This window comes from Trachypithecus francoisi, unplaced genomic scaffold, assembly GCF_009764315.1.
Source record: "Trachypithecus francoisi isolate TF-2019V2 unplaced genomic scaffold, Tfra_2.0 Lachesis_group7, whole genome shotgun sequence".
In the NCBI taxonomy this organism is placed as follows: domain Eukaryota; kingdom Metazoa; phylum Chordata; class Mammalia; order Primates; family Cercopithecidae; genus Trachypithecus; species Trachypithecus francoisi.
In genome coordinates, this window is record NW_022681472.1 from 100,031,014 (window position 1) to 100,172,105 (window position 141,092).

At 48.2% G+C, this 141,092-nt stretch overlaps 4 protein-coding genes, 1 long non-coding RNA gene and 1 pseudogene across 39 annotated transcripts; 2 read left to right on the plus strand and 4 right to left on the minus strand.

The window, feature by feature from the left end:
• The first annotated feature begins 771 nt into the window (after positions 1-771).
• LOC117079505 (zinc finger protein 7) lies at positions 772-17,526 on the plus strand. 20 transcript variants are annotated; one of them, XM_033203449.1, is made up of 7 exons: positions 791-926; positions 2,053-2,259; positions 2,352-2,399; positions 2,781-2,907; positions 10,900-10,989; positions 11,589-11,705; positions 15,296-17,526. In XM_033203449.1, exons 3-7 carry the CDS (start codon positions 2,397-2,399, stop codon positions 17,107-17,109), a joined length of 2,151 nt encoding a protein of 716 aa, XP_033059340.1. In that variant the 5' UTR covers positions 791-926; positions 2,053-2,259; positions 2,352-2,396; the 3' UTR covers positions 17,110-17,526. The 20 variants fall into 20 exon arrangements, with proteins under 20 accessions (XP_033059335.1, XP_033059339.1, XP_033059346.1 ...); XM_033203448.1 differs by lacking the exon at positions 2,053-2,259 and having other exon boundaries at positions 773-926; XM_033203445.1 differs by lacking the exon at positions 2,053-2,259 and having other exon boundaries at positions 774-926; positions 2,748-2,907.
• Positions 17,527-25,984: 8,458 nt separating this feature from the next.
• Positions 25,985-29,093, minus strand: COMMD5 (COMM domain containing 5). 4 transcript variants are annotated; one of them, XM_033203475.1, is made up of 3 exons: positions 28,390-28,503; positions 27,867-27,998; positions 25,985-26,866 (listed from the first exon to the last, which is right to left on the minus strand). In XM_033203475.1, the coding sequence occupies exon 3, from the start codon at positions 26,807-26,809 to the stop codon at positions 26,135-26,137; it is 675 nt and encodes a 224-aa protein (XP_033059366.1). In that variant the 5' UTR covers positions 26,810-26,866; positions 27,867-27,998; positions 28,390-28,503; the 3' UTR covers positions 25,985-26,134. The 4 variants fall into 4 exon arrangements, with proteins under 4 accessions (XP_033059366.1, XP_033059367.1, XP_033059368.1 ...); XM_033203476.1 differs by having other exon boundaries at positions 27,867-27,947; positions 28,390-28,466; XM_033203477.1 differs by lacking the exons at positions 27,867-27,998; positions 28,390-28,503 and adding an exon at positions 28,738-29,093.
• LOC117079512 lies at positions 28,444-73,645 on the plus strand. 3 transcript variants are annotated; one of them, XR_004435481.1, is made up of 4 exons: positions 28,444-28,562; positions 29,117-29,184; positions 65,618-65,745; positions 72,532-73,645. It is a non-coding gene; the product is annotated as an uncharacterized LOC117079512 (long non-coding RNA). The 3 variants fall into 3 exon arrangements; XR_004435482.1 differs by lacking the exon at positions 28,444-28,562 and adding an exon at positions 28,583-28,638; XR_004435483.1 differs by lacking the exons at positions 28,444-28,562; positions 29,117-29,184 and adding an exon at positions 41,939-41,978.
• Positions 56,091-77,653, minus strand: ZNF250 (zinc finger protein 250). 6 transcript variants are annotated; one of them, XM_033203472.1, is made up of 6 exons: positions 77,521-77,653; positions 65,966-66,061; positions 65,595-65,721; positions 65,243-65,356; positions 62,043-62,102; positions 56,091-58,034 (listed from the first exon to the last, which is right to left on the minus strand). In XM_033203472.1, exons 2-6 carry the CDS (start codon positions 66,005-66,007, stop codon positions 56,713-56,715), a joined length of 1,665 nt encoding a protein of 554 aa, XP_033059363.1. In that variant the 5' UTR covers positions 66,008-66,061; positions 77,521-77,653; the 3' UTR covers positions 56,091-56,712. The 6 variants fall into 6 exon arrangements, with proteins under 6 accessions (XP_033059363.1, XP_033059359.1, XP_033059358.1 ...); XM_033203468.1 differs by having other exon boundaries at positions 65,595-65,736; XM_033203467.1 differs by lacking the exon at positions 77,521-77,653 and adding an exon at positions 77,170-77,392 and having other exon boundaries at positions 65,595-65,736.
• Positions 77,654-88,519: 10,866 nt separating this feature from the next.
• LOC117079097 lies at positions 88,520-90,200 on the minus strand (annotated as a pseudogene).
• Positions 90,201-105,574: 15,374 nt separating this feature from the next.
• Positions 105,575-121,405, minus strand: ZNF16 (zinc finger protein 16). 6 transcript variants are annotated; one of them, XM_033202423.1, is made up of 3 exons: positions 121,299-121,405; positions 117,680-117,884; positions 105,575-107,808 (listed from the first exon to the last, which is right to left on the minus strand). In XM_033202423.1, exons 2-3 carry the CDS (start codon positions 117,873-117,875, stop codon positions 105,956-105,958), a joined length of 2,049 nt encoding a protein of 682 aa, XP_033058314.1. In that variant the 5' UTR covers positions 117,876-117,884; positions 121,299-121,405; the 3' UTR covers positions 105,575-105,955. The 6 variants fall into 6 exon arrangements, with proteins under 6 accessions (XP_033058314.1, XP_033058313.1, XP_033058312.1 ...); XM_033202422.1 differs by lacking the exon at positions 121,299-121,405 and adding an exon at positions 120,902-121,086; XM_033202421.1 differs by lacking the exon at positions 121,299-121,405 and adding an exon at positions 120,798-121,086.
• Between the last annotated feature and the right edge of the window lie 19,687 nt (positions 121,406-141,092).

Here is a 141,092-nt window from a genome sequence, read left to right on the forward strand (position 1 = left end):
CCACGCGGGAAGGTCCAGGCAGCCGAGACGCAGGCAGCGTCCTCGCTGAGGCTGAGGGTCCGTGGCCATCCAGGGGAGGCGCGCAGACTCTGCCGGAGGCAGAAAGAACCCGAGGGAGGCGGGGTGGAGGGCGGCGCGCGGGGCCGGGGAAGGGCAGGGCGTGGGGCCGGGGAGGGCCGGGGCGCGGGGCGCGGGGACGCCGGGCCCGGCCTCGGGCAACTCCGAGGCGCGCCCTTCCCCAGGGTCCCGGAGGCTCTGAGACGCCGCGCCCGCTCCAGCCGCCCACTGGGGACAAGGCCCGGGCCAGGCGTCTCCGCGAGTCGGGGCCTGGAGCGCCCCCAGCGGCCGCCTCCTGTCGCAGGGACGTGGGCGGGCGGCGCCTGAACAGCCTCGGTGGGAACCAGCGCCCGAAGCTGGTGATCCGGGGTGCGCAGGGCCCAGCCGGGAGATCCCCCGGATCTCCGCCAGCCTCGCCCCTACCCCGCTCCTCCCACCAGCCAGCGAGGCCCGAGCCTCTGAGTCTGCAACTCTCGGCCTGCGTCCCTAGCTCCCGGCCCCGGGCCCGTCCCCGGCTCAGGCACCGCCCACTTCGGGCTCTGGGCCCTCCTCTCCGTCGCGGCTACGCCCCCTGCCCGCCTCCGACTGTAGCCCCGCCCCCCAGGCACCGGCCCCGCCTGTCTGGGCTTCTGGTCCTGCCCAGGCTCTTGGTCCCTCGGGCCCCAGCCTCGTCCCTCCTCGGCTCTGACTCCACCCCTTCCCCGGAGCCTGGGAGGCGGGGCTGAGAACCACAGAGACGGCCGGGCCTCCGAGCCGCCCAGGGCGGCCGGAAGTTTGCGGGGCGGGGCGGGGCGGGGCAGACGCAGGCGGCCAAGGCCCGTTTCCGGCGGCGCCGCGCGTTTGCTAACCTCGGGTGGTCCTTAGGGAGGGTGAGTGGGCGCGGCGGGCGCGGACTCGGGTTGTCCTGGGTGTGAGTGATCGCTGGTCGCTTCCTGCGCCCTCCGGCCTTCGGCACTGGGGTCCCCGCGTCTCCCGGCCTCCAGTCGGGAAAGCGCGGGGTCTTTGCGGGGCCCTGAGCGCCTGGCGTGGGAGGTGGTCGAGCACAGCCGGCTTCTCCCGCGGTGGCGCGAGGCGGGCTTCGTTTGGCGGAGTCTGGCACGCAGCTCCCCGCAGACCCCGCTAGTGGCAGCTGCACCACCCGCGGGCCCCGGTGTCAGGGGCTTGAATAAGGCGTGCTCCAGCTGCGGCCTTTTCTCCAGGCCTGGGCCTACTCCCGGGGCCCTGACTCGCCCTCCTGCGAAACCGCCTTCTTCTAGAGCGCTCGCTCTGTTTACTGGCCTGGAAGGCCTAGGATAAGTGACAGTGGGGGAAAGAACGGTGCCGTGGGTGGGGTAGGCTGTTTGTCTTCTCTAAATTCTGGTTGTTATTCCGGGCTTTCCTACTGTCAGGAGCCAGGCGGAGGATCCTCCTCCGGTGGTCACTGCTGCTTGGATCAGCCACCCTATGCCGGTGACCTGGGGTTTCCACCCACAAACCACTTTCTGGGTTAGAAGCTGCCGTACGAAGACTCTTTTTCCCTTCCGACCTCCTGGGGGAATGCTTGGGCAGGTAGAGGGTCTGGGATCATTGGCTTAATTGAGGTGATGACATCCCTGTGCCTGGTTCCATCCTGGCGACAGGTGAGCTGGAGACTGGAATTTATGTACTTGAGGGCAGGGATTTCCACGTCCACTCCTGTCTTCCCTACAGTTCGTCATTTTTGCTCCTGCCTGCTCTAACCTCCAGTCGCTCACTGCCTTCCCTTGCTGTCAGGGATTTACCCACACTGGTTCATCCAACCCCATTTCTTCTTGCTTCAGGCCCTTTCGCATGCTATTCCTGCTGCCTGGAGTGCTCTGCCCACCTCCATTACCTTGGCCGAGGTCCCTTTGGAAGTGACCCATTACACTGAGTCAGCGTTCTAGGCTAAGTGGCTTTCATAGTTCCCTGTGCTTCAGCGCTGTTGTGGTTGCAGTGTGCTTATTTGTGTGGTTATTTAACTCTTTCCTCCACCAGACTGCTTCGTGAAGGCAGGATCCTCGTGTCCACTACTGTATCCCCGTTACTCAATGCCTGGCACGTGGCGTCCACTCCTTACAGCTTTGCAGAGTGATTCACACACACACTAACGGGGAACAAGAGTTCAGTGGGCCTCCTTCCCTCGAGTGCCGTGCCTGCTTCAGCCCAGCCCCATGTCCCTGCTAGAGAAATCTGGGGCTGGAGGTAAAGGAGCAGAGAGTACAGTACCCCCTTGATTAGCCTGGAAGTTGGGCTTCTGGCACCCTGACCTCTAATCCTTTCATAATTCCCAACAGGTCTCTCGGCCAGAACACGTGGATGCCCACCCACCACTGAGCCTCATGGTAGGAAGCTTGACTGCCTCCTCCTCCTCGCTTGTCCTGTGAAGGCCCACCTCCTGCTCTGCCCACTGGGCCTGGGCTCAGACCCTACCTTGGCCCTTGCTGGGCTTAGGAAGGCCCCCTTCCCCCATCCCCAAGGTAGTGAGCAAAGCCCTGCCGAAACCAGGGCCTAACTGAGGCTCTTGAGGGGGGAGGGTGGTATGACCACCGTGGACTGGGTTCCTGCTCCCCGAGACTACCCCTCCCCAGAATATTAGAGGCAGGGGAGTCCTGGTGAGGTCTCACCTAACCCCATGGTGTGCCTGCCTGAGGCACGTCATGAGGCAGTGCCAGAAGGGGGCTGGCACCCAGGGATTCCTGGGGTGCTGGTGTATGTCCTTTCAGGAGGTGGTAACATTTGGCGATGTGGCTGTGCACTTCTCTCGGGAGGAGTGGCAGTGTCTGGACCCTGGCCAGAGGGCCCTCTACAGGGAGGTGATGCTGGAGAACCACAGCAGTGTGGCTGGACTAGGTGAGGCTGCACCTCGGGGCCCTTCCCCTGCGTCGTCAGTCAGCACCACCCAGCCAGGCTCCATTGGAGGCCAAACACTCAGACCCTTGTGGGCTCCATAGTGGGCTTGGACTCATGAGTGGTGTGCCAGGCTGGTTCCTAGCTTTGCCCATGTCATGGGGTTCAGTCCCCAGGGAGTGGGTGGGATTCTGGAAGTTAGTAAAGCCTCTTTTCCTAAGCTGTTAAATTGTGAGAAATAGAATCCAAACTTGAAATAGCTTAGACAAGAAAAGAGAAATTATTGGGTGGAAGAATCCAAGGCAAAGGTTGTACAACCAGAGCAAGAGGTGGCAGTGCCCACGCAGCTGCTGTGCAGATGCTGTCATCCCCGTGCCCCTCCTGTCCTGCCGTTAGTCTTCCTCTCTGAACTCCTCCACTGCCACAGGCAGCCACTACGGTGCTCTTTATGTCTGTGTCTGTATTCTCACAAGGTGTGTGCTGTCATTAGATTGCAACTTGGTGAAGGGGGGTGTGTCTGACTTGGGCCTCACTGGGCCTCTTGCCTGTGACTAAGCTCTCTGCTGCATGGGACCCCGAGAGAGTGCCTGGGCTGGGGGATCAGGAGTGGAATTGATGGGGCATAGTTGGTTGGCCAGGAGCTTCTTGGGGTGTTGGACCAGGCCTGCACCCCTCTGTCTTGGCTAGGCTGGCAAAGTCCAGCTTTCTGTTTTGCCGGTCAGATAAGTGTACAGTGGGAGGCTATTGTGGTTTGAATTTGCATTTCTCTGATTTCTGCTGAGCTTGAGCCTGTTTTCACACCCTCATTAGTTTGCCAGGTTCTTTGTAAAATATCTGCTCAGGGCATTTGTCCGTGTTCTAGGTCTGCTGTGTTTTACTGCGTTGAAGGTGGTGTTTCTTCATTCTGTCTAAGACGCCTTACGTTGTAAAAACATGTAATTATGTCCCCATTATTATTTTAAGGAAGGTGGAATGCTACTGATGACGTGCATTTGTTTATCACTTGATTTTACTGTATACTTTTTAAAGAGCTCTCTTGGACTCATGTAGACCTGGCTTACCCTGTCTCGCTAAAATAGAAAGGAAAAGACACATGTCCTGAGGGACCTTTTTTTTTTTTTTTCCCCGAGACTGAGTCGTGCCCTGTTGCCTACCCTGGAGTGCAGTGGTGCGATCTCGGCTCACTGCAGCCTCCGCCTCCTGGGTTCAAGTGATTCTCCTGCCTCAGCCTCCTGAGTAGCTGGGACTGCAGGTGCCTGCCACCACACCCGGCTAATTTTTGTATTTTTAGTAGAGACCGTTTCACCATGTTGGTCAGGCTGGTCTTGAACTCCTGACCTTGTGATCCGTCCGCCTCGGGCTCCCAAGGTGCTGGGATTACAGGCGTGAGCCCCTGCACCCGGCCAGAGTAAGGGTACTTCTAATGTTTCTTCACAGCTTTTAGTACCCACTCTCTGGGTTGGTTATCTGTGTCCATACTTTCCACATGATTGGCAACCTGTGGGCCCGGCCATCGAGGGGTGCTGCAGCCTTTCGTAAGTGGTGATGGGATTTTCTTCATCCTGTGAGGTTGGTGCTTGAGCGCTCTTGCTTGGCATATAGCAGTCATCCCTTTTAACAGTCCCATCTGCTGTGCCTGTTCCTCTCTTAGGCCCTGTGTGTACACAGTTGCTGAGTTGCAAGTAACTGGAATTGCACTCATTCCTCCAGCAACAGTTTGCTTCTCCAGGTTCAAAGGTACAGCTGCTGTTCTTTTTCCATGGCTTCTGTCTATTTTTAACGTTCTGCTGCTGTGCCAAGTCACAGGGTAAACCTTTTGAAGACAGTGTAAAGAGCAGCTGAATTCAGCGTGTGTTGTATGATGGTGCTGGTGACACCTGCAGCAGTGACTGGGCTGCTGAGGCAAGCTCACGTGTGCACAGGCAGTGATGGCGTGTCACAGCTGCCGCCTGGCGGATGACATCGGTTCCTAGATACGTCCAAGAGATGGGAAAGGGTTTTATAAAAAGACTATCTTAGGGCCGGGCGTAGTGGCTCACGTCTGTAATCCCAGCACTTTGGGAGGCTGCGGCGGGTGGATCACGAGGTCAGGAGATCGAGACCATCCTAGCCAACACAGTGAAACCCCGTCTACTAAAAATACAAAAATTAGCTGGACGTGGTGGCGCGTGCCTGTAATCCCAGCTACTCAGGAGGCTGAGGCATGAGACTCGCTTGAACCCTGGAGGTGGAGCTTGAAGTGAGCTGAGATCGCACTACTGCACTCCAGCTTGGCGACAAAGTGAGACTCCGTCTAAAAAAAAAAAAGAAAAGAAAAAAAAAAGGACTGTCTTAGAATTTATCAAATAGGATAAATTCCAGGTTAGTTTTATGTATTATAAATCACTTTCTCAGCCGGACATGGTGTTGCACGCCTGTAGTCCCAGCTACTGGGGAGGGTGAGGAGGGAGAATTGCCTGAGCCTAGGAGGTCAAGGTTGGAGTGAGCTATGATTGTGTCACTGCAGTCCAGCCTAGGCAACAGAGTGAGACCCTGTCTAAAAAAAAAAAAAATCTCTGCTTCTTTCATGTTTGTTAACTTTGCTAGGTCAGAATTTTTTTTTTTTTTGAGATGGAGTCTTGCTCTGTCACCCAGGCTGGAGTGCAGTGGCGTGATCTTGGCTCACTGCAAGCTCCGCTGCCTCTTGGGTTCACGCCATTCTTCTGCCTCAGCCTCCCGAGTAGCTGGGACTGCAGGCGCCTGCCACCACGCCCAGCTAATGTTTTTTTTTTTTTTTTTTTTTGAGTCGGAGTCTCGCTCTGTCGCCCGGGCTGGAGTGCAGTGGACAGATCTCAGCTCACTGCAAGCTCTGCCTCCCAGGTTTACGCCATTCTCCTGCCTCAGCCTCCTGAGTAGCTGGGACTACAGGCGCCCGCCACCTCGCCCGGCTAGTTTTTTGTATTTTTTAGTAGAGACGGGGTTTCACCATGTTAGCCAGGATGGTCTCGATCTCCTGACCTTGTGATCCGCCTGTCTTGGCCTCCCAAAGTGCTGGGATTACAGGCTTGAGCCACCGCGCCCGGCCTTTTGTATTTTTAGTAGAGACAGTGTTTCACTGTGTTAGCCGACGGTCTCGATTTCCTGACCTCGTGATCCGCCTGCCTTGGCCTCCCAAAGTGCTGAGATTACAGGCATGAGCCACCACGCCCGGCCTGCTAGGTCAGATTTTAATGTAATTACTCAGGTTTTGCCTTATGGATTGTCTCTTTGAAGTTTTATTTAAAAGTTCTGTCTGGGCACAGTGACTCATGCCTGTAATCCAAGCACTTTGGGAGGCCAAGGCGGGTGGATTGCCTGAACTCAAGAGTTCAAGACCAGCCTGGGTAACACAGTGAAACCCTGTCCCTACTAAAATGCACACAAAAAATTAGCTGGGCATGGCAGTGTGCGCTTGTAATCCCAGCTGCTTGGGAGGCTGAGGCAGCAGACTTGCTTGAACCCGGGAGGCAGAGGTTGCAGTGAGCCGAGATTGTGCCACTCCACTCCAGCCTGGGTGACAGAGCGAGACTCTGTCTCCAAGAAGAAAACAAAAGTTCTTCCCTGGCTGGGCGTGGTGTCTCACGCCTGTAATCCCAGCACTTTGGGAGGCCTAGGTGGGCCGATGACCTGAGGTTAGAGTTTGAGACCAGCCTGGCCAACATGGTGACACCCCGTCTCTACTAAAAATACAGAAATTAGCCACGCATGGTGGCAGGCAGTTGTAATCTTGGCTACTCGGGAGGCTGAGGCAGGAGAATTCCTTGAATCTGGGAGGCAGAGGTTGCACTGAGCCAAGATATACCAGTGCACTCTAGCCTGGGTGACAGAGTGAGACTTGGTCTCAAAAAAAAGTTCTTTCCTCCTCCAAGGTCACTGAGATGGGGTTCATTTCCTCCTGTGAATTTTACGGTTTCTATATCTCATCCGTATCCCAGCTCCACATTTGTGTTGGGGTTACGTAAAAATTCCTGTTTTATTTTATCCAAACAGTTGTTTTCCCCAACATCATCTATTAAACAGTCTCCTTGGCCAGGCACAGTGGCTCATGCCTGTAATCCCAGCACTTTGAAGTAGGCTGAGTCGGGCAGATCACTTGAGGTCAGGAGTTCGAGACCAGCCGGGCCAACATGGTGAAACTTCATCTCAACTAAAAATACAAAACTTAGCCGGGTGTGGTGGCACATGCCTGTAATCCCAGCTACTCAGGAGGCTGAGAGAGAATTGCTTGAATCTGGGAGGCTGAGGTTGCAGTGAGCCGAGATCACGCCACTGCACTTCAGTCTGGGCAATGGAGCGAGGCTCTGTCTCAAAAAAAAAAAAAGAAAAAAACATGTGCTTTTCCTGTTGACATGTAGAGCCACCACTTTCATCTATGAAATGGGGTGTTTCTGAACCCTGTTCTCTTCCCTGAATCTCTCTTGTGGGCCAGCTTCCTGCTTTTATTTTTTTGTTGTTCATTTGTTTTTGGCTTTTTTTCAGATGAAGTCTCACCCTGTTGCCCAGGCTGGAGAGCAGTGGTGTGATCTCGGCTCACTGCAACCTCTGCCTCCCAGGTTCAAGCAATTCTCGTGCCTCGGCCTCCCGAGTAGCTGGGATTACAAGCATGTGCCACCATGCCCAGCCAAGTTTTTGTATTTGTACTAGAGACGGGATTTTGCCATGTTGGCCAGGCTGGTCTGGAACTCCTGACCTCAGGTGATCCGCCCACCTCGGCCTCCCACGGTGCTGGGATTACAGGCGTGAGCCACCGCGCCCAGCTGCATACAAATTTTAGAATAAGTTGAATTCCTAAAAAATGCCACTGGAATTTTTATTGGGAGTTTTTTGAAACTGTTTTCCGTCAATGTAAAAGTTTTGATTTTTTTACTTTGTGAATGTATTTTTAGCTGATTATTGCTGTAGTACAAAAATGCTGTTGGTTCTGAAGGATGGTCTTACATCTGGCAGCTTTGTGGAACTCCCTGGGTAAATCACTGTTGCTTGGTGATTCTGCTGTTTTCCAGCAGGAGGATTCCTGCAAATAAAAGTTTGGTATTTTCCCTCCCAGCCCTCACTCCTCTCATCTCTGCCTTTGCAGTGGCCAGCGCAGTGTTAAACAGGACCCTGTGGGCATGTTGTGTTCCTGATTTTAAAGGGAATGCATCCACATAACCACAGAAATTGACCAAGGAGTTTTGTTTTTTCTTTTTAATCATAAATATTGAATTTCAAGTTCTTTTTCTGCATCATTTGAGATGCATAATTTATTTTCTTTATTAATGCAGGAAATTACATTGCTATATTTTCTTGTATTCCTGGAATAAACCTTACTTAAATCATGATATTTATATATAAATTCTGATACACCCTTGGATTCAGCTAGCTAATATTTTATTTTGGATTTTTATATTTCTATTGATAAGTGAAACAGATATATACATACATATATATGAAATTATATATATATATATATATATATTTTTTTTTTTGAGACGGAGTCTTACTCTGTCAGCCAGGCTGGAGTGCAGTGGCGCGATCTCGGCTCACTGCAAGCTCCACCTCGTGGGTTCACGCCATTCTCCTGCCTCGGCCTCCCGAGTAGCTGGGACTACAGGCGCCCGCCACCACGTCTGGCTGATTTTTTTGTATTTTTCGTAGAGACAGGGTTTTACTATGTTAGCCAGGATGGTCTCGATCTCCTGACCTCATGATCCGCCAGGCGTGAGCCACTGTGACCAGCCTATATCTTTCTTTTTGTATTTTGTCTTTATATGGTTTTGACATATTTGATAAATGGCATTTGGCATACAAGTAGAACTTGGTGGAACTAATCTATAAAACCATCTGGTCCCTGGGCTTTTGGGGAAGGAAAGTCCTGGATAAGCATTTATGCATTTATATTTCCTTTTTCTTTCTTTTTTTTTTTTTTTGAGACGGAGTCTCGCTCTGTCACCCAGGCTGGAGTGCAGTGGCTGGATCTCAGCTCACTGCAAGCTCCGCCTCCCGGGTTTACGCCATTCTCCTGCCTCAGCCTCCCGAGTAGCTGGGACTACAGGTGCCGCCACCTCGCCCGGCTAGTTTTTTGTATTTTTTAGTAGAGACGGGGTTTCACCGTGTTCGCCAGGATGGTCTCGATCTCCTGACCTCGTGATCCGCCCGTCTTGGCCTCCCTTTTTCTTTTTTTTTTAAGAGTTGGGGTCTTGCTCTGTTGCCCAGCCTAGAGTACAGTGGTGTGATCATAGCTCACTGCAGCCTTGAACTCCTGGGCTCAAGAGATCCTTCCACTTGAATTTCTCTAGTAGCTGGGACTATAGGTGTGCCTCACCATGCCCAGATGTTTTTCCTTTCTTTGTAGAGTTGGGGTCTGTCATGTTGCCAAGGCTAGTCTTAAACTTCTGGCCTCAAGCAATCCTGCCTCAGCCTTCCAAAATGCTGGGATTATAGGCAAGAGCCACCTTGCCTGGCATTTCCTTATTTCCTTTTTTTTTTTTTTTTTAACTCTGTTATATTTGTAATTGTTTCTGTTATTCTCTCTGTTTTGGTAGCATCTTCTCACTATGTTGACCCTGACTGGTTTTGTCATGAGACTGTCATATTCGTGTTTTCAAAGAACTGGCTTTTGGGTTTGCGTTTTTCCGGGGGTTGGGTTGGAGGATGTTTTTATATGTCTTTGTTCTCTATCTCTCTGAATCCTGCCCCAGATTTATTCTTTTCTTCCTCTTTATGTGAGTTTGATGTGTGTGGTATTTGTTTGTTTTACTTTTTTAGTTTTTTGAGACAGAGTTTCGCTCTGTTGCCCAGGCTGGAGCACAGTGGCTTACTGCAGCCTGGACTCCCTGGGTTCCAGTGATCCTCCCACCATGTTGGCCAGGCTGGTCTCGAACTCCTGACCTTCAGGTGATCCATCTGTCTTGGCCTCCCAAAGTGCTGGAGTTACAGGTGTGAGCCCCCACACCTGGCCATTCTCAACTTCTTGAACTTATTATTTACCTCATTTGTGTTTTAAAATACTCATTTCAGGCTGGGCGCGGTGGCTCAAGCCTGTAATCCCAGCACTTTGGGAGGCCGAGAGAGGCGGATCACGAGGTCAGGAGATCGAGACCATCCTGGCTAACCCGGTGAAACCCCGTCTCTACTAAAAATACAAAAAACTAGCCGGGCGAGGTGGCGGGCGCCTGTAGTCCCAGCTACTCGGGAGGCTGAGGCAGGAGAATGGCGTGAACCCGGGAGGCGGAGCTTGCAGTGAGCTGAGATCCGGCCACTGCACTCCAGCCCGGGTGACAGAGCGAGACTCCCTCTCAAAAAATAAATAAATAAATAAATAAATAAAATACTCATTTCTAGTAAATGTATCTAAAAGTATAAAATTTTTCTGGGCATAGTGGCATATGCCTATTATCTCAGCTACTTAGGAGGCTGAGGCAGAAGGATTGTTTTGAGACGAGGAGTTTGAGGCTAGCCTGGGCAACATAGCGAGACCACATGTCTACAAAGAATTTAAAAATTAGCTGGGTGTGGTGTCACGCACCTGTAGTCCTAGCTACTCAGTAGGTTGAGGCGGGAGGACTGGTCTAGGCTATAGTGAGCTGTGATGGTGCTACTGCACTCCAGCCTGTGTGACAGAGCAAGACCATGTCTCTAAATCACATTTTATCTTTACATGCTGCTTGGGCTGCTTCCTATAAATTCTGACTCATAATAAATATGGTTGCCACTTAGTAATTTATTATGTAGTTTCCAAGTAGCTAATTGCATCTAAGCAACATTTTGTAGTCAATTTCATACTGAACTGCATTTGCCTGGGTGCATGTTCTGTGGTGCTGTACTTTGCTGTGTCTGTGACTCAGTGTGTGGCTTGACCCAAGGGCGTTTCTTTGTTCCACATGTACTTGGAGAGAATACGCATTTTCTGTTGAGTGCGGAGTCCTGCCTGCATCTGGGGGCTTGAGCTTATTGGCTATAGGCCTTTGGAATCTCTGCCTGCCTCTTTCCTTCCAGTTGGGGGAACCCTGAAGGAAGCTTCCAACCAGAGGCCTTGGCTGGCCCATGGATCACCTGCTCATCTCTGTACTGACCGGCACAAAGAGGGTACGGGGGCAGGTGGCCCCAAGAAGGCAGGGTGCCAGGTGGGCCCCCACAGGTCTCTGCCACCCAGTCTACGGAGAGGGAGGCAGGCCCTGAGGCATCCTTTGTGCAGGGACTTGAGGCTGGAAGGCCACTGGCTGAAGATTGGACCTTGGAGCTTTCTGATGCAAAATTTGCTCGTTTGTGTCCATTTGTCATTGTTTGTCATCTTACTTTGTAACCACCCTGGCCTCTTGGAGCATCTCTGCTCTGTGAACTGAGGGACAGGCCCGGCTCTGCTGAGTGAAGCTTGGGCTTCTCTCTCCTAAGTTCCAGGGGTAGAGGCGGACTGTCCTTTGCAGACTGGTGACGACAGGGTCACCTGGAGATTGTGGGAGTCAGGTATCCCTTGCTGTCTAGCCACAGGAGCTGGACAGATCTGGACAGAAAGGGCTTCTGTGTCCCCAGATTTTCACCACCCTTCACACCTCTCTCTCCCTGCAGGGGCTCTGCCTGTGCCTTGTAGCCCCCCTGCCCCTTTACATTTGGAAACTGGGGAAGGCTTAACCCTGTGCTGCACACTCCCTGTCATGCTGACACTGTCTTCTCTGCTGCACACACAGCAGGATTCCTAGTTTTCAAGCCTGAGCTGATCTCCCGGCTGGAGCAGGGAGAGGAGCCATGGGTCCTTGACCTGCAGGGAGCAGAGGGGACAGAGGCACCAAGGACCTCCAAGACAGGTAAGACTTAGACCCCGTCACAGAGAAGCCCTGGGGTGAGGAGAAACTGCAGGAGGGGCCTCACAACTGGGCAGCTGTGGGTGAGTCACGGGGCTACGCTGGGATCCCTGGGAATGCCACTGGGGAAGCAGCATCCAGCACGTAGAAGGGAGCATAGACCCGTTGTGGGGCTGCCTTGGGAGACGCCAAACTGAAGAAGAGTCAAGACACAAAAACCCATGCATTTCCGCAAAAACAGAGCTTGTTTTTGAAATCATGTCACATTTTGTTCTAATTTTACTCATACTTTTGTTAAGCAAAGATACAAACCTATGGATCCAAGTGAAGGGTTAAGTTTGGCGTTCAGTAACCTCTCCTTAGGTAAGCATATTCTCTGAGGCAGCTCCCTTCAGGCCTTCTCAGGCTCCAGGAGTGCCTTACTTTCCTGTGGCTGCCGTAACAATGAACCACAAACTAGGAAGCTTAAAACAACAGAAATTTATTGTCTCACAGCCGTGGAGGCTGGAAATCTGAAGTCGAGGGGTCAGCAGGGCTGTGCTCCCTGTGAAGGCTTTAGAAAGGATCCTGTCCTGCCTCTCTGGGCAGCTGGTGGTTTTCTGGCAGTCCTTGGGTTCCTTGGCTTGTGGACGCATCCCTCACTCTGATCTCTGACTCCTTCACACGGCTGCCTCTCCCTGCGTGTCTGCGATCATGTGGCCGTCTCCTTAGAAGGACACCAGTCATGTTGGGTTAGGGGCCACCCCAGTGACCTCATGGTGACTAATTACATCTGCAACGACCATGTTTCCAAACAAGGTCACATTCTGAGGTGCTTCAAGTTAGGACTTCAGCCTTTCTTGGGGTCCTCAGCCCTAACCAGGGCACCCGCTGCCTCCAGCATGAGCTCCTGCTGGGCAGGCGCCTGGCCTGGTGCTCTGCTTCCCTGCTTTGCTGGTGTGCCACCCACATGACAAGGGAGATGGGTCCGCGTGCATCTCAACTGCAGAAAGGGAGCCCCTCCCCTCCCCTTCAGTTGCTGCTGGGTTGCCACAGTCACTCCTGCACATGGCAGGACCAGGCCCCACAGAGGCCACCGGCTTGGAGGGGCCTCGGGAAGCAAGTTGGACAGTCCAAAGTTGTGAAAAGCAGGGCGTGTGGGGCCGGGCGCGGTGGCTCACGCCTGTCATCCCAGCACTGTGGGAGGCCGAGGCGGGCAGATCATGAGGTCAGGAGATGGAGACCATCCTGGCTAACACGGGGAAACCCCGTCTCTACTAAAAATACAAAAAATAAGCCAGGCGGTGGAGGCGCCTATAGTCCCAGCTACTTGGGAGGCTGAGGCAGGAGAATGGCGTGACCCTGGGAGGCGGAGCTTGTAGTGAGCCAAGATCGCGCCACTCACTCCAGCCTGGGCCACAGAGCCAGACTCCGTCTAAAAAAGAGAGAAAAGTACAGGCTGTGATCTTCCTTCCATTCAGATGACCCTAGGCAGCTTCAAAGGACAAGGAGGGTGTCTGAGCCTCTTCACACCCTGGGGCCTTTCAGCCACCCAGGAAGGCTGCATGTGGGAACAGTGGTCAGGAACCCTGGCCTCACTGGCTCTGCCGGCTACTCCCATGTTATCCTTTCTGCTCAGCCTCCCTGAGAAGGAGGTTCAGCTATAAGGTGGCCCAGTTAAAATCGAGCTGCCCATTAAAATATTTCCAACACGGACAGGAGAGTTTAAGAGGGTGCTGTGGCAGAAAAGCCAGCTCCAGTTGGCAGAATTAGTTTAGTGGTTACATGTAGCAGGTGGTCCTTACTGTGATAAAGCATCAACCAAAAATATAATCCCACAGTAGGTGAGAGCTGCTGTTGATTTACCCAGCACTTGCTTGCAGATCCGAGAGTCCAGGGCAGGGATGTGGCCTCTTAGATAAAACAAGCAGCAGCGCAAAACCAGAATAAGGTGGAAATGCCCGGATATGTTACTTGTCTCCAGCTGGTACAGTCAGCATCAGATACTGAAGGATATTGGCCCAGAGCAGTGGGTGAGGGGCCAGGTCCCAGCTGTGCACCCCCACGCTCTTGACCACCACCATGCCCCCTGGTGGGTGGTTCCTGGCACCCACCAGCAAAGCCTTGCTGTCAACCTGGCCCTGCTCTCTCTGCCACTGCTTTATCTTTTTTGAGATGGAGTCTCTGTTGCCCAGGCTGGAGTGCCGTGGCATGATCTTGGCTCACTGCAACGTCTGCCTCCCAAATTCAAGTGATTCTTGTGCCTCAGCCTCTCAAGTAGCTGGAATTACAGGCATGAGCCACCGTGCCTGGCCACCCTGCTCTCTTATCTTCACAGCAGGGGAAGGCTTGGGAGGAGTGCCAAGTGAGCCCTGTTGAAGGACAGGCATTCTGAGGTGGTGTGGTTGTGCAGGGAAAGCAGTACATGAGGACCAGGCCTAGGGATGCCTCCTGTCCTCACAGCCCTTGAGCGTCCCTGCTGCACAGTGAAGCTGAAACGGCTGCCTGCTGTGACTCTCCAGGACTGACAGGAAGACCTTTAGAGGTCCCTGGAAGCCGGAGACTCACCACTGATGGTTAGGAGTGGGCAGGAACTGAAGCTTGAAGCCCTGTAACTGGGCGGTGCATTCATGTGGGGTAGACTTGGGCTGGTGATAGCTGTGGCCACGTGGTCGTGGGTGTGAACATGATTGTGTGGTGGTGGGGACCGTGGTTGTGATGACCATAGCCATGTGTTGTGGTTGCGTCCTGTCAGGGTTGTGATCACGGACATCAGGGAGATGTCTGACCTCAGCAGAGGTGCTCTCTAGGGTTACAGAGTAGGACAGAAGCCTGTGCTTACTTGGAGAGTCCAGAAAGAGCGCAGATGTCTGGAAGGCCTCCTGGGGGCCTCCAGAAAGTTGCAGTCCCAGGGAAGAAGTCAGTGTGGTCTTGGGAGGTGGCCACGCACAGCCCAGGGAGAAGCAGGGGAGGCGTCCAGGTGTGAGTTGGCAGCAGCAGCCAGGAGGCAGCTGAGGGGGCTGGGTCCTGCTCAGAGAAGCCCACTGCAGGGAGTAGCCATGAACGGCCTAGGTGCCCAGTGCTTTTCTGAGCTCACCAAGTTAAGTCCCTTGGCAGCTCTTCCAGCCCCATTTTCCTCGTCACAATCCATGCCCTCCATTCAGAACTCCATTCAGAACTCAGACCCTGTACTGTTTCCTCACCAGCTGGGATGCTGGAGCCCCTGACCCCGCAGCCCATGGTAGCTACCCACCCTTCCGGTCTCGCTTTGTCTTCTTTGCCTCTGTATGGACTTTGCCCCACACCAGTGCCCTGTAGGATGGATCTCTCTGCTCACAGACCCCAGCCCCGCTGTAGGCCGTGTTGCTCTCAGCACTCTGTCCAGTGCATAATGAACACTTCATTGCTATTGAATGAGTGAACAAAGTAAAAAGCATGAAACGAGATCTGAGAACTGCCAAAGGCTCTACCTTCTCTTGCACGCTCCCACCTGGGGCCTCGCAGGGCTCAGTGCAGCTGTCCTGGGAGCCTTGATTCCTGGCCCCCGCATTTGTAGTCTTGTCATTTCTCTGAGCACAAGGCCTAAGGAACGTCTTTGTTCCTGTTTATTTCAGAGTCTATGATTAGGACTGAAAATGAGCAGTCCTGTGAGGACATGGACATCCTAAAATCGGAATCCTATGGGACAGTCATCAGAATCTCCCCACAGGACTTTCCTCAGAATCCTGGCTTTGGAGACATTTCTGATTCTGAGGTCTGGTTAGACAGTCATTTGGGCAGTCCTGGGCTGAGAGGGACAGGCTCTACCTTCCAGAATAACTGTTTGAATGAGGAGACTGTGGTTCCCAAGACCTTCATCAAGGACGCTGCCCAGGGATGTAAGGAGCTGGGAAGCAGCATCCTGGATTGTCAGCCTCTTGAAAGTCAGAGAGAGAGTGCAGAAGGGACGTCCCAGAGATGCGAGGGGTGTGGCAAAGGCTTCAGAGCCACTTCAGACATTGCTCTGCATTGGGAAATTAATACACAGAAAATTAGCAGATGTCAAGAATGCCAAAAAAAGTTATCTGACTGCTTGCAGGGGAAACATCCAAATAACTGTCATGGAGAGAAGCCGTACGAATGTGCAGAGTGTGGGAAAGTCTTCAGGCTCTGCTCGCAGCTTAATCAGCATCAGAGAATCCACACGGGAGAGAAACCCTTTAAATGCACTGAGTGTGGAAAAGCCTTCCGCCTGAGCTCAAAACTTATTCAGCATCAAAGAATTCACACTGGGGAGAAGCCCTACAGATGTGAGGAATGTGGAAAAGCCTTTGGTCAGAGCTCAAGCCTCATCCATCATCAGAGAATCCACACAGGAGAGAGGCCCTATGGTTGTCGTGAATGTGGGAAAGCCTTCAGTCAGCAGTCACAGCTGGTCAGACACCAGAGAACTCACACTGGGGAGAGGCCCTACCCTTGCAAGGAGTGTGGGAAGGCCTTCAGCCAGAGCTCCACCCTAGCCCAGCATCAAAGGATGCACACTGGGGAGAAGGCTCAAATTCTAAGAGCCTCAGACAGTCCAAGCCTTGCTGCACATCAGAGAATTCACGCTGTAGAGAAACCATTTAAGTGTGATGAGTGTGGGAAAGCTTTTAGGTGGATCTCTCGCCTGAGTCAGCATCAGCTGATTCACACTGGAGAGAAGCCTTATAAATGCAACAAGTGTACGAAAGCCTTTGGTTGTAGCTCACGACTTATTCGCCATCAGAGAACTCACACTGGAGAAAAACCATTTAAATGTGATGAGTGTGGCAAAGGCTTTGTTCAGGGCTCACACCTTATTCAGCATCAGCGAATCCACACTGGAGAGAAACCCTATGTGTGTAATGACTGTGGAAAAGCCTTCAGTCAGAGTTCCAGCCTTATTTACCATCAGAGAATCCATAAAGGAGAGAAGCCCTATGAATGCCTCCAGTGCGGAAAAGCCTTCAGCATGAGCACACAGCTTACAATACATCAAAGGGTTCACACTGGAGAGAGGCCCTATAAATGTAACGAGTGTGGGAAAGCCTTCAGTCAAAACTCAACCCTTTTCCAGCACCAGATAATTCATGCAGGAGTGAAGCCCTATGAGTGCAGTGAATGTGGAAAAGCCTTCAGCCGGAGCTCGTATCTTATTGAACACCAGAGAATACATACTAGGGCCCAGTGGTTTTACGAGTATGGGAATGCCCTGGAAGGGTCCACCTTTGTGAGCCGTAAAAAGGTAAATACTATAAAGAAACTGCATCAGTGTGAAGACTGTGAGAAAATATTTAGGTGGCGTTCACACCTAATTATACACCAGAGAATTCACACCGGGGAGAAGCCTTATAAATGCAATGACTGTGGCAAAGCTTTTAATCGGAGCTCACGGCTTACCCAGCATCAAAAAATTCACACGGGATAAACCACTTACGTATAAATGTGTATATATGTGAATAAACCTACAGCCTTAACTTATTTTATATGGGATCATTTATACTGACAAACATGTAGAATGTTGGTAAAGATTCAGAATTACTCTCAAAAAAATCCAACATAAGGCCGGGCGTGGTGGTTCACGCCTGTCATCCCAGCACTTTGGGAGGCCGAGGTGGGTGGATCACGAAGTCAGGAGATCAAGACCATCCTGGCTAACACAGTGAAACCCCATCTCTACTAAAATTTAGCTGGGTGTGGTGGCGGGCACCTGTGTTCCCAGCTACTCGGGAGGCTGAGGCAGGAGAATGGCATCAACCCAGGAGGCAGAGCTTGCAGTGAGCTGAGATCGTGCCACTGCGCTTCAGCCTAGGCAACAGAGCGAGACTCCGTCTCAAAAAAAAAATCCAACTTCATATAAAATGCATGTTAATTTGCTGAGATGTTTGACCTTAACCTGTTCAATAAAGCCTGTATCCCTCACACCCAGGGTGCAGTCTGCAGTTTGAGTTCACAGGTCCCTGTGAATGAGGAAGTGGCACAAGGAAGGCTCTACGAACACTGCTAGACTTAATAGGTTAAAATAATTTACCTCAACTGTTTCCCCTTAAGGATGAATGGCTCGGCTGGGCGCGGTGGCTCAAGCCTGTAATCCCAGCACTTTGGGAGGCCGAGACGGGTGGATCACGAGGTCAGGAGATCGAGACCATCCTGGTTAACATGGTGAAACCCCGTCGCTACTAAAAAATACAAAAAACTAGCCGGGCGAGGTGGCAGGCGCCTGTAGTCCCAGCTATTCGGGAGGCTGAGGCAGGAGAATGGTGTAAACCCGGGAGGCGGAGCTTGCGGTGAGCTGAGATCCAGCCACTGCACTCCAGCCTGGGCAACAAAGCAAGACTCTGTCTCAAAAAAACAAAAAACAAAAACAATGGCTCACACTGGCTTCAACAATAAGGAAATGCATTAGCTCATGTTGGAGGAGGTCGAGGAGTGCCTAGAATTCCAACTTCACATTAGATCCTTATCTTAGAACTTAACCTAGCCACCCAGGACCAAAGGGCCCAGCCCTATCCCCTTCTTCAGAGAGGCAGGCTGGCTAGCAGGTACACACCATCACTGCTGGTGTGGTTGGCATTCATGGAGCACATACCAGTGCCAGGCACAGAAGCAAGGTGTCACAGCACAGGTTCTGAGGTCACACTTGTGTCCCAGGGGCTTGCTGTGTGACCCAGGACATCACTGCCCTCCCTGAAACTCGGAGCCTTATTTGCGTATCTGAAAACATGCACTGTGAGAGGGCACTGAGAGGAAACAATGTAGAAGAACACGTCTCGGCCGGGCGCGGTGGCTCAAGCCTGTAATCCCAGCACTTTGGGAGGCCGAGACGGGCGGATAACGAGGTCAGGAGATCGAGACCATCCTGGCTAACACTGTGAAACCCCGTCTCTACTAAAAAATACAAAAAACTAGCCGGGCGACGTGGCGGGCGCCTATAGTCCCAGCTACTCGGGAGGCTGAGGCAGGAGAATGTCGTGAACCTGGAAGGCGGAGCTTGCAGTGAGCTGAGATCCGGCCACTGCACTCCAGCCCGGGCGACAGAGCGAGACTCCGTCTCAAAAAAAAAAAAAAGAAAAAAAAAAAAAAAGAACACGTCTCACCGTGCCTGTCAGAGAACGAGCACTCAAGTGAATGCTAGTACACCCACCCCTGTCCATGCTAGTGTCTCCAGCACACCCGTGTGTGCACAGGCCCTCAGGCTGATGACTGTCTTGTACCGGCGCAGTTGCCCCACTTTTTTTTGCGGGGGGGGGAGGGCAGAACGTGGTAAGGAGGAAATAAAGACAGTGGAGAAAAAGAAAAAATGGGCCAGGCATGGTGACTCACACCTGTAATCCCAGCACTTTGGGAGGCCAAGGTGGGTGGATCACGAGGTCAGGAGATCGAGACCATCCTGGCTAACACGGTCAAACCCCATCTCTACTAAAAATACAAAAAAATTAGCTGGGTGCGGTGGCGGGCGCCTGTAGTCCCAGCTACTCAGGAGGCTGAGGCAGGAGAATGGCGTGAACCTGGGAGGCGGAGCTTGCTGTGAGCCGAGATTGCGCCACCGCACTCCAGCCTGGGTGACAGAGTGAGACTCCGTCTCAAAAAATAAAAAGACGAAAAGGGGATGGAAAGAAGTGGTTGGGAAACATATGGGGAGAAGAACCTGAGAAGAAGGGGTGAGGAGAGGGAGTGGGGAAAAAAAGATGGTGGGAAGAAAAGATGTTCGAGTGAAGAACTTGGGGTGAGGGAGTGGGGAAGGAAGAAGGTGGCAGAGTGGGGAAGGAGGACTCGGGAGAACTTGGGGAGAGGAAGTGGGGGAAAACGATGGTAGGGAAAAGAACTTGAGCTGCAGTAGGGGCAGACCAGCAGACCGTAGGGCAAAAGGACAGATGGGAGGAGAAGCAGGGTCAGGGAGGAGAACCCCAGTTGCTCCACTTTACAGGTCTGGATGTAATTTATGCTGTGGGACAGCTTTCCTTAAAACTCAGCCTGAAACAAAAACTGCCAAGAACTGAGGGTCTGAGATTTTATTCTTTGTAGAAGCTCACGAGAAATCCTGTAGCTGCTCCATCTAGGAGGGGACGGCAGGCAGATTACTCACCGCGGTTGTCAGGGCCCTATCAATTACCTTTGTCCACCATTCCCATGATGCAGAGGCCCAGCAGGTGCAGGCACAGCTGAGAAATCTGGAGGTGAGGAGTGAGCCTGCTCTGTTGGGAGCTGGGGGGCCATTACCTCACCCTTCAGGTTTTCTGCTGCCAACACAACCTTGAGAAGTGGCCCAGGTGGACCATGGTGGGGGTTCTTGGCACATGCAGGAACATGGAGGTGTGACTGATGGCAGGTGGCTTGCAGTAATCTGCTCAAGGCATGATGCTTTTTTGCTGAAATTGAATTTTCATGTGAATCTGCTGCTCAACCCTAATCTAACAGACTGGTACCTTGTCCATTTGATTTTCTCACACAGCATCTAATTAAGGCTGATATTCACAGGCATGAGGCCAACAGCAAGACCTCAAGCCTGCCTCCACAGTCCTGGTCATTCAGGTATGAAGGAGTTCCGGGGGAACCTGCTGATTTTTGGTGCCACTGCCAATAATTACACAGAAATATTTGGGCCCCAAAGGCCCCCATCCCCAGTGGAGGGACACTTTGTGATCCCTTCCTCCCAAACATGTGGCCTAGAGGGACACAGGTCACGCCAGGGCTTGTGACTGCTGGCTTGGGTCATGCCGCACTGGTTAGGCATCATGGCAGTGTCACTGAGACGTTGCAGCCTCAGCTGCCTAACCCAAGAGCAACTTGGGAATTTGTATCAGGTTGAAACAGGTTGTGCTGGTCCATGTGTTTGCAAGTTCCAGAGCTTTCCCTGGTGGCAAAGGACACAGCAGAGTCCAGGGTGCTTGTGTCCCCATGAGTTTCATCTTTACAGCCTGTGGACGGGGATCTGACCCCTTGGTCGGGCTGAGTGACCACCAGCCGCTGCTACTTAGCTCAACACGCTGCGTGTGTTCCCAGACTACAGTGCTGCTCCTGGGGGGCAAAGCCCTGACTGGTGACCTCCCACCTGCCCCTACAGGGGCTCCTCCCGGTGTGCAAGGGCGATGGTGCTCTTCACAGCCACGAAATCAGTGTCCACTGTAACTCTGCCTCTTCTCCAGCCACGCCCTACCCACACTGGAACTTCTGTACATGCGGAGTATGTGTGCAACGTCCCTGCCTCAGGCTGCGTGGCTGCTGATGAGGGTCTTGGCAGGTAATGTGCTTAGCCAGGTAGTCGCCTTCAGGTCTAGCACAGGCATTGCTTTTTCTCTACTTCAGGCTTTCTGGGCTGCCCAACCATGGGACAAGAGCCAAGGCATCCACACGCACTACCTGCAGCTCCTGTTCCTGGCCTTTCAAACCCTGCTCTCAAAGACTCTGACCCTGCCTCCTCCTGGGCTCTCGTCATCTCCTCTTGGCCACTTCCTGGTTCATGATCAGGACAAAAGGAGGGGAACATCAGCCATATGGATGGTCTGAAAATTCCAGATTCTGCGCTAACCACACTGCTGTGTTCTTTCCACTAACAGCAACCAGCCAAAAGGGCTTCATGCTGCTTCAGCACCTGGATTCTCTCTGGACTGACATGGTCCTAGATCAGGGGTGGCAAACCAGGCAAACCATTCGCAGCTTTTTACGTTTCTGAATGGTTGGGGAGAAAATAAGAGACTTGTGACATTTGAAGACTATGTTAAAATCAAAGTTGTGCACAGTGTCCCTGGGCTTGGTGATGCCCAGGTGTCTTCATGGAGCCTCTGGCAGCTTCCCGGTTGCAGCATGTTTACCACACCAGCCAGAGCACCTTAACTTGGAAAATAACTTCATGCCTTCCAGCCACTGAAGGATTATTTTTTCCTCTCACCTTAGTGGTTTCTTCACCTAAATGTCACGGTACAACTGAGAATAAGGCAACTGGGTCAGTTCAACAGAAGTAAACCTAAAGTCCAACAATCCAGATTAGACATTAGCCACGGAGGGATGGGAGTCCTTTTTTTTTTTCTGAGATGGAGTCTCCCTCTGTCCCCCAGGCTGGAGTGCAGTGGCGCGATCTCGGCTCACTGCAAGCTTCGCCTCCCGGGTTCATACCATTCTCCTGCCTCAGCCTCCTTAGAAGCTGGGACTACACGTGCCTGCTACCACGCCCGGCTAATTTTTTTTTTTTTTGTATTTTTCGTAGAGATGGGGTTTCGCCGTGTTAGCCAGGATGGTCTCGATCTCCTGACCTCAGGTGATCCACCCGCCTCAGCCTCCCAGAGTGCTGGGATGACAGGTGTGAGTCACCGCGCCCGGCTGAGGAGGAGTCCTCTTCTGGCTGCAGGATGTGGAAACGACACATGTCCATGGGGCAGCTTGTTGAGAGCCAAGGCTGTGAGCACACGAGTTAAAATTCAAGCTGCTGCACAGCTTTGAGATCTGAGTATCACATGGAAGCATCCAGGCGGCCTGGCACACAGGCTGTGGTTCTTCTGTGGAGAGGGAGAGGAGGCCAGGTGGCCCCGGCACACAGGCTGTGGTGGTTCTATGCAGAGGGAGAGGAGGGGCTGCTCGGGGTAGTGCAGGTGCTGGACTATCCTGTGACCTGCTCACACAATTGTGCAATTTGGGCTTCAGGAAACTCAGCTGAAGAGTTTCCAGGCCAGGCGCGGTGGCTCACGCCTGTAATCCCAGCCCTTTGGGAGGCCAAGGAAGGCTCACGTGAGCCCAGGAGTTGGGAGGCTGCAGTGAGCTGTGATCGCACCACTGCACTCCAGCCTACGGGACAGAGTGAGGCCATCTCCACAATATATAAATAAATAAAAACATTTTGGGTTTCTGTTTTGGAGACAATAAATTATAACCTAGGCCTAGAATTGCTTTTTATCTCAACTATCAAAATAGTCTTCAATTTATGACACTGAATTGAAACTATTTGGAGCTTTCTGGAAGCTTCACAAAGTGGAGCAGAGCAAGGGCCGGGCCCAGGCCATTTTATAAATCCCCAAGTCCCCGGTGCATGCAGCTGGACTCAAGAGTCCCAGAAATGTTTGCTGAAAGAATGAGTGATGCAGCCGGGGAGGTATCCAGGCTTTGAGCTCAGGACAGTGCCGCAGGAGCGGGAACTCACTAGCAAGTTTCCACAGAGAGCTAAGGCCCAGAAAACCAAGGGAGTAATTTCCCAGATGCAGACATCTGTTCTCTATGCAAGGCCTTGCGCAAACCATGGGGACAAAGATGGGCAGAGCCAACCCCTGCCCTGGAGTCCAGGTCTAATGGAGACTGACCACTGACAAGGATGGACAGGTGCTCTGCATTGGAGGGGTCCAGTGGGCTCATGGGGTTGGCCCCAACCATGCCTGGCCTAAGAATGGTTTTTAAATGGAAAAAAGTACTTTGTGACACATGAAATTAAAATTTCATGACTGGGTGCGGTGGCTCATTGCTGTAATACCAGCACTTTGGGAGGCCGAGGTGGGCAGAACAACAGAGCCCAGGAATTCAAGACCAGCCTGGGCAACATGATGAAACCCCATCTCTCCAAAAAATACGAAAATTAGCTGGGCGTGGTGTGGTGTGCCTGTGAGCCCAGGAGGTTGAGGCTACAGTGAGCATGATCATGCCACTGCATTCCAGACTGGATGACGGGGAGACCTTGTCTCAAAAAAAAGGAAAATTTCAATATCCATTAAAAAAATGTTATTGGAGGCCAGGCTTAGTGGCTCATGCCTGTAATCCCAGCACTTTGGGAGGCCGAGGGGGGTGGATCACCTGAGGTCAGGAGTTCAAGACCAGCCTGGCCAACATGGTGAAACCCTGTCTCTACTAAAAATACAAAAATTAGCTGGGCGTGGTAGTAGGCGCCTATAATCCCAGCTGTTTGGGAGGCTGAGGCAGGAGAATTGCTTGAACCTGGGAGGCAGAGGTTGATCGTGCCACTGCACACCAGCCTAGGCAACAAGAGTGGAACTCCCATCTCAAAAAAAAGAAGTATTGGAACACAGCCATATCTATTTGTTTACGTATTGTGTGACTGCTTTCAAGCCATGATGGCAGGGTGGACAGAAACTTCATGGCCCACAAAATCTAAAATGTTTACTCTCTTGCCCTTTGTGGGAAGAGTTTGCTCACTGCTGAGCCAGAGGAAGTGGCCTCTAAGTCTGCTCCATGCTGCAGGGATCTCAAGTCCAACTGGATCATGTCTGCCCTGATTAAAACCCCACTGCTCCCCTTGCCCCAGTGGAATGACCAAAATCCTGTGTCTGGCCTTGAGGGCAGCTGCTGTCCCTGCACTTGCCCTCTCTGTCCCTCACTCCCCTGCACTCAGGCAGTGCCAGCCCCAGTCCCGGGAATGGCTCACTCCCCTGCCTGTGCCTCACAAGCTGTCTTTTCATGGCTGTGTCTTGGTTTGCCTGGGTCCCCGCTTGAGACAAGCCCAAGCGTTCACAGATGAATTGAGGCAAACACAGATTCCCAATGAGAGATGGTGAGAGGTCAGCCTGAGGACTGAGGGCAGGTCTCTGGGCTCCACACAGGCTTTGCAAAGCAGCTGGGAGAAGCAGAAGGATGGGGCTGTCCCTAAAGCTGCTGTCCCTGCAGGGCCAGGGCTGGTGAGTGAGAAAGGCAACATGGTCTCAGCTGCCACAGCCCCAGCCACATCCACATCTGGAGACAGAGAATGCAGGAAGTGGCTGGTCATATTCCTGACCCGAAGACAGTGGTAGGGACAGTGCCTTCGGGGAGACAGGAGGGCTGTACCTGAAACTCAGTGAGGGTGGGACGAAGTCGAGTGAACGACTAGATGGCAGTAGCCACAAGTATGCGCCTTGGAGGGCACCTGGGCCCCTCCAAGAGTCTGCTGACCCCGCCCCCAGATACTCTTCTGCACCCCGACATGTCAGAACTGCCCATGGAGGATGAGGAAGAAATCCAGGCTAGTGGCGGAGACAAACCAAAAACTGCGACAAGACAAACAGCCAAGCAACCCCAGGCACTCAAAGACAAGGGGAGGTTTCTCCGCAGAGAACAGACCAAACATGGTCCAGAAGTGCTGCATGGAGGCAGGGGCAGTCAGCTGGAACCCAGTTGACCGAAAATGGCTCTGCAAAGACAGCCCCAAGGCCCCTCCTGGAACACAGTTATGCTGGAAGCTGCAAAGCTGGCTACAACCCCTGCACACACCTGCCCTAGAGGCACCCGGGAGAGGTCCCTGCCACCAAGTCCACCCTGGTGACAACCTCTCTGCTAGGCTCTAGCCTCCTCCCTTGCACCCCTCCACATAGCAGCCAATCACCAGATCATGTCTCTCCTTTGCTGAAAACCCTCAAAAGGGCTCCTCTGTCACTCAGAATTGAGCCAAAGTCTTTAAAAGGCCCTAGGGCCCTGACTTCTGTACCCTCCCCAACATCACCTCCCCTCAATGATCACCACCTACTTGGCTGCAGCCAGGTAGGCCTTAAGCACATTAGGCCTCCCCACGCTGGCCGCCTGTGCACCGTCCTCCTTACCTTGTGCTGCCCCTCTCAGAGCGCTGTGCCCCTTGCTCCTTCAAGTCCTCGCTCAGATGTCACACCCTCAAGGAAGGTCACCCCATCAGCACACAGACCCCACCCTATTTGCTGCATCCCATCCCATCCTCTGATGAGCTATTCCAGTAAATTTTTATTATTTATTTTACAATGTTTCCCCTCCCCTCAGCCCCACTAGAATGTCAGCTCTGTGGGGTCAGGGATTTAAGGCAGAAGAATGAAAATGCCCAACCTAAAATACAAGATCTACAAAAGCACCTGGCTACATGGGGCCAGGCTGAGCAACTGTATGGTGTCTACAAAGGGCCTCAACCTGGCCACATAGCCACGCCCAGCAGCAAAGACAAATGTACAGGGAAAGGGAGGGTGTGAGCTTAACACCCACCTAGAGAAACATGTTTACAGCTGCTTTACTTCCAAAAAAGAAAAAAAGGCATAGCTCTCTTTTTCAATTAAACAGAAGACTACAAGCCGGGCGTGGTGGCTCAAGCCTGTAATCCCAGCACTTTGGGAGGCCGAGACGGGCGGATCACGAGGTCAGGAGATCGAGACCATCCTGGCTAACACGGTGAAACCCCGTCTCTACTAAAAAATACAGAAAACTAGCTGGGCGAGGTGGCGGGCGCCTGTAGTCCCAGCTACTCGGGAGGCTGAGGCAGGAGAATGGCGTAAACCCGGGAGGCGGAGCTTGCAGTGAGCTGAGATCCGGCCACTGCACTCCAGCCTGGGCGACAGAGCGAAACTCCGTCTCAAAAAAAAAAAAAAAAAAAAAAGCAGAAGACTACATAATTATGTTCAAACACTCTCACTTAAGAGCCTGCCTCATGGCAAGGACAGAGCTGTCCGGGGAGAGTCAGCTGCACTTTGCCACCATCTCAGGTGCCTGTCCAAGCCTGACCTGACTGGGACTGGCCAAGTGAGGGGTCAGTCCTGCAGTCTGCGCTCACACCGCTTCTCCAGATCTGCCATCTCCTTTAGGACCAGAGCCACGCTGTACCGCAGCTCCTGGAATTTGGCTGTGGGGACCTCGAAGCGGTATGCTGACCCATCTGAAAGCTTCAGCTGCATCAGGACGCTGGGCTGCAGGGAGCGAGCCAGGGCACTGGTGGAGATTGCTACATCCACCCGCCACCGAAAGTCAGCAACATGGGGCAGCCAGGCCCCCTGCTGCTGGGCCACGGAATCAAGGAGGGGCCGCTGGCTCCCAAATACCACGCTGGCCAAGTCCCCGACCAGGTCTTGGGGGATGCAGAGCTCCTGGAGCTGGTCCCTGAAGGTGTCAGGCTTCAGGCTGGCAGGGGGCAGACGGAGGGCTTGCTGGAGCAGCGTGTGCATGCCTGCCAACAGGACACCCAGCCGCTCCTCCGGCAGGTCGGCGCTGACCCGAAGACGCTGCACAGCCTCTCGGCAGTCCTCCCCCTGCAGGCTGCTGACCACAAGCTTCAGCAACTTTCTGAACGTGCTCCTGTCTAGGTCCCCTAGTAGCCGGGCCATTGCTGCCACCTCTGGAGGAAGCTGGGCCCCCAAGAAACTCACTCGGCCACTGTGACTATCACCAGGATGATGCAAGTACGGAGCTGCAGCCCCCACGGCAGACATTGTTGCTGCTTCCTCCTTGATCAGCCAGCCCAGGAGGTCGGTCCCAGATGCAGATGCCTAGAGTGGGGCAGGGGGAGAAGACCAGTGACTCTCACATCCTTTGGGCCAGCGAGTGAGGGTTGATATGGTCCCCATCATCAGGATGCTGACAGTGTGAACTACCAATGACAGTCAGTGCTGGCGAGGTGGCCCTGGGAGCAGGTGGCAGAGGGGTCCATGACAGTCCCAGGAGGAGTGGAGGCCTCCCAGAAGAAGTGACATCTAAGGCATGAAGGGCAAGCAGGAATTGGCAGAGAAGTCGCGGAGCAGGGAGGAGGACCAGGAAACAGCACAAGTTCTCCAAATAAGTTAACAGATGAAAGAATGAACTAGGGGAAAGGTCCAGGGAACATAGGGACATGGGCAGCTGGCGCCACGGACCACACTGAGACCATTTAACTATTCAACCTTGAATCCTTCACAACAGCAGGCAAGAAGAAATACCATTCCTACCTGACAGGGAGATAAGACTCAAGGCCAGGTGCAGTGGCTCCAGCCTGAAATCTCAGCACTTTGTGAGGGTGAGGCCAGCGGACTGCTTGAGCCCAGGAGTTGGAGACAAACCTGGGCATCATAGCAAGGCCCCGTTTCTACAAAAAATTTAAAAAACCAGCCAGGCGTGGTGGTGCACGTCTGTAGTCCCAGCTACTCAGAAAGCTGAGGACAGAGGATCCCTTGGGTCATGGCTGCAGTGAGGCGAAATCGAGCCACTGCACACCAGCCTGGACAACACAGCGAGATGCTGTGAGGAAGGAAGCACGGAAGAAAGGGAAGGAGAGGAGAGAGGGAGGGAGAAAGAAAAGAAAAGTAAAAAGAAATCAAAGCTGTAAACACAGCTGCCAAAATCAAGGACTGGAGCCTAGACCTGTCTATTCAGAAGTCCCAGCGGTTTCCACCACAGCCCTCAACCCCCGGGCTGGAGGCGCTGAGCAACGGGTGGCAACAGAGGCAAGTGCCGCATCTAAAGAGGGTGCCAGGCACCTGATGGGGGAGCGCAGCAGCACAAGCACCTGCTCACCTCAGCACAACAGGGGCTGGGGCAGAGCTCGGCGGGGCACAGCTGCTGTCCTCAAGGCACTTGTCAGGCCACTGCACAGCGCTGGGGGAATCCAGGGAGCTCCTCAGGGGCTTCACGGCGCCCCCATTCTCCCTGAAAGTCAAGGACCACCCACTGCCAACTCCTTCACCGCCCCGCCAGCACCAGCAGCGCCTTCCTACTCCAAAGGGCCATCCGGGAAGGCCTCCGAGCTGCCCGCTTCCGGTCACGCGGCTTGGCAGGCCAGGTTCGCACCCCAACTCCGTACCCGCGGTTCTGATGGGGGCACGGGGGCCTTGGTGCACAGAGTTGAGCGCCCGTCGCCGCCCCCACGGTTCGGGGCCAACCTACTGGCAGGCGCCCCTCCGCGGAAAAACCCCGCAGTATGGAGAGCTCCCCGGACACAGCGGCGAAGCAGCCTTTCCTAGGCCCGCACCCCCAGCCGGGGAGGGAGACTCCACCCGACTCCACCCAACGCTCCCGCGGTCCGCGTGGCCCCCAGCACCTGGCTCCAGCAATCCCCAGCTGATGCAGCCAAAAGCGGGCCTCGTCCCCGGAAGCGCCCGGAGGGCCACTTCCGGGTCGCTCTAGGAAAGCAGCAAGGACCGCCCCACTGTGGTCCGCTGGCCCGAGGGGCGGAGCCGAGACCTCGCCAGGCCCCGCCCCCTCCCCGCCCGGGTGAGTCAGGAGTCGCCGCCTCGGGGTCCCAGGCCTAGTTCTAGACAGAAGGCGGTGTTTTGTTTCCGTTTCTGAGGTAGAAACTGCAGCCTGGGCCCGCGTCTCCCTCCCCGCTCGCGCAGAGGAGGGTAAAGCGGCAGACGCCTCCCGTGGTCGGGGTCAGAATTCCACTCACCTGAGGCTGAGGCGCTCGCTGGCTTTCGTCGGCTCCGGGTGGGCGGCGGGGAACGGCGGGACCTTGCGGATCAGCGCGGAGCGGAGCCGCGCGGGCGTCCCTGGCCCGCGTGCGAGGTCTGCGCCTCCAGGGTTTTGAGAGCTGCCCCGTTTCCCCTCAGGTCGGGTGGCGGCCGGCTCGGGTGACTCCGTTCCGCCTTGGGCTGCTCTGTTGGGCCCTAGTGCAGGAGCTTGGTCCGAAACAATGGCCTCCCATACGTTTGTTTAACATTTATTTTACTATAGTGAAAAATAATGTGCCAAAATCATTGAATTGTATAAAATGGGTGAATTTATATAGTATGTGAATTATAGCCCAATAAATTTTTTTTTTTTTTAAGACTGAAAAGAAGGGAAGCAACCTAATTAAATGGGCAGAAGATTTGAGTGGACATCAAGAAGATACAAAGTGAGTAATGGGTACGTGAAGCCTTCAGCATCATTGGCTATTAGAGAAATGTGAATTGAAGCCACAGGGAGGTGCCATTTCATACCATTAGAAGGGTTATAACAAAAATGACAGGCTGGGCGTGGTGGCTCACGCCTGTAATCCCAGCACTTTGGGAGGCCGAGGCGGGCAGCCAGATCTCAGGAGAACTCTATCATGAGCACATAACTTAAGAGTATGGCAGTGAACCATTCCTGAAAAGCCACCCCCACGATCCGATCACCTCCCACCAGGCCCCACCTCCAGCACTGGGGATTACCTTTCAGCATGAGATTCGGGCAGGGACACAGATGCAAACCACATCTGCCATACAATGGAATAGTGTTCAATAACAAATAGGAGTGGAGACTGGGTGTGGTGGCTCATGCCTATAATCCCAGTACTTTATGAGGACTAGGTGGGAGAACCACTTTACCAGCCTGGGCGACATATCACGGCTTCATTTTTATAAAAAATTTAAAAAGCCAGGTGTGGTGGTGTGCACCTGTAGCAGGGGTCCCCAACCCTCAGGCTATGGACCACTACAGTTCAGTGGCCTGTTAGGAACTGGCCTCACAGCAGGAGGTGAGGGCAGCCTATAGTCCCAGCTACTTGAGAGGCAGAGTGAAGACCCCTTGAGTCCAGGAATTTGAGACCAGCCTGGGGAACATGGCAAGACTCCATTTCTAAAACAAAACAAAACAAATCAAGTCTAAAAACCATGCTGAGGGAGGATTGTTTAAAGGGAATGGATCTGGGAAGTTTAGAAAGAGACTACGTCTGTAAAGTGTTATTTCCCTTTAAAATATGTGAAGCAAAAAGGTGAAGTGCTATCATTTGTGAGGTCAGGGCAGTGGTTACATGGCAGACCCACCCCCTCCGAAGTGAGGAGAGCCAGGAACCTGGGGGTGAGTTTTGGAGACAGTTCCCACCCAAAGGCCAGAGTGCCTGGATAACTCTCATCCTATTGTAGCAGGACGAGCTGCAGACAGAAGTTCTCAGACACCAGGTTAAAGAAGGACGAGGTTTTATTGGGCCGGGAGCTTTGGCAGACTTGTGTCTGAAGAGCCAAGCTCCTTGAAAAAGAAATTATTGGCCCTTTTAAGAGCTTACAACTCTAAAGGGTCCACATGAAAGGGTTATTATGATAGATCGGGCAAGCGTGGAGAACGTGACTGGGGGCTACATGCATCAACAGAACAGAAAGTTTTACAGTGCTTTCTTATGCAATGTCTGGAATTTACAGATAACACAAGCAGTTCAGGTTAGAGGTTGATATTATTATTATATTATTTTTAACCACCAGGGCTGGGTGATGGTGCCAAGGTCATCTCGCTATTTATCTTCTGTTTCCTTCTTTTGTTTTCTCCCTCTTCTCCTTTTAAACTAAGACACGGGGAGAGGAGGGCAGCATGAGAAGTGGTGGTCTCCTTCCTTACTATGATCAACATTTGTAAGTTAATTTAGCTTGAAACAATTTCAAGCTTAGCTAAAAGGTTGCATGAATAGTGCACCTTCCCAGAGACCCCCATTCAAGGGTCACCAGGTGTCCCTGCAATGTCTCTGAAGGAAAATACCCTGTTACCTGGCAAGAGTGGTGTCATCTTGAAGCAAAATCACTGTGGTGGCCGATGTTAGACTCCTGCATACCAAGGTCCTCACACAAGGCCTGTAGCATTGATAACCCCTCAGAAAGATGCTTATCTAACTTCCCCAGCAGTCAGGAATTTTGCAAGAAAGTCTGAGGCATCACCAGCTGCACGTTTTTACCAAAAATCTTGCTATATAAAGGATGCTTTCTGGAGGGCAGGTGCAGGGATCCACTGTCTTGTGGCTGCCCGAGATACTACTTCTGTTCATAAGTCTCTATTAAATGTTTCTTTCTGAGAAACTGCATTTGTCAGCCTCTTTTTTCAGCCTCTCAGCTCCCTCAGCCTTTGGGGGTAGGTTTGTGTGACCTGCTCACTGTGGAGCAATCCCTCAGAGCATGAGGACTCGGCTGAGGGTCACGAGTTGCACCCACTTGTCCTATTTCTTGTCTCCTTCAATCTAGAACAGCCTTTCCATCCCCTGGACTTTCAGGACCCTGAAGTTTAATGTTTATATGCAGTCATTATGGAAAATGTTTCTCAAATTATCATCATTCTCTTGGTCAAAGCAGTGATAGAGCCTGCCCAGATTCAAGAAGACATTGCTCCTGCTCTCAACGGGAGGGACGCCAAAGAACCTGTGGCATCCTCAGTCAGCCACAGCAGACACCTTGGTGGTAACTCGGGCAAGAAGCACCAACACCTGCGAAAGCCAGGTGTCTCCAGGGCCTGAGGCTCAGGATATTTACACAGTGTCAAAACATCACCATGCAATGTAATTATTATTAATTACAAAAGGGAATAAGGTAACTTCACAAGAGACAAACCAGGCAAACAGCACCCTGGCCAAATGATCTAAGATAAAACCACTAATGCATAAACTAATGCCATTCTCCAACTGTCAGCTGTGGTGGGAAGACATCACTGCACAGCTGCCCGAGACACTTCCACCCAAACTTCTCTCCACTGGGTGTCAAGCTTGAAGCCATCTGATGGCCCATCCGTCTTCCTGGTTACCTCACTATTTTCTATCCCAGGCATTTCTCTGAACAAGACGTTTGCATCCTTAATCCTATCTTGAGGTCTTCTTTTTGGAGGACCCGGACCAACACAAATGAGCCTGAAGCAGCTTGAGAAAACCAGTGATCAGATGGACATTTGGAACTGGCCCACCCACCATCTGCAGGTGAAGAAGGTGCTGTTCTGGTTAGGAGGTGAGGCACTGACAGTCCCTGGCACAAGGTGAGGCTCCACTGCTAAGCTTTCCCTTGTGACCTGGGAAAATGTCTCAGCAGAAGGGAGTCTGTGCAAGGGACAATGATGCAGGCATTTGAAAGGTGCAAGGATGGCCGGATCCCGGAGCAAGGCTGCACCACCTGCAGCAGAGAATAGAACACTTGTCTATTGGACCCCAAATGGCCCTGCATCCACACACGCTTCCAGTATGAGCTGAGCTCTGTCAGGCCTCCCCAGGCACGAAGTCAGGCAGCCCAGCAGCATCCATCAGAATGTGGCAATGGCATGGCCAGGATGACATCCACGCAGGGCCAGAGCACCAGAGTGAGCTGAGGGAGCAGGCAGCCCAGCCCACATGCCTCCCTCAGCTCAAGCCTATGGCTGCACATGGCACACGTGACATGCAGCTCAAGTCTATAGCTGCAGCGGGTTCCTGCGTGGCTGATGGAGGGTGATTTGTAGATGGATGGGCTCATCTCAGATTTGTAGATGGATGGGCACACGTGAAATGGACAGCAGCACCTGTATTACTGCCACTCTCAAGGGTGGGAAGGAAAACCTTCCCAGTGGGCAGAACTGCAGGCAGCATGCCCAGCCACCCCATGTCTGCAAACAGAAGTGGCCTGAGATGAGAATGCCCAGACTTCTGGGCAGTGGCCTTGTGTCCCCACCTTCTGTGGGGGCCAGAAGGAAAAGGAGCCTGCAGACCAGGTCTGGGTTGAGGCAGTGGTGAACACACAGGAGGGCACAGAGTGGGAAGGTGTTTGCACATATCAGTGCCCAGCAAGGCATCCAGCACATGAGGCACTGAGCAGCCAAGCAGACAAAATCACTTGCCAGTGGACACCAGTCCTCACCGCCAGCCACTCTGGAGCGTGAAAGGGGTGACCCTGGTGACAAAAATGAAGATTCCATATGGAAGACCTCCTTCACCCTGGGTCTCATGTTGCTGGGCGCAGTGGTTCATGCCTGTAATTCCAGCACATTGGGAGGCCGAGGCAGGAGGAGGAGCATGAACTCCCTTACCAGGGCCTGTCTGGCAGCTGCCACCTCTGGATGTCCAAATTGTCCATAACAGAGTGGACGCCATCATGCCCTTTCTATCCTGGAAAGGCTGGCCGTTTGTTCTCACACGGATGGATGCCTATTTCAGGTACTAGCTGACCTTTCCTACAGAGCCTCAGCCCACACCACTGCCTGGGGCTTAGGTTGTTTCATTCAGAGGCATGAATCCTCACACAGCAGCATCCTAGTGGGACCCACTGGTACCTGTATTGTAGCAGCCAGCCTCACGCAACTCTGCACTGGCCTTCTAGAGGCTCAGCTGAAGCAGCAGCATGGAGAAGATGCTCTGAAAGGATGGCACCGTCCTTTGGGATGCCATACATTAATTTGGATACTTTTTATGGTACTGTGTTCCCAACAGAAAGAACACATGAGTCTGGGAAACAGATTTGAAGCAGGAGTGGCCCAACTCACCCAAATTCTCCCATAACCTACTGGGAGATTTTGTGTTTCCTCTCTACATGGTTCTGGACTTTGTAGGGTTGGAGGTCCAGTGCCCCAGGAGCACACAACAAGGATCCCACTGAATAAGCTACAGCTGCTGCAAGGATGTTTGAGCTTCTCAAACCCAGGGACCCACCAGGTCTGCTGTGTTGATAGTTGTAATTTTAGATGAGTAATGAACAGAAAAGAAGAGAACATTTCAGCCCTGAGACCAATTCCAGTGATGAGGACTATAGCTAATCCAACTAACCACTTCCTTCTGAGTTTCTTTTCAGGAAGAAAGACCATGGGAACCAGGGTTTTCTGAATTGATAAGAATTAGAACTGGCTGGGTGTAGTGGCTTACACCTGAAATCCCAGCACTTTGGGAGGCTGAGGCAGGAGGATGGCTTGAGTCCTGGAGTTTGAGACCAGCCCAAGCAACATGGCAAAACCCTGTGTCTACAAAAAATATAAAAAATTAGCCAGGCATGGTGGCACATGCCTGTATTCCCAGCTACTCGGGAGACTGCGGCAGAGGATTGCTTGAGCCTAGGAGGTGGAGTTTGCGATGACCTGAGATTGCACCACTGCACTCCAGCCTGGGTGATGTTAGGTTTTGAAGGGAAGGTGAGGGTTAAAGAATGACACACACACACACACAGAGAGGGCGGCTTAACAGCAACACAGGTATGTTGCAAAAACCTGTGGAGATGGGAGACGAGCTTTGTGCCAGAGCCCGTTGCTACTTACAGGCTGCGGCAATTTATAGGCCTGCGTGGGAGGGGTCGGGGCTGGGGGGCATGGCCTGCTTCCTGGGAAAATGTTGATAACATGTTCTCAGGATGAGGCGGTTCTGGCCCTTGTTCCGGCAGAATGTGGTGTTCCTTGCACTTCCTCCCATGCACTTTCTCCCAGCAGAATATAAGAGGCAGGCTGTTTCTCACCACCCAAACCCCCGTGGAATGTTTCATTTTGAACAAGGTCTGCAAAATGGTGGGGACATACAAAATGGTGCAAGTTGGACTAACATTCTTGCTTTATGCTTTATTTTTTATTTTTATTTTTTTTGACAGTCTCACTCTGTCACCCAGGCTGGAGTGCAGTGGTGCGATCTCAGCTTACTGCAGCCTCTGCCTCCTGGGTTCAAGTGATTCTCCTGCCTCAGGCTCCTGAGTAGCTGGGACTACAGGTGTGCGCCACCACACCCAGCTAATTTTTGTATTTTTAGTAGAGATGGGGTTTCACCATGTTGGCCAGGCTAGTCTCAAACTCCTGACCTCAAGTGATCTGCCTGCCTCAGCCTCCCAAAGTGCTGGGATTACAGGTGTGAGCCACGGCACCTGGCCACCTACTTTTATATAAAGGGAAGAGGGTGGTTGTTGATTATCTGGCTGCTTCCTGCTGAATAGGGGTGCTGTAATCAGGGTTTGGGTCTTGAAGCAGTGGGTGTCTGACTTTAGAGTGGCTTTCCTGGAGGCGCTGATACTGGACTTGGCGGAGTAGGATCATATCAGTGTCTTTCTGGGTGGCTGCCTCGACAAGGGAGTTCAGCCTTCGGGAGGTAAAGTGGGATATGAAGATGAGTACACACAGGCCAACTGTTAGGAGGAAGAAAATTAGGGGCCTAAGAAGAGGTTACCCAGGGTATCCACATTAGGAGGGACAACCCCTGCCTCCAAGAGTTAGTGGCTTGATGTTGGATTTCTGCAGCCCTGTCTTGGAGCCTGTGGGCTGTCTCGAACAGTGCCGTATTCATGAACATTTAAACAGCCTTCTTGGAGAGCCACACATGTGCACCCCTTCTCAGTGGCTGACAGGTCTGCAGTCCTTTGGTTCTGGAGAACAACTCCCACAGGGGAACCTACTTGCCTTTGGAGGCTTGTGATGGAAGTAGGCATGTCCTCTAGGTATTATAGAGGACTGCAGAGATTTTTATATATGTAAAAGGCAGCTGAGGCTGACACACCCGACCTGCCATTCTGGTGCCACGTGCGACAGAGAGGCTTAATCTTGTTACCAGAGGAAGGAGATGTAGAGCCAGCTTAGCGTGCTTGTGCTCAGAGGAGGAGGAAATAGGGAGAGCCTGCATGGTTTGGTTGTTAGGCAAAATGTTAATGTTTGGAGATTGAAACACCAGGGTGTATGTTTGTAACCCAGCTGCCACCAGGCAAAGATAAGTTTGTTTCATAAAGAAAGAAAAGGTGGGGAGGGGTTTGGCAGGCTAAAGTTGTAAAGGAAGATAGCGAGCTGTGAGAAGATGGGGGGTGAACCCTGAACAAATGTTTTGTTCCAACTTTTTGTTTTTCCAGGTTGAATAGCTGTTAACAAGGGTAAGCCCTGTGAAGGCCAGATAAGGGATGTTGCTGGGGGAGGAGGTGAAGGCTGTTGAGTTTCAGAGAGAGAGAGAAATAGGTTATCATTAACAAATGGCTATTGCAGTACAGGTAGGGCAGAAGGATATATAGGTTGCAGCTGAGGGAATTGTGTGTGCATTTTTTCCAGGGAGCGCCCTTAAGTTGGATACATGGAGAGCGAGCGGTGCTGGCAGAGAGGGGAGGGGTTGGTAAGAGGTGTTTTATGGAATCCAGCTTGTAACATGTTTAGAGGTTACGAGGCAAAGGAGGGTAACAGCCCTGTGTATGACGGTGTGGGTGGATTTGATGGACTACGGGGAAAGGTGTTCAGCCAAACAAGATTATAAACAGGTTTTGGGAATGAATTGGCAGAGTAGGTGAGATGCAGGTTTATTTTGGACCAAGTTTCTGTACTTAGGTTAACAGGAAGGGCTGTGAACTGCTGGATTTGTGTGGACAAACAAATTTAACAGTTGGAAGAAAGAGGGGAGTGTGACTGATTTAAGAGCAATGTGTGAGGCTGACGAAGGGGGCCTGGTTGCCAGAGGTTGGGGGTGAGGATTTAGCATATCCACAAAGGACAAAATGAAAAAAGGTGATTTGAGTAGGAGTGAAATTCTGAAAGGTGCCCTGTAGCCATAGCTCCTGGATTGATGTGAGGAATTCGAGTGGAGTATCCAGGGACGTGGGGAGGGAGAGATCTGAAACAAGGTATGAGATAAAAGATTGGAAATTGGAGGCGGAGAGTGTTATGGACCAGGGCCTTCTGGATAGGCAACTTCTGCAACTCTTGTTAAGCGCAGTGAGGTTGGTCCTGTGAGGGGGGAAGAATATTTTTTGCAGGGGGAGAAAACTTCTGGATGTGGATCTGGAGCTTTTCTTAGTTTGGAATGGTGTATCCAGTGTGGAAAGCGGGTTAGCTTTGCTGCTGTGGGAGTAGCTAGAATAACCTGGTGAGGACTTGTCCACTTAGGTAGGAGAGGGGAGGAGGAGTCTGTGATCCAGACCCAGTCCCCACTGGTTGTAGGGACAGGAAGGAGTGTTTTGAGGATGGACTTTCAGGCAGGGGCAAGTAAGCATTTGTGTACTGTGTGTTAGATGGTGAGAGAGGTGTAATGCTGGCCAAGTATCCCATGCAGGAGGGTGGGGAGATACAGGGAGATTTTGGAGGATAAAGGGGCGTCCATACATATGATCAAATGGGCTTAGGCTGAGGGGCTTGTGAGGAATGGCTTATAAAGGCATGAGGAGAAGTGAAGTTTAGGCCATTTTAACCTCCAGGGAGAGTTTGGATAACTGTTGTTTTAGAAGGGCATTGGCTCATTCAATCGTACCTGAAGATTGGGGGCAATAAGGAATACGGAAGGCCCATTTAATGTTTAGAGTCTTTACCAGCTGTTGGTTAACCTGTGAGACAAATGTTGGCCTGCTGTCTGCCTGGATGAAAGAGGGGAGTCCAAACCGGGGGACAAAATGGGTGAGGAGAATAGAAGTGACAGTTTGCTTTTTCAGTAGTAGTAGTGGTGGTAGGAAAAGCCTCTATCCATCCATACAATCTACTATTGTCAGAAGCTTTTGGACTTATTTTACAGGGAGCATACGGGTGAAGGCGATTTGCCAGTCCTGTCCTGGCAGGTGTCCTCGGGCCTGGCGGGTGGGGAAAGGGGGTGATCTGATGGCATCTTGAGGGGAAGTTTGAGTGCAAAGGGAACATGCCTTAGTGATATCTTTGAGATTGGTGCCCATGGTGGGAGAATGTATACGTTTTTAAGAGCTGAAGTAGAGGGAGGCAACCAGCATGGAAATGGTTGTGCACATATAAAAGTACAGAAGGTTTTTTTTTTTTTTTCTTTTGGAGACAGAGTCTTGCTCTGTCACCCAGACTGGAGTGCAGTGGCGCCATCTTGGCTCAATGCAAACTCCGCCTCCCAGGTTCAAGCAGTTCTCTGCCTCACTCTCCTAAGTACAGGGATTACAGGCGCATGCCACCACGCCTGGCTAATTTTTGCATTCTTAGTAGAGATGGGGTTTCACCATGTTGGCCAGGCTGGTTTTGAACTCCTGACCTTGTTTACACCTGCCTCAGCCTCCCAAAGTGCTGGGATTACAGGCGTGAGCCACCATGCCCGGCCCAGGAGGTTTTTAAAACTTGGCCAAGACAATTTTAGCACTGAGGTAGAACCATTTTTTCCTGAATGGCAGGACAAGTGAGGTTTGTTCCTCCTGGGTATATACAGGGTATATGCTGGAAAAACTGGGCAATAATGATGGGGTTTAAGGGCTGCCTGCCGGGCTACCTAATTTGCTAAAAAATTTCCCTTGGTTACGGCATTTGTAGCCTTTTGGTGTCCCTTACAGTGGATGATAGTGGCCTGCAGTGGTAGTTTAGCTGCCTCCACCAGCTTGTGTGTGTTTGCCATTTACTATGGGGGTTCCTTTTAGCTAGAAAACTCCTTTCCTGCCAGATTAAGGTGTGAGAATGTAGGATGCGGTATGCATATTTGGAATTGGTGTAATTTTTTTTTTTTTTTTCCTGTAACGGAGTCTCGCTCTGCTGCCTAGGCTGGAGTACAGTGGCACAATCTTGGCTCACTGCAACCTCTGCCTCCCAGGTTCAAGCAATTCTGCCTCAGCCTCCCAAGTAGCTGGGACTACAGGTGCCCACCACCATGCTAGGCTAATTTTTGTATTTTCAGTGGAGATGGGGTTTCACCATGTTGGCCAGGCTGGTCTCAAACTCCTGACATCGTGATCTGCCCACCTTGGCCTCCCAAAGTGCTGGGATTACAAGTGTGACCCACCATGCTGGGCCAGGAATCAGTGTAAATGTTAACCCTCTTTCCCTTTGTTAGGGTAAGGGCCCTGGTTAGGTCATCTATCCCTATCTGTTGAGAGGTAGTTCTGCCTGTTGCGAGGTAGTATAGTGGGAGAGAGCATTGGATTCTAGGAGTTTATTTTGGCAATGATGTTGTAACCAGATGCTGGACATGGCTTCTTTAAAGAGCTTCCGTTAATGAACCATGTAGTTGTTCCCTGCAAAGGGGCTTCTGAAATGTCTTGGAAGGGGGAGGGGAGGGAGCCTAAGAGGTCCAGGGAGGAGTGAGACAGCTCAGAGTCAGAGGTGTTTACAGGGAGGAGGGTGGGAGGGTTGAGAGCTTTGCCTTTCTGGAACGTGATTAGATGGTTTCCTATGAATAAGGTGTATACCTGCTGTAAGCAGGATGGTGGGAGGGATAGAAGAGATTGATGGCTCCTGAGGTCCCGTAGGTTATGATGTGTTGGTAGAGTGAGTTTCTGAGCTGCCTCCAAGGCCAGCAGTGTGGCCCACCCAAGATTTTTAGGCAGGGTGGCCAGCCCTGGACGAGAGTCTGGTTGTTTTGAGAGGCACGTCATGGCTTGTGTTTGGCAAAAAGTTTAAGAGCAAGCCCTTATCAGAATGAACACACAGAGTAATGGGCTTGGGGGGTTGGGCAGTCCCTGTTCTGGGGCCATCGAAAGGGTATTTTTTAGTTTTTTTAAAGTGTGAATTGACGGGACAAGCTGGGTTTGGAGGCTCAAGGCTGGGCCCACATGAGGCCATGTAGAGCAGCTTGGCCAGCAAACAGAAGTTGGGAATCCACAGCCGGAAGTATCCCATGAGGCCCAAGAAGGAGAGGAGGTCCTTCTTTGTGTGGGAAGGGGCAATGTCTTGAATTAGCTCCTTTTGTTGGGTTGGGATGGCCTAAGAATTTGAGGTTAGAACTCAGGTGAGTGACCTGGGTTTGGGTGAGTGACCTGGGTTTGGTCTACCTGAGACTTTGCTGGTGAGACCCAATATCTTTACCTATGGAGGAAGTCTAAACGCTGAGTGGTGTGTTGGACAGACAGGTTAAGGGAGGGGCTACAGGGAAGTAGGTCATTGACTTATTGGGGGAGGGTGCTAGGAGCAACGGGAAGTTCAGCTAGGTACTTGGTGAGGGCCTGTCTGAATCGGTGGGGGCTGTCCCAGAACCCTGGTGGGAGTATGGTCCACGTTAGTTGGGTGGACGTGTGGGTATTAGGATCTGACCAAGTGAAAGCAAAAATACTTTGGGAAGCCGAATTTAAGGGAATAGTGAAAAAGGTGTCCTTTAAATCCAATACAGAGAAGTGTGTGGTAGAAGAGTGACTATGGGAGAGTGGCATATGTGGAATGAGAGTGGAGTGTTGGATGCATTGGTATTACCACCTGGTTAACAACTCAGAGATCCTGGACCAAGTGGTAGGATCTTGAGAATTTGAGCTTGTAAAAGTTTACAGATAGGCCGGGCGCGGTGGCTCAAGCCTGTAATCCCAGCACTTTGGGAGGCCGAGACGGGTGGATCACGAGGTCAGGATATCGAGACCATCCTGGCTAACACGGTGAAACCCCGTCTCTACTAAAAAATACAAAAAACTAGCCGGGCGACGTGGCGGGCGCCTGTAGTCCCAGCTACTTGGGAGGCTGAGGCAGGAGAATGGCGTAAATCCGGGAGGCGGAGCTTGCAGTGAGCTGAGATCGGGTCACTGCACTCCAGCCCGGGCAGCAGAGCGAGACTCCGTCTCAAAAAAAAAAAAAAAAAAAAAAAAAAGTTTACAGATAATAGGTTTGAGGCCCCTGAGGCTGCCTGGGTTAGGGGATATTGAGACTGATGATGGAAAACAGAGTGGTTTTGGAGGGTTATTTACCCGGGATGTGATGTGTGGCTATTGTGGGTTTAAAAATGTTCCAAATTTCAGGATTAACAGAAGGCAAGAGGCTGGATAATGAGAATGAGGGGGAGAGGGAAGTGTCTGAACGGCAGAGTAAAATAAAAGGAGCGGAATTGCAGGAGGCAGATTGTATGGAGGCCTGGGATTTACTTAGTATGTCCCGCCCCAAGACAGGAGCAGGGCACTGAGGGATAACCAGGAAGGAGTGGGTGAAGGGGGTGTTGAATAGGTTGCGTAATACAGGACCAGTCTGTTTGTGCCTAGAGGGGATTCCATCAACTCCCACAATAGAGATAGAAGAACTGAAAAGGGGTCTGGAATATTCTAATAAAACAGAGGGCCGGTCGCGGTGGCTCAAGCCTGTAATCCCAGCACTTTGGGAGGCCGAGACAGGCGGATCACGAGGTCAGGAGATTGAGACCATCCTGGCTAATACGGTGAAACCCCGTCTCTACTAAAAAATACAAAAAACTAGCCTGGTGTCGAGGCGGGCGCCTGTAGTCCCAGCTACTCGGGAGGCTGAGGCAGGAGAATGGCGTAAAACCCGGGAGGCGGATCTTGCAGTGAGCTGAGATCCGGCCACTGCACTCCAGCCTGGGCGGCAGAGCAAGACTCTGTCTCAGAAAAAAAAAAAAAAAAAACAGAGTAACTAGTCCCTGTATCCAATTGGAAAGACATGGGCTTACCAGAGACTGACCCTGGGTTCCGAGGTGGTGATGGCAACTGGGGTGGCGGACCCCTGGCCCCATCAGACTTCAGTTACAGGTGGTGAAGCAGATGAGGAGCTTTGCTGAACACAGTCCCACTTCCAGTGTTCCTTGATGCCACAGATGGGGCAAGGTTTTGAGAGTAGGTCTTTGCCCAGTGACTCTGTTGGCTGCACTTAAAATAGGCTTCTGGTGGAGTTTGTTGTAGGGTTGAGGATTTCTGTACATGTTGGGAACTCTGTTGAATGGCAGCTGCCAGCATCTGGCATTTAGCCTGGTCTCTTTTTAACTTTTCCTCTCTATTGTTAAAGACCTTAAAGGCCACTTTGATTAAGTCTCTTTGGGAGGTTTGAGGGCTATTCTCCAGTTTTTAAAGTTTCATTAGAATGTCTGGGGCTGACTGGAAAATGAAGTATAAATGGAGGTAGATTCTTCCCTTATTGGCATTAGGGTTCAAGGTGACATATTTAGGTGTGGCATATTTAGGTATGGCCTCTGAAAGGCAGAAGAAAAGAGCAGGAATGGCTTTATTTATTTTTGGACAGAGTTTCGCTCTTGTTGCCCAGGCTGGAGTGCAATGGCATGATCTTGGCTCACCACAACCTCTGCCTCCCAACTAGCTGAGACTCGGACTGGCTCTCCTTGCTCATCAAGCTTGCAGACCGCCTATTGTGGGACCTTATGATTGTGTAAGTTAATACTTAATCCCCTTTATACAGGCATGCGCCACCATGCCTGGCTATTTTTTTTTTTTTTTTTTTTTTTTTAAAGTACAGATGGAGTTTCTCTATGTTGGTCAGGCTGGTCTTGAACTCCTGACCTCAGGTGATCTGCCTGCCTTGGCCTCCCAAAGTGCTGGGATTATAGGCATGAGCCACCATGCCTGGCCAGGAATGGCTTTATTTATGCCAGCTAGGAGGCATATCATATAGCCTTATTTCTATCTGTCTGCAGAAGTTGCCTGATAATCCCAACTGGGGTCAGTTCCAGGGATAGTTAGGATCCATACTGGGTTATGAGCAGCATCTTGTTGGTGGAGGGTGTCTATGTGGGTCTGGGCAGCTATCCAGATGCATTCCCTGTCCTCAGGGGTGAGGGTACAGGAGAGGATGACATATATGACATGCCAGATAAGGTCATGAAATTGAGTGACATACAGAAATTCTTTGAGGAAGGAGGTGGGATCTGTGCAAAAGGAGCTGAGTCTCTTTTTAAGCTGAGAGAAGTTGAACTCAGATTATGCCTTTGGTCCCTGTGACCTCCTGCAAAGGGAGAACTTTGGAGGGCCTTTGGCTATGTGCCTGGTTTTTGGTGGAAGGGGGCTGGGCATGTGCCTAGTTTGTTAGCCAGGTTGAAATTAGATGAATAAGGCTCCTCTGGAGGAGGAGGCATTTTTGCGGGTTTTCTGTTGAGGAGGAAGATTTGAAAAGGTGAATGGGATTAGCAGAGAGTGAGCCAGGAACACAGATAAGCAAAGCACCTCAGATCATTTATGATTTTGCTGGAGGAAGTCTTTTAGATTATGTTAGATTTGGAAATTGAATGTTTTGGTTTTTGGTATTGACTATTATTGTCCAGTTTACTTGGGGACTAGGCAACATTACAGGGGAAAGTACAGAGGAAATTACAGAGGAAAGTAAGGTGTTCAGTTTTTTGTTTTTGTTTTGAGACTGAGTCTCGCTCTGTTGCCCAGGCTGGAGTGCAGTGGTACAATCTCGGCTCACTGCAAGCTCCACCTCCTGGGTTCAAGCGATTCTCCTGCCTTAGCCTCCCAAGTAGCTGGGATTACAGGCGCCTGCCACCATACCTGGCTAATTTTTGTATTTTTAGTAGAGACAGGGTTTCACCATATTGGCCAGGCTGGTCTCGAATTCCTGACCTTGTGATCGGCCCACCTTGGCCTCCCAAAGTGCTGAGATTACAGGCATGAGTCACTGCGCTCGACCAGCAAGGCATTCAGTTTTAATGGAGTTTGCCAAGCCCTGGGCTTGGAGGTTCTGGATGAAACATCCAAGAGTGGTGTCTTGAGGAGGTTTTCAGGAGTCTTGCCCCATACTGCTGGCCAGAGGGTGAGAAATTTAGAGGATGGAAGTACCCCAGAGGGAAGTGAATACCCTGGAGGGGAGTGAGTTCCCCGATTCCTCCTGGGAGAAGGGACATAGGAGAGCCAGGGCGTCCCTACAGCTCTTTGCAGTCCCCCAGAGGCTGCAGTGGCCAGAGTGGTGAGCGTTCTGATGGCGTCCCCTCAGAGGGCAGGCCACAGTCACCTGGTGACCAGGGAGACCTCTTACCCAGTGCTGGAATTTTCTGGTGAACCCCCTGAAATATGAGAGGAATCCAGAAAGGAAAAAAAGGGAGACTCACCCACTAATTGGAGATGGGTATTGGATGTGATATCCAGCAATGGGATTGATACTTGCTGGAGCTGCCTGGAAAGGAGAAGAAAGGAAAAAGAGGATGAAGAGTTTGATCAGGATCTGGAAGTCAGCCCAGGACCAGAGAAGAAGAGAGAATAAAGGAACAGGGCTGGGAATAGGGAGTCCACTCAGGATCTGGAAGCAGGCCTGGGTCTGGTTTTTGCTGCTTGCTGCTTTCCAGTTGCAAGAAAAGATTTACTCATTTAGAACCCAATCCCCATTCTGGGTTTTGGCATCAAAATGTTAGGTTTTGAAGGGAAGGCGAGGGTTAAAGAATCACACACACACACACACACACACACACACACACACACACACAGAGAGAGAGAGAGAGAGAGAGAGAGACAGAGAGAGAGACAGAGAGAGATTGCAGCTCAAGAACAACACAGGTATATTGCAAAAACCTGTAGAGATGGGGGATAAGCTTAATTCCAGAGCCCACAGCTGCTTACAGGCTGGGGAAATTTATAGGTGTGATGGTTAATACTGGAGAAATGTGAAAAGCCAAGACTGGCCTAGCCTCCCAGCCTACATCTTTCTGCCATGCTGGATGCTTCCTGCCCTCCAACATCTGACTCCAGGTTCTTCAGTTTTGAGACTCGGACAGGCTCTCCTTACTCCTCAAGCTTGCAGACAGCCTATTGTGGGAACTTGTGATTGTGTAAGTTAATACTCCCCTTTATATATCTATTCCATTAGTTCTGTCCCTCTAGAGAACTCTGACTAATACAGATTTTGGTACCAGGAGTGGTTCTGGAAGAACAAAATATTAAGGATGGAGTTCTTTTGTTGGTTTTGGGGTTTCTGGATTTGGCTGGTTAATATGATTGAACCCCAAAATGTTAAGGACTCTACTTCTAATAGCGTGGAGAACACTGATAGTCCTTGGCATAAACTGTTTAGAGAGTTATGCAAAATAAATGCATTTCATGCTCCTGATTCACGGCTCATGAGAGGCAAAGAGTTTGGTAACTCTATACATAATACCTTTGACTATATGTGGAGAACCAAGGAACATGATGAAGCTGGTTGGTTGCTCCTAAGTTCAGTGGACAAGGTGATGAAAGAAAATGATGGCCGGACCGGGTGCGGGGGCTCACGCCTGTAATCCTAGCACTTTGGGAGGCCGAGGCAGGCAGATCATGAGGTCAAGAGATCAAGACCATCCTGGATAACACGGTGAAAACCCGTCTCTACTAAAAATACAAAAAATTATCCGGGAGTGGTGGGTGGAGGGCGCCTGTAGTCCCAGCTACTCGGAAGGCTGAGGCAGGAGAATGGCGTGAACCCAGGAGGCGGAGCTTGCAGTGAGTTGAGATTGCGCCACTGCACTCCAGCCTGGGCAACAGAGCGAGACTCCGCCTCAAAAAAAAAAAAAAAAAAGAAAGAAAAAAGAAAGAAAAAGAGAAAGAAAACAATGGCCAGACAGGGTGGTTCATGCCTGTAATTCCAGCACTTTGGTAGGCCAAGATGGGTGGATCACCTGAGGTCAGGAGGCAGAGGTCAGGTAATTAATGGAGTTTTAGCTAAGGTCCAACTTACAGTGGGTCCAGTGGGTCCCCAGACTCATCCTGTGGTCATTTTCCCAGTGCCAGGATGCATCATTGGCATAGACATACTTAGCAGCTGGCCAAACCCCCACATTGGCTCCCTGACTGGTAAAGACTATTACAGTTGGAAATGCCAAATGGAAGCCATTAGAGCTGCCTGTACCAAGAAAAGTAGTAAATCAAAAACTATTGAATCTCTGGAGGGAATGTGGAGATTAGTGCCACTATCAAGGACTTGAAGGATGCAGGGGTGGTGACTCCCACTGCCTCCCCGTCAACTCGCCCGTTTGGCCTGTGCAGAAGACAGCTGGATCTTGGAGAATGACACTCGTGGATTATCATGGACTTAACCAAGTGGTGACTCCACTTGCAGCTGCCGTACCAGGTGCAGTTTCATTGCTGGTGCAAATCAACAACCTCCTGGTGTTGGGAACAGGCCCCCCAAAATCTGGCCACAAACTGGCCCCAAAACTGCCATAAACAAAATCTCTGCAGCACTGTGACATTTTCATGATGGCCATCACGCCACACTGGAAGGTTGTGGGTTTACTGGAATGAAGGCAAGGAACACCTGACCCACCCAGGGCGGGAAAACCGCTTAAAGGCATTCTTAAACCCAAACAATAGCACCAGCAATCTGTGCTTTGAGGACATGCTCCTGCTGCAGATAACTAGCCAGACCCATCCTTTGTTTCCCATAAGGGGTACTTTTAGGTAATCTAATATCTATAGAAACAATGCTAATGACTGGTTTGCTGTTAATAAATATGTGGGTAAATCTCTGTTCGGGGCTGTCAGCTGTGAAAGCTGTGAGACCCCTGATTTCTCACTTCATGCCTCTATATTTCTGTGTGTGTGTCTTTAATTCCTCTAGCACCGCTGGGTTGGGGTCTCCCCAACCAAGCTGGTCTTGGCATCCTGGTACCTGGTATGCAACCATTGACTTGGCAATGTCTTTTTCTTCATTCCTGTCCATAAGGCCCACCAGAAGCAATTTGTCTTCATCTGGCCAGGCCAGCAGTATACCTTTACTGTCTTGCCTCAGGTGTATCAACTCTCCAGCTTTGTATCATAACCTTATTTAGAGAGAGCTTGATCACTTTTTGCTTCTGCAAGATGTCACACTGGTCCATTACATTGATGACATTATGCTGACTGGATCCAGTGAGTAAGAAGTAGCAAACACACTGGACTTACTGTGAGACATTTGCATGCCAGAGGATGCAAAATAAATCTGACTAAAATTCAGGGACCTTCTACCTCGGTAAAATTTCTAGGGGTCTATGGTGTGGGGCCTGTTGAGATATTCCTTCTAAGGTGAAGGAAGCTGCATTTGGCCCCTCCTACAACCAAGAAAGAAGCATAATGCCTAGTGGGGTTATTTGGATTTTGGAGGGAACACATTCCTCATTTGGGTGTGTTACCCCAGCCCATTTATTGAGTGACCCAAAAGGCTGCCAGTTTTGAGTGGGGTCCAGAACAGGAGAAGGCTCTGCAACAGGTCCAGGCTGCTGTGCAAGCTGCTCTGCCACTTGGGCCATATGACCCAGCAGATCCAATGATGCTTGAAGTGTCATTGGCAGATAGGGATGCTGTTTGGAGCCTTTGGCAGGCCCCCACAGGTGAATCACAGCAGAGGCCTCTAGGATTTTGGAGCAAGGCCCTGCCATCTTCTGCAGATAGCTACTTTCCTTTTGAGAGACAGCTCTTGTCCTGTTACTGGACTTTGGTGGAAACTGTATGTTTGACTATGGCTCATCAAGTCACCATGTGACCTGAACTGTCTTTCTTGAACTGGGTGCTTTCTGACCCATCTAGCCATAAAGTGGGTCATGCACAGCAGCATTCCATTGTCAAATGGAAGTGGTATGTACATGATCGGGCTCAAGCAGGCCCTGAAGACACAAGTAAGTTACATGAGGAAGTGGCTCAAATGCCCATGACTCCACTCCTGCCCCCCTGCCTTCTCTCCCCCAGCCTGCACTGATGGCCTTATGGGGAGTTCTCCATGATCAGTTGACAGAGGAAGAGAAGACAAGGGCCTGGTTCACAGATGGTTCTGCACAATATGCAGACACCACCTGAAAGTGGACAGCTGCAGCACTATTGCCCCTTTCTAAGACATCCTTGAAAGACAGCAGTGAAGGGAAATCTTCCCAGTGGGCAGAACTTTGAGCAGTGCACCTGGTTGTGCGCTTTGCATGGAAGGAGAAATGGGCAGATGTGTGATTATATACTGATTTGTGGGCTGTAGCCAGTGGTTTGGCTGGATGGTCAGGGACTTGGAAGAAGCATGATTGGAAAATTGGTGACAAATTTGGGGAAGAGGTATGTGGGTGGACCTCTCTGAGTGGTCAAAAACTGTGAAGATATTTGTGTCTCATGTGAGTGCTCACCAATGGGTGACCTCAGCAGAGGAGGAGTTTCATAATCAAGTGGATAGGATGACCCATTCTGTGGACACCACTCAGCCTCTTTCCCCAGCCACCCCTGTCATTGCCCAATGGGCCCATGAACAAAGTGGCCATGGTGGCCAGGATGGAGGTGCTGAACCACCATGGGTTCAGCAACACGGACTTCCAATTACCAAGGCTGATTCGGCTACAGCCACTGCTGAGTGCCCAATCTGCCATCAACAGAGACCAACACTGAGCTCTTAATATGGCACCATCATTCCTCAGAGTGATCAGTCACCTACCTGGTGGCAGGTTGATTATACTGGACCTCTTCCATCATTGAAAGGGCAGAGGTTTGTCCTCACTGGAATAGACACTCCAGATACGGGTCTGCCTATCCTGCAGGCAATGCTTCTGCCAAGACTACCATCTGTGGACCTATGGAATGCCTCATCATCCACCGTCACGGTATTCCACACAGCATTGCCTCTGACCAAGGCACTCACTTTATGGCTAAAGAAGTGTAATAGTGGGTTCATTCTCATGGAATTCACTGGTTTTACCATGTTCGCCATCACCCTGAAGCAGGTGGATTGCTAGAACGGTGGAATGGCCTTTTGAAGTCACAATTACAATGCCAACTAGGTGACACTACTTTGCAAGGCTGGGGCAAAGTTCTCCAGAAGGCCGTGTATGCTCTGAATCAGTGTCCAATATATGGTAATATTTCTCCCATAGCCAGGATTCATGGGTCCAGGAATCAAGGGGTGGAAGTGGAAGGGGCACCACTCACCATCACCCCTACTGATCCACTAGCAAAATTTTTGCTTCGTGTTCCCGTGACATTACATTCTGCTGGCCTAGAGGTCTTAGTTTCAGAGAGAGGAACGCTGCTACCAAGAGACACAACAATCCCATTAAACTGGAAGTTCAGATTCCCACTTGGACACTTTGGGCTCCTCCTACCTTTAAGTCAACAAGCTAAGAGGGAGTTACAGTGTTGCCTGGGGTGCTTGAACTGGACTATCAAGATGAAATCAGTCTACTCCACAATGGAGGTACGGAAGAGTATGTGTGGAATACAGGTGATCCATTGGGGCATCTCTTAATATTACCATGCCCTGTGATTAAGGTCAGTAGGAATCTATAACAGCCCAATCCAGGCAGGACTACAAATGGCCCAGACCCTTCAGAAATGCAGGTTTGGGTCACTCCACCAGGAAAAAAACCATGGTCTGTGGAGGTGCCTGCTGAAGGCAAAGGAAATACAGAATGGGCAGTAGAAGAAGGTAGTCATCAATATCAGCTACGACCATGTGACCAGCTGCAGAAATGGGGACTGTAATTGTCATGAGTATTTTTCCTTCTTTTGTTAAAAACATGTTTGTGTTGGCCAGACGCAGTGGCTCACGTCTGTAATCCCAGCACTTTGGGAGGCCGGGGCGGGCGGATCACGAGGTCAGGAGATTGAGAATATCCTGGCTAACACAGTGAAACCCCGTCTCTACTAAAAATACAAAAAATTAGCCGGACATGGTGGTGGGTGCCTGTAGTCCCAGCTACTCGGGAGGCTGAGGCGGGAGAATGGCAAGAACCTGGGAGGCGGAGCTTGCAGTGAGCTGAGATTGCGCCACTGTACTCCAGCCTGGGCAACTGACCGAGGCTCTGTCTCAGAAAAAAAACAAAACATGTTTGTGCATGTATACACTTGTACTAAGAATATCTTCATTTTATTTCATTTTCCTTTATCATGTGACATAAGATTTATTGACATCATGTCAGCATTTAAATATTAACTTTTTTTTTTTTTTTTGAGACGGACTCTTGCTCTGCCACCCAGGCTGGAGTGCCGTGGCCGGATCTCAGCTCACTGCAAGCTCCGCCTCCCGGGTTTATGCCATTCTCCTGCCTCAGCCTCCCAAGTAGCTGGGACTACAGGCGCCCGCCTCGTCGCCCGGCTAGTTTTTTGTATTTTTAAATAGAGATGGCGTTTCACCGTGTTAGCCAGGATGGTCTCGATATCCTGACCTCGTGATCCGCCCGTCTCGGCCTCCCAAAGTGCTGGGATTACAGGCTTGAGCCACCGCGCCTGGCCTTAAATATTAACTTTATGTAATAGTATTTGGGTTGGGGATTGGTTTGTTTCCAGTTGTACAAAAGATAGTTGTATTTTAGGCGTAATTATCACATTATTGTCTTTATTTGAAGATTATGTATGATCTCAGGAGATGTGTATGGGTTCAAGTTGACAAGGGGTGGGCTTGAAATGGTTAATAATGAGTGTCAACTTGATTGGATTGAAGAATGCAAAGTATTGATCCTGGGTGTCTATGCAAGGGTGTTGCCAAAGGATATCAACATTCGAGTCAGTGGGCTGGGGAAAGCATACCCACCCTTAATCTGGTGGGAACCATCTAATCAGATACCAGTGAATATAAAGCAAGCAGAAAAACATGAAAAGGAGAGACTGGCCTAGCCTCCCAGCCTACATCTTTCTTCCATGCTGGATGCTTCCTGTCCTGGAACATAGGACTTCCAAGTTCTTCCATATATATGTATGTGTATGTATATATGTATGTATGTGTGTGTGTATATATATGTATATATTCTATTTTGTCCCTCTAGAGAACCCTAATACACACTACTACCACCCAAAAGTTTCCCCCACTCCAGGGCAAGTCCAAGTCCTAGACAAGACACTCCCAGCCTCTATCACCAGCCCCTCCGTACACTGAGTGGCTGTTGGTGGCCAGAGATTTCCCAGCCTATTTTTTGGGAATGCCCCCTCTCCCTCAGGGATGCCTCAGGGATGCCTGGCACATGCCAAGCCCAGTGTGCTGTCATCTTCCTCCAGAGAAGGGATGAGTCATACCACTGTCTCCTCACACTGGACATGGGATAGCCACAGCAGAAGCTGTTGCAGGAAGTCAGGGACCCCAAATGGAGGGACCGGCTGAAGCCATGGCAGAAGAACATAAATTGTGAAGATTTCATGGACATTTATCACTTCCCCAATAAATACTCTTGTGATTTCCTATGCCTGTCTTTACTATCTCTTAATCCTGTCATCTTCGTAAGTGGAGGATGTATGCCTCAGGACCCTGTGATGATTGCATTAACTGCACAAATTGTTTGTAAGGCATGTGTGTTTGAACAATGTGAAATCTGGGCACCTTAAGAACAGGATCACAGCGATTTTTCAGGGAACAAGGGAGGTAACTTTAAAGTCTGTCTGTGGGCTGGGCAGGACAGAGGCATATTTCTCTTATTACTGAAAACGGGTAAGAGAAGTATTGCTGAATTCTTTCCCCAATAAGGAATATTAATAATTAACAGTCCTGGGAAAAGAATGCATTCCCAGGGTGGGGCCTCTGAAATAGCCACTCTGGGGGTGTCTGCCTTATGCAGATGTAGATAGGGATGAAACATGCCCTAGTCTCCTGCAGCACCCCCAGGATTGCTAGGATTAGGAAATTCCAGCCTGGCAAATTCGAGTCAGACTGGTTCTCTGCTCTTGAACCTTGTTTATCAATGACAATGCATGCACAGTGGGACATGGAAGTTCATTAGTGATTCGCGTTTCACCCTGACCTTGTGATCTTGCCCTGACCTCCTGCCTTGTGATCTTTTATTGCCCTTAAAGCATGTGACCTCTGTGACCCACACCCTATTTGTGCACTCCCTCCCCTTTGAAAATTGCTAATAAAAACTTGCAGTTTTACATCTCAGGGGGCATCAAGGAACCTGCTGACATGTGATGTCTCCCCCAGACACCCAGCTTTAAAATTTCTCTCTCTTGTACTCTTTCCCTTTATTTCTCAGACCAGCTGACACTTAGGGAAATAGAAAAGAACCCACGTTGAATATCGGGGGTGGGGTTTCCCCCAGTAAGAAGCCACTTTATGGCCCAGAGAAATTCTAGGGAAAAAGGATTGTATTAATTGATAATATCATCAACAATGCATGAAAGCACACATCTTCTCATACCTGGTCATTACAGGATAATCTTTACTGATTAGTGGGTAGGTAGCATGTTATTTGTTTTGGGATTGGCACACTTGAGCCTTTTCCAGGCTTCCATGGTTGTATATTCTCTTCTTTGGAGTGTTCTGTTCATGTCCTATGATCACTGATTTGTAGATCTTTATGCCAAAGTTATTGATCTTTCTTCACTACAAATACTTGTTCCAGTCACTACTTTTTTATTGGAAAGCGTCAGATTATACACAGAAATAAATTCCAGGCAGACTAAAATGTTTTCCAAAATAATAGAAAATTTGAAGAGAACCGTTTCAAATTCTTAGTAGCTGTTAGGATAAACAATTTTAAAAGAAATATGTATGTATTTTTTGTGACAAGGTCTCGCTCTGTTGTCCAGGCTAGAGTGCAGTAGTATGCTCATAGCTCACTAGTCTTGAACTCCCAGCTTCAATCAATCCTCCCACCTTAGCCTCCTGCATATCTGGGACTACAGGCGCAAACCACCACACCCAGCTAATTTTTATTTTTTATTTTTTATTTTTTATTTTTTTTAGAGAGGCATTTTCACCATGTTGGTCTGGCTGGTCTTAAAGTCCTGGGCTCAAGCGATCTGCCCACCTCAGCCTCCCAAAGTGGTGGGATTACAGGTGTGAGCCATTGTGCCTAGCCAAAGAGAAGTATTTAAATACCTAAAACATACAGACTTCTGAATAAAACAAATCCAAAATAAAGGTGGAATGCTGCCGACAAATCAGAGGCAGCAGATAATGGTTGAGAAGGCTGTTATCAGCATGAAAGTTCAGGGCCCTGGCCTTTGATATTATATTCCAAAAAGGTAGACAGCCCATATTTCCAGTAGGTCATGTGCCACCTTTCTCCTTGGAGAGGAGGAAGTGAGTGGCAAGAATACATGGCCTGGGAATCCTCCTCAGAAAGAAGGGCATTGAAGCCCACTTCCTGGCTCCATGGACACCTGAGCCTGCATTCTCGCCAGTGGATCAATGGCAGCCTGACACAGCAAGAACAGGCAGAATGATATTAAGCTCACTTTAAGAAGGCAGGAAAACAAACTATACTTTTTGGAAGGATTTCCCTGAAAACCTAGGTCACTGGAATCCAGAATAACTTGTACTGTGTAACTTGTCCTGTGATACACAGTCTTTCTAAAATGTTCCTGTGTATTGAATTTAACTGAATTATTCTCTTCTTAATTGGAATATGACTTTGTCTTTAATGATTAGAAATTGGGGCCTGAATAGTAGTGGGCACTGAGCAGCTGCCACTGAGTCACATGCCAGCTGCGGACTCAACTAATACAGGTTAGCAGCTTCCCTTCATAGAAGATTTAAGATAGCACCACAGTGTTCTCATTTTCTCTCTAAATTAACATTGATGTGATCTCAGGTTTCTGGACTTTCACCTCAGTGATCTCATCTAGGAACCTGAGTGATCTCTTGGCTCTGAAGTAACACCTCAGTAATCTCAGTTCCTCTTTGGACTATTACCTCAGTGATCTCAACTCCATTCTGAAGTAACATCTCAGTGGTCATAGCTTTTCCCTAAAGTAACCTCTTTTTAAAGCGTCACCCCTAGTGATCTCAACCTTTCTCTAAAAAATCACCTTAGTGATTTCAGCCATCTCTGAAGTAACACCTGTGGGATCTCAACTCCAGTAAACAGCTGGAGTTGTTTCGTCTCCTTTCTAAAGTAACAGCTTAGTGATCTCATTTCCTTTCTGAAGAATCACGTCAGCAGTCTCAGCCTCTGTTAAGTAACATCTCTGTGATCTCAGCTTCTAACACCTGAGGGATATCATCGTGGTCCTGAATAATACCTCAGTAACCTCAGCTCCTCCCTTAAGTAACACCTCATTGATATCAGCTTTTCTCTGAAGCAGAACCTCAGTGATCTCAGCTCCTAAGTAACATCTCAGCATTCTCATCTTTCTGATGGTACAATATAGTGATTTCACTTCCTTTATGAAATAGCAGTCAGTGACCTCCATTCTGGAGTTTCACGTTAGTGATTTCAACTTCTCTGAAGAGACACCTCTGTGATCTCAGCTTCTCTGAAGAATTACCTCAATGATCTATCTCTAAAGTATTACCTTAGTATCCCATTTACGTTATTTCAGCTCCTCTGTAGTAAACCTCAGTGGTCAGAGCCACTCTGCAGTACCCGTTAGTGATGTCTGTTCCTTTCAGAAGTAACACCCAGTGATCTCACCTCCTCTCTGAAACACCTCAGTGTACTCAGATCCTCTGAAGTAACACAAATTGTCTCTCTTTCTGAAGTGACACCTCAGTGATCTCAGCTCTTCTCCAAAGAAACAGTTACGCTCTTGTCTTCTCTGAAGTAACACCTTAGTTATTTCATCTATCGGAAACAACACCTCAGGGAATGGACAACGCCTCTAAAGTTAACACCTCAGTTACCTGAGCTAATCTGAAGTTTTACTTCAGTGATCTCAGTCCCTCTGAAGTAACATCTCAGTAATAGTAGTTCCTCTGGAATTTCACTTCAGTGGTTTCAGTTGCTCTGAAGTAAAACACTAGTGATGTCAGCTCCTTTCTCAAGTTAACAAATCAGTTACCAGTTCCTCTCTGGAGTTAATACCTCACTGTTGTCAGTTTCTCTCACCAGTGTCTGTACATAGAAGGGGGAACAAGCTTTTGTCTACATCGTGGTGTTTTGCTGTGGACTTAAGGATCAATGCCTGGATGGGCACAGCGGCTCATGCCTGTAATCCTAACCTTTTGGGAAGCTGAGGTGGGAGGATTGCTTCAGCCCAGGAGTTTGAAGCAGCAGTGAGCCATGATGGCACCACTGCACTCCAACCTGGTGACAGAGCAAGACCGTCTGTAAAACAAACAAACAAAAAGGAACAATATCCTAGTGCCTATTTCTTCCCCACCAAGCTGACAGATGTTGGGGGTGGGGGCCTGGGGTGAAGACAGCCCTTCTCTATCTCAGGCACTTAACATGTTGAGAATTTGAAGTGGCTTGAATCTCATACATTTGATTCCTTTGTAGCTGGCTGCTACCAGAAATGGTTCTGATTCAGTTTTTTTTTTTTTTTTTTGAGATGGAGTCTCGCTCTGTCGCCCAGGCTGGAGTGCAGTGGCCGGATCTCAGCTCACTGCAAGCTCTGCCTCCCGGGTTTACGCCATTCTCCTGCCTCAGCCTCCAGAGTAGCTGGGACTACAGGCACCCGCCACCTCGCCCAGCTAGTTTTTTGTATTTTTTAGTAGAGACGGGGTTTCACCGTGTTTGCCAGGATGGTCTCGATCTCCTGACCTCGTGATCCACCTGTCTCGGCCTCCCAAAGTGCTGGGATTACAGACTTGAGCCACCGCGCCCGGCCTGATTCAGTTTTAAGAACTGTATCCCTGGCCGGGCGTGGTGGCTCATGCCTGTAATCCCAGCACTTTGGGAGGCCAAGGCAGGCAGATCACCTGAGGTCAGGAGTTCGAGACCAGCTTGGCCAACAAGGTGAAACCTCATTTCTACTAAAAATACAAAAATTAGTCGGGTGTGGTAGCAGGCGCCTGTAATTCCAGCTACTCGGGAGGCTGAGGAAGGAGAATTGCTTGAACCCAGGAGGCAGAGGTTGCAGTGAGCTGAGACCATGCCATTGCACTCCAGCCTGGGGAACAAGAGCAAGACTTTGTCTCAAAAAAAAAAAAAATACTTAGAATAATTCTGAACAAATACAAATTTTTAATTATGAATAAACCAGATTCATCTTCCTCATAGTAATATTGCAATGGAATCTAGACTCTTGAATCAGGAGTAAAAAAATGAAGAAAATAAAATAAAGGAATAGAAATATCAGAGATAGTAAAAGAGCTATCTGAATTTGAGAAATGTATGTTTTAAATATATCTACCAAACAACAGTATTTTCAGCATTTTTTGGGAAAAATACCATAAGATGCAAAGAGGTACCCACTTGGTGTAACAGCTATGAGGTCTGCCGAGTGTGAAGCTCCCCTCCTTTGCCTGCATAGGAATTGAGACATCCCATGGTTTCTGGGGCACAGGATCTGCAGGTCATAAGGGCAGGTTTTGAGGAAAATACCCATTTTTGAGTTGAATTTTTACTAAAAAGTTAGCATATCCTTTCTGATCTTGAATAAAGTTAAAGCTCCAGATAAAGGGTTTTCTAGGCCAGGCATGGTGCCTCATGCCTGTAATCCCAACACTTTCGGAGGCCAAGGTGGGCGGATCAGTTGAGGCCAGGAGTTCGAGACCAGCCTGGCCAACATGGTAAAACCCGTATCTACTAAAAATACAAAAATTAGCCAGGCGTGATGGGGCATACTTATAATCCTAGTTACTTGGGAGGCTGAGGCACAAGAAAAGCTTGAATCTGGGGGCACAGAGACTGCAGTGAGCCAAGATCATGCCACTGCACTCCAGCCTGGGCAACAGAGCAAGACTGTCTCCAAAAAAAAAAAAAAGTTTTCTAATTTTATGTAATTTCTCACTAATATATCTTTAGACTTTTTCCTTGTTTCATACAAAACAGGTGTTTCCACACACTTAGGCTTTCCATCCATTTCACATGATACTTGATGAAAATATCTTTTTATATCACTTTATCCATATAACACTAGTGTTTTAAGAGAATACTGAAAATAGTCCAACTTTCAAATTTTAAGTGCAATAATTAGTATGGTTAATTGACATTTAGGAAGGGCATGTAATGTTCTTAGAAAAAGAACTTTATTTGGAATGTAAGATTTTATTGGGATAATAGTTCTTATGCCTTAAATTACCTTAGTTCAAATAAACTAATGTCAAAGAAAGAATTATGGCTGTTTTTACCAAAATTCACTACAATTTTATGATTACTCTCCAATATAACTTCAAGATGTTGAGGAAAATAAAACAGGCAGTCTCTGAAGTTTTTCCACAGGAACAGCATGCTAACTGCTTCTTTTTTGAGTTATTTTGTGACATTGAATCACCAAAGAAAGGCTTCCTATAGAGTTAACAGAAACTTCTCTTGGGCTGAAGGCTGCTTGTGGTTCCACGTGCAGTTTCTGTGAGAATGGATTCTTGTGTCAGCCATGGGTCACAACTTTCTGTGCACTTTCTGGTGCTGGATTAGGTGGCCGTGCTGGTTGAAGGCACGGCCACACTCCCCGCACTCGTAGGGCTTCTCGCCTGTGTGGATTCGCTGGTGCTGGATGAGCACTGAATACTGGCTAAAGGCCTTCCCACAGCTATTGCATTCATAGGGCTTCTCACCCGTGTGGGTCCTCAAGTGCACAATCAGAGTTGCTTTCAGGCTGAAGGCTTTGCCACATTCTGTGCACTGGAAGGGCTTTTCACCCGTGTGGATTCTCTCATGCTGGATCAGAGACCGGCGTGCACTGAAGGCGTGCCCACATTCACCACACACATAGGGTTTCTCCCCAGTGTGGACTCTCTGGTGCTGGATCAGGTGTGAGTGCTGAACGAAGGCCTTCCCGCATTCGTAGCATGCATAGGGCTTTTCCTCGGTGTGGATCCGCTCGTGATTCATCAGGGTGGACCGGTGGCTGAAGGTCTTCCCACACTCACTGCACTCATAGGGCTTCTCCCCAGTGTGCACGTTGTGGTGCTGAATGAGGACTGAGCGGTCGCTGAAGGCCTTCCCACATTCACTGCATGTGTAGGGCTTCTCCCCGGTGTGGATCCTTTGGTGCTGCAGCAGTGTCCTCTTCACACTGAAGGTTTTCCCACACTCATTGCACCTGTGAGGCTTCTCCCCAGTGTGTACCCTCTGGTGGCTCCGCAGGACAGTGCTATGGTTGAAGGCTTTCCCACACAATGGACACACGTACGGCCTTTCTCCCGTGTGGATCCGCTGGTGCTGAATGAGATGTGAGAGCTGAGTGAAGGCTTTCCGACACTCAAGACATTCGTGAGGCTTCTCTCCCGTATGTATCTTGTGATGCTGAGCAAGATCTGAGCTCACTCTAAAGGCTTTTCCACACTCATTACACTCATAGGGCTTCTCACCTGTGTGAATTCTCCTGTGTTTACTAAGGACTGAGCTCTGGCTGAAGGCCTTCCCACACACACTGCACACATAGGGTTTCTCTCCAGTGTGGATACGCTGATGCTGAAGGAGGTGAGAACTCCGGCCAAAGCACTTCCCACACTCAACACACATGTAGGGCCTCTCTCCACTAGGCACTGCCTGGTGTGGAGTGAGTGGCATGCTTTGGCTTAAGCCCTGAACTTCACGGTGGTCAACAGAGTTTGGACTCAGACAGAAGCTTCGCTTTGTTTCATTATTTTCTTGATCAATCCTCCCCAAGGGTGTTTTCCCCAGAATCACTGTTTCCTCTGAAATTAATGACTTCGGACTCAAGTCTGTACTTTGACTCTCTCCCTTGGTTTCACATTCTGAAAGAACAAATCCAAAATGAAAATGTTAATGCTACTCAAAACTGAAGAGCTAGTGCAACACTGAAACTGGCCTTGCTGATGAAGGTGCAAAAATCCCTCAATGCACACGTCTGTGTGAGCTAGAGAGGAACAGAACCACCATAACTGTGTCAAACAACTAGAAATCTGAAGATAATGTTTCCAAACAGGAATGTGCCAAGGCTAATTGTGAGGTTTAAGAGAAAGGTGCAAACTCCAGTTTGAGGTCACACCCCTGCGTGGAGTCCACAGAACAGCAGGGCAATAGCCCAGTGGTGCCTGAGCTCTGCCCTCCCAGGGGTCCTCATGTGGACAGAGCTGAAATGCAGGCCGACACAATGTGGGTGCCCTGTGGGGCAGACAGCAGCACTTGGGCAGGCAGGGAGCGGTGTGAGTTATTGTGAGCAAGTTGGGGGGTGCCATCTGGAGGCCAATAGACATTGTACATGAGGTAGGGGTGGTGGTGCTGTTACCTCTTTGTGGAAAATAATTTCTCTCTCTTTTTTTTTTTTGAGACGGAGCCTTGCTCTGTTATCCAGGCTGGAGTGCGGTGGTGCCATCACGGCTCACTGCAAACCCCACCTCTCGGGTTCAAGCGATTCTTGTGTCTGAGTCTTCTGAGTAACTGCGATTACAGACGCACACCACCATGCCTGGCTAATTTTTGTATTTTTAGTAGAGATGGGGTTTTGCCATGTTGGCCAGACTGGTCTTGAACTCTTGACCTCAAGTGATTCACCCACCTCAGTCTCCCAAAGTACTGGGATTACAGGTGTGAACCACTGGGCCTGCCATGTGGAAGATAATTTCATGTGCACCATGCAATGGTAGGAGGAGGGGAGGGAAGGACAAGACTGAAGGTGCAGAGGGACATAATGGGAATCTGCTGCCAACTTTAGGCCACAGATGAGGCCTTCAGGAGCAGCAGCACAGATGGCGGGAAAGGCTGGAGTGGAGACCCTTCTGGGAGCAGGTCGAGTGCTCTGCAGGCTGATTGTGTGTGAGTGGGTGAGAGGTAAGAGGTGCTGAGGACAACAGTGATTTTTTTTTTTTTTTTAGAGGAGTCTCGCTCTGTCACTGGAGTGCAGTGGCTGCTATCATAGCTCACTGCAGCCTCAAGCTCCTGGGGGGCTCAAATGATCCTCCTGCCTTTGCCTCCCAAAGTGCTGGGATTACAGGCTTGAGCCATTGTGCCTGGCTCTAAACATTATTTTATTTAGTTATGCACGTTTCTGAGCTTTCTATAATTTCATGGAGCACAGTCTTCTCGCACTTGTTTTCCCATCAGCATTATGTTTTTGAGACATATCATGTTGTTGTACAGCAGTTATTCAATCATTTTCACTGCAGTATTTTCCATTACGTTAAAATACCATAGTTTGTTTATGTCTATTCTGTTTATGAACATAATTCTTTTTTTTTTGAGACAGAGTCTCACCCTGTCACCCAGGCTGGAGTGCAATGGCATGATCTCAGCTCACTGCAACCTCTGCCTCCTGGGTTGAAGTGATTCTCCTGCCTCAGCCTCCCTGGCGGCTGGGATTACAGGCACATGCCACCACGGCCAGCTAATTTTTTTGTATCTTTAGTAGAGACAGGGTTTCACCATGTTGGCCAGGATGGTCTCAAACTCCTGACGTTGTGATGCACCTGCCTTGGCCTCCCAAAGTGCTGGGATTACAGGCATGAGCCACGGCACCCAGTCCTGAATTATTTTCAAATTTTTTTAAATCATGAAGCATGCTTCTGTGAGGGTTCTCCTATGTTTCCTGGCGCTTACACACAAATGCCCTTGCTGTGTACATATGCAAGACTGGGAAGTGGTAAACAGAGGAATTCATGTTTTCAATTTCAGGTTTTTTTGGTTTTTTTTTCCCCTTCAGTTTATCTCCATTCTCTCAGGATGTGATGTTTTCAATTTCATTGGACAATGCCATACTTTTCCAAAGTGGCTATGTTAATTTATATCCCTATTAGCTGCCCTACATCCTCACCCACATGTGATATTGTCAGATCTTTCCATTTTTTCCATTCTGAAGGTAACATCGTGTCACAGTGGTTCTGATTTCCACTTTACTGATGAATAATGAGGCTGAGCAGTTTTCTTGTTTATTGGCCCTTTGGTTTTCCTAATCTACGCAGAAACTTGTGCCTACTTTTCTTTTTGAGTATGTGTCTTTTTATTCTATTCAGAGGAATTTATTTATTAAGTGTATCGACAAATTCAAACAGTGAGAATTTAAGTTTTTTTAATTAAAAAATTTAAATTCACTATCTTCAGTTTAATTTTTTTGAGATGGAGTTTCAGTCTTATTGACCAGGCTGGAGTGCAATGGTGTGATCTCAGCTCACTGCAACCTCCGCCTCCCAGGTTCAAGCGATTCTCCTGCCTCAGCCTCCCGAGGAGCTAGGATTACAGGCATGCACCACCACGCCCAGATAATTTTTTGTATTTTTAGTGGAGATGGGGTTTCACCATGTTGGCCAGCCTGGTTTCGAACTCCTGACCTCAGGTGATCCATCCGCCTTGGCCTCTCAAAGCGCTGGGATTACAGGCGTGAGCTACCGCCCCCGGCCCAGTTTAATACAATTTTTAACATATCTCATTTTAGAAAGTTACTCTGTGTGGGTTTTTTTGAGACAGGGTCTCACTCTGTCACCCAGGCTGGAGTGCAGTGGTGTGATCATGGCTCACTGCAACCTCCACCTCCTGGGCTCAAGCCATCCTCCCGTCTCAGCCTCCATGTGGCTGGGATTACAGGAATGCACCACCATGTCTGGCTAATTTTTAAATTTTATTTTGTAGTGTGGGGTCTCAGTATCTTGCCTAGGCTGGCTACATGTTTTTTAAACTGATAGAAGTTTTAGTTCTTTCTTTCTTTAATGTATAAGCCTCATCTTCACAGAATAAAAGCCTATAGGCTAAAGAAATAGTTACTCATTTACACGGAAAAGTATTATTTCTATTGTCTGAAGTTTCACCAGGTGTGGTGGCTCATGTCTGTAATCCCAGCACTTTGGGAGGGCAAGGCGGCAGGATCACTTGAGGCCAGAAGTTCAAGACCAGCTTGTGCAACATGGTGAAACCCCATCTCTACAAAAATTAGCTGGGTATGGTGGTCTACACCTGCGGTTATAGCTACTCTCGGGAAGCTGAAGTGGGAGGAATGCTTGAGCCCAGGAGGCTGAAACTGTGATGAATCATGATTATGCCACTGCACTCCAGCCTGGGCAACAGAGTGACAGCCTGTCTAAAAAAAAAAAAAAAGGTTCCTGAATGGGTGGCTTCTGACCTGATGACAAGATGGGCAAGATGCCTTTAATAATGAAACATAGGCCAGGCACAGTGGCTCATGCCTGTAATCCCAGCGTGTTGGGAGGCTGAGGCAGGAGGACTGCTTGAGCCCAGGAGTTTGAGACCAGCTTGGGCAACATAGCAAGACCCTGTCTCTACAATGCACTCCAGCCTGAAACACACACACACACACACACACACACTAAACTGTATAAGAGATTACTTGCTCAATCATCCATGGCACGAAAGCATCATATGACTGTCTGTGAGACAGACTCAAGTTGCTGTGAAGGTCAAACTTGCCTGCACCTTGCATCCATACTATGCAGAAGCTGGACTTCAGCCAAGAGTCACTTGCTTTTAGAATGATGGTTTCAGTTGTTGTTTTAAGTATAAAGTGGGGAAGTATGTTTTAAGCATGACAAAAAAAGGAAAAAAAGTGATTTCACAGATACAAATTTTTAATTATAAAAACCCAGTAATCTCTCTAGGCCTACTATGGCTCACAAGAAAAGGAAAAATGTTTTAAATATTAAAAAACACAAAAAGCCCCTCCCTGGTGTTTTGTAGCAATTGTGTGAGTTGTTTAACACGCTTCATCGCACCCTGAGTAGCCTCTACATTCTTGTAGAACATGAGCATTAACACCTTCAGAGATTGTACTGAATTAAAAAGATCAGGTATACACTTACCCCATGGACAAGATAAACTGTCCTGTGTACAGGCTGTAGCGTGGTCACATTTGAGGTTGTCTGGAAAAAAAACAGCAAGTTGAAGTGACAACAAAATACTCCCTTCAAGAGTGGAAAATCCTGGCCGGGCACGGTGGCTCACATCTGTAATCCCAGCACTTTGGGAGGCCGAGGCGAGTGGATCACTTGAGGTCAGAAGTTCGAAACCAGCCTGGCCAACATATAGTGAAATCCCATCTCTACTAAAAAATACAAAAATTAGCTGGACGTGGGATGTGGTGGTGCGTGTCTGTAGTCCCAGCTACTAGGGAAGTTGAGGCAGGAGAATTGCTTGAACCCCGGAGGCAAAGAGGTTGCAGTGAGCTGAGATCTCACCACTGCACTCCAGCCTGGGGGACAGAGCAAGACTCCATCTCTCAAAAAACAAAAACAAAAAAGAGTGGCAAATCCTTCCATTGCTATTAGAACATGTAATTTACTGAGTTATAAACAGCAGAGGCAGGGCTGGGCAGGTGCACACACTTACCCATCCTGAGGAACTACCAGGACAAGACAAAGGCATATTCTACTCCTCACCTGCTCTGATGCCAGCGGCAGTAATCCAGGTTGTGGCAGGTGGCTTCTGCTTCTATGCACATCAGTAATCTAAAACTCACTCAGTCCCACTGTCCTCTGTGGCCTGTGCCAGAGGTGAGGTGACCAGGTGCTTCTGTGAAAAAACTTCTCATCTCCAACCAGCCATGCTCCCAGAGAATTTCACAGTCTCTGTGGTATCAAATTCAAAGGGCACTCAAAGGGAGTTTAAGCTCTCCATCAGGTGAGTACATAGCTGGACACGAGAGAGCCCAGGACTGGTTTGGCAGTGGCGGCAAAATGCCCTCCTGTGTTTTCTTACCTCCTACAGCTGCAGTCAGCAAGCAGAAGTTCTATGCAAGATTTCCAAGACATGATGATGTGTCTTCTTGTTTACAGTCACTTGGAAAATTAAATTCCTCTAGGGCTGGCATGTACCTTGTTCCTCTGAGGATATCTGATTTTGCAGGCCAGGAAGAGGTAGACTGTAACACCTGGTGCCCTATCTACATAAAGCTACTTTAGAAATGAGGAGGAGCTTTCAAGGGGAAAACCACCACATCTGAAACGCCGAAGCTGATCAGCCAGCAGAGGTGTTGCCCGAACTGTCCCTGCTCACCCCGAGTGGGGCACACTATGGCAGGACAGGCTGATGGAGGTTTTCCTAAGACTCAGACATCACCTTACTGAAGTCAGAGGTTCTTTGCCTTAAGCAACCACAAACACGAACTTCAGGGTTGGATCTAAGCACCATCTTTCCTTTTATAATTTTTTCCATCTAAAGGTCTTGTACATCTTTTGTTAGATTAATTCTTGGATACTTTATATTCCTGATGCTATTATAAATGTTATCTTTTAAAATATTACAACTTTGCTGGTTGCTGACAAATATAAATAAAACATTTTTGGCCAGGTGCAGTGGCTCATGCCTGTAATACCAGCACTTTGGGAGGCTGAGGCAGGTGGATCACCTGAGGTCAGAAGTTCCAGACTAGCCTGGCCAACATGGTGAAATCCTGTCTCTACTAAAACTACAAAATTAGCTGGGCATGGTGGCATGGACCTGTAATACCAGCTATTCAAGAAGCTGAGGCAAAAGAATTGCTTCAACCGGCCAGGCGCGGTGGCTCACGCCTGTAATCCTAGCACTTTGGGAGGCCAAGATGGGTGGATCATGAGGTCAGGAGATCAAGACCATCCTAGCTAACACGGTGAAACCCCATCTCTACTAAAAATACAAAAAAAAAAAAAATTAGTTGGGCGTGGTGGCAGGCGCCTGTAGTCCCAGCTTCTTGGGAAGCTGAGGCAGGAGAATGGCATAAACCTGGGAGGTGGCGGAGCTTGCAGTGAGTGGAGATTGCACCACTGCACTCCAGCCTGGGCGACAGAGCAAGACTCCATCTCAAAAAAAAAAATAAAGAAAAAAAACTGGGTGTGGTGGCGGGCACCTACTCAGGAGGCTGAGGCAGGAGAATGGTGTGAACCCAGGAGGTGGAGCTTGCAGTGAGCCAACATTGCGCCACTGCACTCCAGCCTCGGCGACAGAGTGAGACTCTGTCTCAAAAAAAACCCCAAAAAACCGCAGAATTGCTTGAACCTGGGCAGCAGAGTTTGCAGTAAGCCAAGACTCATGCCACTGCACTCCAGACTGGGTGACAGAGCAAGACTGTCTCAAAAAAAAAAAAAAAAAAATTTGTATCCAGCAAAACTGGTAATTTCCCTTGTGAAATTTTAATCAATCATTTTCCAGGCTGACAATCACATAAACTGCAAACAATGCTTTTTTCTTTCCAATTCGTATAGCTTTGATTTTGCCTTATTTTTTATTTTTATTTCTTTTTTGAAACAGAGTCTCACTCTGTCACCCAGGCTGGAGTGCAGTAGCGCGATCTCAGCTCACTGCAACCTCCGCCTCCCGGATTCACACCATTCTCCTGCCTCAGCCTCCCGAGTAGCTGGGACTACAGGTGCCCGCCACCACGCCCAGCTAATTTTTTTCTATTTGTAGTAGAGACAGGGTTTCACCGTGTTAGCCAGGATGGTCTCAATCTCCTGACCTTGTGATCCACTCGCCTCGGCCTCCCAAAGTGCTGGGATTACAGGCGTGAGCCACCGCACCCGGCCGGTTTTGCCTTATTTCATACATGGGATGCCCAGTACAGTGTTATATAGACATGGGGATGGCGGGCTCCTTTGTCTTGTTCTTGAGATGAACCTGTGTGTTTTCAGCACTTCACCTTGAGTGTTAGGTTGAGACACTTCCTTTCCACATTTAGGATGCTTTGTTCTTTTCTAAATCACCAGGTAACTCTCAAAACCTGAATGTCCTATTAGGAGCAAATCTGGCTAACCAGTCCAGGGACAGAATCACTGCAGCCACGCCCTAACTTCCTCTACATGGCTCTGCACATCAGCTTGTTGAAATTCACTGCTCTGCTCACTTCCCACCGCTGACTGCCACCTGATTCAGCAACCCCTAGTCCAGACTCCTTTGCCAGACAAGGCCAGATAAGGTTTTACCCCAGGTGGAAGCCACTCCAGTCAGCGGCTCAGTATGAACTAGGTCCACAGCTTTGCTCAGGACCTGTTTAGCCCTCGTGAGGGAGGGGCCAGCTCTCCTCACTCACCTGAGTAGTCACTCCACAGGCCCTGGCTCTTCTTAGTCCCCTTCCTGTCCAGGACCCAGGGATCTTCCCCTCGTTCCAGCTGGGAGATTATGTCAGGCTTGGATCCTGGAAGTCCTGCTCATGGGGAGGGAAGTCTTTGTTTATACAATATTTACAGAGCCCCCTCCCCCTGCCCAAGCCACTTGTGGGGACATGAAAATGGACAGGACTGACCTTCTGCTGGAGCTGAGCACCCAGAGAGGCGATGAGAGCAAACCTCCAGGACCAGCCTGCCCCAGGCCCCATACCCTGAGAAGCCCCCACCCCAGTCTAATACACAGATACACAGACAAGGCCTGCTAAGGGGGCTTACCCAATGAGACTACATTCCCATAGGTTTCCATCATCACATTTCTGTAGAGGCCTCTCTGAGCAGGACACAGGCGGTCCCATTCATCCTGGGAGAGGAGCACAGCCACATCCTCGAAGGTCAACTTGGCCTGGAATGACAGGGGCTGCTGCAGGTAAGACCAAATCCTGACCTCTGTGATGGGGAGTGGGTGCATGTGACATGAGCAGTGGCAATGGGGGGAGGGGCTGTGTGAGCTGAGGTGGGTACTGGGAAGGGGCCACAGAGTTCAGGGGATGCAGTGATGCTCTGGCTCTCTCAGGAGCTCTATGGGGCACAGAAGGAACCACAGGGCTCTGGCTGGGGGCACGGCATAAGCATTGGGGACAGTTTACCTGGGGTCCTGCCGGCACTGGCAAGAGCCTGGCTGCTGCCATCACCTGGTCTCCTGGGGCCTCTGAGGATCACAGAAATTGAAGGAGCCTCTGGGGCTGAGGAAGAGGAGAGGGCAAATGAGGGGCATGGCCTTGAGATCCTAACTTCCTGGGGGGGGCCCTCAGGGGATCCCTGGGCCTCAGAGTCAGTGAGGGGCACACTGAGGTCAGGTGCAAGGAGCTGCTACTTTTGCAGCCTTGGTCTGCCTTGCCTCCCCCATGAACTCTGACCCTATGGTTCAGGAGCCTGTCCAGGCCCTGAACACAGAGTTCCTGGGTCTGCCCAGCCAGTACTGGGCTCTCTGAACACCAGGTGCAAGGCACTTGCTGCACCCTGGTCCTGGCCCATGGTCCTGCCATACACAAGGATACCAGCTCACCAAGGCCCTGTGTGTTCTATACCTGAGGCACTCACACAAGTACCAGACTGTCCCCAAGTCATGTGGGGGATACAGGCATCAGGCCAAGCTGCTTCCCCAAACACCCTCCCAATTAAGAAAGCCTTGGCCACCAGGGTGACAAGACTCCCCTCACCCCACGCTTAGGCAGCCCTGGTGCTCCAGTGTGGCACCAGGTTCAACCAGGTATTCAAAGGGGAGGCATGAGAAGTGGTCAGTTCTGGACAAACTGAGTCAACAGTGGCCCAGGGATCTGGTCTGAGCAGCTGAAGGAAAACTTGTCATCAAGTGAGAAAGGGATGCTGGGGTAGTGGGGCCTGTGCTGGAACGTAACACAACAAGGTAAGCAAGGGTATCTGACACACACCCAAACGGCTGGGAAAAAGGGGGAGCGGGCGCAAGAGCTTTCCTGACACATTTGGTCCTGTACAGGATAGGGTTCACAGTCCTTTGGAGCATCAAAGTCTGTGACAGGGACACAGAAACCAAGCAGGTGACCAAAGGTGGGAGATCACTCCAGAAAAACGTGGTATAAGAAAGCAACCAATCCCCTCACATGCTTGCCTCAGATGGGCACCACAACAAACAGGTGCTTTAAGAGTGACAAAATCGGTGTCAGGGCTGCCCGGAAGAAAGGGCCTGGGGGCAGAAGTCAAGGGATATCATAATCCCATTGTCTATAAAACATCAGATACAGGCAGGCATGGTGGCTCATACCTGTAATCTCAGCACTTTGGAAGGGCGAGGCGGGTAGATCACCTGAGGTCAGGAGTTTGAGACCAACCTGGCCAACATGGTGAAACCCCGTCTCTACTAAAAATACAAAAATCAGGCCTGGCGCAGTGGCTCACGCCTGTAATTCCAGCACATTGGGAGGCCGAGGCAGACGGATCACCCAAAGTTGGGAGTTCAAGATCAGCCATGACCAACATGGGGAAACCCCGTCTCTACTAAAAACACAAAATTAGCCAGGCGTGATGGTGCATGCCTGTAGTCCCAGCTACTCGGGACGCTGAGGCAGGAGAACTGCTTGAACCTGGGAGGTGGAGGTTGCGATGAGCCAAGATCATGCCATTGCACTTCAGCCTGGGCAACAAGAGCAAAACTCCATCTCAAAAAAAAAAAAAAAAAAAATCAGCTGGGTGTGGTGGTGCATGCCTGTAATCCCAGCTACTCAGGAGGCTAAGGCAGGAGAATCACTTGAACCCAGGAGGCAGAGGTTGCAGTGAGCTGAGATCGTGCCACTGCACTCCAGCCCAGGCAACAGAGTGAGACCCTGTCTCAAAGCAAAACAACAAACACACATCAGATATATGTATATATTTGCATAGACAACTTTCAGGAAGATACACAATCAACTAACTGCTTGCCTCTGAAGAACAGGACAGGGAAACATGGATGGAGAGAGGCTGACTCTCAACCCTCCCCTGTGCTGCTGTTCTCCAAAAATGCCCACTCCCTCCAAATGTGTGTGTGTGTGTGTGCACATTTCTGTGTAAGTGCAATGCAATTCTAATTAGAATTCCAACAGAAGTCTTTTAAAGGAACGACTAAAACTACTTGAGAATTCATAAGAAGAATGGATGCTAGAGAATAGGAAAGAACAGGGGGTAGGGCCTGCCCTGCCAGGAATCAGAGCCAAGGGTGGGTAGGAAGGCACTGTAATTAAACCAGCAGGTTGTCGATAGAGGAACAGATGAGGCCAGATAAGTATGTGGGAAGTTGGAAGATAACAAAAATGGTACATTTTAGTTCAGCAGGAAATCAGTGGTTCCTTTAGTAACTTGGGTGTACCCAGATGGGATACATTAATAACCAAATTTTGTTTGTTTGTTTGTTTTGAGACAGAGTTTCACTCTTGTTGCCCAGGCTGGAGTGCAGGGCGAGAACTTGGCTCACCACAACCTCCATCTCCTGGGTTCAAGTGATTCTCCTGTCTCAGCCTCTCGAGTAGCTGGGATTACAGGCATGTGCCACCATGCCCGGCTAATTGTTTTTGTATTTTTTTTTTTTTTTTGAGACAGAGTCTCACTCTGTTGCCCAGGCTGGAGTGCAGTGGTGTGATCTTGGCTCACTGCCAGCTCCGCCTCCTGGGTTCACGCCATTCTCCTGCCTCAGCCTCCCGAGTAGCTGGGACTACAGGCATCCACCACCATGCCCGGCTTTTTTTGTATTTTTAGTAGAGACAGGGTTTCCCCATGTTGGTCAGGCTGGTCTCGAACTCCTGACCTCAGGTGATCCACCCGCCTCGGCCTCCCAAAATGCTGGGATTACAGGCGTGAGCCACCATGTGCAGTCACCAATTTTTTTTTTTTTTTGAGACGAAGTCTTGCTCTGTCACACAGGCTGGGGTACAACGGCGCAATCATGGCTCACTGCAACCTCCGCCTCCCAGGTTCAAGCAATTCTCCTGCCTCAGCTTCCCGAGTACCTGGGATTACAAGCACCCACCACCATGCCCAGCTAATTTTTTTTTGTATTTTTAGTAGAGACGGGGTTTCACCATCTTGGTCAGGCTGGTCTCGAACTCCTGACCTCAGGTGATCCACCTGCCTCGGCCTCCCAAAGTGCTGGGATTACAGGCATGAGCCACTGCGCCTAGCCCAACAGTAACCAATTTTGGATTAAGACGAAGACCAAGTGTGATCATTAACAGTGGCTTCCTGTGCTCCTGGTCCCCCTGTCTGACATCTGCCTATCCTCAAGGGCAGAAGTGCCTTCTCTCCTACCACACCCTGACCCTTTCCATGGGTCACCCGCCAGCGCACAGATCTGCCATTTTTTTATTTTGAAACAGAATCTCACTCCGTTGCCCAGGCTGGAGTGCAGTGGTATGATCTCGACTCAGTGCAACCTCCGTTTCCCAGGCTCAAGCGATCCTCCTACCTTAGTCTCCTGAGTAGCTGGGACAACAGGTACCTGCCTCCATGCCCGGCTAATTTTTGTACTTTTTGTAGAGATGGGGTTTCACCATGTTGCCCAGGCTGGTCTTGAACCCCTGAGCTCAAGTGATCTGCCCCTCTCAGCCTCCCAAAGTGCTGGAATTACAGGCGTGAGTCACTGCACCTGGCCCTGCACACGAATTTGACCTTTGGTGAATGCACAGCTCTAGTCCCCTGGAAACCTGGCAGAGGTGGGTGGTCATTCTCTCTCCGGCCCAACCGCACCTGGGCTGGGACTCAATGATGAACAACCACAGGAAGTACATTCAGGGCCTCCTGAGCAGGTCTTGCAGCCAGTTCTCCCGACACAGGAGGTGTGGCTTGTATGACCACGAGGCTTTTGACTAGGCTAACTCCTCCTTCTACCTGCATCTTGTGTTTATGCACCCGAGTACTCCCTGGATGGCTGCTGAATGATGCTGGCCAGCTTTTCCATGAACCTGTTGCTAGGCATGGTTGTCCCGTGAGTCTGAAAAGTCAGTTGAGCCCAGTAGCTCTTTTGGTACACTTGAGCTGGTGATCCCCCGTCCCTCTGACTCAACATTTCAATATGGGTGTCTTATAGCATCTCAGACATTTAATATTCCAAACTGAGCACCTCCTCTACCACCATTTCTGCGCCCAGCTTGGTCTGTGAACCTGTACATAAGCCTCCTTCCTTCTTCACTCTCACATTTCTAATTCACCTTCCAAGCACATCCAGAACCTGACCATGTTGCCCATCTCGCCCTCCCTGCCCCATGACAACCACCCCTAGATGTTCAGCAGCTCTCAGCACAGTCTGCCAGCCAAGCCCCTCCATCTACCTTCCTGTGAGAACACAGTGACTGTCCTCTGCGCCAAGGTCCTTCCAGGACCCCACTGGCTCCTCTGGGCATGCCCCAAACTTTGTGATTTTCCTCAGAGCCCTGCAGCCCTTTATCCCTTGGCCTGTGCTCCCCATCCATCTCTTAGAGACCTCTGCCCCACCCACTGCAGCAGCCCTGGCCCCACCCAGCTCTCACCCTATCCCTTTCTCCTGCACCAGCAGACCAAGAAGCAGGCCCAACAGAGTAATCAGTGGTCGACAGTTTTTTTTTTTTTTAATTACTTCTAGGCTAATGCTTAAAAATTGCCAGGCAATGTACTTTTTAAAACTTTTAATTAATTTCTTAGAGACAGGGTCTCACTTTGTAGTCCAGGCTGGAGTACAGTGGCTTAATCACAGCTCAATGCAGCCTCCAACTCCTGGGCTCCAGGTGATCCTCCCACTTGAGCCTCCCAAGTAGCCAGGATTACAGGTCGCACCACTACGCCTGGATAAATTTTTTTTGGTAGAGACGAGGTCTTGTTATGTTGCCCAGACTAGTCTTGAACTCCTGGGCTCAAGGGATCCTCCCTCCTTGGCCTCTGAAAGTGTCAAGATTACAGGCCTGAGCCACCACACCCAGCCTGTTTGTTGAATAAATGAATGAAGAGCAATGAGCTCACACTTTATGCCATTTGTAATAGCAAGTACGGAGTCAACACTTGCCACTGGCAGACGTGGGAAAGTGGAGTTTCTCATACTCTTAAGAAGGCTACCTAGCAGTATTTCGGCAAATCAGACTGGCTCTTGGATAGTGGGTACCTTATAAGAATGGATGTGGGTGAGGGTGCAGATTCAAGGATGTTGCTGAGGCAAATGCTATGTTGGTCCTTCCACATACAAGTTACATACCTGCTAAAGAGGAAGATGTATGCTGTGTCAGGTCGCCAGATGGGTGAGTGAAAATGCAGCATGGGGTCAGCATGCAGGGGACAATCTCATTTTGTAAACTATGACCCCGAGCCCATGAAGGGTATGTGTGTCACACGGACCTGGGACTGGTTCACCTGCCTCACTTGGGCCAGCTGCACTGAGGCCCCACCTGTAAATCCAGGAGATGACACACTCCTCTGAAGGCCTGGAGATCACGTGGTTGGTGAGAGGAGAGTGCTAAGAACAGGCTTGGCTCAGAGGAGGATGCTGCTGGATAAGGTGTTATTATCTATTTGATTAAATTAACACACAGAGGAAAAACTCCAAAGGACAATACCAGGCTGTCAACAAGTGTGCGGCAAGGAGAAGTGAAAGGGAAAGACTGCCACCTGGGGTAAGTCTCAGAAAAGCATAAACACGAAATGCAGTATCAGGTCTCTATTGAAAGATGACCTTCACATATTGCTAATTAAAAAAAAAAAAAAATCTGGGCCGGGCGCGGTGGCTCAAGCCTGTAATCCCAGCACTTTGGGAGGCCGAGACGGGCGGATCACGAGGTCAGGAGATCGAGACCATCCTGGCTAACACGGTGAAACCCCGTCTCTACTAAAAATATAAAAACTAGCCGGGCGAGGTGGAGGGCGCCTGTAGTCCCAGCTACTCGGGAGGCTGAGGCAGGAGAATGGCGGGAACCCGGGAGGCGGAGCTTGCAGTGAGCTGAGATCTGGCCACTGCACTCCAGTCCAGGCGACAGAGCGAGACTCCGTCTCAAAAAAAAAAAAAAAAAATCGGCTGGGCGCGGTGGCTAATACCTGTAATCGCAGCACTTTGGGAGGCCACAGGAGTTTGAGACCAGCCTGGCCAACACAGTGAAACCCCGTCTCTAATAAAAATACAAAAAAATTAGCCAGGCGTGGTGGCAGGCGCCTGTAACCCCAGCTACTCGGGAGGCTGAGGCAAGAGAATTGCTTGAACTTGGGAGGCAGAGGTTGCAGTCTGCCGAGATTGTGCCACAGCACTCCAGCCCGGGCGACAGAGCGAGACTCCGTCTCAAAAAAAAAAAAAAAAAAATCACAAAGTCTGATTGTATTCTGGTAATAAATGAACAAAAATGGCTGGGCATGGTGACTCATACCTACAATCCTAGTACTTTGGGAGGCCAAAGTGGGAAAATTGCCTGAGTTCAGGAGTTCAAGACCACCCTGGACAATACAGTGAGACCCCGTCTCTACAAAAAATTTTTAAATATTAGCTAGTCTGTAGACCCAGGTACTCTGGAGGCTGAGATGGGAAGACTGCTTGAGCCCAGGAGGTCAAGACTGCAGTAAGCTGTGACTGCACCACTACACTCCACCCTGGGCAACAGAATGAATCCCTGTCTCAATAACTAAATATTTAAAAATATATACAATATACATTTTAAAAGTGGTATTAACTAGTTTAATTTTTTTCCTTATACTATGGCAGATAAAAGGTTTCAGTTTCCTGGAACAAGCCTGAAACCAGGCCAGGCAAACACCATGGGCCTCAACCTAAACCTTGCATACTCAAGCAGGAAAACGTAAGAGCTGTCTGGGGTGACAGAAACTGGCTTTTAACAACACACTCCATCCACACTTCGCGGGATTCTGAGGTCCAACTCCAAGCTTTGCTCCGTGAGAACACACTTCAGGCAGGGAGAGAGCGTGATTTGGACCGTTTTTAAAAATTAAAAGACAGGCTCATGACGAGTCCTCTATAGACGCCAGGCTCCAAGGCCAGGGGCTGGGACAGGCTGGAAATCACCTCCATCGAATACTGGAAGTGGAGTTTGAGGACCCCCCTCTTGAGGCCATGCCAACAGCTAACAAATGGGCAATATAAAGAACACCCACTCAGGGCACTGGCTGAGCAACGATCCCACCCACCCACTGATCACAAAGGTGGCAGCATGAAGAGTTCATTTTTCAAACTCAGGAATTTCAATTTTGAAAATTTCCCTAAGGAATAATCCAAAACAAAAACAATAGATCAATGTTGTTAACAGCAACTGGCTTTCCAGTTTTCTTTAGGTGATCGAAAGCCACATCGCAGTGAGACACTTCTATCACTCTTTTTGGAACTCCTGACTGTCTTGATGTGACAAAGCAGTATGCCTGTCATTCCAGAGGACCCTGAACATGGTGACACACTGGGACAGGCAGATTTGGAGTCTCCTGGTCTGGGGTGAGCTGCCAGGATCTCCTCCAGAGCCACTGCCTTCTCTTGCTTCTCATCATCCTTACACCCTGGACTTCCTTCTAACAAGCACTGCTCCCTCTTCATCACCAAGGAGCCCCTACCCCCAGGGTGAAAGCACTTTCAAGAGAGGCAGCTTCTGAGCCACCTGTGAGCACAAGGCAAAACACTGCTAAACTTAACCTAATCTAAACTAACTAACCTAAACTAACCCTAACCTGCAACCTTTCCAGAATTAATGATCAGAAATATGTATCCAAATTGATAGCTTTCTCACTGAGCACAGTGGCTCATGCCTGTAATGCCAGCATTTTGGGAGGCCAGGGTGGGTGGATCACCTGAGGTCAGGAGTTCAAGACCAGCCTGGGTGACATGGTGAAACCCTGTCTCTGCTAAAAATACAAAAATCAGCCGGGTGTGGTGGCACGTGCCTGTAATTCCAGCTCCTCCAGAGGCTGAGGCATGAGAATTGCTTGAACCCGGGAGGTGGAATTTGCAGTGAGCCGAGATCCCACCATTGCACCCCAGCCTGAGCAACAGAGCGAGACTCCATCTCAAAAGATGAAAAGCAAATAAACAAACAAAACAAAAAACAACCAAACTGATAGCTTATATACCAGTAAAACCTAGTCAGAAAATACGAAGGGAAAAAAATCTATTCAACAAATAGCAACAAGAAACAAGATTAAACCTTAGAAATGCACAGGATCCCTATAAAGAAAGCTGTAAAACATCAAGGAAACACTTGAGGACACTGATCTGGGAAAACATTTTTTGGGTAAGACCTCAAAAGCACAGAAACAAAAGCAAACTAGACAAATGGAATTACATCAACTAAAAAGCTTCTGTACACGAAAGGAAACAATCAGCAGAGTGAAGAGACAACATACAGAATGGGAGAAAATATTTACAAACTGTCCATCCAATAAGGGATTAATAACCAGAATGCAGAAGGGAGTCAAACAATTCAATAGAAAGCAACAACTAATCTGATTTAAAAACACGTAAATGATCTGAATAATTTATCAAAAAGATAATATGTATGGCCAACAGGCATATGAGAAAAATTAAAAATAGATCCACTATGTGACCCAGCAATTCCACTGCTTGGTATATACCCAAAAGAAAGGAAGTTAGTATATCAAAAAGATATATGAACATACATGTTGACTGCGGCACTATTCACAATAGCTAAGATATGGAATCAACCAAAATGTACATCAAATAAATGGATACAGAAAATGTGGTATATGTACACAATGGAATATGATTCAGCTATAAAAATAATCAAATTATGTCATTTGCAGCAACAGGGATGGAACTGGAGGTCATTATGTTAATTGAAACACGCCAGGTACAGAAAGAAAAATATTGCATGTTTTCACTTGTATGTGTGAGTTTAAAAAGTTGGTCTCATGGAGGTAGAGGGTAGAATGATGGTTACCAGAGGATGGGAAGGGTGGGGCTGGGGGGAGGTGAACATAGGTAAGTTAATGACTACAAACATACAGTCAGATATAATGAGTAAGTTCCAGTGTTTGATACCACGGTAAGGTGACTGTAGTTACTAATTTATTGTATATTTCAAAACAACCAGAAGAAGATATGTGAAATGCTTCCAACACAAAAAATGATGTTTGTATCCTAATTACCCTGATTTGATCATTATACATTGTATGCTATCCTTGTATCAAAATATCACATGTACCCCATAAATATGTATAATTATTATATTCAATAAAAAAGAACTTTAAAATACAGGTATATTTTTATTATTTTATGTGAGAAGGGCCATTCTAAGCAAAATACCAAAAGCAGAAAGCAGAGATCCAGAGATCCACAGCTTATAAATCAAAATCGTATGCGCATCAAAGCTACCAAACTCCAAAAATGGACCTAAAGGCATGCAACAATTTAGTATATGACAAAAGTGGTTTTTCAAATCAATGGAAAGATCAATAGTATTAGAAATGCCTATGATTTAGGGGAAAAAACGAAGCTGGAGTCCACGCTCACCCCACAAGAAAATATAAATTCCAGACGTATCCAACATTTTACAAGTACCACAGAAAAACAAGAGTTTATTTTAAAAATAATCTTGGAGTGGGGAAAGCCATTTAAAACACAGCACAGGCCGGGCGCGGTGGCTCAAGCCTGTAATCCCAGCACTTTGGGAGGCCGAGACGGGCGGGTCACGAGGTCAGGAGATCGAGACCATCCTGGCTAACACGGTGAAACCCCGTCTCTACTAAAAAATACAAAAAAAAAAAACTAGCCGGACGACGTGGCGGCGCCTGTAGTCCCAGCTACCCGGGAGGCTGAGGCAGGAGAATGGCATGAACCCGGGAGGCGGAGCTTGCAGTGAGCTGAGATCCGGCCACAGCACTCCAGCCTGGGTGACAGAGCGAGACTCTGTCTCAAAAAAAAAAAAAAAAAAAAACACAGCACAAAGCCCCAAATGCCTTAGGGCAAACTATTTGACTCTTAAAAATTTTAAATTTTCTATTTTGAAAAAGCCCAAACCAGAACCAAACACCATAATCAGAGTCAAAAGACAAATTGAGAAGTATATTTTCAACACACATGGAAAAAAATATGAGCTGGTAAATCACAAAGTAACACAAATGGCTAAAACACAAATGAAGGGATTTCAATCTCACCAATAAACGAAAAACGTTGACCTGCCAGGAATGCAGTGACCTGTCAAGCGCACAGGACCAGAGCCGCGGACGGGGCGGAAATGTCAGTGGCAATCTCCCACCGTTACCCACTTGGGAGAGTCCATCGGACAGAGATACCTACGTCCAGAAGACAGTTAGGAACTGAAAAATCCACGCGCACCGACCCGGCGGAGGACGAGCGGAGCGCCCCCTGCCGCCCCGGTGTTAGTCCAAACGACAGCAGCTTCCCTTTGATGACAGAAAAAAGGGTGTGCGCGCGTGCCTAGAGCGCTAACGGCATCCGAAACTGTTCACAGTTCCTGCCTCTTCATGCACTGGCAGAGAGTTGGGGGGTGACTTATATTTTTCTGACATGCCTGCATTACAAGTATTGCATATTATTTTCAATTTTAAAATTAAGCCAATAAACAACAAGGAAAATATTTGCTGTGTTGCAAAGAGTTGGGCTCATTCATTAAAACAGGGCTCTGACAAAGTAACAGAAAAGACAGCATCGACAGCAAACCGGGGAGAGGATAAGACACCCTGCAAGCAGCACACTCGAAAGCAGCTCGTTTTCGTCTTGAAGCGGGAAGACTTTTTACAGCTAAATAAAGTGGCCCTCCCGGTGCGCCGCCGGGGTCTTCATGGGGCTCCTCAGGTTGTGCATAAAACAGAAAAAACCTCCATTTTTATATTTTGGGGAAGCTCCCCACCCCTTTCCGGGCCCATCATAGGGGACACGAGACCCCCAGGAGCGCGGCCAGAAGAGCGGCCCGGGGGTCCGGACTGCGCCCCTAGGACTCCGGCCAACCTGGCCCGAGGCACGGCGCCGGTAGAAAGCGCGCGGGAGGGCCCGAGGGGGAGCAACGCCGGAGATCTGAGGAGATCCAAGGTGGGAGGGACGCCGGGGCTCTGAGGGGGCCCACGGGGGGAAGGGGGGAGGAAGGGACCGAGGCCGTCCGAGACGGGCGGGGGCGCGGGAGGCCCCCATGGGGTCCAAGGCCGGGCGAGGGGAAGGGTGGGAACCCCGAACCGGGGAGAGGGCGCGGTCTTGGCCCTGGGGAGGAGGCCGCCGCGCGTCCGTGAGGGGAGGGGACCAACGTAAACGGAAGGGGCAGTGCGTGCTCGCGGGGAAGAGTCCACGATTCGTATGGAGGACGCGCCGGCTCGGGTGTCCGTGATGGGAGAGGGTCCTGGCCGGCGCCGACACGCGGCCCCCACTCACCGTCCACGCCGCAGCCTCACGCGCGAAGGAGCGGCATCCCGCAGCACCCTCAGACAAAGGGCTGCCCCGCCCCGTCTGCGCAGCCGCCAATCCCTGGGGGCTCCTGCCCCTTAGTTCCCGCCCCCACAGCCGAGTTCGCCAATCCTGGAGGGCAACGCATGTTTACGTCACCTTACCCCCCTCCCCGCCCGAAGCCTCCCTCGGTGACCGACTGCAGGGAGCTCTCAGGCGCCACCGAGAGCCAGGCCTCCGCGATCCCTAGAGGGGCCGAACTGCTCTGGGCAATGGGCCCGGCCGGCACCCCGGCCGCACTTCCGGGCGCGTAGGCTACAGCCCCCCTTCGAGCCTTACCCGCTCGCAGTCCCGGTTCCCGAGTTCCTGCCGCCGTCGCCCTGTGGGGGACACCCCTGCCTGCCCCGCAGCCCCCCCTCGATTTGCGCTGGCTTCCGCCGTCCTGGAACTCGAGCTCGTTCCCCTCTCCAAGCCTTTGCCCTTGCGGTCCCTGCTGCTGGGAACGACCTTGCCCTCAGCCGCCTGGCTGGTCCCTGCCCCGCTGCAGTGCGAATGTCGCCTCCTCAGGGGCCCTTTGTCTTCCTTCGTTGCAACACTGAAGTCCTCTTGTTTGATGACTTGCGTGAGGTTATTCCACCCACTTGGGAGGCTGAGCGCTGCGAGGTCGGAGGCGCAGCCTCACTTCGCTGTGCCCGGCGCGGCGTGGTCCCGGCAGGGGGCGACACTGAACAGCGACTGCCTCCGTCGCCCACTCGGCCCTGGTGTTTGCTTTTTGGTGTGTTGACACCGCGCACCTGGGGGAGAGGGGCGGGCCACACCCGCGTGGAAGCTCCGGCACAGCCCAGGACCTGACGGCCGGCGGCAGGGCGGGTGGGGCTGGTTTGGAGCGGTGCCAGGGGAGGGGAAGGCCGGCGCCGAGTCCACTTTCCGCTGGCCTCACTCCCGAAGGCCAGGTCCGCGTCGTCCATCGGGCGCGTGGCCAGGCCCAGACTCTCAAGAGGCTTCTCCACAGGGCGGGGCTGGGGGCTGCTGGGGGGCGGCGGGGAAGGCTTAAGGTTGTGGGGTGGACTGGAAGCGAGTGCCCGGCCCGCGCTGTTGGAAGCGGAGGCCGGGAGGATGTGGCGATAATTCCGTAATTGCCACGCACCAGGCAAACGCCAAGTCTGCGCTGCGCTTCAGCGAACTTCGTAACAGCAACCCTTGCGGGCAGGGGTTCGCACTTCACGGAGCTTCCATCCACCAGGCGCGTTTCGAGCAGCGGGCCCGTTGCCTGGCGCACTAGAAGCCAATACTATGGCACCAGTGTTTGAGAAAAGAGAAGGCTTTATTAATTTCAAGGTCGACGGACAAGGAGACCGGAGGAGCGGCTCAAATGTGTCTTCCACACTGGGCTTAGGTCAAACTTGATGGGTTAGGGAGGACAGGTTGGCATGCAGAAGTGCTGGCGGGCAGGTTTCGATAGGAGGGCTTTAAACTTGGCCATTTATGGTAAGGTGTGGAATGGCAGGTTTCAGCACCACATCTTCCAGGATGATGGACTCTTCCTTTCTGAAAGCGTCCCGCCCCTCAAGCTCCAGTCATGTCCGTCTTCTTGGCTCCGCAAGGAGGAAACGTTGGTTCCGAGTTATGATTTTCCTCCTTTGTGCGTGCCCAAGTTACATGACTTTCAGTTTTGGCTCTGCTATACCTCCTGTTACCAACAGAATAGGGTCAGTTTGGGCCAGTCTTGTGGTTACACACACCTCAGTGTCACAGGATTCCCTCTAACAAAGGGCTGTGAAGCTCAGGGCCAAGGTGATTGAAATTCAGCTCTACTATTGGATTGTCCTGGATTGTTTCAGCAGTTGAGAGGGATCAAGCTCTGTCCCAGCAACCTTGATCCCAATGAGAACTGATGCTCTGGGACCTTCACCTCAGACCTCAGTGCATCCTGGTTTTTGTTTTTCTCCTTCCTGCACAACTTTATTTTGCAAATGTTCATACATTCATAAAGGTTGAAAGAATAATACAATGAATACCTGCATGCCCTTCACTTAGATTTAGCAGCTGACATCCTCTCTAGCTTGTCCCTTCTGTGTCTCTGTGACTGTCTTTCTCCTTCAACAGCACAATGTTTATTGAGTGCTTGTGTGCTAAGCACTAAGTGCCGGGGCTACATCAGTGAACAAGCAATGTGCCTAACAAATCCATGTCTTTCTGGACCATATATGTGAATGGAGACAGTAGGCGATACGCAGAATAAATGCAGGAATTACAGAGTGTCCAGAGATAGTGAGGACTACAGAAGGTCCGGGCAGGTGCAGTGTGTCTGCTGGTTCACCTTGGCGACATGAGGCAGCAGCTGCCCCCTCTTCCTCTGGCCTCTTCAGTTCTAAGACTAAAGGCTCCAGCTTCTCCTACAGGGCAACAAAGGGGTTTCAGCCCATCCTGGGCTCCAGCTTGAGGTCACAGACCTCAACTTGTCCTTACGCTCCTCATTTTACATCCATCTTCCCTTCCTAACTGTCTGCCCTGTTCGAGCAACAGATGCAAAGACAACAGCCTTACAGGAACTATGTCCCACAATTGTGTGAGGCACAATCCCTGCAACAAATAGTATATGATATATATATACAATATATGTATCATTCATAAGTATACAGTTTACTTTTTTTTTTTTTTTTGAGACCGAGTTTCACTGTTGTCGTCCAGGCTGGAGTGCAATGGCATGTTCTTGGCTCACCGCAACCTCTGCCTCCTGGGTTCAAGCCATTCTCCTACCTCAGCCTCCCAAGCAGCTGGGATAACAGGCACCTGCCACCATGCCCAGCTAATTTTTGTATTTTTAGTAGAGACGGGGTTTCACCATGTTTTGACACCAATTGTTTTGGAAAAACTCAAACTGTTTTTTTCCTACTCTCACACTGCCACAAGTGGGATTCAAACCCACACCTACCTTAGGAGACCAGAAAATTATTTCAGAAAAACTCTCCAACCCTGTTTTTCCTCTGCTCTCATACTAACACAGTAACAATCAACACAGAAGCCTTAGGTAACCCCAAATATATGGGGATTTCTCCCCATCAGCAAGCAATCAATTCTACTGGGCGTCCTCCAATTCAGCTCCTTCACTGTCTACCTGGAGATAGTGCCAGATCCCACAGGATGAGGGCTCAGTTCCCCACTCCCCAGTCCCGGACATGAGTCACAGTCTGGGCCTCCAGAACTGATTGACTTCCTTCAAGTTGGGGTTTCCATGACTCCCTCTTTGGGTTTGATTTGCTAGAACAGTTCACAGAACTCAGGGAAAACCTTATGTTTGCCAGTTTATAATGAAGGATATTACAAAGGATACAAATAAAGAGATGTGTAGGGCAAGGCATGGGGAGAGGGGTGCAGAGCCTCCGTGCCCTTGCTGGGCACACCACCCTCCAGGAACCTCCGTGTGTTCAGCTCTCTGGAAGCTTCTACAAACCCAGTCCTCTTGGGTTTTCATGGAAGCTTCGTGACATCAATATTTTTTCCACCAGGCTATGAGGTGGGACCCTCTCTGGAATGATGGTCTTATGACCCACAATTGGAAAGGTAGGGGAAGATAAGGGTCCTGTGGGCAGGAGAAAGTCAGAGAGATTTGGTTTCCTGAGGTCTTCCCCTGTAATCCCAGCTAGTTGGGGGGCTGAGGCAGGAGAATCATTGCTATAACATCCAACGTTATAACAAACGACTGTAACAAGGGCTATGGCAGTTATGAGCCAGAAACCATACAAACGTGTATGTGTGGGTGAAAAGAGAGAGACCAGAAGTGCTATGCTGGAAACTATTCTTTTGAGGTTGTGTTCACATTTTTTTTTAAAACCAATTTAACATATTATGTTACTGTCTCACTTAAGATTGGCATTGACTGTGCAACAGAAACCTGATTACAGTGGCTGAACCAAATAATTTTTCTTTTTTAATGAGTCACTTTTTCTAGGAATACGGAGCCCATCTAGGGCCACACAATGCCACCAGGCCTCTAGGCTCCCCCTTTATTTTCCATTGGCCATCTTAATAAGCAGCTTCCTTTCTTTCTTTCTTTTTTTGCCTCATGATTGCAAGAAGACTGCTTCATTACTAGAATCACATCCAGATTCCAGGCAGAATAAGAAAAAACAAATGACAAAAGCAAATGTATGCTCAGTCAACCCCACGTGAAACAGCTGTTTCAGAACTGCACCCTGTGACTTTTACTTACATCTTTTTGGCCTAAAGTGTGTTACCAGTTCTAGCTCCAAGGGTGACTAGGAAAATGTCGTTTTTCAGCTGGGTAAAGTGCCATGTTTAAGATTAAAAATTGCCAAAAATCAGGCTGGGCGCGGTGGCTCACCCCTGTAATCCCAGCACTTTCGGAGGCGGAGGCGGGCAGATCATGAGGTCAGACAGAGATCATCCTGGCAAACAAGGTGAAACCCCGCCTCTACTAAAAATACAAAAAAATTAGCCGGGTGTGGTGGCGGGTGCCTGTAATCCCAGCCACTCGGGAGGCTGAGGCAGAAGAATGGTGTGAACCTGGGAGGCAGAGCTTGCAGTGAGCTGAGATCCGGCCACTGCACTCCAGCCTGGGTGACAGAGCAAGACTCTGTCTCAAAAAAAAAAAAATTGCCAGAAATCCCTGATAGTGTTTTTTTGATGCAACCTGAGAACTTACAGGTAATCAATTTGACACCAGATAAGTGATAAAGAGTAAACTTAAAAATCAATTTAAAAGTCATGACTTCAGATCTGATTTCATTAACTATCATTCAGTTTATCCTCAACCTAATTAATATGTACAACTGAGGATATTTAGAAATACTGTGTTCAGAGAAGAGAAATAAACATTTCTTATGGGGAAATATACTATAAGGCTGATAATACATTGATTTTTAAAAATATATTTGACTGCTATGTCCTTATTGCTTTATTTTTGTTGTTTTATTGAGGTATAAATTGCACAGACAATAAATTGCACGTACTTTTAGTTGGATGAAAATGTTGACATAAGTAGATACCCGTGAAACTATCCCTGGGATTAAGATACTAAACATGTCCATCAACCCCAAACGCCCCCATCCCTGGGTCTGCTTTCTGTCACTCTAACTCAGTTTGTACTTTGTATGGTATTATATAATCATAGAAGATATATTATTTTGGAGTATGGGTGGATCTAGCCTCTTTCACTCAGCAGAGGTATTTTGAGATTTAGCCATTTGCTGTGTATATCAATAGTGTGCTCCTTTACATTGTTGGGCGAGACTCCCAACCATTGTATTGTACGTACCACAATTTTTAATCCATTCACCTGATACTGGACATGGGTTGTTTCCATTTTTTAGCTAGAGACATTTGTATGTAAGTTTTTGTGTGTATCTCTGCTCCCTTCTTTCTCTTTTTGTTCTTTCCTCTCTTTTCTTTTTCCTTTTTCTTTTTCTTCTTTCTTTTCTCTTTGCTTTCTTTCTTGCATTTTTCTTCCTTCCTTTTCTTTCTCTTTTTCTTTTCTTTCTTCTTTCTTTCTTTCCTTTCTTTCTCTTTCTTCTTCTTTCTTTCTTCTTTCTCTCTTCCCCTCTTTTTCCCTCCCTCTCTCACTTTTTCTCTCTCTCTTCTTTCTTTTGAGACGGAATCTCACTCTGTTGTCCAGGCAGGAGTGCAGTGGCATGATCCAGGCTCATTGCAACCTCTGCCTCCTGGGTTCAAGCAATTTTCCTGCCTCAGCCAACTGAGTAGCTGGGATTACAGGCAGACACCACCACGCCTGGCTAATTTTGGTATTTTCAGTAGAGATGGGGTTTCACCATGTTGGCCAGGCTGGTCTTGAACTCCTGACCTCAAGTGATCCACCTGCCTCTGCTCCACAAAGTGCTGGGATTACAGGTGTGAGCCACTGCACCCCAGCCTGCTTTTTGTTTCTTTTAAAGAAACTGTCAACCTCTTTCTAAAGTGTTTTTTCACCACTTTACCCCTCCTTGAGCAGTATGTGGCAGCTCCAGTTGCTCCATATACTTGCCTACCCTTGGTATTGTCAATCTGTACAAAATTAGCCATGCTGGTGGGAGTACAGTGGCATCTCATGTGTTTTTCTTTTTTTTGAGATGGGGTCTCACTCTGCTGCCCAGGCTTGAGTGCCTTGGCATGATCTCGGCTCACTGCAACCTCTGCCTCCTGGGTTCAAGTGATTCTCCTGCCTCAGCCCCCCAACTAGCTGGGATTACACGCGTGCACCACCACGCCTGGGTAATTTTTGTATTTTTAGTAGAGACAGGGTTTCGCTGTGTTGGCCAGCTGGTGTCAAACTCCTGACTTCAAGTGATCCACTTGTCTTGGCCTCCCAAAGTTCTGGGATTACAGGTGTGAACCACCGTGCCCAGCCTCATTGTGGTTTTTATTTGCATTTCTTTAATGCTTAATGGTGCTGAGCGTCTTTTCATGTGCTTATTTACTATGTAGATACATTCTTTGGTGAAGCAGCTGTTTACGTTTTTTGCCCATTTTAAATAGTCATTTGTCTTATTGAGTTATGAATTATTTATAGGATTGGATACAGGTCCTATGTTGCAAATATATGTTTTGCAAATATTTTCTCACAGTTGTGCCTTTTCATTTCATTTTGAGGAGCAAAAGTTTTAAGTTTTGATAAATGAATTAACTGATTTCTTTCCTTGAAAGTTCATACTTTTTGTTTCTTATTTAGTAAATTCTTGGGCGGGCACAGTGACTCATGCCTGTCATCCCGCACTTTGGGAGGCCAAGGCGGGAAGATCACTTGAGGTCAAGAGTTTAAGACCAGCCTGGCCAACATGGCGAAACCCCTTCTCTACTGAAAATACAAAAATTAGCTGGGCATAGTGGTGGATACCTGTAATCCCAGCTACTCGGGAGGCTGAGGCAGGGAGAATCACTTGAACCTGGGAGGTGGAGGTTGCTTGTTCACTGATGTAGCCTTGGCGCTTAGTGTTTAGCACACAAGCACTCAATAAAACAAAAAGTAATAATAATAAAATTAATTAATTCTTGCCAAGTCAAGATCTCTAAGGTTTTCCCCTAAGTTTTTTTTTTTTTCTTTTTTCTTTTTTTGAGACTGAGTCTCGGTCTGTTGCCCAGGCTGGAGTGCAATGGCGCGATCTCAGCTCACTGCAACCTCTGCCTCCTGGGTTCAAGCAATTCTCCCGCCTCAGCCTCCTCAGTAGCTGGGATTACAGGCGCCTGCCACCATGCCTGGCCAATTTTTAGTAGAGATGGGGTTTCAGCCTTCAACTCCTGACCTTGTGATCTACCTGCCTTGGCCTCCCAAAGTGCTGGGATTACAGGCGTGAACCAAGGTGCCTGACCTCCTATATTTTCTTTTTCTAAGTTTTATACATTTAGTTGATGATACATTTTGAGTCAATTTTTATATATTGTATGAGGTAAGGACTGGAGTTCACTTGTGTTACTCAGTGGCTTCAACATTTCTTGAAAATGATACCCTAATCTTTTTTAGACAGGGTTTTGCTCTGTTGTTCAGGCTGGAGTGCAGTGGTGCCATCATGGCTCACTGTATTCTTAACCTCCTGGACTCAAGCAATCTTCCTGCCTCGGCCTCCAAAGTTGTTGGGACCACAGGAGCGTGCCACTGCGCCAGGCTAATTTAAAAATTTTTTGTGTGGAGACAGGGTTTCCCTATGTTGCCCAGTCTGGTCTTGAACTCCTAGGCTCAAGTGGTCCCCCTACTTTGGCCTCCCAAAGTGCTAGGATTACAGGTATGAACCACCCTGGCCTGACAACTCTAATCTTAAAATAATCTTTTGTATATTATTTTATATGTGCTATCTGTAATATGTTATAAATATTTTTCTCAGTTTGTCATTTTTTTACTTTGTTGGTTTTGATCATGTAAAAAAATTTCATGTGGTTAAATTTATGGATATTTTCTCTCTTGTTTCTTGATTTTGAGTAATAGTAAAATTTCCCTAACTTTCAGTTTCTAGAATAATTTATTCATGTTTTCATCTAGTACTTGTTTGGTTTTGTTTCTTTACAATTACCTCTGTTCCATTTGCAGTTTATTCTGCTACATGGTGTGGAGAATGGATCTAATTTTATCTTCCAAATGGCTAGCTGGTTATTCCAATACCCACAGTATGACATTTATCCTTAACCCATCATTTGATTATATCAAATTTCCATAGGGGAGCAGTCTCCACAGTTGATGTTCTGACTTTTGGAAATGCTCAGAGCTTAGTCCATGGGCAGAGAAAACTCTGCACATAGAAGAAGCCACATGGGATATCTGGGAGCCAGGGTTCTCCCCACCCCTCCCCACACACAACAGGGGCCAGTGGTGACTGTGATTCTTGCCCCTCAAGCCTCAGGCAGGTGGTCCAGCTGAAATTTGCCCAGCAAAGGCCCTATTTCCCCCCCAGGCCCTGGAGCTTTTTTTGGAGGGTTCTGTTGGACTCAACAACGACACACAAAGCAGCACAGCTCAGAGCACATGCTGGCCAGCCAGCAGAGAGCTGGTGAATGAATATGCCGAGGCAATGGAAGACATACCACTGGGTGGGACGGTCATCACCCAGACATCTGCTGACAGTGCCAACTGTATGGTTACCTGCAGACTCAGATGTTATCTGCAGACTCAGATGACCCACCCACAATTTTGAGACTGATGATGTTACACAAACACATACACCCCAAGGAGGGTGTGAAAAGGTTTATTTTATACATAATTGAGGGCAGCAGCGAGGCTTCCCAGGTGGGTCCAAAATGGCTTGAGACAGCAAGGAGGCTGGACTGGGTTTTTATTGTGGTTGGGGTGGGACTTATGGGAGAGTCCCCACATGCAGGCAGGGGCTTGTGTGGTTCGAATCTTCTGGTGTCACCAAAGAAGGGAGCACCCAGGCTTTCTTACCGGTTTCCCCAGGTGTGAGCACAAAGGAAAGAGGGAGGGTGAGACTTAAACACTGACAATAATCAAACATCAAAAAATGGCCCCAGATTGCTCATTACGCCACGTGAGAAGTATGTTTTGCAGTGAGCAGGTCTATGCATATCTACCGCCAAAGGCAGAGGGAGATGAGAGGTCAAAGAGGCTGATAAGTCATTTCCAAGAAGAAAACTTTCAACAGGGACTTAGAAACAAAAGTCATGTCTTAGGCAGCTTTGAGATGATGGATCCCTGCACCTGCCCTCCAAAAAGTAGCAAGCTTTTTTGGTAAAACACGTGCAGCTGGTTATGTCTCAGACTTTCCTGCAAAACTTGTGACCAATGGGGAGGTTAGATAAGGATCCTTATGAGGGGTTATCTATGCCACAGGCATTGTGTAAAGACCTTGCCACAGGACCCTTTCATATGCCGGAGTCAACCACTGCTCATCACAGTGGCTTTGCCTCAAGAGGGCATCATTCTTGCCAGGCAACAGGCTATTTTCCTACACTCCACTCTGTGAAACCCACCCTTATTATCTCAAGGGCCCTCCTATTCTGGAGGAGTCCCTGGGCCCAGAGGGAGAGTGCTTGATATATAGCTTTAGCAGCAGAGCATTGCTGACAGAAAACAGACTGGGCCCAGCAGGATTCCAAATGAGGGAGATTTGCCAGCTTTGTTGAACCATCTCTAGTCTTTGCAATGGGGATATGGTCGGGCTCTGTCCCCACCCAAATCTCATTTTGAATGGCTGTGTCCCCACCCAAATCTCATGGGAATTGTAACTCCCACAATTCCCACATCATGGGAGCAGCCTGGTGGGAGTTGAATTATGGGGGTGCGTCTTTCCTGTGCTGGTCTTGTGATAGTGAATGAGTCTGGTGAGATCTGATGGTTTTAAAAATGGGAGTTTGCCTGCTCAAGCTCTTTTTGCCTGCCGCCATCCATGTAAGATGTGACTTGCTCCTCCTTGCCTTCTGCCATGATTGTGAGACCTCCCTAGCCATGTGGAACTGTATGTCCATTAAATCTCTTTCTTTTATAAATTGCCCAGTCTTGGATATGTCTTTATCAGCAGCGTGAGAACAGACTAATACAAATGCCATTTTTGTTTTCTCAGAAGAAGTAAAATGAGAGATATGTAACAATAATTTGAATAGTAGAAATATAATGTGCAGAAGGATTACAATCAAAAAGAGAATCTGGGCTGTGTGTGTTGGCTCACACTTGTAATCCTAGCATTTTGAGAGGCCAAGGCAGGAGGAATGCTTGAGGAGTTTGAGACCAGCTTTGGCAACATAATAAGACTCTGTACACACACACACACAAATTAGCTGGGCATGGTGGCACACACCTGTGGTCCCACCTACTGTGGGGGCTGAGATGGGAGGATCACTTGAGTCTGGGAGGTCAAGGCTGTAGCGAGCTGTGATTGTGCCAGTGCATCCCAGCCTGAACAACAGAGTAACATCCTGTTTCTTTTTTAAAAAAAGAGACAGAGAGAATTTGTATGCCAAAATGGAAAAAAAAGAACTTATTCCATTAATGAGCCAAATAAAAACATCATGAAGAAATTTAAAACAGGCATGTGCCACCACACCCGGCTAATTTTTGTATTTTTAGTAGAGATGGGGTTTCACCATGTTGGCCAGGCTGGTCTCAAACTCCTGACCTCAGGTGATTCGCCCACCTTGGCCTCCCAACGTGCTAGGATTACAGGCATGAGCCACCATGCCTGGCCTAGACACCATTTCTTATTTGACAATGGTTCCTATATAATTGTAATGTACCAAATTAGCCTAATATGTCTCTCTTGGCCTTTCAGGAGCCCTACTTTTTTTTTTTTTTTTTGGGAGATGGAGTCTCGTTCTGTCACCCAGGCTGGAGTGCAGTGGCACGATCTCGGCTCACTGCAACCTCCATCTCCCGGGTTCAAGCAATTCTCCTACCTCAGCCTCTTGAGTAGCTGGGACTACAGGTGCATGCTGCCACGCCCAGCTAATTTTTTGTATTTTAGTAGAGATAGTGTTTCGCCATGTTGCCTAGGCTGGACTTGAACTCATGAGCTCAGGCAATCCGCCCGCCTTGGCCTCCCAAAGTTCTAGGATTACAGGCATGAGCCATTGCACCTGGCCTCATTGTTTTTTCAAAATTAATTAATTTATTTTTTTGTAGAGATAGGGTCTTGCTATATTACTCAGGTTGATCTTGAACTCTGTGAGTGATCCTCCCACCTTGGCCTCCCAAAGTGCTGAGATTGCAGGCATGAGCCACTGTGCCTGGACACAATGTGGCAAGTTGTGTTTTTTTTTTTTTTTTTGAGACATGGTCTTGCTCTGTCACCTAGGCCACAGTGCAGTGGTACGATCTCAGCTCACTGCAACCTCTGTCTCCCAGGCTCAGGCGTGAGCCACCACGCTCGGCTGATTTTTTTGTTTGTTTTGTTTTGTTTTGTAAACTCGAGGGATTATTATTTCTTGATTGGAGAAAGAGGAGACAGCATTTGGTGATGAAGTCATACAGGTGGATGTCAGGGAGGGTGATCGATTGAAGGATGGGAACTGGAACGGAGAACCCAGCAGGTACTTCTAGGAAGACTCAGCAGTCAGTGGTGAAGGTGGCTGAGAGCTCCTGGATGCACCAGGAGCTGCAGGCCTTGCACAAGATGTGTCCATCCAGTGGGTAGCAGCCCTGACACTCGCCTTCAGAGGACAGCAGTGACCCACACTCCTTGCACTTGTAACAGCCAATGTGAAAACTTCGATCCAGAGCAACAATTCTCAGTCTCCTCCTGATCCGGCTCAGGCATTATGGCCCCACTGCACACTCAGCATCTTGGGGCAAACTTCCTGTGAAAGTCCTCAATGCAGTGGATCTGGCTGGTAGCATCCACCGTGAAGGGGGTGCCGTCGAGGCCGCAGTGACACACCAGGTAGGTGAAGCAGCTGGGGTGGTAGTCCTTCCCCATAGCCCGCAGGATCTGGTCCAGGGTGGGCTGGGAGCACGTGGCACATTTCTCCAGGGTGGCCAGTAGCAGCCCTCGCAACACGCCCTCTCTCCACAGCCTAGAAATGCTGGCCCCGAAGCTGGGCCCAGCATGTAGCACACACAAAACAGCCCACATGAAAGACGCAATGGAGGGCCACAACCCCCTCCCCGACCACATCTCCGCAGCCACCACACTGGCCAAAGTACCCCTGCTGGGCGGGTGGTTCATGTCGTGCACCTGCTTCTTCGACAGCCTGACAAGCTCATCCTCCGGAGGTGGCTCAGGGGCACCTGGGGCCCGTGCTCACGTCCTCTTCCTTCTCCTGCAGGGCCAGAGACCCCCGCAGCTTCCTCTTTGGCCCCTGGCCCTGGCTCTCTCTGGCTCCTATAGCCAGGCCCCCAGACTTCACCTCGGCCTGGGACAGGAAAGTGGGGGCCCAGGAGGGGCCCAGAGGTCTGAAAGGTTCCCCGCCTGGGTGGGCCGCAGCCCCTCACTGACTGTGCCACCTTCGCTCGCACGGGGAAGGCTGGCCGGGGTGCTGGCGGCAGCATAAGAGGCTGCAGTGGGGCCCCCATAGGGAGACACGGGGAGCACGAGGCTGGGTTCGGCTTCAGGGAGCCCGTGCAGGAGGCAGGAGGTGGCGGGGGCTCCTCCGCCTGTTAGTCTGGTCGCAGGAGCGCATGACCCCGACTCCCCTTCAGCTCGGCCAGCGTGCTGCACAGCAAGTCTATCTTGGCGTCCAGGCTTCCCAGGAGAAGGCCCCCCTGTCTGCAGGGAGCCCCTGAGTGTGCTGGAGTACTCCGTGGGACCCCATCCAGGCTGGCCCTGATCCTCCAGTCCCCCTGGGGCCTGGTAACACTGCACAGATGGGAGAGGACAAAAAATGACCCTGGAGTGGGACTGGAATGCTGCTCCGTGGCCCGGTGGTGGCCCTGGGGTACCTCGGGGGATCGCTGTCCCCTGAGGGGCCCTGGTGGGCTCTGGCTGCTTCAGGGGCAGTCAGGTGAGCCCTGACACGGTCTGAACAGGCAACTCCAGACAGCGGTCTTGAAGCCTGGGGCCTCTGGCCTTCAACCCCTCTTCGTCCTGTACCTCGTTTGGGACTCCAGAAAAGAAAACTTTTTCTGCCATGCCCGGCTAATTTTTGTATATTTTGCAGAGATGGGGGTCTCACCATGTTGTCCAGGCTGGTCTTGAACTCCTGGACTCAAGTGTTCTGCCCACTTGGCCTCTCAAAGTGTTGGGATTACAGGCATGAGCCACCGTGCCTGGCCACCAGGGGCCCTAATTGTTATGTCCAAGTTAGTTCAGGTCAAAAAAACTTAATTTTAGAATTTGAAATGTGATTTTGGGAAGTGTGTCAAATATCAAAGGTTTGAAACACCTGATATTAAAATAAGAAAGGTTTAAAACACTTGATCAACATAGGATGACAGTTCACTGTAAGGTAATAGTCATTCATTTAGCCGAAGTGGTAATTCAAAGATTTCAGAAAGCAAAAACCTCTACACTTTGATAGACAGAAGAAAAACTAAATAAATTAAAATAATAAAAAATGATAGAGAGGAGACTCAGTTTTTGGAACAATTAAAAGACCTAAGAAAGACAGCATGAGACAGAATCTGTCTCTCTTCTCCCTGTTTTTTTTTGGAGTTTACTCAAAAGGTGAATAAAAATATTTTTCTTATTAATATTATTATACAAGAAATTATTGTTCAAAAGAGAAAACCAAATTTTATTTTTGTATTAATCCATTATCAATACTAAAGCTAATTTTAATACAACCTTATAAACTAATCCATCCAGTCTCAGCTTTTGACTACACAAGATTTCCATAGTCCATTTATGACTTCTTACACATTTTTTCTACTTTTTTCCCTTTCCCAACTTTTAGATCCATTTAGACTTATATGATTTTTCTTTCATTTTGAAACAACTTGTAAATAACCTCTAAACTAGAGAAAATTATTTTTTCTTTAGCAAAAACCACTGAGTGTGGTGGCTTATGCCTGTAATCCCAGTACTTTGGGAGGCCAAGGCAGGAGGACTGCTTGAGCCCAGGAGTTCAAGATGACACTGGGCAAGATGGTGAGACCTTGTCTCTATAAAAATAAAAAACTTAAAAATAAAGGTAGTTGGGGCCGGGCGCGGTGGCTCAAGCCTGTAATCCCAGCACTTTGGGAGGCCGAGACGGGCGGATCACGAGGTCAGGAGATCGAGACCATCCTGGCTAACATGGTGAAACCCCGTCTCTACTAAAAATACAAAAACTAGCCGGGCGAGGTGGCGGGCGCCTGTAGTCCCAGCTACATGGGAGGCTGAGACAGGAGAATGGCGTAAACCCGGGAGGCGGAGCTTGCAGTGAGCTGAGATCCGGCCACTGCACTCCAGTCCGGGCGACAGAGCGAGACTCCGCCTCAAAAAAAAAAAAAAATAAAAAAAAAATAAAGGTAGTTGGGTGTGGTGGCACACCCCTATAGTCCTAGCTGCATGGGAGGCTAAGGTAGGAGGATAACTTGAGCCCAGGAGTTTGAGGCTGCAGTGAGCTATGATCACACCATTCTACTCCAGCCTGGGTGACAGAGCCAGACTTTGTCTCCAGAAAACAAAATAAAAGGAAAAAAAAAAAACCGGTCAGGCACGGTGGCTCATGCCTATAATCCCAGCACTTTGGGAGGCTGAGGCGGGCAGATCATGAGGTTAGGAGATCGAGATCATCCTGGCTAACACGATGAAACCCTGTCTCTACTTAAAAAAAAATAGAATACAAAAAAAAAAAAAAAATTAGCCGCGTGTGGTGGCGGGCACCTGTAGTCCCAGCTACTCGGGAGGCTGAGGCAGGAGAATGGAGTGAACCCAGGAGGTGGAGCTTGCAGTGAGCCAAGATCGTGCCACTGCACTCCAGCCTGGGTGACAGAGCAAGACTCCATCTCAAACTAAAAAAAAAAAAAAAAAAAAAAGGAAAAGAAAAAAACAAACCACATCCTGATGTTTTATTATTATTTTTTGAGACAGAGTCTCGCTCTGTCACCCAGGCTGGAGTGTAGTGGTGTGACCTCTGCTCACTGCAACCTCCGCCACCTGGGTTCAAGCAAGTCTCCTGCCTCAGCCTCCCAAGTAGCTGGGACTACAGGCGTGTGCCACCACGCCCAGATAATTTTTGTATTTTTAGTAGAGACACGGTTTTGCCCTGTTAGCCAGGCTGGTCTCAAACTCCTGACCTCAAGTATCTACCTGCCTTGGCCTCCCAAAGTGCTGGGATTACAGGCCTGAGCCACTGCACCCAACCTCATACCTCTTTTTATAAACTTCTTCACCGAAAACTTATCCTTCTTTGTATACTCTGTATATACAATTGTTTCTTTTATATCTAATAGTTTTAATTACATATATTAACTACAGTTTTAGTAGCCCTAATTTCCAGTGAAAAACTTTTTGAACTGTTCTATATCAGTATTTGTAAATAAAAACTATTTCATAATTTTTTAGGAAGACATTTACTCAATTTTTACATGTCTAAATATACTTAGCTTTTCTGCACCTTATAAAAATAAGATGCTAGGCTGGGCGTGGTGGTTCATGCCTGTAATCCCAGCACTTTGGGAGGCCGAGGAGGGCGGATCACGAAGTCAGGAGTTCAAGACCAGCCTGACCAAAATGGTGAAATTCTGTCTCTACTAAAAATACAAAAATTAGCCGAGCATGGTGGTACGCGTCTGTAATCCCAGCTACTCAGGAAGCTGAGGTGGGAGAATCGCTTGAACCCAGGAGGTGGAGGTTGCAGTGAGCTAAGAGTGAGCCACTGCACTCCAGCCTGGTGACAGAGTGAGACTCCGTCTCAAAAAAATAAATAAATAGGCCGGGCACGGTGGCTCATGTCTGTAATCCCAGCACTTTGGGAGGCCGAGGCGGGTGGATCATGAGGTCAGGAGATTGAGACTATCCTGGCCAACACAGTGGAACCCCGTCTCTACTAAAAATATGAAAAAATTAGCCAGGCGTGGTGGCGGGTGCCTGTAGTCCCAGCTGCTTGGGAGGCTGAGGCAGGAGAATGGCGTGAACCTGGGAGGTGGAGCTTGCAGTGAGCTGAGATTGCACCACTGCACTCCAGACTGGGCAACAGAGCAAGACTCTGTCTCAAAATAAATAAATAAATAAACAAAATAAAAAATAAAAATTAAAAATAAGATGTGAAAGTATATAAACTTATTTTTAATAATGTTTCAGTATTTTAACTTACCTAGAAATGTATCAGACATTTTATCTATTACTTAATGTAACAAAACATGACTTTTTTTTGAGACAGGGTCTCACTCTTTCACCCAGGCTAGAGTGCAGTGGCGCAATCTCGGCTCATTGCAAACTCTGCCTCCCAGGTTTGAGGGATTCTTGTGCCTTAGCCTCCCCAGTAGCTGGAACTACAGGCACGTGCCACCACACTCAGCTAATTTTTGTATTTTTTTTTTGGTAGAGGTGGGGTTTCACCATATTGGCCAGGCTGGTCTCAAACTCCTGACCTCAAATGATCTGCCTGCCTTGGCCTCCCAAAGTGCTGGGCAAAATGTGACTTTAAGATTGAAAATTACTGAAAATAATTTTGAAACTATGACACAAGTACCGTCCTAATGTCTTCCCCAGACATTCTGGGGAAGTACCCACATGGCACCCAGGGATGAGTATGAAGAACACGGCCCATCTGGGTCCTGAATTTACATGTAGAAAGCTCATTACAGAGGACAGATGTGAAGATATGTCTGCATCTCCCAGCATAGTCAGGAGGCACAGCTGGGGCAGAGAGAACTCCACACGTCACCAGGCCTCACCATGGCTGTTTGTTTAGAGCCCATAATTGAATGGGTCTAAGACCTAAGCTCACAGACAAGTTAAACAAGTATCAAAAATATCACAGAATCAACAGTTTTATGACCTTAAAACATGTAGCAGAGATATCCTAAACCTGTCTGACTAGTAGACCAAGGAGAACGTGTCTAAATTAATATTGACAATCCTGAAGACATTCCTACCTCACCAACAATTTAAAATCTAGTTTTATTTACCAAAGATTACTAAAGTCACATGAACTTGAAAAATATTTGGGCTTATTAACTTATGAGCACTTATTTATAAATCAATTTGGTACCATGTAGACACCACACACACACACAAATAAAATACAAAGATTTTTATAGCTTTGATCTTAAAATTTTAGCAACGAGATAGGTAAAACTCACTAGTTTAAAACAACAGTTGGATTCAAACTTTGCAAATGAAACAAGTTAATCTGTCCCACACGACCAAAGACCTTACTGAGTTTTAGAGGAAAAAAGGATAACAAATTTACGTCTCAAAGCACAGAGCAAGAATTTAAGCTTTTTTTTCTTTTTCTTTTTTTTTTGAGACGGAGTCTCGCTCTGTTGCCCAGGTTGGAGTGCAATAGCGGGATCTCGGCTCACTGCAAACTCCACCTCCCGGGTTCAAGCAATTCTCCTGCCTCAACTTCCTGAGTAGCTGGGATTACAGGCGCCTACCACCATGCCCGGCTAATTTTTGTAATTTTAGTAGAGATGGGGTTTCACCATGCTGGCCAGGCTGGTCTCGAACTCCTGACCTCAGGCAATCAGCCTGCCTTGTCCTCCCAAAGTGCTGGGATTACAGGGGTGAGCCACCGTGCCAAGCCAGGGAGGAACTTTTTGTTGTTGTTGGAGACGTCTCGGTCTGTCGCCCAGGCTGGAGTGCAGTGGCACGATCTCAGCCCACTGCAACCTCTGCCTCCTGGGTTCAAGCGATTCTCCTGCCTCAGACTCCCAAGTAGCTGGGGTTACAGGTACCCGCCACCATGCTTGGCTAATTTTTGTATTTTTAGTAGAGACGGGGTTTCACTAATTGGCCAAGCTGGTCTTGAACTCCTGACCTTGTGATCTGCCCGCCTTAGCCTCCCAAAGTGCTGGGATTACAGAAATGAGCCACTGCGCCCAGCCTAACCTTTTAAAAAAGGAGTCTGAGTGTGTTATAGGACAGTAAAAAATGGATGCCATAGATGCCAAGGTAACACAAAATCATAGAAATTCACTATAGCATTTTATAAGGAAACTAATTTCTTTTTTTTTTTTTGAGATGGAGTCTCGCTCTGTCGTCCAGGCTGGAGTGCAGTGGTGTGATCTCAGCTCACTGTAAGCTCTGCCTGCAGAGTTCACACCATTCTCCTGCCTCAGCCTCCCAAGTAGCTGGTATTACAGGAACCCGCCACAACACCCGGCTAATTTTTTGTATTTTTAGTAGAGATGGCATTTCACCATGTTAGCCAGGATGGTCTCGATCTCCTGACCTCATGATCCGCCTGCCCTGGCCTCCCAAAGTGCTAGGATTACAGGCGTGAACCACCACGCCCGGCAGGAAACTAATTTCATTTACATAGGTAGCTTCAAATTGAGCCTCCACTTTCCAACTGGACCACTGAGCTCAGAGTGGAGCCCATTAACTAACAGGGCCAAGAAGGCACTTGCAGTTTCCTGGCTGTAATACATACATATGTGAAAAGCAGGTGCAACATTTAGATCTCCGAAAATCAAGGATTCTATTTTACACAGAATCCTGGGTCCCCCAAAAGGGGGCAATGCCACGGGACGGGACATAGTGACGCTTCCACAGTGCACCTCACAGCAAAGACATTCCCGAGGCTGAGTGGCCTGTCACCAATCAGCCCATCCCCCACAGGAGGCTTGTCTCTCAGTGGCGAGTGTTTCTATGGCTTCCAGGTGTCCAAACCATGTTTTTCTTATCTAAACACAAAGAAATGAGTAGCTCCCTACAGTAATAACCACTCATGGCAAACATCATCAGCCATCTCCAAAACTGCAGCCCTCACCAGGGACTTGTCAACCACTATATACCCAAAGGTCCTGTTCTCTCAGAGTACAAAATAATTCCTGGTATCCCCCAAAGCTAGAGGGATCAGGAACTCAATGCCAGACAGCAGAACTTTACACTTGAGAGAAACCTTCTCATGACTCGGGACTCTACAAGGAACGCAGAAGACTCCCAAAAGGGGACGTGTGTTGCCTTTTTGTGTTCTTCAGGGGGTCTCAGGGCTGCTACATCTCTAGATTTCTGCATGTGGTATCAAAGATGGCAACGGGAAGGAGAAGCAGAAGTGGAAGGAAATGGAAGAACAAGTCTTGGAGGAGCCAAATTAAGGAGCTCTTAAGCTTTCCAGAAGGCAAAAGTCATGCCATCAAACCAGAGGGGCCAAACATATAATATAAAAAGGGTGAAGGGTGTTTTAGCTGACTGAAAAGAACATTCCCAGAAACAGGGTCCAAAATAGAAAAAAGCTGAAAGGTCTTCCCCCCACTGCAAAATATATAAGAGCCTGAATATCTGCTTTTAATTAAGCTGACTTCTGACCACAGAGCTCCTTTAAAAAGATCTTTTCTCTAATGACAATTCCTCCTCAAGCCATTTTACATTAACTTCTGCTGCTAGCTGGGTTCTTCACCAAATGGGCAGCCCACAGAAGTGGTCATCACACTGCAGTATTGCTCGCCACCCTTCCTTACCACAGTGTGACAGATGGCTCTCCCTTCCCAATCTCTCTAAAGCCGCCAGCATTTACAGGGAGTCCCCACACTCATGACGTTGTCCACAAGTGTCTAAAAAGTGAGCCACAGCAACTGCACATGGAAGTGACTGACACTCTGGGTTTCCCCACCCATTCCTTGGTCTCTCAGCTGGGACTGCCAAATGTTCCATGGTGAGCAGGTCTATGCAAACCTACCCCCAAAAGCTGAGAGGCTGAAGAAAGGCTGACAAATCCAGTTCCTCAGAAAATAAGCATTTAATAGGAATTTGCAAACAGAAGTGATGTTTCGATCCCCACACCTGTCCTCCAGAAAGTACTGTTTATAGAGCAAGCTTTTCTGGTAAAACATGTGCAGCTGTCACATCTCAGACTTTCTTGCAAAATTCATGATGGCTGGAGAAGTTAGGTAAGCATCTTTATGAGGGTTTATCTATGCTACAGGCATTGTGTAAAGACCTTGGTGCAGGAGTCAACCATTGGCCATTATGGCAATTTTGCTTGAAGATGACACCACTCTTGCCATGCAACAGGCTATTTTCCTACAGTGTAAAGGATATACCTCTGGATACAATGTGAATCCTTCCTCCTCACTTATTTTTCTGTCCATCTAAACTTGCTAAGGATTCTTTCATGCTCCTGCCAAAAATGGTCCTAGAGAGAGCTTAATAGACACTAAGGCTTGGCTTTGGAAGTGGTGTTAAGGGAATGTGTTAAGTGGAGTTATGTGTGATACATATTTTCCCTTTTTCAAATTTGCATTTTCTAGAATTATGTTGATTTTAAAAATAAAAAAATGTAAATTGGGCAAGCCACATTTGAAATCTGGACCGCAACCCTCTCAGGGGCTTCTGTGCAGCATGTGATGTCATCACCTCAGTGGGCAGTCCTTGGTGGGCCCCAGCCCCTGCATGAGGTGAGAAGGGATCACAGGACAGTTGAGGCAGCACCAGAGTGGGCAGGGGTGGGGGTGGGCACCAGTTCTCACTTGTTCACTGATGTAAGCCTGTTACAGGACCAACAGGTTTGTATGCTGGCTGCATAGTAACAGGCCAATGACACTGAGACAGCAGGGATGCAGTCGAGAGCTTAATTATTGCAGGGCACCAAGTGAGGAGATGGGAAGAGACCCTCAAATCCATCTGGGGTTTTTAAGAGGATCATGGAGGGTGAGGGGCTGGAAAATTGGGGTAGTTGATTGGCCAGGGCAGAGGGGATGATATACCAGGATGTGGAAACTGCATTCTTTGGTGTGGTCTCAGACCAGCTCAGTCAGTAGTCGTATGGGTATGCAGGACCTGAAGGCGTATCTCAAAGGGAAAACTTAACATTTTATAACGTTCAAGTTGTTATCTACAGAGCAGTTGAAGGGAACCGTAATCTAGGGTCCATGTGACTCCAGGACACAGGCACACACGCCTACGTGGAAGCGTGTCAAGGAGAAGGCTGACCGAATGATGAGCGCTGAATGTGCTGCAAGCTTCGTTCACTTTCATTTCTCCCCTCTTCTTCCCTGATTAATTTGATAAAGTTTATAGGGGCAGATTCAAGCCCTTTTTACAAATACCATTCGGAGTCCTATGCAGCAGCTAGGGCAATGAGTGCGTGGCAGGGGCCACACGGCCGCTGCTGGAAGAATGGACCTTTTACGGTGGAAGTTTGGGGGTCAGTACTCAGAGTGCCAATCCCAGCAGACAGAATAAGTGTCTTTTCTCTTCACACTCTCCTCCTTCCTTTTCGTTTTTCTTCTCCTCTCTCCAATTTCTGTTTTGCGATCGTGAAGGCCCAGTTTTTGGTAAGTAATTATGATATTAAGTACTTATCTAAATTATTAAGGGTCTTTTGAGAAACATAGTCTATTAAGACTTTTTTTTTTTTTTCAAAAGAAAAGCCAGGCGCTCACGCCTGTAATCCCAGCACTTTGGGAGGCCGAGGTGGGTGCATCACGAGGTCAGGAGATCAAGACCATCCTGGCTAACACGGTGAAACCCTGTCTTTACTAAAAATACAAAAAATTAGTCAGGTGTAGTGGCAGGTGCCTGTAATCTCAGCTTCTAGGGAGGCTGAGGCAGGAGAATGGCATGAACCCGGGAGGCAGAGCTGGCAGTGAGCTGAGATTGTGCCATTGCACTCCAGCCTGGGCGACAGAGTGAGACTCCGTCTCAAAAAAAAAAAAAAAAAAAGAGGGCTTTCCTATCATCTTCCACATGCCCCAGCCCCCACTGAACAGAGGCATCTCAGGCTCATGGAGTCAGTAAATATATGACCTAGGCTTTCTCCATCATATGGACTTGGTGTTTGTTCCCTGAGAAACACATTTCCGACGACATCACCAAGGTCAAAAGAAAGAAACAAACTGTGGTTGACAGAAATTGCAAGACTCTTTCTCTTTGGAAACATGACAACGTACTGAAATTAAAATTCCCTAGGCTTCGGATGAAGTACCCCAACACATGTCAAGTCTGGCTGGACGCTGGGCAGCACCAGGGACCAGGAGGAGCTGGTCATTGACTTGTCCTAGGCAGCTCCTTCCTGTAGCCCCTGCACAGTCCACTGCATCCATCAGTGTGGCCTACCCTGTGCCTCAGCTGCAGTGGGTCTCCTGGTGGCCATCTCCCAATGGCACTGAGGTGAGGGGAAGGGCGGACTCACAGGAACAAATGGAGTCAGAAGGGAGCAGACAGAGTCAGGAATGCACAGTCTTCCCCACACAGCAGTTATCACATTGAGATGCAAGTCAGGTCATCCTCCTCTGCTCAGAACCCTCCAGGATCTCCCCTTCTCACACAGAGTAAAAGCCAAAGTCTTGGTCATGGCCACAGACCTTCATGACACACCCCAGCACCTCTCTCCCTTGCTCACTCTACTCCTAGCCATGCTGCCCTGCAACACTCCAGGTCTCAGGCCTGGTGTCCCATTAACTATTCTCTCTGCCTGATACTTGAATATCCTTTTATTTTCACTTGACACTCTCTCACGTGCTTTGAGTCACTGCTCAAATGTCATCTCAGTGAGACCTTCCCCATTTAAAACCAAACCCCTCCTGGACCCCACATGGGCCCCGATCCCTCCCTGTTTTCACGCTACTTTCCAGCAATCATCACCCCACACAGACCTCGATCCCTCCCTGCTTTTGTGCTGTTTTCCAGCAATCGTCACCATTAGGTCATTTTCTCTTCCCACTAGCACGTAAACTCCACAAGGCAGGCACTTATGCCTCTCTTGTTCCTGTTGTATCCTTGCACCTTGGCACCTCATGCCTGGCAGACAGAAAGCATTCAACAATTATTTACTGGAACAATGAGTAACCAAATCCAGGCTAGAAAGGGAGAAACATGAGGCCAGAGGGGAGCCTGACTGAGGAGGCACATGTCAGCAGATTGGCCAGCATGATGTTGAAAGACTGGGCAGGCGAGTTAGGAGGGTAACAGGGCCATGCTGCTGTTGAAATTCTGGGTGTTGCCTTGGGAAAAAGCGCTGTGGTGGAGGTGATGGTGAGACCTGGGGTCGGGGGTGTGAGCAGTCAACACCCTGTGGGTGGGGTGCCGGCCTCTGAGGTGAGCACAGGCTGAAGCCTGTGGGACTGACCTTCTCATCCTCAAGTCAACACTTCCACACTTTCTTCGCTCTTCAAATTTCTCACAACCTCTCCCTCCCCATTTGCAATTGAGGTCTTTGCCTCCTGCATCCTTGAAACCATCCCACCAAACCTACAAACTGAGTACATTTGCCCCATTTTTCTCCTTTCTTCTTGGAAATGCAGGAGGTATCTGTCTATCCAAGACTAACCCCTTGACCTCTAGGGCATCTTTGTTCCTTCTCCCTCCCTCTCAGCTCCACCAGCCCCCACCTTTGCTCTCCTTGACTGTGCAGACCTTTCAGTCACCCTCACACGCCACCCAGCCTCTGTCCCTCTGTCACCCTCGCGCGTCACCCAGCCTCTGTCCCTGTCACACCGAGATGGGCCCTGGCAGGACCACCACCCTTTCCCTGAAGCCAAATCTCAACGTCCTCCTCCTCAGTGTCTGATGCGATGGCTCCTCTCCTGGTCAGCTCTGTCTCTTCCCTTCAGGCACCTTTGTTGCTTCTCTTATCCACCAGAATGTTCAAAGCTGGGGAATCTTAGGCCTCTGTCCCGAGTCCTCTTTCTAATGATCTTCCCAGGGTAACTCATGCTTTCCCAAAGATGCATATCTCATTTAAGAAAAATGCTAATGACTCCCAAATTCACATTTCCATCCCAAATCTGTCTTTAAGCTCCAGATTAATAGTGAACTGAGATCTCAACTTCTCTTGTATCTCACAGACACCTCAAGCTTAACATGCCCAAAAGAGAAATCTTGATTTCCACCCACTGGCACTGGCCTGCGGGCCGAGACCCACACCCTGCCGTCCTAGAGGTGACTGAACTGGGTTACCTGCCTATGGCCCTGTCAGACTTTCTCCTAGAGACCATGAACTGAGGACACAGTAACTTTCACAGACTGGTTCTGTCCCCAGACGTGTGAGGACAAGTGAACTGGGGAGCAGACTGTGGGGCAGCCATTTCCTTGCCACATCTAAAGAGAAAAGAATGAAACGAACGTGGAGGAATGAAGAGCTTGCAGCTGTTCCTGACGGCACTCACCTCCTGTTCCCCATGACAAGAAATGCCCTTCTAACTTATGCTGGTCCAGTGGATGTCTTTATTTGCTACCAAACAAACATGAAGACACCTGCTACTTACATGTGTCTTTTTCTGGGTGAACTGAGGTAATGTGGACTAGTTCCCAAATGCTTCCTGTCTGGATTTTGACTGGGGATGCAGTGAATTTGCAGATCGATTTAGGAAAATTTTCATCTTCATGATATTGAGTCTATGGACAAACAAGATAGACTTCAGTATTTACTCATGTCGCTCTTTTCCTAATGTCCCTCTGAAGAATTTCATGGTTTAAAAAGGGAGCTCACTTACCTATAAAAAAAGAAAATCAACAAGGATGAGGGAAACCACTAATACGGAACACAATAGAAACAAACACAATGAATTGTTACACGTGAATGTGTTAGCCACCCTGAAAGAGAAAAAAACCAAGACAAAACAAAGACTCAAGTATCTTTTTTATGAAGTATTTTGACTACAGAACTTCAAATCAAAGTGCAAAAGCCAGTAGACAGATATTGGACCATCAACAGGTTGTTGTTACACAGTGGTTATGGATTAGCAATTCAAAAACTACTTTTAGTATATTCCAAGATTGAGAAAATCTATTGTGTAAAAATACTGAGAATAATAGTGATATTTTTGTTCTAAAAAAAGGGGGTGTTGGGGGCTACAAGTATGGAGAGAAGGAAGGCTAGACTGAACCCTGTGGTACTGGACTGGAATTGGTGGCACTGGAATAAATTCATGATTTTAAATACATTGATGGCTATGGAAATGGATACAAGATGGTGTGTTTACATAGAAACACACACATTTATTTCCTAGCTCTCTGCTGAGAAGCCCCAGAAGCAGTGACACCCTCATGACAGTGAGCACACCTAACACCCAGATCTTGTTTTCTAAAAACTATTCTCCACAGAAAGATACCAGGCTCCTGGGAAAAGAACGTATTCCACAGCTGGGCCTTTACTGCGGGGAAGCCTGGCAGTCACAGTCTTAACTAAGTGATAAAGATCACATCACGTGAAAGGGACCACAAAACCCATCGTGGACCTCCTGATATGACACACCAAGGACACATCTCTTCCGTGGTTCCCGGCAAAATCATCAGGACAAACCCAAGGTAAAGAACAGTCTACAGAGTAACTGCCTCATGCTCTTCAAAGATGGCAACATTTATCTTTGAAAGACAAGAGACTGGCTGGGTGCGGTAGCTCATGCCTGTAGTCCCAGCAATTTGGGAGGCTGAGACAGGAGGATCACTTAAGGTCAAGAGTTTGAGACCAGCCTGGACAACTTGGTGAAACCTCATCTCTACTGAAAATCAAAAAAAAAAAAAAAAAAAAAAAAAAAAAATATTAGCGGGTACTTGTAGTCCCAGCTACTTGGGAGGCTGAGGCATGAGAATTGCTTGAACTCAAGAGGTAGAGGTTGCAGTGAGCCGAGATCACGCCACTGCACTCCCGCCTGGGCAACAGAGCAAGACTCTGTTTGAAAAAAAGAAAAAAGAGACTAAAGTAGTACTTCAGATGGAAGGACATGACAACTACATATGGGTGATCTCAGACTGGGTCCTCAGCCAGGAATTTTTTTTTTAAATTTCTATAGGCTGGGTGCAGTGGCTCGCGCCTATAATCCCAGCATTTTGGGAGACTGAGGCGGGTGGATCACCTGAGGTTGGGAGTTTGAGACTAGCCTGACCAACATGGAGAAACCCTGTCTCTACTAATAAAAATACAAATTAGCTGGACGTGGTGGTGCATGCCTGTAATCCCAGCCACTTGGGAGGCTGAGACAGGAGAATCACTTGAACTCAGGAGGCGGAGGTTGCAGTGAGCCAAGATTGCACCATTGCACTCCATCCTGGGCAACCAGAGGAAAACTCTGTCTCAAAAATAAATAAATAAATAAATTCTATAAAGGGCATTACCAGGACAACTGGCAAAACATTAACAAGGTTTATAGATTAGAGCATGTCACCAACACTCACTTTCTGGCCAGGCACAATGGCTCACGTCTATAATCCTAGCACTTTGGCTGGATCACTTGAGGCCAGGAGTTCAAGACGAGCCTGGGCAACATAGGAAGACCCCATCTTTACAAAAAACAAAAGTAACCTGCCGGGGGTGATGGCACACACCTGTGGTCCCAGCTATTTGGGAGGCTGAGGTGACAGGACTGCTTGAACCCAGGAGGTTGAGGCTGCAGTGTGCTGTGATTACACCACTGCACTCCAACCTTTTTTGAGGCTGGGTGAGCAACACCCGGCCTCAAAAAAACCCAATTCATTTTCCAACAAATATTATGGTCGTGAAAGAGAACATCCTTGTTCTTAGGAAGCACATGCCGATGTATTTAGGGGTAAGGTGCATCACATCTGCAACTTAGTCTCAGGACAAACATGTATCCAGAGTGAGGGAGAAGAAGATGATGACACAGCAAATGTGGCAACATGCTAACTGGGGAATTTGAGTGAAGATATTTGGGTGTTCTTTGTGGTACTCGTAATACTTTTGTGTGTGAAATTATTTCACAATTTAAAAACTATAAAAATGTAGCTTATAGTGGACATATAAGGGCATTTATGACTATTCAAAATCTCCTAAAACCTCATGTTTTAGAAGCTCTCTGCAGCCTTTCCAACACAGAAGCCACCATCTACACTTCCTGGCCTCCCTTGCTGCTAGTGGAGAACAAGAATTGGTTTGGGTGGTCAGATCTGTCCGCACAAGACTCTTAAATCAAAGCAGAGTTAAATAGGAAAACTAGACTTTCGCATGCTCACCTACGTCACAGCAGAGCCGTGGGGTTCCTAAGTAGTCAGCAGTTCCCTTGGCAGGGGAGTTCCATGGGATGGTTCTGGATTGTTTCCCAGAAGCTTGGACTCCAGTCTATTTCTTCAGCTGTCTTAGTGCTTCTGTGAGATACTAATTTTCAGTTAATGTTAGTAATGCCTAGCAGGGATTGCCAAGGACTAGATACAGTTTAAAATACTTTACACGGCCAGGCATGGTGGCTCACACCTGTAATCCCAGCATGTTGGGAGGCTGAGGCAGGTGGATCATGATGTCAAGAGATCGAGACCAGCCTGGCCAACATGGTAAAATCCTGTCTTTACTAAAAATAAAAAAATTAGCTGGGCGTGGTGGCGGGTGCCTGTAGTCCCAGCTACTTGGGAGGCTGAGGCAGAAGAATCGCTTGAGCCCGGGGGGTGGAGGTTGCAGTGAGCTGAGATCGCGCCACTGCACTCCAGCCTGGGTGACAGCAAAACTGTGTCTCAAAAAATAAAATAAAATACTTTACACATACCATTTCAATCTTCACAAAACTCTTAACTGCAGTAAGAACTCAGGTCAACACTTAGGTCTTGCATCTCTCCAGAGGGCATACAGTGTGTTGGGGAGTGGTAAGGAGGATGAAGTTTCTGGGGCTGTGGGAACTGTGCAGGAATCACCCATCTGCACACAGTCAGCCACTCCACAGTACAGACTAGTCCCTTGGTCACAAAACACATTTCAACTCCTGCAAGAACTCTTGAGTCCTGAGAGTCAACTGAGGTCACAGGGAGCATCCTAAGGCAAGATGTGCGAACTCCCCTATCAAGGACCAGAAAGAAATACTTTGGCTTTGTGCACCATATGGAATCTACCACAAGTGCTCAATTCTGTGGTGCAGAAGCTGCCACAGCTCTCTGTAAACAAATGGGCACAGCTGTGTTCCAACAAAACTTTTATCTACTAAAACAGATCAGGGCTAGGTTTTTCATGAAACTGTGTCCTGACACCCCCAGATCCACTGGCTAGCAGGGAGGGGCCGCTCAGCATTTGGGCTTTCTCCTTTTTCAGGGAAGAGGAGCACAGCTCTGAGAACTAAGGATGGGGGTGAGTGTGCTGGGTCCTCAAGGCAGGGCACTTACTAGGTGGAAAAAAAAGCTTGCAAGCTCTTGGGCATGAAAATGAGGTGCATGGAGAGACCTTCCTCTGTGGCCCAGAAGCCAGAAGCTGGAACAGCCACATGGAACTGTGCAGCAGCCCAGAACAGGATACAGCAGACTAGCGAGAGGAGAAAGCTGACCTCAGATTGCAGATCTGTATAAAGAAAAGTGGGGTGGCGGGGGAGCCTTGGGTTCAAGTTTTAGAACAGGAGGGACAAAGAAGGGCAGGGAATTGGTGATGAGTAGGTACCACTTCTGGGGAAGATGACAGAGCAATCAGACCTGAAAAACTTGACTTACTTAAAATATCAGTTACAGCCAGTGACAAAGAATTCACCCCACACAATGAATTACCAATCAAAAAAACTACTATGGTTATCTCAAACCAAATGTCACTTTACTTTTTTGGTAACTTTTGATTATAATAATAAACTCTATTCATGAATATGCAGCCTCCATAATCTTCTCCCTTGTAACAAACGTGCAGTCTGTTCACAAGCTGTAAAAACAAACCCAAACTCAAGACATCACAAGAGGCAACAGCAATGGCAGTGAGAAGGGAGCCCGTAAAGGATGTTTCCAAGGAGGGTCCCAGGCCATGTGGCCACTGGATGTGGAGCAGTGAGCTGAATGCAGGCGTTTGGTCTGGGAAGTGGCAGAGGCTGAGACAACGGCCAAAGAGGAGCTGGAGAGGAAACTATGCTCAATTTCACTCCTGCCAGCCCAACAGGCTACTCCCTGGTGTGAATCAACTGGTGTTTGATCAACTTTGATCGCTGGCTGAAGGCTTTCCCACAAGCAGCGCAGTCATAGGGCTTCACCCCAGTGTGGATCCTCTGGTGCTGGATGAGGACGGAACGCTGGCTGAAGGCTTTCCCACACTCACTGCATTTGTAAGGGCGCTCGCCGGTGTGGATTATCTGATGCTGAATGAGGTGTGAGCTCTGGCTGAAGCCCTTACCGCATTCAATGCAGGTGTAGGGTTTTTCCCCAGTATGAACTTTCTGGTGGTGAATGAGATTGGAGCTTCGGTTGAAGGCTTTGCCACACTGGCTACACTCATGGGGCTTCAGCCCATTATGAATCCTCTGATGCTGAATGAGGGTTGAGCTCTGGCTGAAGGTTTTTCCACATTCAGTACATTCATAGGGCTTCTCTCCAGTGTGGACTCGCTGGTGAAGGATGAGGTTGGAGCTGCGACCAAAGGTCTTCCCACACTCGTGGCACTCATAGGGCTTGTCACCTGTGTGCACGCCCTGGTGTTGAATGAGGGCTGAGCTGTGGCTGAAGGCCTTCCCACAGACACTGCATCTGTACGGCTTCTCTCCTGTGTGGATGATCTGGTGCTTTCGGAGCACTGAGCTGTAACTAAAGGCTTTTCCGCACACGGTACACACGTGAGGCTTTTCTCCAGTGTGAATTCTCCGATGCTGAATAAGGCTGGAGCTCTGACTAAATGCTTTCCCACAGTCGCTGCACTTATAGGGTTTCTCTCCAGTGTGAACCCTGTGGTGCTTAATGAGGTTGGAGACCCGACTGAAGGGCTTGCCACAATCATTACACTCATAAGGCTTCTCTCCAGTGTGGACCCTCTGGTGCTTCCTCAGGTGTGCGCTCTGACTGAAGGCTTTCCCACACTCACCACACTCAAAAGGCTTCTCTCCTGTGTGAGTCCTGTGGTGTTTGATGAGGTTTGAGCTTCGCCTGAAGGCCTTCCCACACTCACTGCACATGTATGGCTTCTCCCCAGAATGGATTCTTTGATGTTGGATGAGGTTTGAGCTCCGCCTAAAAGCCTTCCCACATTCATTGCATTCATAGGGCTTCTCACTCATGTGAGACTTTTGGTGCTTTTTAAGGCTCGAGTTCTGGCTGAAGGCTTTTCCACACTCGTTACACATATAAGGCCTCTCACTGCTGTGGTGACTCTGATGCCTAGAAAAGTCTGAGCACCCTCGGAAGGCTTTCCCACATTCGCTGCACTGGCAGGCTTTCTCACTCATATGAGATGGATGACAGCTTTTAAGAACTGAGTGCTGGCTGAAGGTTTTCCCACAACCATCGCACATAAAGGAAGCCTCTCCAATGTGGAATATTTGATGCTGAATAAGGTCAGGATTTCCTCGGAAGGTTTTCCCACACTCATTACATATGAGTGGACTTTCAGCTGTGGGAACCCCCTCGTGACCAGTTAGGTCCACGCAGTGCTGGAAACTTTGGCCATCCACGTCATATGGATGTGGCCTCTCTTCTATAGGGATTTCCTGACATGCCATCAGGTTTGGGCTCAGACGGAAGCAACTGTCAAAACCATTACAGGCCAGATCTTTCTCCTCTAAGGTGCCCCTAAGGAGCCCCAGGGCCGCTGGTGTGAACTCCCCCTCCTGGGAGAGGGACTGTGGCAGCCTCTTGCCTTCAGAGACTCCCCAGTCTCTTTCTGATGCATCATCACACAGATCTCCAAGCTCGGGCACCTGGGAAACATCACCAGCACAGTTTTCTGATATTTCTGCCTGTGATTCCATATCTTCATGAATGTCTTCCTTGTGAAAAAACTCCTTGTCTTCAGTCCTGGTGTCACAATCTGAAACAATAAATAGAACATCACTTGGAAGGCAGTGCTGCAGCAGGAGCAGGAACGTAGACAGCCAGAGTTGCACCCACTAACTGTGGAGGAGGCAAGGGGAGCAGGGGACCCTCCAGGGTGGCATTCCAGATCAGAGGGCATCAGGGAGGAGTGGGAAGAGTGCTGGGTGACAAGGCTGCATGGGGCCGCAGATGAGTGAGAGCTCTTGATGACCACTGACTTACCCTCCCTGCGACTCCACATCTCAGCAAACATTACTGCAGTCTGCCTTCTGGCTCAGATGAAAATCCTGGGTGTCCCTTGACTCCCCTCTTCTTCAACACCCACACCAAACCACTGGCAAGTCCTGTCAGCTCTACCTTGGAATGCAGCCCAAATCCAGGTGCTTCTCACCTCTCCCACCTGTACCAGAAAAACATCTCACACCACTCCTTACACTGTTACAAATTTTACCCTTTTTTCTCTCCACACTGCCAGGTGTGAGCCTTACCAGCCTATCTCCAGTTCTCTCAGTGCACACTAATGGCACTTGGTCTTAGGAGACATTAGAGTGGAGAGAGACCCTGTTGCACACAGAGAAGAAACCCAGCTGGCTCTCAGAGCCTGGCAAGTCGAGTTGCATGGAGGCACCATTCAACCACTCCGGTGTGGCAGGGACCTGTGTGGAACGTCAGCTTCCATCCTGTTCAACAGAGGACCCTTTAGAGACTGCCGTGTCCTGTCAAAGCCACCTGTACCTCTGAAAACTTGCAATTCTGACTGGTGTTTGCTGGATGACTTCTGGCCCAGTAACAATGTGCATCATCGTTCTGCAGACAGAAATGCACACACAGCTCCGTGTCTGCCAGAAAAGGCTTCAGCATCTCCCTCTCCCCTCTTCATACCTGCAGAACAAAGAAACCCTCATGTCCCTGTGTCCCTTACTCATATGAAGACGTCGAGAGTCTCTCATTCAAACTGACATCCCAGGCCACACTGCCACCTGGATGCTGAGCGGCTTTCCCGGCCCCCAACCTCCCTTCCTGCCCACAGCCTGGTGACATCAGACTTAGCACCATCATGCACTCAAACCTCCTCTCAGTGCCTCCTGGGCCTGTGTGGCCCAGGTCCTCCTAGACCCCACCTCTACCTCTGCTCCTGCTATTCTCTGAGCAGAGCAGATGTGTCCACCTTTGGGTCTGCTCTGCCCAGAGCACTCTCCACATGGGCCTTGTGCTACCCGCTTCCCTTGCACAGGCCTCGCTAGAGAGCCCTTCCCTGATCATAAATGCCAGCACCCCACCTACTTTCCTCGCCCCTACCCTGGCTGTCACCCACAGCCTGGATCACTCCCTGACACAGGACTGCATCCCCCAAAGTGGAGGACCTCTGGTCTAGCTGTAGTCCATAGTGCTGAATGGGTGTGAAGGATGCCCTCCCTGCGGCATCCACCCTGCTCCCTCCCTGCCTCTCCGTCTGGGACTTTCAGAATCTGCCATAACAGCCTCCAGTCTGGAATTGTCTTTTCCCAAGGAGCTGTGGTGTCAATGCAGACCCAATCTGGCCCAGCCCTCACCATGACCCTCCTGGGACTTGCCCCTCTGCCCACTGCACCCACGTGTCTCCTGGTGACATTTCATGTTGGGTCACCTGACACATGAGGTGCAGACACATCGTGCTGTGCCGCTTTCAGCCAGAACAAGCGCTTGCAGCTCCTTGCTTCCTGGAGTCTGGGATCAGGCCTCTCCTCTCCTACAGAGCTGCCCTATGTGCCAGCACACAGATGTGGGTGCCTTTCTTTACCACCCTGCTGTCCCTTGGCAGGCCTGCTGTTATACACTCCACATGCGCTGCAGGGGCTCCCCCAATGTCCCCCACGAGCTTCAGCTCTCCACGTCAGAAGCCCCAGCCGTGGCTCCAGGGGGTGTCTGGGAAACGTGGCATCTACATGCTGCTGGGCTCCCAGGAACAATGAGGAATGGGGGCTGCTGGGACAGGTGAGGTCTGGACAGAAGTCTTCAGCCCTGACAGGGATATCCTGGGACTCGCTGTCCAGCTATCCTCCACCCCTGCCAAGACCCTGACTTGGGAGACCCTTGCCCTCTTCTGGCTGTGTGGAGAAGTGACCCAAGGAAGGACGAAGAAGGTTGTGGCAACAACACAGACAGGAGTCAGGAAGGTATTTCTGTGAAGGGTCGGAGAGGAGCTGTGTCAAGTGTTACGGCTCTATGATCTCTGTCATATGGTCTTCCTTGTTCCTTAGGTTAAAAAACACCTCAAAACCATTTTTAGCTTGCAGGACATAAAAACCAGCCCACTAGCTGGATTTGGTGACCTCCGGCTGAGATGAGATGTCACTGGTGTGGAACAGGAGATGGTGACTATGAGGAACAGGCTGTCTAGCCTGAGCCACTGTTTACATAGATCAAAGTCTTTTATTGAGACAGGAACTAAAGGTGAATTCTGTAGGTGAGAATGGTGAGAGATCACTCTTTGGACTGACTAAATTCAATGTAATTCTTCTCTGTAATATAAGAACTGTGGGGAAAATGAGTTCCTCTACAGAAAGGAAATATAAAATTAAAAAATTTCATTTTCCTTTCAGAAATTTTTTTTTTTTTTTGGTGAGACAGAGTTTGGCTCTTATAGCCCACGCAGAAGTGCAATGGCACCATCTCAGCTCATTGCAACCTCCGCCTCCTGGGTTCAAGTGATTTTCCTACCTCAGCCTCCTGTGTAGCTGTAATTACAGGGATATACCACCACGCCCGGCTAAATTTGTTTGTATTTTTAGTACACACGGGGTTTCTGCACGTTGGTCAGGCTGGTCTTGAACTCCTGACCTCAGGTGATCTGCCTGCCTCAGCATCCCAAAGTGCTGGGATTACAGGCGTGAGCCATCGTGCCTGCCCAAAGAAAATCTTTTTAAAAAGTCAGTAAACTTTAGGCTTAAAGGTGAAGAAAAAGATTTGAAAGCAAATACAGTTGCTTGCACTGTACTCTTGGCACCCAACTGGAGAAAAGGACAAGGGCTCTGAGCCCTTCCAGAACAAAACACACCTTTTGTGAAGAGAAAGCATCTTTATGATTAAAGGCTTTTACGATGAGTGGGATAATTACCCGAGTCATAAACCACGTCTGTGTGGGCGCCGTGGGTGGCTGTGATAAACCACGCCTGCGTGGGCGCCGTGCGTGGCTGTGACAAACCACGCCTGCGTGGGCGCCGTGCGAGGCTGTGACAAACCACGCCTGCGTGGGCGCCGTGCGAGGCTGTGACAAACCACGCCTGTGTGGGTGCCGTGTGTGGCTGTGATAAACCATGCCTGTGTGGGCGCCGTGTGTGGCTGTGATGTGCCAGTGGCTGCACCACATCCTCCCTCAGTGCCTCGGCTGGGCTGTGTGTTGAACAATCCCCAGAGGCACCTCACACACAGATGAGGGGCTCCTTACTTCTTCATCTCCTACAGCAAGTTGTTTTCATTTGATTTGATTTAAAAATTTACTGAGGTGAAATTAACGTAACATAAAATTATTCTAAAACGAACAATTCAGTGGCATATAGTACACCTACAATGTTATGCAACCACTACCTGTATTTTCAAAACATTCCCATCACTCCAAAGTAAAACCTGTTACCCATTAAGCAGTTTATTCCCATCTTCCTCTCCCTCCAGCCCCTGGCAACCACCAATCTGTATTGTCTCTACGAGTTTACCTATTCTGGATATTTCATAAAAACAGAATTACATAGTATGTGATTCTATTGTGTCTGGCTTCTTTCACTTCGCACGTTTTGGAGGTTCATCCGCGTGTAGCGTGTACAGTACTTTCTTTTCATACAAATTATACTCATCTGCATGTAGACACCACAATTAATCATTCATCCATTGACGGACATTTGGGCTGTTTCTACCTTTCGGCTATTATGAATACTACTGCGGTGAACATAATACACATGTACTTGTTTCAGTACGTGTCTTCAATTATTTTGAGTACATAGTCAAAGTAGTAGTACCATCTAGGAGTAGTACCATGTTCAAACTTTTGAGGAACCACCAAATTATTTTTCAGAGTAGTTGTGCCATTTTACATTTCAGCCAGCAATGTATGAGCATACCAATTTCTCCACATTCTCTTGAATATCCTTTATCTTTTGGTTTTTTAATTACAGACATCCTAATGAATGTAAAATAGTAATCTCATTATGGTTTTGATCTGCATTTCTCTAACGACTAACGATATTAAGCACTTTTTCTTTTGCTTATTAGCCATTCATATATGTTCTTTGGAGAAATGTCTATTCAAGTTCTTTGCCCTTTATTTATTTATTTATGAGAGGGAGTCTTGCTCTGTCACCCAGGCTGGAGTGCAGTGGCATGATCTTGGCTCACTGCAACCTCTGCCTCCCGAATAGCTGGGATTACGTGTGCATGCCACCACTCCCGGCTAAGTTCTGTATTTTTAGTAGAGACAGTGTCTCACCATGTTGGTCAGGATGGCCTTGAACTCCTGACCTCAAGTGATCCACCCACCTCGACCTCCTGAAGTGCTGGGATTACTGGTGTGAGCCACCATTCTCAGGCCGTTTTTAAATTGGCTTGTGTTTGTTGTTGATTTGTAAGACTTCTTTATATATTCTACATACTACACCCTTATCAAAAATATGATTTGCAGATTTCCTCCCATTCTGCAGGATGCTTTTTTCACTTTCTTTCCTTTTTTTTTTTTTTTGAGACAGAGTCTTGCTCTGTCACCCAGGCTGGAGTACACTGGTGTGCTCTTGGCTCACTGCAACCTCTGCCTCCTGGGTTCAAGTGAGAGCCTCCAGAGTAGCTGGAACTACAGGCGCATGCTATCATGCCCAGCTAATTTTCATATTTTTAGTAGAGATGGGATTTTGCCATATTGGCCAGACTGGTCTCAAACTCCTGACATCAGGTATCTGCCTGCCTTGGCCTCCCAAAATGCTGGGATTACAGGCGTGAGCCACCACACCCGGCTTCTTTCTGCTTTCTTGATAATGTTGTGATACTCAAGTTTTAAATTTTGATGAAGTCCAATTTATTCATGCTTTGGTGCCATATCTAGGAATCCACTGCCAAATCCAAGATTGGGAAGATTTACCGCTACACTTTCTTCTAAGAATTTTAGAGTTGTTAGCTCTTACATTTAGGTTGTTGTTGTATTTGGAGTTTTTTTTTTTTTTTTTTTTTTGAGACGGAGTCTCGCTGTGTCGCCCAGGCTGGAGTGCAGTGGCTGGACCTCAGCTCACTGCAAGCTCCACCTCCCGGGTTTACGCCATTCTCCTGCCTCAGCCTCCCGAGTAGCTGGGACTACAGGCGCCCGCCACCACGCCCGGCTAGTTTTTTTTTATTTTTTAGTAGAGACGGGGTTTCACTGTGTTAGCCAGGATGGTCTCGATCTCCTGACCTCATGATCCGCCCGTCTCGGCCTCCCAAAGTGCTGGGATTACAGGCTTGAGCCACCGCGCCCGGCCTGGAGTTAATTTTTGTATATGGCATAAGGTAGGGGTTAAACTTCACTCCTTTTTTGAGACAGAGTCTTGCTTTGCTGTTCAAGCTGGAGTGCAGTGGTGATCACAGCTGACTGTAGCCTTGAGCTGTTGGGTTCAAGAGATCCTCCTGCCTCAGCACCCCTGGAGTATGCACCACCACATCTGGCTAATTTTTTTTTTTTTTTTAGTAGAGACAGGGTTTCACCGTGTTAGCCAGGATGGTCTCGATCTCCTGACCTCGTGATCCTCCGGTCTCGGCCTCCCAAAGTGCTGGGATTACAGGCTTGAACCACCGCGCCCGGCCTTTGTATTTTTTTTTGTAGAGAGAGTCTTGCTATGTTGTCCAGGCTGGTCTCAAACTCCTGGTCTCAGGCGATCCTCTCACCTTGGACTCCCAAATTGCTGGGATTACAGGCATAAGCCACCACATCCGGCCCCAACTTCATTCTTTCACATTTGGATATCTACTTGTCCCAGCACCATTTGCAGAAGGGCTATCTTTTCTCATTGATTGAAAGGTCTTGGTACCCTTGTTGAAAATCCACCTGCCACATATGTATGGGTTTATTTCTGGAATCAATTTGATTCCACTAGTTTGTATGTCTATCTTTGTGCCAGTACCACATTGTTTTGATTACTGCAGCTTTGTAGCAAGTTTTGAAGGTGAAAAGTCTAAGTCCTCTTTGTTCTTTTTCAGGATTGTTTTGGCTACCCAGGGCTCTTTGTAACTTCATATGAATTTGAGGATCGTCTTTTCTGTTTCTGCAAAAAAAGGCCATTGCAATTTTGATAGGAATTGCATTGAATCTGTAGAACACTCTAGGTAGTTTTGACAATATTGTCTTACAATTCATGAACACAAGATGCCTTCCATTTATTTGTGATTTCTTTAATTCCTTTCCACAATGTTTTGCAGTTTTCAGTGAACAAGTCTTAACCCTCCTTGGTCAAATTTAGTCCTAAGTTTTAATTTTTCCTATTGATGCTATTGTATATGGAATTGCTTTCTTAATTTCCTTTTCACACTGTTCATGGCTGGTATACAGAAACAACTGATTTTGTGTGTTGATCAGTTGCTGCAACTTTGCTGAATTTGTTTATCAGCTCTAATAGCTCTTTTTTTTTTTTTTTTTTGAGACGGAGTCTAGCTCTGTCGCCCAGGCTGGAGTGCAGTGGCCGGATCTCAGCTCACTGCAAGCTCCGCCTCCGGGGTTCATGCCGTTCTCCTGCCTCAGCCTCCCAGGTAGCTGGGACTACAGGCGCCGCCACCTCGCCTGGCTAGTTTTTTGTAGTTTTTAGTAGAGACGGGGTTTCACCGTGTTAGCCAGGATGGTCTCGATCTCCTGACCTCGCGATCCGCCCGTCTCGGCCTCCCAAAGTGCTAGGATTACAGGCTTGAGCCACCGCGCCCGGCAGGGATACTAACTTTTATACTTACCCATGTAGTTACCTTTACTGGAGGTCTTTATTTTTGTATGGCTTTGAGTCCTTGTCTAGTGTTCTTTCATTTCAACCTTTAGGACTCCCTTTAAAAGCATTTCTTGTAGGGCAGCCTATTTGTAACAAGCTTCCTCAGCTTTTATCTATCTGGATATGTTTTAATTTCTCCTTCACTTTGAAGAATAATTTTGCCAGATAACAGAATTCTTGGTTAACACGGTTTCTTCCCCCACTTAGCAGTTTAACTAAGCCGTCCCAGTGCCTTCTGACCTCTGGGTTCTGATAAAAAACTGGCTAGAAATCTTACCCAGAACCCCTTGTTCAGGATAGGTCTCCTCGCTTGCTGTTTTCAAGATTCCTTGTATTTCAACAATTTGATTAGAAAGAGACCTGCTGCGGATCTCTTTAAATAGACTCTACTCAGTTTGTTGAACTTCTTGCATGTGTAGAATGCCTTTCATCACATTTAGGATACTCTCAGTCATTTCTTCAAATATTTTTTCCATCCCCTTCTCTACTCTTTTCCTTCTTGAACATCCCTACTATACACGTTGTTCTACGTGATGGTGTCCCATGGTCCATTAAGTTCACTTTTCTTTTTTCTTTTTTTTTGACAGGGAGTCTCACTCTGTCACCCAGGCTGGGGTATAGTGGCTCGATTTCAGCTCAATGCAATCTCTGCCTCCCGGGTTCAAGCGATTCTCCTGCCTCAGCCTCCAGAGTAGCTGGGACTACAGGCACATGCACGACGCCTGGCTGATTTTTGTGTTTTTAGTAGAGACGGGGTTTCCCCATGTTGGCCAAGATGCTCTCGATCTCCTGACTTCAAGTGATCTGCTTGCCTCGGCCTCCCAAAGTGCTAGGATTACATGCGTGAGCCACCGTGCCCAGCCACGAAGTTCACTTTTCTTAGATCTTTTTTTTTTCTCCTCAGACTGATTTCAGTTGTCCTGTCTTCAAGTTTGCCAATTTTTCTGCCTGCTCAAATCTACTGCTGAAACCCTCTAGCAAAATTTCCACTTCATTTTTTAGTTCCAGACTTTCTATGTTCCTTTTACAATTTGTATTTCTTATTGATATTTTCATTTTGTTCACACATCATTTTCCTGGTTCTTTTAGTTCTGTATGGTTTTTTTTTTTTTTTTTTTTTTTGCGAGACAGAGTCTCGCTCTGTCCCCCAGGCTGGAGTGCAGTGGCGCAATCTTGGCTCACTGCGATCTCCACCTCCCGGGTTCATACCATTGTCCTGCCTCAGGCTCCAGAGTAGTTGGGACTACAGGTGCCTGCCACCATGCCCAGCTAATTTTTTGTATTTTTAGTAAAGACGGGGTTTCACCATGTTGGCCAGGATGGTCTCGATCTCCTGACCTCATGATCTCCCGCCTCCGCCTCCTGAAGTGCTGGGATTACAGGCGTGAGCCACTGCATCCAGCCTAGTTCTCTATGGTTTCTTTTACCTCTCTGAGCATATTTGAAGCAGTTGATTTAAACTTTTTGTCTAGTTAAGTACAATGTCTGTGCTTTCTCCAGGATGCTTTCTGTCAGCTTACTTTTTTCCTTTGAATGGGACATATTTTCTTGCTTCGTTATATGCTTCATGATTTTCGCTTTGTTAAAAACTGCACAACTGAATATGAAAATGTGGTATCCCTCCCCTAGGCTTTGCTGTTTTTGATTGTTGAAGACTAGAGTCATATGTTCATTTAGTGACTTTTCCAAACTATTTTTGCAAAGACTATTCTTTGTCGAGCACAGTCACTCAAGTCTTTTCTTTAGCTTGTGTTCAACTAGTGTTTTGACAGAGATTTCTTTGAATATCAAGAGAAAAATAAAAACAAAACACTTCTCCCAGTCTTTGTGTCGGGGTACTTTTTTTTTTTAACACTGTTTACAACTCTTTCTGAGTTGACTGCCTTCACTGAGCCTAGAGATTAGCCAGAGTTCTCGAGAAAGCTTACGGTCTTAAGGTTTTTTCTGAACACACATCCACTCCTGGTCATGCATGTGACTTCCTGGATTCCCCAAAATATATGGGTGCTTTTTTTTTTTTAAATTTATTATATTTTTTCTGAGACAGAGCCTCAACTCCAGTTGCCCAGGCTAGAGTGCAGTGGCATGATCTCAGATCACTGCAACCCCCGCCTACCAGGTTCAAGCAATTCTTGTGCTTCAGCCTCCCAAGTAGCTGGGATTACAGGTATGTGCCACCACACCTGCCTAATTTTTGTACTTTTAGTAGAGACAGGGTTTTGCCATGTTGGCCAGGCTGGTCTCGAACTCCTGGCCTCAAGCAATCCGCCCACCTTGGCCTCCCAAATTGCTGGGATTACAGACGCGAGTCATCACACCCGGCCTTTCTTAATTTTTAGTAGAGACAGGGTCCTGCCATGCTATACTGGCTGGTCCTGAACTCCTGGCCTCATACGATCCTCCTACCTTGGCCTCTCAAAGCGCTCAGATCGTAGGTATGAACCACCACACTCACTCCAAAGCTGCTTTTGAATGTTTTTATTTCCCCACAAGAAACTCCTCAGCTTTTCTTCCTAGGCTTTAGACGGCCAACTGTATTGGTAACCATGGTACAAAGGCCTGGACCAGAGTAGAGTCCTGAGGGGACAGGGTTGCCACTAGCCTGGCTGTTGAACTGGGAAGGGGTCAGGACTACAGGGCAAATCAAAGGACCCTGGTAGCCATCATGTTATACCTCTTTGTGTTAAGTGGTGAAATCACAGTTCTGCTCAAGGTGCCAGGGGCCAGGCCAGGTCAACTTCCTTGCTGACATCCAGCCTTGGCTCCTTGAGTCAGAGTACCCCCCTCACCCTCCCCACCTGTGATGACACAGATGACACAAATGCCTCCTAGGGGTAAGCACAGGGTTCCATGGACATCACTTCCTCAGAATAAGGGCACCAGGGGGAACTGTACTTAAAGTACCTGGCTGCTGATAGTGCGGGCAGATGGCTTCCAGCTCAGTATCACTACAGCAGGGGGGACCACAGGCTGCAGATCCAGGGTGGGTCACAGCAGGAGCATCACTCACAGGGGCCTGGGCTGCAGGGGTCCAAGGGGATGGTCCTGGAGCTGAGAGCTCCATCTCTGCCTCCTCACGGCGAGTTCTGAGGCTGGGCATGACTAGGACCTGAAGACCAGCAAGAAAACAGGTGAGTATACACACAGGCTAGCTCCAGAGATTCATCCTCCCATCAGGCCGGGGTCTCTTCCTCCACCCCTGTAGCCCAAGACCTGAAGAGGGCCTGGTGCTGCCTGGTCTCAGGGGCTGATGCTATGTTCCCTGATCCTGGACCCAAAAAGAGGGAGTCAACCATGGAGACACAGACTCACAAGCCAGGGCCACAGCTACAAAGGGGCAAGATTCTGACCCTAACGCAAAGTTGGGTAATGGTGCCCAGGCCTACCATGATAGGAGGGCAGCCCCCGTAGGGCCTGTATCCTGCTGTGGGGCCTGTGTCCTGCTGTGGGGCCTGTGTCCTGCTGTGGGGCCTGTATCCTGCTGTGGGCCTGTGTCCTGCTGTGGGCCTGTATCCTACTGTGGGCCTGTGTCCTGTTGGGCCTGTATCCTGCTGTGGGCCTGTGTCCTGCTGTGGGCCTGTATCCTGCTGTGGGCCTGTGTCCCGCGGTGGGCCTGTACTCTGCTCTGGGGCTGTGTTCCTCCTGTGGGCCGTACCCTGCTGTGGGGCCTGTGTCCTGCTGTGGGGCCTGTGTCCTGCTGTGGGGCTGTGTCCTGCTGTGGGGCCTGTGTCCTGCTGTGGGGCTGTGTCCTGCTGTGGGGCTGTGTCCTGCTGTGGGCCGTACCCTGCTATAAGCCTGTGTCCTGTTGTGGGGCCTGTGTCCTGCTGTGGGCCACACCCTGCTGTGGGCCTGTATCCCACTGTTGGGCCTGTATCCTGCTGTGGGCCTGCGTCCTGCAGTGGGCCTGTACCCTGCTGTGGGGCTGTGTCCTGCTGTGGGCCATACCCTGCTATGGGCCTGTGTCCTGCTGTGGGCCATACCCTCCTATGGGTCTGTGTCCTGCTGTGGGCCTGTGTCCTGCTGTGGGCTGTACCCTGCTGTGGGCCTGTGTCCTTCTGTGGCCACTCTTATCACTCCTTATTGCTGACATTCAAAATGCTCTGAAGCTGGGCACGCTAGACCAACCTAGAGTGGGAGAACACCAGCTCCAAAGGTTGAGCAGCCAGGGGCAGCCTGTGCTGCAGCCCCACATGTCACCATTATGTGTCAATGCCTACCAATCCTAGTGGTCAATTCTGTCTGAGTTGCACCATCCTGGAAGCATCCACACCAGGTGTTCCCGTCTTTACTTGCCTGGGACATTCTCCCACTGCACCACCTACTCCCTTCTAGTCTCTCATTCTCCATTTCATGTTGGCACCCCAGTGTGCACTTCTGCACTGACACCAACTTCCTTGCTGATTACGTCCAGTCTTGAGACATCAACATCCTTGTTAATAATGACTCACAAACTTGGGCTCATCTCCAGTCCTAACTACTCTCCGTGAGCAGAAGCTAGGACACTCCCATGTGGAGGCATGATGGGCTCCTCACATGGACCAGATTACTGAATCTCCCTACCCCCTCAGCATACCCTGCCCGGGTGCCCACTGGGAGCACTGACACACCTCAGCCTTCACTCACAAGTACTGACACTGACTCCTCTGTTCTTTATGAGCACCAGCTGAGAGTGAGGGTGTGATCAAGGGGATCTGCAGAGGGGATGTGAAGAAAGGAGGCAGGAGGGTGGTGCGGGGAGTCAAGGTGATGGGAGGCGCCACCCATAAGCTATGTGGGGAAGAAAGAAGGGCTGGGTGATGCTCCTGGACTCAGATCACCATCAAGGAGGAATGCACAACCAGCGGTCTGGGTGAAAAGGTCAGAGGACAAGTGTAGGGAAACACTTGCGGGAGAAGGCAAGGAGACACCAACAGAGCTCACAGGGATAGTCACTAGGGACAGACGATAAGGGAGCTTGGCTGCCAGATGAAGGTGAACTACTGGCCACATTTCCATGTCAGGAGAGACAAAACTAACACCTCAAGATTAACTAGGCAGGGTGCTCAGAGGAATGGTGGGAGATGAGATTCAAAGCAGTTACAGCACTAAGGTGCCTACATGCGGCAGCAGAAACAGAGGAGACATAGGCGATGGGGGTGACAAGGCCCTCAGCGACTGCATCTGCCTGCCCTTACAGTGCCTATGCCCAGTTTTCTCGAGGGCAACTTCTCCCAATCCAAAGGGAGACGTAATAATCTGCAATATTTATTTAGTTCATTTTATTTAAAAATACTTAAAAGTCTCATTTTTTTCTGAATAGGGGCATAGTCACCTCAAAATTTAAAAGGTAAAAAGAATTTATAGTGAAAAATCCCCCAAAGATCCACTCAGTTTCCCTTGTTTCTAGTGTACCGTTCCAGATTAATCTAGGTTTACACAGCAAATATATAAACATACGTTTGCCTTTTAATGATAAACTACACCTAACTATGCTATTACTTCACACCTTATTTTTCTCACTTCATTATGCGTGGGATCTTGCTTACCAGGACACAGAATAAACGCCCCCCCTCTCCCCCAGGTCCATATCCTAATCCCTGGAACTTGTGCTTATGTTACACTACATACCAAAAGGGACTTTGCAGAGGGAATTAAGGTTATGGACGTGAATTACCCTGGTGGACCCAATCTAATCAAATGAGCCCTTAAAAGCCTGAGAAGGATCTGAGGGCCACGTGGAAGGACCTCGGAGAGCTAAGGGCCACTCAGGCCGGCAGCCAGCACTCCTGAGGACCAAACCCAAGAAACACAGATTCGGCCAACAGCCTGAACAAGCTTGGAAGCGGAGTCTCCTGGCTAAAGGCTAAGACCGCTCGAGCAGTCAGACAACTGGAAGAGCCAGCCGCCACCCTCCCACAGCAAGCGGCCACGGGATGGGCCCTGGCCGATCCCTCAGCACCTTGCCCCTTGGGGGAGAACGGGCCCAAACTCTCCTCCCTTCCCAGAGTATTTCCTCCACACGCAGAGCGACTCCACTACTGACTGGGCCTCCCAGGCAGGACATCTGAGGCCGAAACCCCGTTTCTCCCCCAGCTCTGCTCTGTGCATCTCCGACTTCGCATCGAACACCAGGAACCGCGAGCCCACCATGTCTCCCACGCGCAGAGAACCACCGCATCGCACGGCTCCCCCGTCGCTCCGCCCAAGCTCGAACGGCGGCAGCAATACGCGGGAACGCTATCAGCCGGCGGGCAGAGTACTAGCTCGGCCCCCCGCCGCGACCTTACCGCGGGCTTTCCCCAGAGACCCCCCCTCCCGGAGGCCGCCCCCAGAGGCTCCGACCTCCAGCCGAGGCCAAGCGGCCCCCGCCCCGCCCCCCCGGCGCTCCCACAACCCCCCGCGCGGCTCCGCCCCCGCCCGGGGGTCCCCGTCTCGCCGCGCGCCCCGTCTGAGCCCTGAGAGGTCCCTGGGCCCCCCAACCACGGGGGCATCAGGGACAACCGGTGCGGGGTCCGAGGCGTGGAGCTTCGCGGAACTAACTCACCTCAGCAGGTCGCGCTTGGAACGGAGGCAGCACCGCGGAACGAACGCCTCTCAGCCAACGCCGGCTGATCCCCGGAAGTCCCGCCCCGATTTCCGGCCCGGCGCTCGTTCTGTCTGGGACAGCGTAGCCACTCTAGACGGTGGGAGGCCTGGGCGACTCTGTGGTTCAGCCCCATTCCTGGTCCCGCTAACCCTGAGCCAGGGACCCTTCTGTTCCACTTTTTTTCAGAGTGAACCCGTGCACTGAACAAGGCGGCAATTGAAGAAAAGCGGACACTATTAGAAATGCAGAGATAATGAGATATACTGTTTAGTAGGAGATTTTAATACACAGGCCCCCAGAATCGAAACAGATGGTAGTTTGAGAAAAACCTAAGGATACATTTTTTGGAAGAAATGAATCATTCAATCAGTAAGTGATTAGAAAGATAAATGGAAGAATTCAAATTCCTTCAGTAGATAATGTTTTCGTGAGATTGTGCATGGATCATTTATAATACGAAAATGAATTGTACACTTGGACATAAAGAATACAAATAAGGCTGGGTGTGGTGGCCCACGCCTGTAATTCCAGCACTTGGGAGGCCGAGGCGGGCAGATGGCTTGAGGCCAGGAGTTTGAGACCAGCCTGGGCAATATAGGGAGACTCCATCTCTACAAAAAATACAAAAGTTAGCCAGGTGTGATGGTGTGTGCCTGTAGTCCCAGCTACTCAGGAGGCTGAGGTGGGTGAATTGCTTGAGCCGGGGAATGTGCGGCTGCAGTGATCAGGGATCACACCACTGCACTGGTGAGAGAGTGAGACCCTGTCTCAAGAAAACAAACAAACAAACAAAACAACCACCAAAAAAGCCCACAAATATTTTAACGTTCATTTTGCAGGCAAATTAAACCATTAAAATCAGGAATACATAATAAAAAATACACTACAAACTCTATTGGAATTTAAGAAACACTGTGTAGATAACCTTTTTTTTTTTTTTTTTTTAAAGTTCAGGCGGAGGTGCTCTCAGTTGGAGATGAGGAACTTATTGGAAGCTGGATAAAGGTCATTCTTGCTATGCTTTAGCAAAGAGATTGGTGGCATTTTGGCCCTGCCCTAAAGATCTGTGGAACTTTGAGCTTGAGAGAGATGATTTAGGGCATCTGGCAGAAGAAATTTCTAAGCAGCAAAGCATTCAAGATGTGACATACCTTTTTCTGAAAGTGTACAGTCATATGCATTCACAAAGAGATGGCCTGAAATGGGAACTTATGTTTATTTTTTTTTTATTTCCATAGGTTTTTACATTTTTTATTTCCATAGGTGGTGGTGTTTGGTTACATGAGTAAGTTCTTCAGTGGTGATTTGTGAGTGGTGATTTGGTGCACCCATCACCTGGGCAGTATACATTGAACCCAATTTGTAGTCTTTTGTCCCTCACGCCCTTCCCACCCTTTCCCCCAGGAGTTCCCAAAGTCCACTGTATCCTTCTTGAGCCTTTGCATCCTCATAGCTTAGCTACCTCTCATGAGTGAGGACATACGATGTTTGGTTTTCCATTCCTGAGTTACTTCACTTAGAATAATAGTCTCCAATCCTATCCAGGTTGCTGTGAATGCCATTAATTCACTCCTTTTTATGACTGAGTAGTATTCCATCATATATATGATATATTCCATCACACATATATCATATATATGATGGAATACTACTCTCTCTCTCTCTATGTATATATATATATATATTCCACAGTTTGTTTATCCTCTCGTTGATTGATGGGCATTTGGGCTGCTTCCACATTTTTGCAATTGTGAATTGTGCTGTCATAAACATGCATATACAAGTATCTTTTTTGTATAATGACTTCTGTTCCTCTGAGTAGATACCCAGTAGTGGGATGGCTGGATGAAATGGTAGTTCTTGATAGTTCTACTTTTAGTTCTTTAAGGATTCTCCGTACTGTTTTCCATAGTGGTTGTACTAGTTTACATTCCCACCAGCAGTGTGGAAGGGTTCCCTTTTCACTGCATCCATGCCAACATCTATTATATTTTGATTTTTGATTATGGCCATTCTTGTGGGAGTAAGGTGGTATTATTTTGTGGTTTTGGTTTGCATTTCCCTGATCATTAGTGATGTTGAGCAATTTTTCATGTTTGTTGGCCATTTGTATATCTTGTTTTGAGAATTGTCTGTCCATGTCCATAGTCCTCTTTTTGATGTGATTATTTTTTTCTTGCTAATTTGTTTGAGTTCCTTGTAGATTCTGCATATTAGTCCTCTGTTGGACGTATAGATTGTGAAGATTTTCTCCCACTCTGGGTTGTCTGTTTACTCTGCTGACTGTTCCTTTTGTCATGCAAAAGGTCTTTAGTTAAATTAAGTCCCACCTATTTATCTTTGTTTTTGTTGCATTTGCTTTTGGGTTCTTGGTCATGAAATCTTTGCCTAGGCCAATGTCTAGAAGGGTTTTTTCTGATGTTATCTTGTAGAATTTTTATTTTTTCAGGTCTTAGATTTAAGTCCTTGATCCATCTTGAGTTTATTTTTTTAAGGTGAAAGATGAGGATCTAGGTTTATTCTCCTACATGTGGCTTGCCAACTATCCCAGCACTATTTGTGAATAGGTTGTTTTTTCCCCCACTTTATGTTTTTGTCTGCTTTGTTGAAGGTCAGTTGACTGTAAGTATTTAAGTTTATTTATGGGTTCTCTAGTCTATTCCATTGGTCTATATGCCTATTTTTTTTTAGCAGTACCATGCTGTTCTGGTGACTATGGCCTTATAGTATAGTTTGAAATCAGCTACTGTGATGCCTCCAGGTTTGTTCTTTTTGCTTAGTCTTGTTTTGGCTATGCATGCTCATTTTTGGTTCCATATGAATTTTAGGATTGTTTTTTCTAGTTCTGTGAAGAATGATGGTGGTATTTTTATGGGAATTGTATTGAATTTGTGGATTGCTTTTGGCAGTATGGTATTTTCTCAATATTAATTCTACCCATCCATGAGCATGGGATGTGTTTCAATTTGTTTGTGTTGTCTATGATTTCTTTTAGCAGTGTTTTGTAGTTTTCCTTGTAGAGGTCTTTCACCTCCTTGGTTAGGAATATTCTGAAGTATTTCATTTTTTGCTACTATTTTAAAAGGGGTTGAGTTCTTGATTTGATTCTCAGCTTGGTTGCTGTTAGTGTATAGCAGAGCTACTGATTTGTGTACTTTAATTTTGTATCCTGAAACTTTGCTAATTCATTTATCATTTCTAGGAGCTTTTTGGAGGCATCTTTGGGGTTTTCTAGGTATATGATCCTATCATCAGCAAACAGCAACAGTTTGACTTCCTCTTTACCAGTTTGGACGCTGTTTTTTTTTTCTCTTTTTTAATTGTTCTGGCTAGGACTTCCAGTACTACGTTGAATAGAAGTGGTGAGAATGGGCATCTTTGTCTTGTTCCAGTTCTCAGAGGGAATGCTTTCAACTTTTACTCGTTCAGTATTATGTTGGCTGTGCGTTTATCATACATGGCTTTTGTTACATTGAGGTATGTCCCTTGTATGCCAATTTTGCTGAAGGTTTTAATCATAAAGGGATACTGGATTTTGTAGGGTGCAGCCCTTTGGGGCTTAGCGGGTATTCTCCCCATGTGCAGAGATGAGAGATTGTAATAAATACACAAGACAGAGAGATAAAGAGAAAGCAACTGGGCCCAGGGGGCCACTACCATCAAGACGTGGAGACTGATAGTGGCCCCGAATGGCTGGGTGTGCTGATATTTATTGCATAGAAGACAAGGGGGCAGGGTAAGGAGGGTGAATCTAGTGATCATAGGACAGGTGGCCCTTCCCTGACAGCATACATCAGCGTTTTCTTCTATGCACTTATAAGAAAGATCAAAGACTTTAAGACTTTCACTATTTCTTCTACCGCTATCTACTATGAATTTCAAAGAGGAACCAGGAATATGGGAGGAACATGAAAGTGGACAAGGACCATGACCATTGAAGCACAGCACCACAGGGAGGGGTTTATGCCTCCAGATGACTGCGGGCAGGCCTGGATAATATCCAGCCTCCCACAAGAAGCTGCTGGAGGAGAGCGTTCCCTGACTCCTCCAAGGAAAGGAGACTCCCTTTCGCAGTCTGCTAAGTGTTGGGTGTCTTCCCAGACATTGGCATTACTGCTTGACCAAGGAGCCCTCAAGTGGCCCTTATATGGGCATGACAGAAGATTCACCTCTTGCCTTCTAGGTCACTTCTCACAATGTCCCTTCAGCACCTGACCCTATACCTGGCGGTTATTCCTAGGTTATATTAGTAATGCAACAAAGAGTAATATTAAAAGCTAATGATTAAATAATGTTTATAATGATTGATAATTGTCCATGATCATCTCTATATCTAGTTTGTATTATGACTATTCTTATTCTATTTTCTTTATTATACTGAAACAGTTTGTGCCTTCAGTCTCTTGCCTCGGCACCTAGGTAATCTTTCACCCACAGGATTTTGCCCAATGCTTTTTCTGTGTCTGTTGAGATGATCATGTGATTTTTGTTTTTAATTCTGTTTATGTGGTGTGTCACATTTATTGACTTGCATATGGTAAACCATCCCTGCATCCCTGGTATGAAACCCAATTGATCATGGTGGATTATCTTTTTGATATGTGTTGGATTCAGTTAGCTAGCATTTTGTTAAGGATTTTCATCTATGTTCATCAGGGATATTGGTCTGTAGTTTTTTTGTTATGTTCTTTACTGGTTTTAGTATTAGGGTGATACTGGCTTCATAGAGTGATTTAGGGAAGATTTCCTCTTTCTGGCCGGGCGTGGTGGCTCAAGACTGTAATCCCAGCACTTTGGGAGGCCGAGACGGGCGGATCACGAGGTCAGGAGATCGAGACCATCCTGGCTAACACGGTGAAACCCCGTCTCTACTAAAAATACAAAAACTAGCCGGACGAGGTGGCGGGCACCTGTAGTCCCAGCTACTCGGGAGGCTGAGGCAGGAGAATGGCATAAACCCGGGAGGCGGAGCTTGCAGTGAGCTGAGATCTGGCCACTGCACTCCAGCCCAGGCGACAGAGCAAAAGATTTCCTCTTTCTCTATCTTGTGGAATAGTGTCAATAGGATTGGCACCAATTCTTCTCTGAAGGTTTGGTAGAATTCAGCTGTGAATCTGTCTGGTCCTGGACTTTTTTTTTGTTGGTAATTTTTAAAATTACCATTTCAATCTTGCTGCTTATTATTGGTCTGCTTAGGGTTTCTAATTCTTCCTGATTTAAGCTAGGAGGCTTGCATCTTTCCAGGAATGTATCCATCTCCTCTAGGTTTTCTACTTTATGCACATGAAGGTGTTCATAGTAGCCTTGAATGATCTTTTGTATTTCTGTGGTGTTAGTTGTAATATCTCCTGTTTCTTTTATAATTCAGCTTATTTGGAGCTTCTTTTTTATTCTTTTCTTTTCTGAAACGGAGTTTCACTCTTTTTGCTCAGGCTGGAGGGCAATGGTGTGATCTCAGCTTACTACAACCTCCGCCTCCTGGGTTCAAGCAATTGTCCTGCCTCAGCCTCCCAAATAGCTGGGATTACAGGCACCTGCCACCAAACCTGGCTACTTTTTTTGTATTTTTAGTAGAGATGGGGCTTCACCATGGTGGCCAGGATGTTCTCAATCTCTTGACCTTGTGATCTGCCCTCCTCAGCCTCCCAAAGTGCTGGGATTACTGGAGCTTCTTTCTTGTTTTCTTGGTTAATCTTCCTAATGGTCTATCAATTTTATTTGTCTTTTCAAAGAGGCAACTTTTTGTTTCATTTATCTTTTGTATTTTTTTGTTGTTTCAATTTCATTTCTGCTCTGATCTTGGTTATTTTTTTTCTTCTGCTGGACTTGGGTTTGGTTTGTTCTTGTTTCTCTAGTTCCTTGAGTGTGACCTTAGATTGTCTGTGCTCTTTCAGACTTTTTGATGTAGATATTTAAGGCTATAAACTTTCCTCTTAACCACCTTTGCTGTGTCCCAGAGGTTTTGATAGGTTGTGTCACTATTGTCACTCAGTTCAAAGAATTTTTCAATTTCCATCTTGATTTGTTGACCCAGTGATAATTCAGGAGCAGGTTATTTAATTTCCGTATATTTGCATGGTTTTGAAGGTTTCTTTTGGAGTTGATTTGCAGTTTATTCCACTGTGGTCTAAGAGAGTACTTGATATAATTTCAATTTTCTTAAATTTATTGAGACTTGTTTTGTGACCTATTGTATGTTTTTTTTTTTTTTTTTTTCTGAGACGGAGTCTTGCTCTGCCACCCAGGCTGGAGTGCAGTGGCCGGATCTCAGCTCACTGCAAGCTCCGCCTCCCGAGTTTACACCATTCTCCTGCCTCAGCCTCCCGAGTAGCTGGGACTACAGGCGCCCGCCTCGTCGCCTGGCTAGTTTTTTGTATTTTTAAGTAGGGACAGGGTTTCACCGTATTAGCCAGGATGGTCTCGATCTCCTGACCTCGTGATCCGCCCGTCTCGGCCTCCCAAAGTGCTGGGATTACAGGCTTGAGCCACCGTGCCCGGCCTTGTATGTTCTATCTTGAAGAAAGTTCCATGCATTGATGAATAGAATGTATATTCTGCAGTTGTTGGATAGAATGTTCAGTAAATATCTATTAAGTCTATTTGTTCCAGAGTATAGTGTAAATCCATTGTTTCTTTATTAACTTTCTGTCTTGATGACCTATCTAGTGCTGTTGGTGGAGTATTGAAGTCCCCCACTGTTGTTGTGTTACTGTCTATCTCACTACTTAGGTCTAGTGGTAATTGTTTTATAAGTTTGGGAGCTCCAGTGTTAGGTGCATATATATTTAGGATTGTGATATTTTCCTGTTGGACAAGGCCCTTTATCATTATATGTTTCTCTTTGTCTTTTTAAACTGCTGTTGCTTTAAGTCTGTTTTGTCTGATATAAGAATAGCTACTCCTGCTTGCTTTTGGTGTCCATTTGCATGGAATGTCTTTTTCCTTAGGATGTTAAGTTTATGTGAGTCCTTATGTGTTTACCTTAAGTTTATGTGAGTCCTTATGGGTTAAGTGAGTCTCTTGAAGGCAGCAGATACTTGGTTGGTGAATTCTTACCCATTCTGCAATTCTTTATCTTTAAAGTGGAACATTTAGGCCATTTACATCCAATATTAGTATTGAGATGTGAGGTACTCTTCCATTCATCATGGTATTTGTTGCATGTATACTTTTTTTTTTTCTTGAGACAGAGCCTTGCTTTGTTGCCCCGGCTGGAGTGCAGTGGTGTGATCTCAGCTCACTGCAACCTCTGCCTCCCAGGTTCACAGCATTCTCCTGCCTCAGCCTCCTGAGTAGCTGGGACTATAGGCACCCATCACCCTGACCAATTTTTTTTGTGTTTTTAGTAGAGATGGGGTTTCACTGTGTTAGCCAGGATGGTCTTGATCTCCTGACCTTGTGGTCTGCCCACCTTGGCCTCCCAAAGTGCTAGGATTACAGGCGTGAGTGACCACACCTAGCCACCTTGGTTTTTTTAAACCGTATTTTTGTTTTATAGGTCCTCTGAGATTTATGCTTTAAGGAGGTTCTGGTTTGATGTGTTTCCAGGATTTGTTTCAAGATTTAGAGCTCTTTTAGCAGTTTTGTAGTGCTGGCTTGGTAGTGGTGAATTATCTCAGCATTTGTTTGTCTGAAAAAGACTGTGTCTTTCCTTTTTTGGTGCCTCCTTAATTAGCTTAATAATTGACCTTCTGAATTCTTTATCAGATAAGTCAGGGATTTCTTCTTGGTTTGGATCCATTGCTGGTGCACTAGTGTGATTTTTGGGGGGTGTTAAATAACCTCATTTTTTCATGTTACCGGAATTGTTTTTCTGGTTCCTTCTCATTTGGGTGGGCTATATCAGGGGGAAGATCTGCTGCTCAAGGCTGCCATCCAGACTCTTTTGTCCCATGTGGTATTCTTTTGATGTAGTACTCTCCCCACTTTCCTAGGGATGTGGCTTCCTGGGATCCGAGCTGTAGTGATTGTTATTTTTCTCCTGGATCTAACCACCCAGCAGGGCTACCAGGCTCTGGGCTGGTATTGGGGGTTGTCTGCACAGACTCATGTGATGTGGATCATCTTTAGGTCTCACAGCCATGGATACCAGCACCAGCTCCAGTGGAGGTGGCAGGGGAGTGAAATGGACTCTGTGAAGGTCCTTAGTTGTGGTTGTTTAATGCACTGTTTTTGTGCTGGTTGGCCTCCTGCCATGAGGTGGTGCTTCCAAGACAGCATCAGCTTTGGTAGTATAGGAAGGATCAGGCAGTGGGCAGGGCCCTAGAGCTCCCAAGAGAATATGACTTTTGTCTTTGGCTACCAGGGTGGGTAGGGAAGGACCATCATGTGGGGGGAGGGTTAGGTGTGTCTGAGCTCAGACTCTCCTTGGGCAGGGCTTGCTGCTGCTGCTGTGGGGTTGGGAGTATGGTTCCCAGGTCAATGGAGTTGTTCCCAGGAGGATTATGGCTGCTTCTGCTGCCTCATGCAGGTTGTCAGGGAAGTGGGGGAAAGCTGGCAATTACAGGCCTCACCCAGCTCCCATGCAACCCTAAAGGCCAGTCTCACTTTCACTGTGTACCCCACCCCCCAAGACCACTGAGTTTGTTTCTAAGCAGTGGGTGAGCAGGGCTGGCAACTTTCCATAGGCTACCAACCTCCCAGCTAAGCAAGCAAGGAGGGCGTTTGTGCCTCCCCACCTGCCAAATCTGCACACTGAAATCATACACTCCTGTGAGTTCTGGCCAGGAGACTTCATATTTGGTTGGAATTGTTACAAAGTTCAGCTGGAGGTTTCCTTCTCCCTTTGGTCTTTTCCCAGTTCCTCTGGCAGCCCTCCCCGAGGACTCCTGTGAGACAAGGTAGAAATGGCTTCCCAGGGCTTTTCCCACTGCTTCCTCTAACCATGTATTTTGCTTGGCCGTCAAATTTGACGCAGCTCCAGGTAAGGCCAGATCCTTCTCCTGTGATCTAGACCTTCAGGTTCCTCAGTGGGGACGTGTGTTTGGGGGCGAATGATCCCCATTTCCCATGTTCACAGCTTGGGCACTCACAGTATTTTAGGTGTCTCCTGGGCCCTGCAGGAGCAATCCACTCCCTCTGCTTTTTGTATGAGAAAAAAATCTGTATGGTGAATTTTGTCTTAAAGTAATAGTCCCAGCTACTCAGGAAGCTGAGGTGAGAGAATGGCATGAATCCGGGAGGCAGAGCTTACAGTGAGCCGAGATGGCACTACTGCACTCCAGCCTGGATGACAGAGTGAGACTCTGTCTCAAAAAAAGAAAAAAAGAATATAACTGGTTGGGCTGGGCATGGTGGCTCATGCCTGTAATCCCAGCACTTTGGGGGGCTGAGGAGGGCAGATCACGAGGTCAGGAGATTGAGACCATCCTGGCCAACATGGTGAAACCCCATCTCTACTAAAAATACAAAAAAGTAGCTGGGTGTGGTGGCGGGCGCCTGTAGTCCCAGCTACTCTGGAGGCTGAGGAAGGAGAATGGTGTGAACCCGGGAGGCGGAGTTTGCAGTGAGCCGGGATTGCACCACTGCACTCCAGCCTGGGCAATAGAGCTAAGGGAGGAGACCACCCCTCATATTGTCTTATGCCCAATTTCTGCTTCCAAAGAAAGAAGAAGTAAAAACTAAAAGGCAGAAATGAAATTCACAGGCAGACAGCCCGGTGCCGCACCCTGGACCTGGTTAAAGATTGACCCCTGACCTAACCAGTTATCTATAGATTTCAGACATTGTATGGAAAAGCATTGTGAAAATCCCTGTCCTATTCTGTTCCATTCTGATTATTGGTGCATGCAGCCCCCAGTCACATACCCCTGCTTGCTCAATCGATCACGACCCTCTCACGTAGACCCCCTTAGAGTTGTGAGCCCTTAAAAGGGACAGGAATTGCTCACTTGGGGAGGTCGGTTTTTGGAGACTTGAGTCTTGCTGAAGCTCCTGGCCAAATAAAGCCCTTCCTTCTTTAACTCGGTGTCTGAGGGATTTTGTCTGTGGCTTGTCCTGATACAGAGTGAGACTCTGTCTCAAAAAACAAAATAAAACAATGACAACAAAAAAACCCCGCAGACTTGAGAGAAAAAAATTCAGAAAAAAACTATAGTATACCTGTTATGGGATTCTACCCTGACCACTGTTTTTGAGCTCTTATTATTTTCCTACAACTTGGACTACATCCTAAATCATGTCCTTGCTACAAGTCTCTAAAAATAGACTGGGTTTTTTCATGTTTTTAGTTGACCTCCCAATGGAATAGGGTTTTAAAAAAATTCTGTCACATAAATTTTTTTTAAATTTTATTTTTAAAAATATACATTAAATTTAAATGTTAATGTACATTGTATTTCTACTACATATCTCTCATTGTTATACTTCTTCTGAGAAAACGAATTCCATGGTACTCCAAAGGCTAGAGATGATTCCACAAGTAATAACAGCTACAGATCAATGTCTTCAACAGGACTATTGGAAATGAACCTTCCCAGTGACAAGGGACAACTTGACACTTATATTTTGATCATCAAAGCTTTCTAGAAGAAAGACTTTTTATCAAGAGGGGGAGATGAGAGAAAACTTTTATCTGAGAAATGTGAGGTTTTTATTAGGCCCAGAGCAGCATTAAAATAAGACAGTAATCACATCCTACTCCCCGACTTTTTAGCTATGTATTTGTCTCCTGAAACTGCTTGTTATCACCATAAGTAGCTACAAATTAACCTAAAAGTGCCATGCTGAGCACTAAAACCCACACCCCATAGTTTAACAACATAAAGCCAATCAATAGCTTATTTTAATGTAAATTCTTGGTAAATAATTCAGGAACAGCCTCTTTTCTCCCTTTAAAAATCAATTTACAGGCTGGAAATGGTGGCTCATGCCTGTACTTCCAGTGCTTTGGGAGGCTGAGGTGGGAGGATCCCTTGAGGCCAGGAGTTTGAGACCAGCCTAAGCAACATAGCAAGACCCTATCTCTGCAAGACTTTTAAAAAATGAGCTGTGCATGGTAATGTATGTCTATAGTCCTAGCTACTGAGGGGTCCAAGGTGGGAGGATTGCTTGAGCCCAGGAATTCAAGGTTACAGAGAGCTATGATTGTGCCACTGCACTCCAGCCTGGACAACAGAGCAAGACCCTGTCTCTATTAAAAAATGAAAAAAAAAATCAACTATAACTGCTGCTAACTGGAATGTATTTTCAGGGCAAATTAAATCTTTGATCCTGGGTTACAATCGTTAAGTTTGGCCTAAATAAACTGTCTACTTACATTAATTTTGACCCAGCTTCTTCCTTTTAGGTCATGTGGAATAAGGACAGTGAGAAATGGGTCTGATATCTCTTTCCTTGATTGTCTTTCTCTTTCAGCTGAATGCCAAGGCAGGAAGAAATGAAGAGTGGGAGCTTTTGAGGGTAAGGCTTTGCTATTCAAGCCTGGGTTGTCACGGGTGTAAATGTCACCTCTCCTGCCCACAGGTCTTGCGTGCACAACCATTGAGGTCCTTGGTTCCTAGAGCCAGGTCTTCTCAGAAATGGGGTTCTGAGAAAGAACTTGTGTGAGGGAATGAAAATGTGGACCCTTCTTCTCATTCTGCTCTGCTCTCTGGGGGATGACCCATGGATGGAGCTGGGTAGGGGTTATAAGCCAAAATTAAAATTCTAAGCCCACTACAACCAATGGGCCCCTCCTCTCAGACAAGGGCATTCCAAAGTTAACCTGAAAAACTAGTTCAGGCCATAACAGGAAGAGGGGGCCGGGCATGCTTCATTATACTCCCCTCCCTTTGGAACTCAGGTACAAATGACCAACATTAACATTAAAACAGAGATCTTAAGACTTTTTATAACAATAAGATACCAAATTCCAGCCTGACTCGAATATAGCATTGTATGTCAGCGTGCAGGCCCTGAATGAAATCAAAGCATTTTATCCTAAAATGTATTTCTTTGACATATTTTGAAATGGCCCTGCAAAGCTGTTGTGGAGAAAATCTGCGTTCTGCAGAGAATCCCTTTTCCTTTTCAGGTCTTTTCCCTGATCCAGGAGAGAATTACCTGAGTCTGGCACCTTTTAAAGTCAGATAAGAAACGTTTACGATCTGTTTTCTCTGAAGCCTGCTACCTGGAGGCTTCATCTACATAAGAAGAACTTTTGTCTCAACAGCGCTTTATCTTAAACCATACAGTCCCTTCTACTGACTCCAGGTCTTTAGATAAACTCTTTAAACCAAATGCCAATCAGAAAATCTTTGAATCTGCCTAAAAACTGGAAACCCCTGCCCAGTTTTCCTGTCCTTCTGGATCAAACCAATGTACATCTTATATGTCTTATGTCTCCCTAAAATGTACAACCAAGCTGTAGCCTGACCACCTTGGGCTCACGTTCTCGCAATCTTCTGGGGCTTGTCATGGGCCATTGGTCACTTGTATTTGGCCCAGAATAAATCTCTTAAGATATTTTACAGTTTCACTCTTTGTCGACAAGGTCCTACTCACTTAGGACAGAGACATGGTGGGAGAATCACTGGACCTTGGAGGAAAAATGTTGAGGTCCTGACTTTGGACACATTGCTATCATCTCTAAATATCAGGCCCCTCCTGTGAGAGCATATGTGGCCTCCCAGCAGGACCTGGTGCTATGACAGTCACCTGGACAGGTACAACAGCTCTGTGTAAAGGACACAGCTCTGCACATGTTCAGCTTTGTTGTTATGGTCACTGACCTCACAGCTTGAAAATGAATTCCTGGAACTCTAAGGATCAATTTTAAAGTAGTCAGTGCCCAAAGAAAGATTCAACTCAGCCTCCAACGAGGACCCTTTGCTCCTACCTTCAACTACTATATGCCAGGCTCTTGTTCCCAGCTCACAGAATCACCTGAGAGGCCTCACAGTGATAACGGGCCAACTCTTACCTGAGGAAAGTGGTTCATCTCTTCCTTTATTCCAGATACCCCTTCCTCATTTCCCATGGAATTTCAGGGCCCCAGGGAGCATGGGATTGAGTTGGGAAGGAGAAACTTAGGGAATGAATTGACAGGATGTGTTGGTAAGAGGGATGAAAGCAGCATCAGAACCCAGGATTGGGGTCCTTGTCAGGATACTTGGCTGTCTGTCCTTTCTTTTCCTGGATGCACAGTTTGCTTCTTGCTCTTACAGGCACCTGCATAAGCTCCAATTTGAGGACAGAAAAGGATATTATGTATTCTAGGTCTGGTAAATAACCATGGGGTAGGTTCAGGGATGCTCTTGACTCTACTGTGAGAAGGCCAGGGTACAACTTCATTACCTGGCTCCATAAGCTCCTACCCTGGAGAACAACAGTAATATATTGGTTCCCAAGTTTTAACATTAATTCATAGCCAAAGTCCAGTAATCTCTGTCCTAGCCCAATTAGCCTCAGACTACAAGGAAAAAACCTGCACTCCAACAAAATCAGAGTTACTGACCCATTACAATGAGGGTGATAACACTCCAGAACCGTGGGGTGTCTCACCAAACTAAAGAAAACATAATTTATTATAAGACTTTGGGGAAGGGTGGAGTTTAAGTGAAATTTAAATAAAGCAGTGTTTTAATGGGTATGCAGCAAAGCAGGCTTGTGAGTAATGGGTCGTCAGGTCTGGACTGTGAAGTGCACCCAGGCTCATTTCCTTGGGAACCACAAAATTAAGATAGGTGTAGAATATGGTGTCCAAGAACTTCTTATATGAATTGGGTTGTAAATTGAGGTTGCTTCTCTATGTCAAAGTGACAGATCTGCCAGGAAAGAGTAGTGTTTCATTCTTACTGATATAATTTCTAACATGTTTATGTTAGTCTACAAGAGAACAAAGTTTCTCAGTAAGAAAGTAGAGGTTAAATTTTATCACATTCTACAGCTGCATATATCTCTGGCAGAAATAGTTTCTTATTAACTTTACAGCTGGTTTTATCTGATATTCCAGTCTGATTAATAGCTTAACAGATTTTTCTTTCTCCATCCAAGGTGTTACTTCCTTATCCCTAAAAAAGTGGGTATTCTTGTCCTCTGATATATAGTTACCCTGGTAAATGGTCACATTCCCTTTGGCAAAGGGAATACGATTTATAGCATAAAATTCAGAAGTGTAGCAAGATCTTTCAAGGGAAATCTGGCCTCTTTGTTTCATGAGGTTCTGGGTCAGAACTGGCTCCAAGCCTAGGAAGTAAGTGAAGGTCGATGACTGTTGTGCTGATCCAAGTCGGGTGTCTGTAAAGGCTTAATGACTTACTGATACTGATAAAGACTTTAGTAGGCGGTCTACCTATTTCAGTCCATAGTCACCATCATCATTACTCAGGGTCAAAACCTCTATGGTCAAACCATTCTCATTACTATTGTGGCCCTGGGCCTGTTACAGTGACAACTTCCCTGTCTACAACTGGGTTACATGCTGCCATCTTGTCCTAACCATTCCCATTGAGTTAAATCCTCTTTTCTTTTATTTCTTTCCTTCCTTCCTTTTTCCTTCTTTTCCTTTCTTTCTTTTTCTTTTTCCTTTTTCTTTCTTTCCCTCTCTTCCTTTTGTTTTTTTTGAGGGGAATCTTGCTCTGTCACCCAGGCTGGAGTGCAGTGGCATGATGTTGGTTCACTACAACCTCCATCTCCTGGGTTCAAGTGATTCTCCTGCTTCAGCTTCCCGAGTAGCTGGGATTACACGCACCTGCCACCATGTCTGGCTAATTTTTGTATTTTTAGTAGAGATGGGGTTTCACCATCTTGTCCAGGCTGGTTTCAAATTCCTGAACTCAAGTGATCCACCTGCCTTGGCCTCTAAATTGCTGCGATTACAGACATGAGCCACTGTGCCCAGCCTAAATCCATTTTCATAACAGCTTCTCCTACTCCCTTTGATAGACTATATAAAACAGCCACTACAGAGTCGTTCCTGGATGTTACTATTCCCTCACCAATGCACTTCTCTAAGCCTGGGCGAAAGGAGTGCCCTCTTGTATCTCCTGAGCCTTTGAATCCATTGTCTGTTGTAAAATCAGGCAATTCTGCATGTCAGCCTCACTCAGTGTAGGCCATGACCAAATATAGTCTTCCATTTACAAGCGGCTACTAGTACAGTGAATCCACAGCCCGCCATGTGTGCACTCATATAACAAATCCAGTCCAATCTAACATTACATTATCTCTAGTCGAACAGCCTTAGAATCTGCTCCCTTTCATATCACCCACACTTCTGCCAACAGTAAGCTGGAAAAATCTTCCAATTATTTGGTACTCCCTCTCAGGTCACACTTTTCTCTCATGCCCCAGGTCTCCTGGAGTTTCATTACAGGAAGGAATCAAAGTTGGTTGGTTTTGAGAACAATCCACATGCCTGTGCAAAGTGACAGCTTTAAGAATAATATGTGTAGCTGTAGGTAATTCATTTTGACATAGTTTTCTGCTATGTTATACTTATAATCAAACTTCTTTTCTCCCCCTCTCCATGAACATTGGACTCGTTTTTCCTTTTCTTTTTTATGCTATTACAGGAACAGCTGCTATTAAACATTTTGGGACACATCTTCAGTTCTCATGCAAGCACATCCCCAACACATATGTGTAGGAGTGGAACTGGGTTGTGGGCTACATAATTTTTTTTTTGAGACGAAGTCTCGCTTTGTTGCCCAGGCTGGAGTGCAGGGGTGCTGTCTTGGCTCACTACAACCTCTGCCTCCCAGGTTCAAGTGATTCTCCTGCCTCAGCCTCCTGAGTAGCTGGGACTACAGGTTCCCGCCACTACACTTGGCTAATTATTTTAGCAGAGACAGGGTTTTGCCACGTTGGCCATGCTGGTCTCAAACTCCTGACCTCAGGGGATCCACCTGCTTCGGCCTCCCAAAATGCTGGGATTACAGGTGTGAGCCAGTGCATCTGGCCAGGGCTAATTTTTAACTCTATTAATAATGCCAAAATATTTTCCAATGTGTCATACCAGTTTCCACTCCTATCAGCAGAGTATGAGAGTAACTGTTGCTAAATAATTTTGGTGTCATTCTCTGTCACATTTTTAATTTTTGCCAACCTAGTGAGGGTAAAATGACATCTTGCAATATCATTTTGCACGTCTGTGATTAATAATGACCTTTGCCCCTCTTTTCATACAAGTTGGTCATGGGAGTGTTTTGGGTGATGAAGAAGCCTTGGCAGGTTTTATGACAGAGACAAATCCAACTCAGTCATGCTGCCTGGAGAGTCAGGGCCTCAGAAATTGGGATTAGAGGCAGGAGTTTTAGTCCTAAAGATCTTACAGATTCCCGACAATACAAAGTGCCTCCCACCCTACATGAAAGTGGGCAATAATGGAATTCACCGATTACATTCTAATGTGTGTGAATACACGTAAAAAACAAAAATTGACCTTAACAATTGGTGGGGAAGATTGACAGCACAGGACTATGCACAACAAATTAGCAGGCACTAAGGCAGAATACTTTTCACAGCAGAAAGACCAAGTCTGTCCCTTTCTGATGCACATCTTCAGTTTTGGGTCAAAAGCTAGTGGTGGAGGTCAAGGCCAAGGTCAACCTAAGGAGTCCACAATAGCATGCATCAGTGGAAATGTTGCAGGACAGACAGACATGGAGGAAAAAGTAAAAATGCTCTTGTGACCATCAGCACCTGCCTTCACTGCCTAGGGAGTCCCTTCTCCTTGTAGCAAAGGCTGAACAAATTCTCTGGGATTTTCACTTAGTAACCTGATATTCTGGCAAGTCAGACAACTGAATTAACTACGTTGAATATTCCACTCCAACGCCCATACATGAACCTGGTTGTGCTCATAGCCTACTGCCTCACTGCTGTGATGTCTTGGGCAGATCCTGGAGCATGATTTTGAAGACAGACCAGGGCCCTTCTCTACATCCCACATCTCTGCCTCTCAAGTCCAGTCAGGCTATAAACATATGGCAGGGACTAGACCATCAACTACTGTGAACTCTACCAGTTCAATGAGTAGCAAATAATGTCAACAAAGTATGGCCACAAAAGTTCTCTTCTGTCACAACCGACATAGCCTGTGGTGAAAATTGCTGATGCATAGAGATATGAGGGGTAGGAGACACCATCTATTTACTACATAGCACAAGTGGGAGAGAACTATAACGAAATACCTTTCCCTCACTACATCCCAGGGTGACCTGCAAATATGCCACTTATTCTTTTCTCTTGTGAGTATAGTGAGCATGATTAAACACAATAGCTCTCTGGGAAGAGCAAGAATAAAGGAGTTTTCAGAATGAGTTGTAAGATATGTATGATGCTTACTAAGTGGAACTCACAATTGTCCTGTTTAATGTCAGTCTCCTTGTTTTGAGAATGCTTCAGGTGACAAAGGCCTGTGTCAGCAGTATGGATGATGAGATTCCTGGAAGGCTGAACCTCTGCTGGTACAGGCATAAAACTCCTCCAGAAATGGCTTCTTTTTATTAACTAAAGAAACTGAAAATGCCTTTCTCCTCTCAATTTTAATGTAACTGGTTAAGCAGCCAGGAGAGGCGAGTGTGGTGGTACACACCTATGGTCCCTGCTACTCATGAAGTTGAGGCAGGGGAATCGCTTGACCCCAGGAGTTCAAGGTTACAGTGAACTATGATTGCACCACTGCACTCCACCCTGGGCAACACAGCATGATATTGTCTCAAAAAAAAAAAAATGCTAGTAAGTACCAAATGTATGATTGATCTATGTCAATCATCGCATAGAGCAGAGACCATCTAGCTCCCAACTAACATTAATGCCATCACCAAGCCAAGTAATTAGGAAACAGAAATTTCTGACTTGAATAGAGAACCTTAAAAGCCATGATAAATAAAATTCATTATAATTTGGATGAAATATTTAATGGAAAATAAAAACTTATTCCAAACGGATAAGGTTAATCTGGAGAAATGTTTCAGCCATAAAACCTAAAACTGGATTTGAGTAAACACTGAGGTTCTTAGTTAACACCTCCATTGTATGTAAACAGGTTTAAAACAAAAAAAATTATTTTCTGATTTGGTTCTGTAATCATGGGCCTCAGAGAAAGACACTGCCACAGCTTCCTAACCCTTTTGGCATTTTTTTTTTTTTTTCCGGAGTCTTGATTTGTGGCCAGGCTGGAGTGCAGTCATGCAATCTTGGGTCACTGCAACCTCCACCTCCTAGGTTCAAGCGATTCTCCTGCCTCAGAATCCCAAGTAGCTGGGACTGCAGGCACCCACCACCACGCCCAGCTGATTTTTGTATTTTGTAGAAATGGGGTTTCACCATGTTGGCCAGGATGGTCTTGATCTCTTGACCTCGTGACCTGTCTGCCTCAGCCTCCCAAAGTGCTGGGATTACAGGCATGAGCCAACGCGTCCAGCTCCCTTTTGTCATCTCTTGATGGAACCTCAAAGAAGAGATCCTTGGGGGAAACTGAATTTCTTTTTGCTTCCTTCTTGAAAGTTCTCTAGAAGAAGTTGTAACTGGGTAACAAGCTCTAAGTCCCTGGCTCAGCCTGCAGGCAAGAGAGCGGGGTGAGTTGACATTGAGTTTTCACTTGACTGCAGGAGATTAAGGTTTCCAGTCACCTCAGGAAAAGACAAGAACTCTGTTCTTGCAGTGGAACATAGCTATCTGTGATGGGTAAGTGAAGACATAACCCACAGGCTCCCATTCTTGGACATTTTCCTGATTTTTCTTCATGACAACACATCTAGAAAACCCATCTACCAAATCCTATTTAAGTAAAATGTTGGGGTCTGTGTGTTTCCTAAACAAAGGAATGAACACACAAGACAACACAGGATTAGACAAACATGGCGGCCACCCGGAACAACACGCTCTGCTTTATTTTATACAGTCGTTTGTGGAATGTTGCCAAGTCACAAGACACATTGTTGTTTTTCTGACCTTTCCCTGACTTTCTGGATTTTCAAGATGTTTACACATAAACCAGCCCCCAGGGTCTGCTGTTTGCAGCTGGCTCCTTTGTCCTCCCTGTTTGCAGGGAAGAAATGCCCTGCTTCGTTTGCAAGAGCAGAACTTATCGGGAATGTCTCATTTGTGAGCACGTAGTCCTCTACATTTCCCCTTTCTTTATTTACAAGTTTGAATTTCTTTCAAAACCATCATTACATGTTGGGCTCACTGGGATTCGGTGTTTGCCCTTTGGCACCGTCTCCAGCAGACTGTGAAAATGACAAAGGCAAGAACAACAATCAATATATTACTAGAAAGAGAGGTCAGCAAAGTTTTTACAGGGCTCATAGGGTTCAAAGATGTCAAACTTTGTGCAATACCAGTCATCAAATCTGCACCAGTCAGCAATGGTAACTGATTGCAAAATGTTTCAGAAATGTTCTGTGTTAATTCTTGTATTTCTAGGGAAAGATTATTATGACCAATTAAAAGTCTCTATCTCAGTCCAATTATTTACAGTGCTGTTAAAAGGAACAGGAGTAATACAAAATTGGGTAGTATTCCAATCACATTTCAACAAAGCTCGGGTATTCAACACTGTTAGTTGATCTCCCAACCAAGAAACCACTTGCTCCAGATTATCCACTCATTCAGTCAAATGAGCATCTATGTCTTGTTGCTGCTGCCACAACAAATGTGATTGTTCATGCCATTGTTGCACAAATTCTGCATTTTGTATACTCTGGTGTAGAGCTAATCCAGCAACAGCGGCGGTGGAAGCAATTGCTAGAAGTCCCACCACTGCTGCTATGACGACCCCAACAATTCTCCGGCTGCAGTGGACAAGATCTTGCATTACTTTGT

Bases quoted from the DNA above. Each gene is read 5' to 3' on its own strand.
- LOC117079505 (XM_033203441.1), top strand. From the start codon at position 1,641: ATGACATCCCTGTGCCTGGTTCCATCCTGGCGACAG. The intron at 1,677-2,351 runs GTGAGCTGGAGA...AATTCCCAACAG, and splicing joins TGGTTCCATCCTGGCGACAG to GTCTCTCGGCCAGAACACGT. The intron at 11,706-15,295 runs GTAAGACTTAGA...TGTTTATTTCAG, and splicing joins ACCAAGGACCTCCAAGACAG to AGTCTATGATTAGGACTGAA.
- COMMD5 (XM_033203477.1), bottom strand. From the start codon at position 26,809: ATGTCTGCCGTGGGGGCTGCAGCTCCGTACTTGCATCATCCTGGTGAT.
- ZNF250 (XM_033203468.1), bottom strand. From the start codon at position 66,007: ATGGCAGCAGCCAGGCTCTTGCCAGTGCCGGCAGGACCCCAG. The intron at 65,357-65,594 runs GTAAGCCCCCTT...CCCCATGAGCAG, and splicing joins TGGGAATGTAGTCTCATTGG to GACTTCCAGGATCCAAGCCT. The intron at 58,035-62,042 runs GTAAGTGTATAC...TTGTTCTTTCAG, and splicing joins CAGTTTATCTTGTCCATGGG to AATGTGAAACCAAGGGAGAG.
- ZNF16 (XM_033202421.1), bottom strand. From the start codon at position 120,932: ATGCGGTGGTTCTCTGCGCGTGGGAGACATGGTGGGCTCGCGGTTCCT. The intron at 117,885-120,797 runs GTCAGTAGTGGA...GCTGGTCTTCAG, and splicing joins TGTCCTGCCTGGGAGGCCCA to GTCCTAGTCATGCCCAGCCT. The intron at 107,809-117,679 runs GTACTTTAAGTA...TTATTGTTTCAG, and splicing joins CCCGCACTATCAGCAGCCAG to ATTGTGACACCAGGACTGAA.